This window comes from Neolamprologus multifasciatus, chromosome 23 (assembly GCF_963576455.1).
Source record: "Neolamprologus multifasciatus chromosome 23, fNeoMul1.2, whole genome shotgun sequence".
In the NCBI taxonomy this organism is placed as follows: domain Eukaryota; kingdom Metazoa; phylum Chordata; class Actinopteri; order Cichliformes; family Cichlidae; genus Neolamprologus; species Neolamprologus multifasciatus.
Window position 1 is genome coordinate 20,364,750 of NC_140460.1, and position 121,896 is coordinate 20,486,645.

Genomic DNA, 121,896 nt, shown 5'->3' on the forward strand with positions numbered 1-121,896 from the left:
TCCACAATAGATTTGAATATGATCAAATTGACAAAAACAATCTCAAGGGCCTCCTGAAAACCTCCTTTAATAGTTTTAACTCTGTAAATAACCTTTTAAAAGCTGTGTTTGTGTCACTGCTCTTCAGCTTTATCAGATACATTATCAGTAATATCTCATTATTTTAGTATTGTAACTTTAAACTCGTAATGTTTCTGAGGCAGCATGTTTGGAAATTTTCACCTCCTCTTGCTAGTGTTTGGTTCGGGAGGCAGCAGCCTGCACCCCGGGCCACTGTCCCATGTCAGGGCGACATATCATGTAGCTGCCTGCCTCATCCATCACTGAGCAGGACGGATGTGTGTAGTTTCTCATACGCATCACTCTCATTAAATATTTAGGACGTATTCTGTCAAAACTGGCGCCAAAACAAGTCAAACTGATCCTTTAATTTCACGCTGTCACCTCCTGCAGCAGAAAAATACACTCCCGCTCCTGAACGGCAGCTACAAGCAACTAATAGCGGAGAGGTCAGAGGTTAGGAGATGTAATGAAATATCCCTGTGAGCTTGTGGTGGGCTCATATGATGCACAAATGTGAGGAAAGCGGAGAAGAAGAAGTGGGTGGAGGTGGAGAGGTTTGTTAGAGTAAAAGGGTGATGGATGGGAGGAATTATTCTCACCGTCCTGTTCAGTTTTCATTTTTAATGAGATCAAAATTTGGAGAATTTTAAATATTAATGCTACATATCTATAACAGTTGACCCAGAGAAAAGGAGGAGGAGTTTTCTGCCATTCTATTTATCGTATGGGGATGATTTAGATGAACACAGCTCCACCTTCATCCGTGAGATGCTACTGTGAAGTCAAAGAGCATGACCTTTGTTAAGGGTTATTATTATTACTGTTATTGTTATTTCCCACTTTTAGGTGTTTAGCTTAGTTAGCAATGCATTACAACAGAACTGCGCCATAAAATAAAGTCAATATATTTTATATAAAATACAATGACTTATTCTTATGCATAGGTTCAGTCGGTTGGCATGATTTTGGTTCTCATGATAGCGTCACACAGAGTTGCTGCTGATGTGTCGGTTGTACATCCATGATGTGAATCTCCTGCTCCACCACATCCTGAAGGTGCTCAATTAAATTGAGATGAGGTGACTGTGGAGGCTGTCTTAGCACATTTGAGTTTTGTGACATTGTGTATTATCCTGCTGGAGCCATCACTGCAGTCATAAAGGGATGGACATGGTCAGCAACAATATTCAGGTAGGCTATGGTGTTTAACTGATGCTCAGTTGGTACTAAGCCAGAAGTATACTAAGAAAACATACCATACCAATACACTACCAGCAGCAGCACCTTTGATACAGGGCTGGATAGATCACTACTTCCATGTTGTTTACACCCAAATTCTAACCCTACCATCTCAATGTGGCAGCACAAACTGAGACTCATCAGGCAACGTTCTGTTGTCTAGTTTTGGTGGTCCAGTGCAAATTGTAGCTTCCGTTTGTGCAGTGTACTCTTCTGCTGCTTTATCACTTGTACTTCTAGTTTTGAGTTGTTATCCCATTAAAGCCATTTGTCAATCTCTTCAGAACTCTGACATTGATAATGGATTTTCACCCAGAAAACTGCAGCTCAGTGGATGTTTTCTCTTTTTCAGACCATTTTCTGTAAACTCTAGAGACGGTTGTTAGACAAAATCCCAGGAGAACAGCAGTTTCTGATCTGCCGGGACCAACAACATTGCCAGAGTCAGGCCATGTCTACATGCCTAAATGCACTTGCATGCAATGAGTTGTTACCATGTGATTTGATGATTAGATATTTGCATTAACTAGCAGTTCTATCTAACAAAGTGAATGTAAATATTTAAGTATTTAGATACTGGTCCCGGAAAGACCTCAAAATGTGATTGTAAATCGTGATAATGTCTCTTGCCATGCTGACTTTCGGTCATCCAGCAAATAATACTCTCGAGCAGCATTTTAGGAACTGATGCTAAATATATGACACAATGACAACTTTAAGATGTAAGAAGTTCATAACTCGTGTTAAAATCATCCGATTATCAGATATTATGAGATTTAACTTCAAAGTTCATTAAAAATATTTTTGATGTAGTTGCTGCAGCAGACGTTTGCAACTAATGCTGTTATTTCAGGAGAACTGGTCTTAAATATATGAGTAATTTGCAGCAAAGTCACTAAGGTCAAAGGTCACGGCTCTCTGACAGCTGATAACATACGACCGTTAATCCGTCATGGGAAACAGAGAGAAGTGATGAATGTGGAGCTGATTTCTTTCAGCATAGAGAGAGAGGAGAACATTAATATGGAAATAATTAGGTGTGAACCTCGTGGTCACTGCAAACGTACCCGTCAGGATATCACAACGAATAAAGTTTAGATCAAAAAGGAGCCCACAGATGCTGTTCCTTATCTTTCGAGTGTTTCCAATAAAGGAGCTGAAGCATGTTCTCGTCTCTAAATAAAGACACTTTATGTACACACAGCTCTCAGCCATGTCTCATGTTTTATCCGAGACTCTTGACCCCGCAGCTGGCCCGTTATAGCAGCTCGCCACTCTCCTCGCTCTGGAGGAAGCATGCGATCGACTTCCTGTGCATTCCTCTCCATCTGAAGAATGCTGTCCAATAAAGTGGAGCGCACATGTTTGTGTAAGAGGAGAGGAGCCGGCGTCGCCGTCATCTGTCCACCTGGACGTCTGCAGAAGTTGGCCGCGTGCAGTCTCAGGCGTCTGTTTCGGGCTCCAGATGACTGCGGCCCATAATGCAGCCCAGGCCTCCAGGATCAAGGCGCTTCCTCTTAACCCCCCCTCTGACAGTGATCCCAGCTTTCATTAAACTCCAATGTAGCCAAAAAGGTCGGGTGGCTTGTCTCCACGAAGCATCTGTTGGAATTCCTCGCCATCTGGGATCAAGGATATGAGGCAGTGGGACCCAGAGAAAAGATGCACATTCCTTAGTTAAGAGCAGCCATACTGCATGGCCAGAAGATGATGGAAGATAGTTTAAATGTAGACGGACAAAAAAGTGAAAGATGAGTCACATCTCAGCTTTAATGTGGAGATTTATGTCGCACAGAATCTTTGAAAACTGCCATCTGGAGAAAAGTACAACAGTTTTCCCACATTTATCAGCCTGTTATGTACGATGTCAAATATGTAAAAAAAAAAAAAAAAAAAAGAAAGAAAGAAAGCAATCACTAAAATGGGCTTACAGCGAGCTGAAACCTCTGGGGCTGAAATATAAAGCGCCAAAAACTGCAGTAACTCAAATGTCCACTAGAGGCTGGCTCCAAAAGTGAGTCAATCCCCATAGACTCCCATATTAAAATGCAAACTTTGATCAAATTGTCAGTCAACAGTTGTTGGCCAATGAGCAACAGTTCTTTCTAAAACAGAATAAAGTCAGCAGGAAAGTGTGGAAGCTTGTTTCCAAAAACGCCAGAAGTAAGTCGAAATTTTGACTTATCCAAATTTCACGTTACTTACAAAGTAAGTCAAAATTCTGCAAAGTCATGACTTATGAATTGCATTTTTCCCCAGAGTTTTGACAATGAAATTTTAACTGCTCATCTCAAATTTTTACATCGAGTATCTCCAAATGATTTAAAAATCTAAGTGAGTAAAAATTTTTGAGATACATATCAATATCAAATTTTCAAGCTTTTAGATTGAAATTTCAAGATGCTAACCCAAAATCTTGAGTTACAGGTGGCTTTCTACTTTTTGTTTGTTTTTCCAGTGATGGTAACAGTCTTCCATAGCAAGACAAGAACAGAAGTCTTTCTGCAACTTGGGGGGTTTGCCCCCTGGTGGCTGTTAGAAAGAATGCAAATCCGGAAGCTACGTTCATCTTTTATACAGTCTGAAATGATGCTAACCAGTGCTCCCTCACTGCCAAGCATTTTTTTGTCCACTTTTACAATCAACCCAAAAACACTATGTGGGATCATACATGGGAATAAGATCACCATAGTTAAAAATGCAGCGTGTACAAGAGATTTCCTCTCCGTTAATTAAGGCAGTACTTGTTTCTTGGCGGTTCCTTAAGTCAGTGCTCAATATGCACAAAAGGATTTATCCCTATCATTCAAACATATAGGAAAAAGAAGGTCTTTTAGGAATATCTGGGATTGATTTCTGGAGAAAAACATAAATCTGCTTTTCTTGGCATTAAAAACCAACTTTAGAGCCTCTAGCTGTTTAAAGGAAGTTCACAGACAGCACAGAGACAAGCTTTTGTAAACTGTCTCCTCAGGTCTGTGGTGGAGGCAGACACCTCTCTGCACTGGCCTTCATGTAAAGCTCCATCATTTATGCTGGACGTGCTTTAAAACTATGAGCCACTCAGACCTCTCTGCATTCTTCTTCTTCGCTTGTTTATAAAATGTGCTGTCAATAACGTTTTCCACACACAAATATGTATTTATTTACAGACGCAGCAATCCAGGAAGACGAGGGCGTCACGTCTTATTTGGTAACTTTCTTTTTTTCAAACATTTTAAAGAAAAACAGTCCGGGGTGGGGGAATGTTTTTAAAGATATATTTTTGCCTAAAAGTTATTATTCCTACATAGTACCCAGGACTTCATGCTAAAAAAATTAACAAAATGTGGAAAATGTGATGACAAGGAAACAAGAAACATGAGGAGGAGAGGAAGTATGACAAGAGAGAAGATGAAGACAAGAAGGAGTAAATTAGTAGAAGAAAATGACAAAAGGGGAAAAGAAATATAAGGTATTCAAGAAGAAGAAAATGAACAAGGAAGAAGAGAAAATGGAGGAGTAAAAAGATGAAGGAGTAGGAGTTAAAGAAGAAAATGAAGAAGCAGAAGTAATAGAAGATGAAGAACAAGAAAGAGAAGAAGTATAAGGAGAAGGAGGAAAAAAGATTTAAAAAACGAGCTGAGAGAAGGAGGAAGATGAAGAAGAAGTAAAAAAAAGGCGAAGGCATAAAAGAAGGTAGATGAAGAATGTAGGAAGAGGAGGTGGAGGAGACAGGAAGAGGATGAGATAAATACAGGATAAAAAGGAGCAGAGGCATAGAAGAAGAAGAATGAGAGACAGGGAGAAGAAATGAAGTAGAGTAGGGAGGAGGGGGATTAAGGTAAAGAAACTGTCACCTATGTGGAGGGTGGAGAGGAGAGGGAGGAGCAGGGTCAAAGGTCAGAGACAAGCTACATGTTAGTGAACACCACAAAGAAACTCTCAGTTTGTGTGTGTGTGTGTGTGTGAGAGAGAGAGAGAGTCTCTGTGTGCTGAGTCAAAACACAATATGTCTTTAACCATGTGCCTTTATATGTGTCGATTACATTAATATTTACATGTCTTTAATTTGTACTTTTATTCGTTATTGTTTCTCTTTATTCAGAGGAAGTTCAGGACACGCTCTCGGGGAATAAGACTACAGAAATGCCTTTACATACAACGCAGACTTTATACAGTAAATGGCCTTACAATTGTTTTTGTAAACATAAACACATTAACTGAGGTTTCCAGATATCAACATATAGATATATATGCTGTATGCATGGATTTCATTGAACGAGGAGTTTACATGGATTTTCCAGGACGCACTTGGATTAACCCCCTCAGGTTTACAGTCCTCTCTGTGAAACTGAGCTGAATGAAGTTTCAGGCTATCACAGCTGCTTACTGCCCTCTAGTGGACGCAGAGACCTTACTTTGTCTCTCAGATGTGATCTGTTTTCCTTTAGCTCACAGTGTTTTAATTCAGGTCAGGACATTTGAAACTCCCAATCGACCTGAAGAAGATCACTAAGTTGTGATTTCAATCTGTTGCACTTAAACCCTTTAAAAATAACACAACTCTTCCAGTTGGGGTCAAACTCATAAAGGAAATAAAAATGATTGTATGACCCTAACTATTTGAGGAATGTGACAAGCAAGAATTTTATATATATAGATCACCAATTTGTATCTTTTTGACGCAGAAGTGTGTGTATTTAGATGAGAGGGTAGAGCTAGTAACCTTAAACCTAGTATTTGTTCTTGCATATGGAAATATTTTCAAAATGATATGTTTGGAACCATCAGCCAGTGCCCAGTCATCAACCTATATGGCTAAAAAAGGAGGAAGTGCCAAAGACTGTGTTTCCTTTAGTGACCACTAGAGGCTATCTCCAAAAGTTAGCCAGTCCCATATACTTCCATGTTAAAATGTCCAACTTTACATATGAAATAAACATGTTCACAGCATGTACTGTTTCTAACCATTGCACAAAGGCTGACTTTTTGCTAACTCAGGTCTTTAAATTTGTTAAGCCTTAAAGTTTACATTAATACATGTGTGGCCTCTTTGATTGACAGGTGGATGGAGACACAGGCGGCCAATGGCTGTAGCTTATAGCTGTCTGTTCGGCTTTGCTTCAGCTAATCGGAACCACTGATTTGGAGTGTTTTGTTTTGTATGATTATTGTAATAAAAAGAATCACATCATCAGCATACGGAGACTGTTCTCAGTTTGTCCTTTTTGGAGTATTTTTATGCAATAATCTGACAAATAATGTGGATTATTCCCAGAAGTCTTTACTCCAGTTTAGCTAAAAAGGCTAGCTCCTTGTTAAGTGATAAATTAGTACTCCACCTTCTTGTACAAACACAGTCATTTCTAGCTCTAAAAAACAAAAGAAAACACAGTAGTGGTTATTCAAACTCGGACTGAGGTTTTCAAAATATTACGTGCGCTTTAACTTTGATTAAGAGAAACACTATTTTTCTAGCACTTCATAGACAAAATAAATAAATAAATAAATAGAAAAAGCACCAAGCAATAGCTGTTTCCAGTAAGAAAGCTGTGCAGGACTCTAGAAAATTAACACATTCATGTATCACCATCTTTCTAAAGTTACTATAAGCTACTACTGATGAGCCTTATAACTAATACTGCAGCTCCAGTCTAGATCAAGTCTCATCAGTAAGAAAATAGACCTGTCTCGTGGCAGTGAAATGAGAAAGGGGGGTCTTGCAGATTATGGTTTAGCTGTGTGGGCCCCAACCCTCCTTCTCACAAACCCCCACCACCACGTCACAATGGCTGAGCGGAAGCTGCCCTGCTGCTGTACCAACTGATTCCCAACGCCACAGCACAATAGGCCCAAACCTGCCTCCATCCCTGGGCTCTAATCTCCTCTGCCTCCTCCCTATGCCCCTCATTCAGCCCAACATGCGGTGCGTGGGCACAATGGTGCTAATAATACTGCAGAGTGTCCCCACTTCTCCTGTCAAACAAACGAGGTTTATGTCCCGACAAAATGGCCGCAGACTGAAGGGTTTGAGAGGAACGAGGTGTCTGAGCACAGATCTAATTAAAACACAAAGAAGCAATTACTGCAGTTCTCGGTGTGACACTTGAACAGCATCACGCCCAGCATGGACACATGGAGACAATACATAAATACACACATATGTACTTCTTCAGTTCTCAGTGCACAGATTGACAGAATTCATTCCCTTTCAAGGGAAACTGTGTGTCCAAAGAGCAAAACAGAACATCAAAAAAGTAAATATTAGCACTTATTGCACTGTTAATATGTAAAAATAAGAAGATATGAGCTAACACTGCAAATTTTGTTAAATGTACCCTAAAGGTTCTCTGTTAGATGAGCTCAAAAAGAGACTGTTTCTTTAAAACATGTGACCAAAACACCAAACGGTGTCAAACCTGGTAGCTTTTGACAAAGAATACCCAGGAAATGTATGTATTCTTTAATTTTATAATCATAATGTGTGATTGCTACAATATAGCATAAGCTGAATGTTTTTGTAGAGTAACCTACAACCAATAAGTTAGCCCATGTATCTTGTTAGTCTCCTGCTAGGTTTAATTTATTTTCTTTTTCATAAATGAAAAGGGTATATGAAAGATGGATGTAGCTTCCAGTGGTTTTGGGGACTCATTTTCATCCATTAACAGTATAGTTTAGTCATTGCATCTAACTTAGCAGTTTTGTCAATGAATTGCTAAAGATAGTTAGCAAATGTATTTTTGTCTTTTATCTTTTTATCGAATACCTGTTTCCCACAGAAGACAAGTATTCAGTTTATTTCCATCTACATTGTCTTCTACGCAGGAGGGGGAAATTACTGTTACTGTGTGCTAGAGACTGACTCATCTGACTCATTACTGACTCATCTAAACTGAAATCAGTGATTTTAATGCATTGTTTTGTATATGAAAGGATTAAAAAACTTCCATTTCAGAATCAAAGATTCTGCCCCAAACAGCAGAGGAAGCATATCTGACCAAACCCTATCAGGTACCACTCTCATAAAGGCCTCATTGGCTCCCAAACAGTCCCCTCAGTGTGACAGAGAGCAGGCCGATGGGACCGGTCAGATGTGACGGGACCTCCACGAGGGGATCCCACTCTGCACTTGACATTCATCTCCTCTCAGATCACTTGAGTGTGACTTTCCCTCGCCTTCGCCCAGCGTGGAGCCCGTGAGTCCTTCTCGGCGGCGCTGACATGCATTGTTGACGTGTCACTGGTTTTTGGAGAGGGCCACGTGCGTCCAGTCGCCTGAGACAAGTGCCTCCATACATGATGTGAGGCCTGAGAACGGACGAAGCAAAACGCGCTCCCAGCTGCAGGGATTGACGGTTACAAAGAGACTTATCTGAGAATCAGGGACCGTTAGAGGCTTTGTGAACAGGATGACGTCTTCGTGTTCAGCAGGAATTTACATTTTTACTGTTCTGCGTGGCTTATGCTGTCATACAGAACCGTTTGTGCAGGGTGAGTGCTTGAGGGTCTTGCTCAAGGGCACTTGAGCAAGAAAAATACTCAAGGCATCTGTGGGCTTTTGAATGGAGGATAATCTCTAATCTAAACCAGCAGGCCGTGGAGCCTGTGGATTACGAGGGAAATCAATTAGGAGTAAACACACAAACACTGTTTAGCCGCTTCAGAAAAATCACAGTGCCTCGTTTTGTCCTCTGCTGGTTTATTTTTCTGACAGCCTCAGTTTATCCTGACAGCAGAAACCAGACATTAACCCACCGCCTTCTCACCACCTTAAAACAAATAAACTGTCTGCACTGAAGCTGGAGGAGTAAACAGTAAGTGGGCTGAACAGAGAAGAAAATGAAAAATGGACAAAACATGTTTATCTGAAACAAACCAGGTCAAAATAAAAGTTATGATGACACCACAAAGCTCATAGTCATGCACTCTGTATGCACCACTCATGGCTAAAACAGTACCGTTTGACGTTACAGATCACGTTACCTGGGGTTATCATTTAATGAGTATGGCCACTTGTAGCTTGTACAAACATTTATCTCTTAATTATTCATCCTTATACACACACAAACACACACACACACACACACACACACACACACACACACACACACACACACACACACACACACGCACACAACTGTACTTAGTATTAGTATTTACTATATTGTATTTATTTAGAAATAAATAAATAAATAAGGCCCCAGCCACACAGGCATTGAGACCCATTACTGACCAATCACCAGCTGCTAGGGAAAATGTGTATTGTGCAAGTGTATATGGTGTTGCACTAAAAGCATTCTTGCAGTTGCTTTAGTTGCTAGCAGATATCTACAGTTTCTCATGGAAGACAACTTACCTGCAAGAACCCAAAATGACCCGAGGATATACAAAATCCAACATGCAATAAACCCATTTGGGAACCAACTGGCTACTCTGTTGCTTTAGTACCTGCGCTCTTATTTTATTTTATTTTATTTTTGTATAGCTTCTGGATAGAAGCTATACAATATGTAATTATGTGTGATTGTGAAACAGTTTTAGAAGACGAATAAAATGCTAAACAGACACAGGTTTTGAATTTCTATTACTGTGAATGCAGTCCTTTTCACCAGATGGTTTTCCAGAAACTGCTATAGATAGAAACCAGTTTCCAAAAAACAGAAACAAATAAAAAGCACCCCCAAAACCCACCTAAATCATTCACAGAACCACCATCCATATGGTCTGGGTTTTATTTTAGCCACATGCTAAACAGACATTTTTGACCTCTTGGACCTGGTGTCCACAGATGTGGACGTCACGTTTTGGGTTGTCTAGACCAAAATAGTAAATTTTGCTCTACAAGGATCTGATATCCACTTACGAGGACATTATACTGCCTCTGTTCAATCGAAATTTAAAACAAATATCCTCATATGTGGATCTCATTTTTTCAGAAACAAAAATCAGGTAAAAAAAAAATAAATCTGGTAATTCTTTGTTTTGACATGCATCAGGTCCCAATATGTCCAAATATCAAAGAGAAATTAAAAATGGTTGCCATGGAAGAGTTCGGGTCTTAGGAGGTTAAAGACACTAGAAGTCTGAGTGAAGACGGGTGGTTGGGTTGTCTTGATGCAATCAAGACTACCCAACCACCCGTAAGTATGGGATTTACTTACCTAATCATCCAGGTAAGTAAATCCCATCCAGGTAAGTGGTTGGGTTTTTAGTTACCTGGTGGAAAGGATGAAGTTATGGTTGAGGTTATGGTGGTTAAGATTGAGGAATACAAAGTTTGCATTTACTCTATATGCAGAAAAATCCAAAAACATCCGACCAAGACTGTAAGTGACTTAAACTTAAGTTAGTAACTGCTTAATGTGCCTCCATTGCTCCATATACCACTAACCAAACATTTGAAAGCTTCCTTTCTGGTATCCAGAATGAACTTTAAAGGAAACGCTGCTGCTATCGACAGTTCAGATGGAAGTAAAGTAAATGAGCAGAGAGTGACAAATGGCCTCAGACCTGCTGGGTGTGAATGAATCGGTGTCATCAGTTAGTCAGACAGCGAGACAGGCGAGACGGCAGGGCCGTCTGTATCGACCTTATTGTCCCACCGGACAGAGGCTGATGGGTCTCTGAAAGACTGACAGATTTCACTTGGCCATAAGCCAGCACACACACACATTTACATACGAGCGGCACCCTACACAGCATGGGAACTTTTGGGGCTGCTGGTTTCGATGAATGGATTACGGAGGCGGAGGGCAGATTGTCAAACTATTAGTGTCAAACACGGGATTCAAATTCCCATCTCCCGCCAGTTAATGGAGAAACAAACACTGCGATCATTTATTTTTAATTGAAAACAAGTGAAGTGCTCTCTGCTGAGCTCTCGCTGATGCTTTGAAGTGCTTGTAAATGGAGAATAACGCCCTCTTTACCCTTGCACCATGAAAAATGACACAAAGACAGTGACCAACCAGCACAGGACACAATATGAACACAAATAAATATAACTAATTCCACTTCTAACAGTGACTAATGATGGCTGTGAGAGCTTGTTTTGTCTCGGTTTATGGACCGAGACATAAAAGACAAACAGGGGAGAATGTGAAGGTCAGAGTCAAGCTGCTCCTCACAGAGACCAAAACTAATGGTGTGTTCTGGCGCTCTTTGTCCAGTTCGGTGTGCAGTTTAACGAAGTTTAAACAGTAATGCACTGTTATATCAGCACAGATAAAATGCAAATATGATGAGTTCTGTAGTGTCCAAAAGCTGACTAAGCCGAAGTAGATTATGGGAAGAAATACAGGTAAACACTAGATGGTTGGTACTGGGATTTTTAATAACTGTTTAAAAAAAATCAATTTTCTATATCTATGCAGAGATGCTCCAGGGTTCCCACCTGGTAGGCCATGCTCCAAAGTCTTCAACTGGCTCCTCTCCATGTAGACTCACTCCTTCAAACACCTTACCCTTTCACACCAAACATAAGCTGTGCTTGCATAATGATGCTTGCATAATAATACTTGCATGAACACAGGGTGAAAAAAACTACAAATAATCACCCAACAGCCAATAGGATGAGGAGAATGCAACTGATAGCTAAAATTAAGCTAAAAGTTCACATATTTTCAAGTCCCCTTTTTTCCTGGTTCTAAATACAAGTAACAAATAAGCTGATTGACGATGTGAGAAGAATCCAAAATCTATGGAAGAATCCCAGAAGATGAGGTTTTGTAATGCACCATGAAGCAAAACTGCAAAATTGCAACATACTGCATAAACTTTTCATGCAATTTGGTTGCATGGATACAAATGAAGGAATGATAAAGACAGAATAGTAAAGCATGCTGAGCTCTCTTCACTGTAGATGATAGTAGATAGGCCAGACAGTAGGTAGGACAGGTAGACATCAATCCATCTGTCAGTGAGACCATAAACCCTGAGATACCTAAACTCTACCACATGAGGCAGGACCTCATTCCCATCCTGCCCTTTTAGACCAGGGACAATGCATGGTGTCCATGCAGTGTTGTCATACAGTTGTCTTCAGTCTCAGATCATCTTAGTTCAGAAAAGGGAACTAGTGGCATTTCTAGATGTTATTTCTATTTTTCTTTCTGTGGTAGAGTTTGAACTTGCTTTGTGGATGCAGCAACCCACATAGCAAGCTGCTCTGGCCCGGATCTGGTATCAAGCCAGCACTGCTGGCTGACTTCTGGCATGATAAGACGTATGTCATCCAGATATGGGCCAGACATGGCATAGATGGCACTGTATATGTGATGGCATGCCACATCTGGCTCGATTGTGGTTTGGTTTATGTGGCCCAGTGAAAAATGTTACATAAGAATCAGTCCATTCACTGTCTGAACAGAGTTTCGTCATGTTACTTTTGCACTATTATGCACATGTTGTTATTACATGGCTTAATTAAGGTACACATTAGGCTGACATCTGGGGCCAGAGCTGAAACTGTTCTGGGCCAGAACTGAAACTGTTCTGGTTCAGCACAGGGCCAGCAGTGTGTCTGCAACTGACCTGTGGCTGCACACATTGTGCTTACACATGGCCCGCATACCGCAAGGAATGACGGCCCTTTGGTGGCCCAGTTCAGGTTTGCCAGAGGTAGCCCACACATGGGCCAGCACAGGACCACCGGTGTTTCTGCAACTGGCCTTGTGCTGGCCCATGTGTGGGCCACCTCTGGCAAACCAAATCTGGGTCCCCGAAGGGTCGTCATCCTTTGCGGTATGTGGGCCATGTGTAAGCACATTGTGTGGGCCAGATCTGAGCCATACCAATTTTGCTATGTGGGAATGAGCTGTATTCACTGTTGATGGTTTTCAGAAGTGTTCCTGAGGTAACAAAGTGATTTTCATATAATAAGGTCTGTTTTCTTTCTCCTTTTTTATTCTTGAGGGCCTGAATGCCATCAATATTCAGTATTGTTTGCAACATTGAAAGCAGGACTCTCTTAGAATATCCAGTTATAAGCAAGTCCTTGAGAATGGCTCGTTATATTCCAGCAAGAAGTATTTGAAATTTGAGGCCTAAACTGCAACTTAAAGAAACACTGATGTTCTAAACTCTTAGGTAAAGTTAAAGTATTTGGTTAAGTTTCAGAAAACTATCCAAATGCATTGATTCATGTCAAAAGAAAGCAACAATATTAGATTTTAACTAACAAGACTTATTGTTGTTGTTATCCTCAAACCAAAGTACAGTACTTTAGGTATTCTGGTACAAAGTGGGCCTCAGCTGTAGTTTGTGTTCAGTGCTAATACAAATATGCTGCTATGCTTGCCTGCCAAATAAAAATGCTGTTGGGGTAAACAGTCTCTGCTAACCATCAGGATGTTAAGGGGGTTACTGTGAAGACCTTGTTATCTGACAGAGCGATTTCTCAATCATTCACCCTCTTTCTCACGTGGGCCCTTCCTGTTTTCTTGACACTGATGTCGTCACCCCACCCATGTGAAACAACACTGAAGAAACAGGGCTGAGCTGGGGGCTGCATATTAATCTGCTTGCCCCCGTATTAAGGTCAATGGAGTCGCCTGGTCAGTCATAGCAAACACAGCAGAGACTGGGGTCTAAATCAATTTACTTAGGAAAACCTGAGGTCACCCGGGGTTAAGTATGAGGAGGCAGGTGGGCAGTGGTGCTCCTCCAGTCAACACAACATATCTGATTTAATACGCATCAGAGCAGGCGAGTGCAGGGAGGAGGGGCGAACTAGCAAATAAACTTGGCGGATATTAAAGGTCAAAGGGCTACCTAACATGTGTTTCTCTGGGACAGACTTATTGAAGGCTGAAGCAGATGAGTCTCAGCTAAAATCAGAGAGGTGTACACTGAAAATAAGACCTGACTTCCTTGAACTGTTTAGTCACAAACAGGTATGACAGTGCTTAGATTCGGATGAGATGATGAGTAAATACGTCAAGGTAACTCAAGAGATTTTTACTGTTATAAATACAACCCTGTTTACAAAACTGAGGAGACTTTTTAGTTTGGAAGTCAAATGTTTAACAGTAGGGCTGGGTATCGTCACTGATTTCTAGAATCGATTCAATTCCGATTCACAAGGTCCAGAATCGATTCGATCCACGATTCGATTTAATTCGATTCGATTCACTTCGATTTGAATATGGGAAATTTTGACAGTCAGAAATATTATAATTCAGATTAGTACATTTACATATTTTTGTATCTATAAAAAGGAAGCTGACACACGCAAGACTTTATCAAAGGTGTGAGCATCACAGCAGATGCCTTTGTGTCAAAGTAGCTGAAGATAAAACACAGAAACACATGAAGGTGATTTTTCCTGGCCTGGGATTTTATAAAAATATTCTGCAGTACATCAAAAACGAAAGAAAACCATTAATCAACATATGAACATTACCTCTGAAGTTACAGCGGTTTTATTAGAGACACGGCTAAGCATTTTGCATTTTGCATAATTTTAAAAAGTTTAAATTTGTTCAGCATTGAACGGCAGAAATTAGGTTTTCTTTTCGGAAGTATATAAAACGGAAAGAAAAAAAAAGTCGGCCGATAGCGCTGTAAACAAAGGTAGACTTGTGCGTAACAAGCAAGCGAATAATGCAGAAAACCATACAGAGAGAGAGAGAGAGAGAGAGAGAGAGAGAGAGAGAGAGAGAGAGCTGTGCATCATGGTAGAAGCAAAACAGTAAAAGTAAGAGTGAATACATGAAGATGTTTATGTGAAGCGTAGTTTGGATCTTCTTTTGCTGCTGGTTCGGTCAATATTGTTTGGAGAGACATCAAACTATCAGCTTTACATTTAGCGCATAAAGGGCGTGAACACAAAGCGCGGACCCGCCGACAGATCAGAATCAGCGGGCTGTCGGCTTTCAGCCCCGACTGTGAGAAATTCGACATCTAACTGATTCTGATCCGCGGGCTGCTCTGTGTGTTTAAGTCTTTGTGCAGAATCCGTGTTCCTGCTCTCATTTACTGTTTTAGCTGTTTGGTGGTTGTTGAAATTTTGTGAGATTTCACCTGAGATTCTGGCATTTCGGGCAAAATAAATTTATATTAAAAAATCGATTCAGGATTTTAATGAATCGATTTTACGTAATCCAAGCCAGAATCGATTTTAATCGATAAATCGATTATAAAAACCCACCCCTATTTAACAGTTCAGGACCTTCGTGGTTGCATTTTGATTTGTTTGAGCACAGTCGAAGAAATCCAGATGACAACACAATCCATCAATCCATATTGCTCTTACGCCTGCAAATATCCTTTGGCATCAGTGGGATGCATACAGTGTGCGTGCCTACCACAAGCGAGAAACATTGGCTGTGAACTGTCTTCTATGCCATGAAGACCCATGTGGCCCAGATATGGGATTCTTCATTCGGTGGTAGATGCTGAACTGGGTACCACAAACCACAAGATATCAGAGGAGAATAAGACCTGTGATGCATGGTATGTCAAGCCTATCTGTGATTGGACATGCCCTGATGCCAACAGAAAAAGTCTGCAGCTATGAGTACATAGCTTTATTGCCTTGTAAATGACTTGGAAAAACTAACGGCTATGGGAGAAAACCTAGATGGAAAATCTGCATTGGACAATTGGAAGGACGATCCAGAAAGAAGTCCCAGTCCATTAGAGTAAAGGTTTAGTATTGGTTAACTAGCCTGAAAAAATTTAATAAATAAACAGTTATAGAAACTACAATATGTAATTTGAGACCAGGGTTTAATCCTGGGAAAATCCAATTTAATTATGAAAAACAGGAAACAAATGAACTTGGGTGAAATACATAAAAAAAAAAAAAGAAATTACAAAAAATGAAAAGTGTGACTCTCAGAGTGAGAACGTCAAAATATGTTTCATGGCTGGTTGTGAATGTATCTTATATTCATACTAATGATAGTGACACTGCGTTTGTTAAACTAAGAATATGGCTGAATGTATGCATACTTTTTCTTCGCATGTTGTATTTAGTGCTGATCTAAATGCCTGGGAATCCCAGAAAAAGTGGCTTCAGATGCCTGGATTTAAAATGTCCAGGTTTTGGGAAAAATATTAAACCCTATTTGAGACTTAACTCTATCTACAATCTACTGGGTGGCTTGGTCAGGAATATGACCAGCATGACATCTCCCAGTGAAAGCTCCAGTTCAGTTATCCAGTAGGGAACTCCTCTAAACCCAACTGGTCATAGCAGATGGCTGCCCCTCCCTGAGCCTGGTTCTGCCGGAGGTTTCTTCCTGTTAAAAGGGAGTTTTTCCTTCCCACTGTCGCCAAAGTTCTTGCTCATAGTGGGTCATAAGATTGATGGGTTTTTCTCTGTATGTATTATTGTAGGGTCTACCTTAAATATAAAGTGCATTCAGGCGACTGTTGTTGTGATTTGGTGCTACATGAATAAAACTGAATAAAACTGAATTGAATTAGGCCAGAAAGTAAAGTTAATATCGAGGCTTGAAGGAGACATCAGACTGAACAAGAGAGTAAGGAAAAGCAACAGTAGAACAGAGTGAGTGTCAGTAGGAAGGATATGGAAAACTAAGCACTGACCACACAACACTATCCTCATGAAATAAGGATAACAATGTCAACAGCGTCACTATGATTATGAACAATGAAAAAGCAGGTACAGTGTTACACAGGGAGTTAGCCCTGCTGTGTGCACTAATACTCTTTGTGAGTAAAACGAACAGTAAAGTAGGGGAGACCGGGGATAGTTGTAACATTTTTGACATTTCTGTCTGTAAATTGGAGCTCTTTTAAGGTAGTGGATTCAAAATGTAATGCAAAGTATTTACATGTCTCGGCTATTAAATAGTGCAGCTATTTTCTCTGCAGCACAATTACCCATTGCATGGTATGGTCTCAAACACAAAGAGTGAAATGTTACAATTAACCCCATAGTCTGGGTTAGTTGTAACATATCCTGGGGTGAAATGTAACACAATGAAATAAGGGTACTGACAAAACATTAACATGTAATCTTTGTTTATTCAACACAATCATGCACTTAGAGCCATTTATGTAGCTATGTGTGTGTGTGACAGAATGCAGAAATCTAGCTTTTGAACATATTCCAACCCCCCAAAAAAGACAAATTATGGAATTTTCTGCAACTGAATATTTCATTAATTTTGGTTGGTCTTCCTTGAGTTTGGCCTCATTGGCTCAGTGGGCATTATAACCTACAACTTTTGCACCAATTAACATAACAATGAAGCTGAAAAAATGTAGTTGTTCACCAGCATCGCAATTCCATTACTTTTTATCATGGCTTACCTTGGTGTGGTTTGCAAAGTGCTTCAGAAAGATGAGGAAATCTGTTTCTTGCACCCATCCTGATTTATTTCCACTACCAATACTTCCTACTGGTCCATCTCTGACACAGTGGTCTGCATAATGTATGTGTGGGAACACAAACAGTGGAGGAATTGTGTTGCCAATGGCATTAACCGCATATACAAAAGCGACCAGTGAACCTCTCTCTGCTGATGTCATATCCCCAACTTGTTCAATATAAGTTAAAGTAATAGTGTGGTAAGTTGTAACATCTGCATTATTGTTACAACTAACCCAGACTGTTGCTGTTACAACTGACCCAGACTCCTATAGCCATGAACTAGCTAACATTACAGCCAACGGCTAAAACATTAGCACTAAAGACCTACACAGAATATATCTCCGTAGACATACAAATAACATAATTTAAGTTTGATGAGTTTAACTGCAAAGCAGATAATGCTATTAGAAATTGAAATAAAGTAGAAAAACTTACTTTTTGGTATACAAATTACTTTTTTTCATGTTAAATTGTCTGTGTTTGACCAAATGTGCTGATTTTTCACATGTGATAGCAGAAATGAATTGGGCATGCACATGATGAGTCACATCATTTGAAACTTAGCCCTGATTGGAGATATTGGAAGTGTTACAACTGACCCACGTTACAACTATCCCCGGTCTCCCCTATTTGGCTGAGTTTAAGATAACAGTGTGAAAAGTTATTTAGTGTTTAAGGCGTTGAACATACAGTGAAGCTTTCTAAGTATTTCTGAACATGAGCTGTAACCAACAAATTGTTTCTGGGACACTGAAATCTTCCCAGACTGTACTCTGTACCTGACAGACACCTTGCTACAAATGTAACCGCACATCAGGTCGCTCTTGCCTGCAGTGACTGTGATTGGCCTGTTCCGTTTCCTGACATACATTTCTGTTTTCTTCTATTGCCATTTTTCAAATGACCAGAAGACGTTGAATCAACTTGAACAGAGGAACACCAGCGCCAACTAGTGTCTTGATGGTGAAATGACAAATGTGAGCCACTTGTAAGTTTAAAGAACAGATAAAAATCTCATAATTCTGCAAAGTCTGATGTAGGGCCCTCGGGGCCCCGTGGAAATAAACATGCTGGGTTTATCATGTTTACTTGTTATACGTTTTTACACATTAACACTTTTTAGTCAAAAAGCAATCTTTTTTTGTACCATTTACCCCAAAATGTGTTTAAATCTTACTGTTAAGTCTCTTCAGTTAAGTATGTTTCCAGTGTTTTTGATGTGAATAATTCTTGTACATTTTAACAAAAAGCAGATTAAAAAGAAAATGTGCTCATGATATATTTGGCATTGTTTTGTAAACTGTATTTGATGAAGCAGTTTTAATAACCAACCAAACATTTTGAAAGTTTTTCACCTCATTTTGTTTTTTTAATGTTTCCTATCGCCAAATGTTGTATGTTCATATATCTAAACACTTTGGGAGAGCCCCTTCAGTATAAATGTCCAAACCTGTCTAGACCTGTTTTTACACTTACAGCCAGTAAAGAGCAGAGATGATCGACACATCTCCAGTGAACAGTTACATGTTCAGAGGCTGATGGACTAAAGCTGTGAACTTTGCCTCCTCCATCCACTATGACGCACTTCACTTTAAACCCCGAAAAGTCAGATTTCTTCCTGCTCTGGGGACGAGCACAGGAACGTCTGTGGAAGTCATCAGGATCAGGTGTGGAGATGGGAGACGGATTTCTCACGCTCTACTTTAAACAAGAAAAGATATTCAATATTATTTTTGCTGTGAGGCAGGATTATCTCCATATGGAAGTGATACGAGTGATACATCACCTTTTTTTTAACCGTCACGATAGAACTGAGCTGCTTTATTTTCATTTAATTTGGTCGCACAGATGCAGTCGAGGATCAGACTGAAGATAGTCCAATTTTCTGCCAGGAGGTGACACCACATGTTTAACCCATCATAATTTATTATTTACAGTAATATGTATTATTATTAATATTATTATTATTAAAACTAGCAGTAGTAAATAAGTAACTGGAGAACCGTGTGGTTCTTATGAAACTGAAGTTCTCAACACTCACCAGCAGGTGGAGATAATTTGATGAAATACAAAAACATCTCTGCTTTCTCTGCTTTTTGTCAGGTCCTCACACCTGGCTGCAGAGTAATCTGAGTACAACAGCTGATGGATGTCTCATTTCCCAGGATGCATCTGGAGGACTGCGGAGGCTCATCAGTGGAGCTTTAATCAGTCAAGCTCAGGAGTTTCCTCAGTGGAAGAGTTTTTATCTTCCATATATACACATACAGAAGATATAAACTGCCATAAAAAAAAAAAAATGCATTTAAAAGAAAAAAAACATGAAATTCACCATAAATAATATTTTTAAATGGATGAAATTATAATGTATTATAAATGTATATTTTTATTTGACACAATTGTAATTTCTACTCTTTTTACTTTTGTTCTTGGTAATTTCTCTATTAATGCACTTACTGTTTACCTACTAAAATACGGATTTATCTACACGAAACATAAATAGGTAGACGTAGATAGATTCAGACATTTTAATTTATTATCAATTATAACTGATAAAATTTTCAGTCACTTTTATTTCTTCACTTTTTTCATTCACTAAATAACTGAAATGTATTTAAAATGATTAGAAACATGGCTTTATTTACATTATGTAAAAATATATTTCTGATTTGATCTGATTTCAGGCAGCAGATTTGGATTCATTTTTATTTAACATATTTAGTACTTAGTGTTGTAAGATGTAAAAATATTTATTCTGTTTTTACTTTAGTTCGGTGATAAACTGCAATAACGAGAGCTAAAGAATTGTGATTAGGTCATATCATGTCAATGGCTGAATGACAATAAAGTTGAGTCTAAGTCTGATCAAATGTCTGTGGACAAGAGTCGCCCAAAGTCATGCACAATCACATTTACCACATTTGGTGTACGGAAATACTCGCTTTAGCCTTTTATCATCAATGAACAATAAGCTGAAGGACAGAAACACCATGTATTCGCCTTGTGTTTGTTGTAGTCACACAGTTTGTCCACTGGGGGGCGCTGTCACAACACAAGTGTTGGTCACTGCATTTTGTAAAGATAAAATGAGTGTCCGTGAAGAACAATCATGTTGAAGGACACGTGAGGTTCATACTTGTCTGTTTAAGGTCCGATACCTCAGCGCCTCTGCTTTACTTCCTGTTTGCTGTGTGTCAGTCATTTATAAGATTAATTAATACACTTTAATTTTTGTCTTCTTTTTTTCTTCTCTCTTCTTCTGTCTTTGCAGAAATCTCCATGTAATCCAAACTGTCTGCATTACTCCTAACTTTATATATTTTTTCTATTAAAATGGTGTAAAACATGTAAGAATAATTGAATGTGTACTCTAATAATACTCAATACTATTAAAATCTTAAAAGAAAATACAAATTTGCGTTATGATTGCATTATAAACTAAAATACTATTACTGTTGCTGTTATTCATATACAAAATACAGAATAGCAATAATGTTTAACAAATCAAACTGTGTGATTATAAAACACAGTACATCTTTAAAAGTAGTAATAATTATTATTAAACAAAATAAAAAGTGTACACATAAAACAATTAGAGCCTCTGCTGGATAACAATACTAATACTACTATTAAGAGTAGCAATAAAATTAAATGTATAATAAAATAGTACATAATAATTATAATAGTCATTATCAATAAAGTACTAAATACAAAAATAAAAATATAAATTCAATGTATAATTCCACAATAATAAACCACTGTTGTCATCATTATTAATATATGTACAACATAGATTTGTTGTTACTGTCATGCCTAAGATTAAAGTCAAAGTGATTTAACTTTAACTATATGATAATACAATAGTTTTATTTAATATTTCGGCGTCCTTCAATCAGAAAGTCATTTAAATTGATTAATTAAATAATTAATTAATTATTAATCAATACATTCATAATTATTTAATATCTGTGTGTCTTTGATATGGGAAGGTTATTTTATTTTATCTATGTTTAATTTTTTTTCTACTCCTTTACATTTGGCACGGAGCACATATACATTGACAATAAAGGGCAATTCTATTCTATTCTATTCTTCTATAATTATGTGTCTAACAAAGAGAAAGTCATTTCATTTATTTTGTTTATTTATTCACTACATTTTACTGTCTTCATGTTCGTGCGTCTGTTATGAGCGACACTCGTCGTGCAGTGGCAGGCAGCCACCGCCAGGTGTCAGTATCACTCTGAAATGCACCCGTGCGTGTTCTCCTTTCGCTTACTGCGCCATCAGAGGAAAACTAAGTTTAAGTAAAACTTTCAGTCAGGAGCCTGAGTTCAGCTTTGAGGACAGAACACACACACACACACACACACACACACACACACACACACAGTTAAATTAACGCAGGCAGTTTTTTTAATCCTTCCACGCTGTTTTCACAGAAACACTCGGAGTGTGTTTGAAATATTCACCTTCAAAAACTGAGATCGTGTTCGCAATCCTCATTTTTGCGGAGACGCGTTGTTATGTGGCGCTTTATTTTGCGCCGAGTGCCTTTAAATAGGACACCTGCAAACACACACACACTCACACACAGATTTGCACTAATATTAAACATCAAACTGATGAACTAACGGGGTAAACTGAGCCGGTAATGCCTCTGAGGTAACCTGAATCTCTCTGTTTCAGTCTGAATTATTGGGAAGTTCTGAGGTTGGCTGTGTGCGCGGAGTCAGAGTCACTCCTCTTCTCTGAGGGTGATGAAGAGGAGGTCTGTCGGTCCCATCAGAGAGAGAGAGAGAGAGGAGAGAGAGGGGAGGGCGGTGAAGCCATCCAGAGTGACGCTCCGCAGCATCCCCGGACAGGAAAAAAAGTTCCTCCTCTCTTCCAAACTTTGGCGTGGAGAGCTGATCGGAGTCTTCCTCTGCTGCTCCGAGTCCTACTCAGGGTGTGCGCTCGGACATCTTTCTGCGGATACTTTTCCACCTGAGGCGCGTACTCCTCCGCGTGTCTGCACATGGATTTCAAGCTTTGTGGGTCTTAGATGAGAGGAAAAGTTTGAGTGGAAGGACAGAAGGAGAGAGCAGAAGACTGAGGAGAAAGAGGAGAAGCTCGGGTGAGTCTCCGCTGGTCGGCCATGTGCTTACGGAAACATTAGAAACTCTGAGCAGAGCGCAGTCTGCAACTTTTAAATCAGTTTAAATAATTGAGTTTAAATATCACACTTGCTTCATTTCCTATCAGTTATATTTTTAAAATTAATTTCAGAGTATTTTTACTTCAATTTGCTTTAAAAAAAATCATCTGATTTTAATACTTGATCGTTTTCTGGCACAAGAGGAGGTGAGAAACGGGAGAAGAAGACACTTTGGGAGCTTTTATTCCAGGTGATGTTTGAAGGTTTGCAAGGAAGCAGGAATTCCAGGAATGTGCAACCTGATATTTAAGATGCTCTCGGAGCTTTTCCTTTACATTACCGTACTGTCACTTTTTACAGCCTCAAAATCAGATGAATTTAAAAGATGTTCTGATGGAGGCTTCCTGAAGGCCTCAGACAAACATGAGGCGCGCTGACACCTCCTTTCCTCCCTCAGCTCCAGTCCACAGCAGATTTTTTTTTATTTGAATCCTGAAAGGCCGGTTGCATTAATTTGCATCAGAAAAAAAAGTTTTAGTGCATTTCCATTGTGCAGGATGAAGAGTTCCAGCAGTCAGGCAGGAGGAGGAGGAGGAGGAGGAAGGGGTGCAGAGATGGGAGAAAATAATGGGGGGCCCCCCTTTATTCAGGATGACATGGGCATGGGCGACGGCAGACGGGGACGTCCACTTTCATCCTGACTGAGGCTGGAAGAAGTGAAAGAGAAAACTGGGGGAAAACGAGGGATTCGGGAAGGAGGAGGGGGGGAGAAAAAGATTGAGGCGAGCGAGGGGAGGGGGGGGGGAGAGAAATGCCCCGCTGTGAGGACTCAAAAGTCTCTTATCCCACAAAACAACAAGTCCGCAGCAATTACGCCGTGTGGCCCTGGGGCATCGCTCCTGGTGGGTTTCAGTGGGATGAAAAGCAGAGGAGGGAATTGGAGGGAGAGAAGCAGATTCACCGTTTAGCACAGAAAAAACCACACTGTGGACAACCTGACCTCTGTCCTAGAAAAGAGGGAGCCCTGAGAGCTGAAAAAAACACATTTGAGTGTTTAAAAGTGAAAAATGCCTGAAAAGAGGCTTTTTTTAATTGTCTGAACACCAAACTAAACACACAGATTTACAGCTCCTGCTTGTTTCAGACACAGAAAAAAAAGTTCTTTCTCTTTTGAGAAAGGAAGCAAATCTTCCATCTTTGCATCCTCTATGATTTGGGCTTGAAACTTTTTGTTATTTTGAGCGAATATTTGCACCAGTTAGCAGCCGTCTTCAAAACGCTCCGATTCTCAGCTGCTGCAGATGTTTCGCACCTGAATCAAAGGTCATGCTTTAAAGTGAGAACAACATCCAGATGTGTCGCTAAAGCCGTTCACTGATGAGTCGGGAGTTGTTGTTTTGTTCCAGGATAATATTTGCTGCTTTCCTTCTTCCTAAATGAGAGCAATCTGAGCAGGATTTTTTTAGGAGTGTGTTGGAAAAATAAAATCAGTGTGATGTGAATTAACTGAGATTAAAATGTTGAAAGTGCAGATAAATCAGCGACGCAATGATTGTTTTTTTTTTTGTAGGATTTAACGAGGGGCTGAAGGTGAAGATAAAGCCTGCTTCTCCTCCTGCTTCTCTCTGTCTCCTTTTGGGTTTCAGTCCAATTGAAACACTTCAGGAGTTTAAGGAAAAATAAATAAAGTCGTATAAAACCTAAAAACCGCAGAGGAACTCAAAGATTTTCCCATCTTTATTAATTAAAGCTGACGTGAAGCTCCGTCCGCTTCTTTGGTGCTTTGACTTCATGTTGAAGGACTGAAGCAGTTCGGGCTGAAAAGGAACCACTCTGATTCTCAGCTGTTTTAAACATCTGGATCTGTCGTTGAAGCTGAAATCTGTTTATTAACTGAAAGCGGTCAGCTTCTGTTTCACATATTTTTGCTAAAAGACCTGCTCTGTCATTTCTGCTGCATGAAAGTGGCACATGTTCAGGCTTTTTTGTGTCATTTTCCCCTGAAAACAGAAATCATTAAACAGATTCCAGCAGCTTCACCGACACGTCCCCAACGTTCAGATACAGCATGTTTTTGCGCAGTCGGAGATTTATTCCTCCGTGCTTTAGAGAAAAACAAAAGGACTCCTGAGAGCAGATTTCAAAAGACCGAAAAAGAAACCGAGAGAAGAGAAACGTCACTTCCTTAGAAACTCTAATTAACCTGCACCTTCTTTCTGACCTAATAATCATTTCTACCCCTAATTTATCTGCAAATTTACTTAAAGTATTTGAACAGCCTTTCTTTCCCCCCAAAGTCCCTAAAACCTTCTGAGATTGTACAGATATTTGTATCATTTTCCCCTGAAAATCACTCCCTGACTCATCAATAAACAGCTTTACCTGCTTTTCTTGTCCCTTTAAATTTATGGTGGCCTTTTCCCCATGAATAGGTCCACTTAGTTATCTTGATTCATCAGTCACATTAAACATTTAAAGTCAGAATGATGAAGAATCCGTGGACAGAGCTTCCTTTCAGTTTTTCCTGTCGGACCTGTTTGGTGGTTTTTAGGCTGCAAGGACTTTGGAGGACGCTGATTAAACAGTCTGATGAACAATTCAAACCTTTGGTTTTTCGTTTGTTTTCGTTGCAGAGAAGAACTTGTTTTGGATGTGATCAGCTTCGCTCATGTTTTCAATAACCAGAATCGGACAATGTTTGGGTTTTAGATCGTTGTTCAGAGAAAATAAAACATCTTTTCAGTCTCTGAGAACTTGTCTCAGGCAACAGTTAACCCTCGAAAGGTAAACTGTGCTCAGGTTTTAGTTTATCCTCCTCTGCTCACTCTCTCTGCTGGTTTTAAGTGGCTGTTTGCTTTCCTTGCCGACCCTAGCGGGTCAAACGGGGGTAGGATTATTCAGGCGCTCGTGGGGACAAGCTGCAGGAATAAAGAGTCTCTCAGTCGCTCTCAGATCTACAAACATTGACTCTGAAGCTCGCCCCGCTGCTCCTACACGACACGAGAAAACTTCCTCCAACAGAGGAAACGCAGCCGTCACAGAACGTGTTGACAGCACGCACATGTAGAAAAACACTCGGAGGACCGGCAGAAATCAAAGGTCGCCGTGGTCCGCCGGGGGCCTGTAGTTCCTCCTCTTTGCTTTTCAGGATCAGCTTTGATGCTTCTTTTAATTAACTCCTGCAGGGACGGCGAGCTGATCTGAAGGGCGGATGTGAAGGATGCTCCTCGCTGCGCGGATAGACACCCGCCATGACGCGCTGACACGTTAAGGAAACGCTGCATCCTTCCTCGCCTTAAAACAAGCTCTGAAAAGCTGCCAAACTACATCAGCTGACAGAAAAAAACACTTTCTTTTAAATACTTCTCCAACTTCTTTAACACATGGCGTCCCCGCAGGGCTTCTGGGATTCTTTAGCAATCAGTCACCCCTCAGTAGCGTTTGTACGTGATTGCCGACCCCCCCAGACATGCCCAAAACTCTGAGACAAGAACCTGTGAGGGGTCGGGGATAGACTTCATCTCCCAGGAGGCTGTGCAGGTATCAGCTCTGCTCTGACCAAGCGAACAAAAAACTCCTCTCAGGATGATGCCTGGTCCACATTCACTAAAGGCACATTAGCTCTGAATAGATAAAAACTGATGAACTTTCCTATTTACTAATCATGTCTACTACGCAGCAAAAGCATCAGAAGGAGGTGTCGATTGAAACTCTTTGGGGAGAGCACTAAACATGCAGCACTTTGCACACTTTGCACCGCTACCACATCAAACTCCAAACTGTGCAGTCGACACCATTTTAAAGGTCTTAAAGTTTGCAAATGTTGTCATTCAGCTTGTAGGATGGCAGTGATGTGCACCTTTACCTGGCATATAAACTCAACAGCTCATCCTCGGTCATTGGTTCAGCAGGAGCCAATTAAAAAGGCATTCACCCAACTACTTCTAGTTCTTCTTTAACACCGATACTTTGGATTCAGGTGCTTTTCAGTATATTGAGTAGAAAAGCGCTATGTGAGAACCAGTTCATTTACCATATGATTAAGCTTTAATTCTTGCTGTGGGAAGGACACTTCTTATGTGTGTTATCACATCAGGCTTGACTTAAAGCAGCTTTCCTAACAAATACATAAAATAATAAGAATCTACTGAATCTGAATTTACTGTATTAGGAAACAAAAATTAATGATTCTGGGGACACAGAAGTGACAGAAAGCAAAACATACAAAATATGAGACGCGCTTATGAGGAGCAGAAGATTCATCGGTGTTGTAGCCGTTTACTGTTAGCTTGTCACTTCCACAGCTCAGCTTATTGTCTCCCCAAAAACGGTTGTGTTGTGTTTTGTTAGGTTTGCTGCACTTTTCTGATGGCTGGTGTTTTCTTAAGCTGCAGTGCGTTACTTTCTCCTGTCACTGTGAGGACACCTCCTCACACACAGAGTGCAAAAGTTAGACACTAGAAAAGTCAAATAAGAATAATCAAGTTGTCAAAAACATGTTATGTTACTGTTAGTGAAAGTAAACCTGACCAACAAAAGTTAAACCAAGCGTAAGGAGAGAGAAGCTGACAGGAAAACCATCATCATCATTAGCATCATCGTCTGAGTTTACTTTAAGCCTGCCATGACCACTGCTAACATGTAATATGTGCCTTTTAAAGATGCAGCAAAAGAGAAAATTATGTACATGAATAACCTTTTCCTGCTGTGATCTTTGTGGACATAAATCTGAAAGTTCATGTGGGTCAAAAGTTGCCTTCATAACACTTAAATAATTCAACTGTGAATTCAACTGAATTTATTTAATCTGATTGGATTTACACTTCTACTTTTTTTTTAATTTAATAAAAAACATCTTTATGAAGTGAGAAGCATCCACACACAAAACGTGTTCTTGTCTGAAGTTCACTGGATCCTTTTTAACATCCTGTCCTCCAGCTCTATTGCAGGTTGCTCTGGTCACACAGCAGTTTCCTCGCTATAATGTCACAGTATTGAACAGTTACTACTTCTAACACTAACTCTAAGAATAAAAATGTAAGGATGCAGTTTGAAAGAGTTCAGTAACAACATCTAGAGTCAAAATAAGGGTGCTGTTTCCATCAGTAGTATTTATTTATTTGGTTGGGTTGTCAACCTCAACATGACCGTATATGGACAAATAGTCAGAAAGAGCATTCGAGGATGAGGTGGGGATGGGTGTGGGTTGCAAAGCAGCTTGCAGATGCACAGACACTCGCTCAGCTTATAAGATAAGATAAGTTAAAAAAAAGGTGAATGATGTAAAAACTACTCAAAAAAAAGGAGCTCAGTGAAATAAAACATGAAGTAAAAAATCAAATAAAGGAGCTCAATGAGTAAAAATGTCATTAAAATAAATAACTGCTCTTTCAAAACAGCAAAAACAGACTTATTCAGACTCTAGTCAATAAAGAAATTATGATTCATCATTCAGTCTATGAGGCCGTTAGTTTGATGTAAATCTGTACTGCTGTAATATCCATGATATATCCAACCAAATCTTTGTTTGGTGTAGATAATGTAACTGTTATATTAGTTATTTATTGAGCTGTGCAGCAATTGTGTGTCACTATGGAAAATACTATACCTGTTCCAGAATCACCAAAGTTTAGGATTTACTTTAGATCCACCAAGGCAGCGAGGAGGAAGTCTGCGGTCCAAAGTGAGGCTGTAAAACAGCAAGAGGCCGGGCTGTAGACGGACCATTTGGCTGGGGGTCAGGGATCAAAGCGATCGGTCAGCGTGGACTCGCACGCTCAGGCGGTCCTTCAGAGTGTAACCTAATAAAAAAAGAGGCAGAGAAGAAGGAGAAGGGAGACACTTTAGGTGTTTTACTCATGGTAACGGGATTAAGTGTCAGGAATCAAACCTGAAACACATGCAGGACTCAAGTAAACTGTGACTTGATCCAGTAATTTACCAAAACATTAGGGACACAGCTGTGAATCATGCAAAGCTATTCAGTGGATCTATTCTGCAAATGAGCAGAATAGATCCACTGTAAGGCAGAGCTGATAGATAATCCTTGCTTTGGAGACAGCTGCGTTACAGACACTTGAATTAGAACCAAAACTATCAAACAGGATATTTGAGCATTTGTTTTTCAACTTTGATGTTTAATGTTTTTGGTATTACAATTAAAAATTAAAATTTCAGTTAATGTCAGCTGGAAGTGTCTGACCCTTTAAAATCCAGATTAATCAATTAAACGTAAGCTCTGCTTCTTTATTGAAATGAACCCAAATACATTCAATAACATTAAAACTGAAACTACAAATTTTCACACAGTACAAGCTGAAAGAAATCTCTTCCTGATTAATCATCTAATTGATAAAGTAAATAACACATTAACCCTGTTTACGCGTTTCATTTTCACTTCTGTGTCTGAGATGACTGGGTGAGTTTTGTTATTATTGAATTATTGAGGAGATTTAGAAGACTAAAAATAAATAATAAAGAATTTCAAACAGAACAGGTAAGGAGAATACAAAACACCAGTCAGATATCACAAAGCTCTACTGTCAAAAAACACAGATTAAAAATAATTCATCCATTTTTATTTATTAAAAATATAGTATATTAAAATACAATTTTGAGTAAGATTAAAAAAAGAATTTCAAACTTGTGTTCTATAATATTCTTGTGTTATAAGTAAAACTAAATTATGGTTTAGTTAAGATAAACTGTTAGAATTAGAAAATCTATAAATATTTAAATTTGTATCAAATTGTAATAAAATATTATTATGATGTAAATAATGAAATGGCAGTTTGTATTTATTTATAATAAATAAGCATTTTAATAAAAATGCCACAAAAAAAGAAAAAGGTAACAAAACATGGGGACTTCTTGGTAAATGACTTTAAAAATTCTGGTTAAATGTCTCTAAAGTTTTATTTTGAGATTTTAATTGGTAGCTTTACTTAAAAGCTTTTATTATGTGTTTTTCTGCTTTTTCTTGTTTCGTAACAGAAAATGTCGAATTAAAAAAACATGGAAAAGTTTATACGATCAGGTGATTTTAATGCATGATAAGTTTTAACATCACAACATGAGTACATTTTCTCAGGTACAGGCCCTCGTAGTGATGGGTTCAAATTTGATGCTTTTTAATTTCCAGCATTTTTCAACAGTAGTACAGGAAATGGAAATATTTTAAATTTAATGGTTTAATGGTTGACAAACACATTTAGGCTCTATAAAGAAACTAAAACCAAACCAATTTCACTGCAGTAACGCTGAGCAGAAAGTTAAGAGAGAGTGTTTTTGTCAAACTTTCAGTGCTCATATCACCATGTGGCACAGGCGGCTGGTCCAAACACCTGGTTGTAGTATATGAAACATGTCCTTCTTGGTGTATATGTATGATTTTTTTTCGTACCTATTTAAAACATTTTCTTTCAGGTAAAATGTGGGTTTTATTTCCAGCTTTGAAATAACATGAGTGCTCTGAATTCCTACGAGCCTCACAGAAAGCTCTGAGCCGCCTCAAAAACAACATAAAAGTGAGGTCAGGGCATGGCATGGCACTCAGGTGGGAGGCATCCATTCATCCCGCCGTGCCGCTTTCTCCTCTGAACTCGGCCGCCACATCTGTTTGCTGTTGGCGAGGGCAGGAGGAGATCAGCCACAGGATATTGAACATCCTCCTCTGAGGGGAATCTCACGGAGAAACATCCAGCCTGGCTGATGGTCCGAGTCTGTTTACCATCAGCTGAGGGACAAATGGAGGCCTCGCAGGGGACGTTTCCTCGGTATAAATCCAAATGTCACCGTTAGCCTCTGTTTGTGCTTTCACACAGTAAACAACCACCCCTTCTATTTATTTTATTTTAGACTTGCCACCGATCCCGGCTTCTTTTACGGGATAGCTATTAGTCAAGGGAGAATAGGTGTAGGCCCCAGCCATAAATTCCAGCAAGTGGCCCTTGGAAAAGGGGGTACCGCTCCGAGGAATTGACTGCGTGCTCTGTGATTTTACTCCACTGCGCTGTGACCTTTTGAGTCGAGACAGAGTCATTTGTTTGCCTGACAAGAGCTGCTCTAATAATTCAGGCAGACGCTGGCTGATGAGCCAAACTGTACTCGAGTACACCTAGAAAGGAGAGGCATTTGTTTCCCGGACGCAGGGAATACCCTTCCACCGCAGGCCCTTTGATTTCTAGAAGTCGTGGCCCTCCACAGGAGGAAGATATATCCTGTGTGTCAGTGGCTGTTAGTTAATTTACACAGTGGCAAAGGTGTTTCTCTGAGGTGACTTGCTTTGAAATTTCAGAGCGGAGGCAAGCACAGAAAGAAAAAAAAACAGGTTGTGCAGACTGTGCATGATTGCACAGTTAAAAACTGTACGTTTTCGACCAGCAAAGCCATAAAAATTAAAGTCAGATGTGTTAGTTAAACAAACTGCTGTGTTTGTGATTTAAAGTGAAGGGAAAAGGATGACTTGGCAGGATAAACAGCCGCTGATTTCCTCACAATGACTCTGCAGAAATCGGGGGAGGGACGCTCTGAAGCTGTTGTTCCGTTAAATAACCCCATTGCAAGGCTCTCTTTCTGGGCTTTTCCACTCAAATGAATCATTGTGAGGTTTTTGAAAGGACCAACAGACAACAGTGGGAGGCCACGCTTAATTACCTCACTGACTGAACTGTTGACTTGCTAACGTGGTTGTTAGATACTCCCACGAGTAAATTCACTGATGCTTTTGCTCACTGCCATGCTCGCCATTTAATTTTCACCATAGTTTACTTTGTAGACTTTTTGAGGAATTAAAAAAACATATGTGACCTCCAGCTACACAACAGAAATCGTGCTAGATAACGTTATTAGCTAACTTTACTAGCTATAAGTTATTAGCTAGTAAAGCAAGTCAAGTTAATCGTATGTCTTTAGAGCTACAGAGAAAAATGGTAGGGTGCAAGCTCATCTTTTATCAAGAAAATTAGTGCTTTGGCAGTTCTTCAGCACTTCTTAGCCAATAAATAGCCAGCATCACCTGATGACTCCATCATGTCATCCAAATATGGCCACTTTTGCATTTACTGATACTACTAAGCTAACAAGAGATAGACGTGATATAAAAATTGAATGGAAAAAAAGGATTTTGGTTAAAGTTTAGTGAGTGAAATTTTGGTATTTTATTCATCTGTCATTCAACACCAATTAGCAAACAAAGCTAGCAAGCATTAGCTGATAACGTCCCTTTTTTCCTAATATGGTCACTTTTGCAACTTGTGTCACTATGAAACAAACTAATTGTATCTTTGGAACTGCGCAGTTCACTTAAGGTTTTATTAAGTGAAATTTGAATAAGTTATTAGTCTGATGCTCACAATTAATTACCAGGTATATTTGTTTTACCAATCAAGTTAGGTGGTGTTAGCTGGTGACTGACAGACTAATGCGTTGAATCTATACTGTAGGGACATTGTTAGCCCTCCTAAAACCCTACAGTGTTACATAGATCTAGATTAACCCGAGATGCACGCCCCTGAAAGTGTAACTACACCTCAGGTTGGCGCAGCCTACAACTACCATGCTGTCAGTTCCTCTTATGCATTTCTATTTCCTTTTTTCCTTTCCTTTTTTTGTTAAAAATTCTGAATCATGTTAGAAGTTTACATCATAAAATTAATTAACTATTTTGTATTTGTAAGTTTAGCAATTGGTATTTCTGCCTTTGTGTCTTTACAACAATTTCCCAAATAATTAATCCCCTTTTTAGGCCAAGAACTGTGACTCTTAGAGACTAATGTTTTCTGAGAGGCCTACACAGCTAAATGTGTGAACAGTAAATGTTAAGCTTGACTAATAATGATTTGCGAGGACACATCAGAGGGCTGTAGGCGTGAAAGGCTGCCATTACGTGCCTCATTTATCACCTCAACTAAAAAAGGTTTGTGTGTGGCGAGGAGCTTCCCATGAGGCTCCACTGCTGTCCTCTCACACCTGTTACACTGATTCATCCTGAAGACAGCAGGCACACCTGTCAGTCAGACTCCCTGCTTTTTCACTAGAGGCAGTAAATTGACTTTTGGTCACTGACAAACTCAGTGAACTGAAGGTTTATCAAAGTCTGCAACCTACAGCAGCCAGATTGTTGTTGGAGCCAAAAGGTCAGAGGTCTGTCTTCTGAAACTGCCACTAAATCATTAAAAAGATACAGAAGACATTATACATGGGGCAGGACCAAAGACTCTATTAAGGACCAAATCTGCACATGTCAGTTTAACATGTAAAAACATTAGGGTTTTCAGAAAATGTACTTTAGTGGAAATAATCAGAATCAGAATACTTTATTAATCCCTCAAGAAATTATGTGGGTTACAGTTGCTCCAAAACAGTAACAGAACTGCAATGCAATACTGCAATACTGCAATACTGCAATGTAAAAAGTGTACAAGCAAAAGACTTAAAACAACTTACAGTATATAGATTTAATGATAAAGTTATTCTTATTACCATTTTTATTTATTAGCAGTGCATTTTAGCACTGAAAAAAATCAACAATTTTAAGTTGTCAGAAAAACATTATGAACTTGAATAATTAAGCTGAGAGAATTTTTAATTGGTTTCTTTACACGACTTTCAGTCAATTCTTGATATGTAGACTCTTTTTTCTTAAAAAAAACTGAATTAATCCAAAGATTTGTTGTGGTTTTGATGCAAGCTAGTCCTGAACTAGCATTTCTACTGTGATACGATTTTGCTAATAAAATAAGCAAATATACTAATATTAATAAGCAATATCCTTTAGCCAGCTAACTGTCAGTCAGCCTCACCAGTCTAGCGATGTTTAGTGCATAACATCATCTGATAAAGTAATTTAACTTATATTGCTTATATTGTTTTATATTAAAAGACCAAAAAATGTTATTTTAGAATGATATACCAGTATAGTACTAACTGATTGCCTGTTTTGGCTCTTGTTGAGTAGGTGGCATGTGGCAAACTCTTATCAGGTTTCTAAATTTATAAACAACTTAAATGATCAGATGTTTGTGTAATTAATTTACACTGACCCTCTTTCGTGTCATGTAAATCGCTTGCTATCCGTATTTTCATCTTTAAATGCATGGGATTGTTGCCAGTGGTGCCCATTGTTTGACACCATATTTACCTCTGCTGGTTTTGGATCCAGTCCAATCTGATCTGCCAGAGAAACAGAAGGAGGAAATCAGGTTCCCAGATGTTTAGTTTTTTCCTCCTTAAAGGAAAATCCCAGTCACACTATAGAAGCTGAATTAAGAGTCCTCTTCATCTCCATCTCAACTTTGAAGATAAAGTTGTATTGTTCCAACTTTTTAAACCACGCAGCAGCTCTGAATAGCCGTGGTGGAAAGGTCAGTAGTCAAATAAACTTTGATGACATGCGAGCTAAGACCCCCACCTCCTTATCCTCTGACCCCTTTAACCCACAAACTGACCCCCATGGTGACCCCCGAGTCCCCCCCTCCCTGCGGCAGTGGAGCAGATTGAGTCGTGAATAGCGGGAGTTTGCAAGAAGACAAAAATCTCGTGAAGTGAGCTGCTGCTCATCGTAAAATCCTCTTACATGTTTGCTTGGTGCTCTGTGAGATTATCTCACCCCTTCGTGGGTGACTAACGAATGGTGCTTGGCTTTGAGCCAATCACAGCACCAAGTGGAACCAGCTGATGGTTTATGTTCAGATTTTATAGCAGCACCTTCAGTCACAGATCATTCACAACTTTTTCTTCTTCAAGGAAATATTTGATGATATTTCCCCAAATTCACGAAACTATAGATGATATAGTGAGCTTTGATTTGTGTATTACGATCACTTCTTGCAGTCCAACACAGTTTAATTCCAACTACGGGTTAAGACTAGGGATGGGTATTGATAAGATTTTCACGATTCCGATTCCATTTTCGATTCTGTTTAACGATTCGATTCTTTATCGATTCTCTTATCGATTCTTTTTAAAAAAGGAGAACACTAAGGTCTAATAGCTTAGAACTTTGTTTTATATCTTCTCTTTGAACAAGATAGAAATTTAGGAGTAACATGGCCTTACAAACCCAACAGTGAGATCTTAAGAGATCCACAGCCTACGGCTCTTCAATGTGGTGTCACAGGGTCCCCAGGAAAAAAAAATTGTAAATGTAAAATAATAAAATAAATATTCTTCTGTAGCAATAACAAAGTATAACATCAATTATTCTGTAGCAATTACACAAGAATATCCAGTAATGTCCCTGCCTACAATTAAACACATTTACTTACCGAAAATCATCTGCTGTGGCAAATGGGTGCAAGCCTTTGACCACAAACTTAGTCACTGCTCGGTGACATTCGTCTATCCTGGCCTGAAAGGAGACGCTAACGGTAGACTGCAGTGAGAACTGCCAGCATCTGAGCCAGACTCTGTCTGCCTCTCTCATCATGGTCATCTAAATGCACAGTAATGCCAGGTTTTGTAATAAGGCAGATCGCGCTAATATAATATGCACTGTTAGTTGATTATTTACCTGCCGCATTAACGGGAGAGGACGTGCAAACGTTACTGCTGCTGCTGGGTTGAGATTCACGAGTCCGGAGCGGAATTAAAAACACGACATTCATTTAAGGTCATCGTGTGTTTTGTGAGCAAATGCTTTTGTATATTTGTAGTGTTTCCTCCCTTAAATTAAATATCTACTTTGCAAGTATTGCAAGTTGCCCTGTTGTCATCCATTCTCGTAAAGCAAAACCAAACTTTTGAGCGTTTGAGCCGCTTAGGCGCCGTCTTTCCTGCCAGGTAAATGACACTCCGCAACGTGGTGACGTCATTCGGGGCGACTGGAATCGATAAGGGAATCGTTTGCAAAAGTGGCAAACAATTCCAAGGAATTGAAACACTGGGAACCGGTTCTCAACAAGAACCGGTTTTTGATACCCATCCCTAGTTAAGACAGCGGTCCCCAACCTTTTTTGCGCCACGGACCGGTTTATGCCCGACAATATTTTCATGGACCGGCCTTTAAGGTGTTGCGGATAAATACAGCAAAATAAAACTAGTACTGGTACCGAAAAAAAGAAGACTTATTCATAACACATGTGAAAAGACCCAGGAAAACCGAGTAAATGATAAAAACGATAACAAAATAACGCTGAAAACCGATAAAAACCCTGAAAACCATACATTTCACACCTGAGCCTCAACTCTCGCGGCCCGGTACCAAACGACTCACGGACCGGTACCGGTCTGAGGCCCGGGGGTTGGGGACCGCTGGGTTAAGAGACTCAGTGAAGAGTCAGAAGTCAAAGAACTGTATTGTTTGACTGACGCATTTCGGCATACAGCCCTGTCAGGGTCATCGATCGAGGTCCATAAGTTACAGTGTGTTGGCTGCACAGTGCATTTGTGCACTTGACCCCCTCAGAGTAATTTTTTCCATATAATTATAAATTTACTGTCCAACCAGGATGCTGGCAAAGCTTTAAGGTGCTGAAAAAACATCTTCAGAGATTAAGAGTCCAGATTTTTTTGAATGGGTTATCTTTCAAATAATATCTTATATGTCGATTTATGCTGATTTTAAAGTGAAATTTCTGCTTGGAGGTGGAAACTTCATTAAAAAAAGAGGTTGATATTAACAGAACCATAACAGAACATGGTTATGTTGGTCGATGTAAAGAGGTTAACTTGTTAGACATGTATTAAAACTACTTTAAAAGATTTATTTAATATAGCTGCTGTTCCATTTTGAGGTCTTGGCCTAAAAAGGCTCTCTTTGGGTATTTTTCAGGAACCTCTAAGTACTCTTAAGTGCTTCCAGAGTGTTTGTGGAGTGTCCTCTTCCGGCCCTAAATGAACACTTTCTTTCGAGTGTGCTCAACTTGGTCGGCTCTAACACCTCTTTTTGTCTCCTCTTGCTTTTGCAGCTCTCGACCATGGAGACTTCACCACAGAGAGCCACAGATAAAAAAGACAAAATGGACGGTAGCGGATTCACCGACCTCCCAAAGAAACCCTCACCCTCAGAGACCAGAGGTAAGGCACTTCTTAAAACTTTCTCCTTAAACCAGTGACTGAATTTGAGTTTGGAGCCCGGCATCAGGCCTCGCCACGCTGTGAACCGAGGTCTCCCAAGTGTTCAGCCAGGGGGCAAAGAGGGGAGCAAACCAAGTGATAAAATATACATTTCAAAGACAAGGCGCCAACCAGGGAGCTGATGCTCGTGACTCTCCTTAGATACCAGCAGCAGTCAGAGGTGACTTACAGTAGATGTCTGATAGGAATCCTAAGTAGACAATGCTCAGATGAGCATCATTAATGGGCATGAAGGCCCAGTGTCTACAGTCAAGGAGTGTGGCACCATTTGTAAACGCTGATGAGTGGATAACAAGAGAGGTGGTGGTTGGTGGGGAGGGGGTGCTGGGGCAGGTGAATGTTTGTGTTGTTGAACTAAATGAAGAGTAGCACCGATGCTGTCTCACAAGGGAGGGACAGACAGAAAGAGAGAACCCATGTTTTAAAGATGTCAGCGAACGTGTGATGAAAGCTTGGCATAATGAGGCTCAAAGACCTTGTTCTTACCTCCAGAGTATAAAGGCAAAAAAAAAAAAAGTGGAGCTGACGACACGGAGCTTCAGAGATCGACAAAGATGCAAGCCGATGGGCTGGCTTTGAAATGCAAATTAAACGTGTGATTTGGTGACATTTTTACTCATTCATGAAGGACTTGGTGGCCTGCCATTATAAAGAAACACTCATTAACTGGTAAAGAGGCGACAAAGCTGGAAACGCGGCCAAAAAGTCAGCACCTTGCCAAATCACAAAGGATTTTCTGGTTAGTACAACTTGTATTTTGTCTAGTTTTATTGGATATTATAACTCGGTGTGTTGTTTGAATAGAGACGTAGAGGAAATGGAGTTGGTTTCCTATCATTTTCCAACAGTTAATCTTTAATAATTCAATGAAGAATCCAGCAAGTGTTTAACCTGCCTGTGCCTTACCTTTCACAGTGTTTTTGCAACTGTATGGACTCAGAAAATGGGCTTTATTTGTACTCATGTGATTATCAGGGATAATTTGATTAAATTAATAATAATGATTAGTTAAACCAGTTTAAACCACAAATCAGAGGTCAAACTGAAAGCCTTGGTCACACCAACATTATTGCAGCGAATGCGGGTTAAACTACAAACTAAAACTAAGCACAAAGCCTTTTGTGCAAGTTTTTTCTATCAGGAAACTCAACAGTAAGTTAATTGTTGTGTTTGTATTGTATTACTTATTTCGTACGTCTTATATTTTAACACAACACAACCTAAAACTGGATGGGCTCAAGAGGTAGAGGAGGCTGTCCGGTAATCGTATTTTGAAGGATGGTGGTTCGATCCCCAACTTCTCTGTGCGTGTTAAAGTATCTTTGGGCAAAATACTGAACCTCGAGTTGCTCCTGTCTGAGTGACTATTAGGTCCTGAGTGACATCTGGAAAATATTTACTGAGGTCATAATTAATGTGAGAAGTAGTCTCACGTTCCTATAGACGTCTAATAATGAGACTTGTTTGTAGTCACATCCTGTTGGATGAAAGCAGGATCACTGCACTTCACTTTTGTCATTTAAAATATAATGTGGATCTGCTAATAACTCATAAACCACAGTCTATGCTCAGTCTGTATTAATGTGTACAGGTCTCTGCAGGAGGACTGGATATGAGCAAAGATGAGTGAGTTAGGATGAAGTGATAGCTGGACATTTTTACTAGCCAGATTGTTTTTTGGGTTTTTTTTGTTTGTTTTTTTTTGGGGGGGCGGGGGGTGTTTTCCCATTAATGCATAAAATCAATCAATATTTTCATTTTAATTATATTTATATAAAATTATTCAGCCTTGTTACAGTTCCACTTTGCTAACTTTATTTTTGAGCTTAAAGTAACTGAGATTTGCAGAGACTCAATTATTACCTCAAATCTTGGTTTCACTGGTCATAGAAACATGAGCCATTTTACCCAGACTCTATAAAACAGATTGAATGAGTTAGTATAACTACAGGTTTAGATATGAAATTGTAAATCTTTTGGCTGCTCGAATTGGGGGGTCTCTACTCTCACCTCCACACTCCTGCCTTTCCTTCTCTCTCGCTATCTCCTAACATGCCTCTCCCCTCTCCTCTTCCTCTGTCCTCGACCAACAGTAGTACAGTTTCCAACCTCCAACAGCAGCGGAGGCAGTTGTTAACTGAATCAGCTTATACTGGCGTTCAACTTCATCTTATAAGACAAGCCATTTTATCTCATCTTTAGGGTCCAACTCCCTAAAAACCTGCTTTCTTCTGACTGGCTGACTACAGAAGTAAAAATAACAATGGTTACTTTTAGATACATGTATCTGCTTTTCTGAAGCTTCAGTGATGTTTAATCCAACGTTGTATTAATGACAGAAAATAAGGAAAAGAAGAAGATGAAATTGTGTGAGTACCTTCAGCTGAGCCACATTTAAACTACATGAACCACCTGCTGAGGTATTTTCATGATGAATGTCTCGTGAAGTGACATGAGAGGCAGAAAGAGATGCATGTTTTAAAGATGTCAGTGAACGTGTGATGAAAGCTCTCGATAATGAGGTTAAAAGACCTTGTTCTTACCGCCAGTGTATAAAAGGGATGAAAAAAAAGGCCTGGTGGAGCAGCTCTGACGTGGATGCAGAGTGGGCCGCGTTTGAAATGTAAATACAGCCAGTGATTTGGTGACAATTCTTCTCTTTATTAATGGAGAACTTGGTGGCCTGCCACAATGATGAAGAAATACAGCTTTAATTGTTCATATGAGACTACATGTTGGGTTCAAGTGAATGGCACTCCATTTCTGGATGTGGACTTCTTTAATATTTTAATAAAATCACACGCTTTCTTCTTATGGCCAACACTTGGACACACATTTTTGCACACTGGGTATACCCTTAGCCTATTCTTTCAACATGTAGGGTAGGCATCCGGGCACTTAAGGAAACGTACTCTTGGACTTTCACCCAGGAGACTGGGGATCGTACTGCATGTCAGACCCAGAAACTGAAAGTAAAAACATGAACACAGCCACTGTGACATTACTGCTTTTTTAAAGCATATTTGATGAAAGACTGCAGTTCTCAGCGAGTTCCCAGCTAACAGTACCTAGCTTAGTTGGCAGTTCATTATCCCATAAATAAAACTACAATGATAATCTATAATTCCAATATGTCCAGATTTTAACTGTGGACTGTGAGTATAAAAACAGGACATTTCTGATACATGGCGATTCATCTAAAGTGAAAAAAAACAACAACTAGGAGCTTTTACCAACCACAAAAATCACCACTTGAAGCGGTTGCCATCAACCATCAGTCGTAAGAGGAAAGGTGAATAGTTGCTGCACCAGAAACCTCTTTACAATTGCTAGCGCGGATGCTGTGCCAGCCTGTAGTTTGCAAACATAACAAGTTGAACATTTTGTGTTCCACTTTTCAGTTTCATTACAACTCAGAGACCAGTTGCCAAATGTTTCTAGACAAGTTGACATCTTCTGTGCAAACTATAGCAACCGTAACAATCTACTACCGACAGAAGCAAATAGTGCCGCACCGTATCCCTCTTTGGAATCAATTTCAGCATGTGACTGCTAGCAACCTCTCTCCAACCGATTCAGGAAAAAAAAAACATTTTTCACTCATGACCAGTGGTTGCCAGATAGTTGCGAATTGATCTCTAGGCCTGTGTGACTGAGGTCATTATTATTTTGTTGACATTTACACCAAAAACGACATCACATCTACTGGTGCAAGCTCCAATTTGATTTTAGTCACCTCCAGCATTTTGCTGTTGCCACAAAAGCACCATAAGACTAGAATAGAATAGAATAGAATAGAATAGGATAGAATCGAGTACACTTGCTCATTATTGTCATTGTAAATGTACAACAGAATGGTAACTGCAAGTATAAATGGATGTGGCTGTGTGATGACATCAACACTGGTGCTCAAAGCAATGGGGTCTTAAGAAAGCTGTAAAACTCAAGATAATTCACTGTTAATGAGAAAAGCCAAATTTATGTCCTATTTCTTTGCATTTTTAATTTTTTAGAGCCACCCACTGAGCCAGATTAGACCCTGGGTGTATTTGACATCCCTGCTCTAAAGTCTCTTTTGATTATTATTATTTTTTGTTCAAAGATCTGTCAGATTAAAGTCTTAAATAGAGAAAAGCGATTGACTTTGAGTCTTTGAGAAAGATTACTGGTACAGCTGCAGTTTGCTGCAGAAAAATGAAAGAGAAGCTCCATTTTTCATCCAGAATAAGCCCGCTTTGCATGAACTCCTCTGACCCTCAACACAGCTTCAGCTGAACTTTAATAAGCCTGCACTGTTGTATATTTATATGTAGCCATTTTTAATCTTCTTCCTACCTAAAATAAAACGTCTCTCCATAACTCTTCCTCCCTATCAGCCTCGTGTTTTAATCTTAAATAAACAAGAAGCTTCGATTCTCCAGCCTGCTGCCCGTCTCCACCAATCAGATATCCAGCCTCGGTGCTAAAAACCACAACCGTCTGCCACTGCGTCGGGACAGAGCAATTACTTATCGTGGTAATATGCATTATTATTCCTGTTGCCAGCTCCTGATAAGTCAATATGCAGCATGAGAGGGAGGCAGATGAGCCGAGGTCCTTGAACCTGAGAGTGTATTTCCAAACAAAGCTGGGAAAAGTGGAAGATATACGGCTGCTGTTCGGCGTCTTTTATTGGCAGCATATGCTTTACTGCTGTCTGCAGCATTCCTGTCACCTAAGTCATGCCCACCTCTGAGCCTCGGCTCCATAACAGCCCGCCCTGCTTTATATTCCCGTCCCGCGTTATTTATTTAGAACAATTTCCTCTCTATCAAAGGACATGGCTAATGCCGAGTTTTAATATGTTATTTACACATAAAAACAAGCTATTTACAGCCGCGTACGGGTGCAGAAGGGAGGAAAATGAATGGGCCCCCGCGCTCCCTCTCCGATCTGTTATATCACAGTTTAACAATCTGGATTGCTAATAGAACCATTTATCATGGAGCGGTCATTTATTTTACGTGAGCGGCCCGGGTCCCGTTCCCAGAGGCCTATGGAAATGGGGTGCGCATATAATGAAGCTCAAGTGAGAGTCACTTTGTTTAAAAAGTGGGGACGCCACGCTCCGAGTCAATTAGGATGGACCCAGGTGCTCCAGACGCTCCTATCTGCTCCGTTTGATGATCCGCCCTACCCCCTCGCCTTCCCTTTCAGGAGATTTTTTTTTTAGAGTGAAACATAAAATAAAACTCTGGCATGGCGGCTCCTGGACCAAAGTTTGCTGTCATTTACCAACACTCGGCCCCAGCAGCGGGGTTTTAAATAAATTTTAAAAAATCTGAACTCCCCTCTCCTCGCCTGGCCGAGCCCGAGGCTCTGCTGCCCAGTTAATAGATTCAAATGAGTGCTTGTATTTCCTTTGACAGCACGCATCTGTCTGCTCATACAGGCCGGGCCACGGCACGCAGATTTACGCCAACTCTGGGACCTCTATGATTTCAGGCCCATTCTCATAACTGGAGGTATTTAGAGGGGGAAATATTACTGAGAAATGTGCGAAAATGACAAAGAAGCCACCAAGCTTTTATTGATGTATGTGTCAGTTTGTAGACGCGGGCCTCGGAGGATTAAAGTCGCCCCGGATTAGGAGTAAAATCCCCCCCCGCCTGTTTATATACATATATGTTCAGAGACATTTTATGAAGGCTGAGCTGAAATGTGATTTTGTTAAATTTAGAGTTATTGCCTTTTTTCAGGTAGTCGAGGAAACACATTAAAGGCACACTTGATCCATAAAGGCTCCCATACTACCTGAAAGTCATCCAGTCTGGCCAGTTTGTGAATATAAACTGGAAAACCTCCATTAGGATAAAAGGAGCCAAGCAGTGCCTACCTTGTTAACTACATTAATAACACTCCATTTAAAATTAAAAGGAGTTTTATGCGTAAGACATAATCTTCTGTGCATTTTGTAATTGTTTTAACACCTTTATGTCTTTAGGGTATTCAAAAACTGTTAGCAATACTAGCTAAAAATAACTTAGAATGCAGACTACTAATCACTAACGCCACCAAAAAACTGTCTCCCAGCATGATAAGACTCCACATAAGAGCAAAATACTAATGCTGATGTGGCTCCATAGCAAATTTGGGTAGATTGCAGCAGCTTAGCAAGCTAGCTAGCTGCTGCAATCAGTTCAGATTTTTAGGTAAAATTTCTAGCTAAAATTAGCTCGCTTCCTTAACGGGTCTAAACCAATTTAAATCAAACTTTGCATGAACGTCCTCACATATACAGCGACTGTTATGCAAAGTAAAGTAAAGTAAAATTTTATTTATATAGCACCTTTGAAGACAAAAGATCACAAAGTGCTTCACACAGAAATACAAGGCATAAAACAGAAACAGATATAAAGTTAACCAAATGCAATTCTAAAAAAATGAGTTTTTAGTTGTTTTTTACAAGACACTACTGAGTCCACAGTCTGGGGGCCACGGTGGCAAAAGCTCTGTCTCCCTTAGTTCTCAGCCTGATATGCCGTAGGCCCTGATCACATGACCTCAGGGACCTGCTAGGGACATAGGGCTGTAGAAGTTCAAAAATGTAAGCTGGTGCTTGTCCATGAAGAGCTCTAAAAGGCAGAACCAGAATCTTAAAATGGACTCTGAATTCAATGGGGAGCCAGTGCAGCTGTATTAACAACGGTGTCACATGTCAGTACTTAGATTATTTGGTCAGAAGCCTTTCTGCCTTGCTGATGTTCCCCATTTACATTTCTTTCTTGTGCCACAAAACGCACATGACCGCACGTAACCACACGTAACCACACGTAACCACACGTAACCACACGTCACCACGAAATACGTTATGAAGAATTTAAAAAGTAGGTACACAATGGCTTCCAAGAACATGCCCATAGGACAGGTTTTTCCTTGTAAACAAGAGTGGCCTACAGACCACTCAGTAGGGCTGTGCGATATGACCAAAATCTCATATCCCGATATAAGAATTCTATCGTCCAATAATGATATAAATCACAAAAATGTAAAATTTTCTGTAAATTCTGTGAATCTCGGGCAGCTCGACTTGCGGGAAGTGTTTCCAGCTGCGCCTCGTGTAGCTGGAGTCGAGTGTTTTAACCGATGCATGAAACGATACATTTTTAGACATAAGTTGTAATGGCCGCCGTTTTCTTTGTGAGTATTTTTTACACGGCGTGCTGCGGGGAAAAGCCTGTTCTAACATTTGAGTCTAAGGTTTATTTTTTAGCACCTGACGGCTCTTTTTTACTTCTCATCCGTAAATAATCTGCTCTTTCACGTGATTCAGTTTATTTTGAAAAGTCTCAACAGGATCTTAAGCTTTATTGTGAAAGGTTTATGTGGAACATAAACAAGCGGATGCGCGATGGTGATACCGTCGTTGTTGCTAACGACAACGCATAAAAACAGGCGCTTGTCCGTCCGTAGTGTGGTTATATAAAATATAAGAGAAAGAGAGAACTTTAAGAAATTAATACAGCCACTACAGTGACCATCAAAACGATGAAAAAATATTTCCGTAAACAGTTTATTTTGCGACACCACGAAACAAACGATAGCGTAAAATGATAGACGTTTTTATATCGTCATCCGATATATATCGTTATATATCGAACAGCCCTACAACTCAGTAATCTCTTGCTAGGAAAAAATGTGTATTTCCCAAACAGTTGGCAAAAACCTCCTTGTGTTTGCTTTGGTCGCTAGCATACAGCAGCAGGATGGAAGTAGCGGACAACTGTTGAGGAATGTGAGCCCTCATGTGAAAAACCTCGACATATGAGCTGTCATTATACCGATACAGACAGTATTTATGCTCCTCGCAGTACAGTATTTGTAAATCTGCAGTTCCAGTGGCCGGACGTGCCATTGAGATCAGTTTTTCTCAATGTTATGCTCACCTAATTCAATCTTACCACTAGGTCCTTTTAGTGGTGCTTCTTAGGATTTCAGTGATACCACATTATCCATCACTTCAAGCCACTTTTTCCTGCTTTGATTTCAAAGTTCATTCTTGGGAAATGCAGTTTTTTCTCCTGGTGTATTTAGAGTATTATTCCAGGGCTCTTTCGATCTAACATCAGTCTCCTCTCCTGCTGTTTCCAGGGTCGGGATTGGTCAGTGAACCTGAGCATTTTTAAAGCAAGCGTGGGTATGAAATCCTTTTACATACTCTGAGAAAAATGGAGGCCGCATCCCGGTGGTTGTGTACTTATTTATTAGTTTATTCTTATCTGGCCCCGGAGCTGATCTGAAACCAGAGTTATTACACGTGAAAACCATGTGACCTTTAAATCCTTCACCGGCTGCAGATTTCTCTCTGTTCTCGCAGCGTTCAGCCGGAGCTCGCCGCTTCCTCTCAGTCTGTGTCGCTAAACTAGGCCAGAGGAAGCTACTGGGTGCCGCTAATGATTTGATTAACTGGTTTCGGCGGCTCCTGACATACATCTTACAGAGAGTGAGTTTGTCATTCGGGAGGGAGATTGATGTGCCGCGGTCGGCGCCCACCGCCTCCCACCCCATCCGATCCCTCCCAGGTCTATCTGCTGAGCCCGGCTGGTCCTCCGGGAAGGAGCCTAAGTACTTAGCACCTCCTCGGCTGCCCCGGGGCAGGCTGTGTGTGTGTGTGTGGGGGGGGGGGGGGATGTTGAGGGGGCAGCACACCTAAATATGCTGTAGCATTCCTGAGCACATATATTCTGGAAGCCTGTCAGGAAAAATGATCAGTTAACCAGTTTTTAGCTAGAAATGTATTTAAATTTGCTAAAAATGATAAATGTATCTTTGTTTTACATTGATGCCGGTGGTTATTTCTGGGTTTTTAGCCAAAATAAAGAAATGTTAAGATTTTAAAAATAGCTTTTTTTAAAAAAGAAACAATACTAATGTGGGACTAGTTGCCACTTTTTCTTTGCCCTCACTAAAGTGGTGTGTTTTTTTAGGGATTTAAACTAATCCTCTGATTGGCCGTGACAGCAACCGGCCTCCTTTGAGGTGCTTAACAAATACAAACATCTGCCTCGGGTCTCACAGAGTCAAACTGGAGTTGGGCAGAAACAATGGGATCACGCCGAGCTCCCTCCGTTAGATGAATGGCGACGTGGCTGGGCTGTGTAAATAGTATTTTAAGCGAGCCGGGTTCGTGATAAGGACAGATCTCTTTATCGGGCCGGGTGGACAGTGAGTAATTGATGGTGGCTGGATGCGCGGGGCCCCGCCGCGGGTGAGCGAGCTGCACAGGGAGCGCTCAGGGGGTCAGGCCCGCTGGCAGAGAAAAATGTGACAGGGAAAAAAAAACCTCAGCGTCCACTTCCTACTCCAAAAGGACGGCCACTAATCTTCCTGAGAAGAAGAAGAAGAAGTAGGAGGAGAAGACGGCGAGGAGGAGGCAAAAGAAGAAGAAGAATAGGGGGCAGTTCTTTTCTCCTTCTCTGCCTCTGTCTAAATGAGGCCCATCCCGGGGAGGCCAGAAAAAGAGCCCCCTGACATCAGATCTGGATTCCTGCACAGATGAGCAGAGCTGACACTGAGCGCTCGTGCTAAGCTCATTGTTAGTGTTTCATCATAAAGTGACCCTTAAAATCAAACTTATTTACAAAACGTTTTTTCCTTCAGGTCCTCTGAGTGCTCTTTATCCATCCAGATCAGGGATGCCAAACATCTGGCACAGGGGCTACAACCGGCCTGCTTGAGGGCCCAGTTCAGCCCACTGGATGGATTTACACAGTGTTAAAATTATAATAATAAATAATCTTCTCTGCACTTCTTGGAATCACTGAATGTTTTCATCGAGGTTATTATGCTAAAAGTTAACTCTTTAGCCACTTGAGATCAGTTTAGATAGGAAGTAAAATGAGTTTGAGACCCCTGATCTAGACTTGTGTGTGAGCGATAGGGATGTGTGCCTTTACTTGAATATAATGGAAGTAAATGGTGCTCAAGCTTCTCCAATTAGGAAAAGAATAAATATCTATATTTGATTTTTGAGTGAACTGTACTTTTGAAAGTACACCGCTGGCACGACTGCACTGGCACTATTGTACATGTTGACATCACGATCCACTCTCTGAAGGACCTGTGATCTAGGTTGTAGTGCGGGTCGTCTAATAAGAAGAAGGTGACTTGATCAAATCCCCCAGCTCCTCCTGTCCACATGTTGAAATATTCTTGGACACTATACTGAACCAGGAGTCGCCCCTGATGCATCCATCAGTGTGAATGTTACATTGAAGGTGTTTATGTGAATGAGGCTTGCAATAAAAAAGCAGTTTGAGTACTCAAATAGATAAAAGAAAGAAACACACACACCATATAAGTACAATTTACTTTATCCTGTCACTGTAGGCATCATTGACATTAAATTAATGACCTGACGCAGCAGCGCTGGTTTGTGGCCTTTTAAAAAGGTCAAAAACAGTAAATGTTTTGTACAGATGTGAGCCACATCTGCAGCTTTCTGCTGCCCAGATTTGGCTGCTACACCTAAAGTGTACTTTATACTTCCACATTGAATCTTTATGGAGAATATGATTTGGGATTTCTGTGTGTGCCTGCACTGCTCTGCAGTTACTCCACCTAAACATTTGTTGGTGGCAGAGTTTCTCTCTTCAAGCCGACCTGAAACGTAACAGAAGAACCAATGAAGAAGCTCCTTCTAGCAGGTAGATGGCCTTCTGATGTAACCCAAAGGGCAGTTGTGTCTCTGACTGGAATTGAACCAGCAACCTTGCACTTGCCAAGTAAAAGTAGAAGAACCAGTAGCTGGAAATGCACATAAGGAAGTGTTGGAACCGAACAGACCAATCACAGTCATTGTGGGCAGATTACAGGTGTTTCTGGATCTTTGGGTCACAGCCGCGTCACCACACATCGTTTTCCAGAGCTTTATCTGAACTAATATGTCTATACCACAGCTTTAAAGCAACATGCTGTGACAGGGAATACAGAGAGATAAACATTAGACACATTTTGGACAAATTTCAAGTTAAATTAAGACAAATGGAAGAGACAGTTCAATTAAAACTTGGCGTGTTACTAATAAGAATAAAAGCAACACTAGATCAAAAAGAAAATCCACAAGAAAAGATGAACAAATGACCAACACAACACAAGAATGTGTTTTAAGGAGCCAAGAGCCTCGAATGTACGGTTACCTGCTGGGCTGAGCTCAGATTAAGCCTGAATGTGTCTGCTCTGACACTCAGGAGTGTTTACTTATTGTGTTTACAGGAGTGTTTGCTGATCAACTGTGAAAAACTTCTAGAGTTTTCCCAGATTTGTGTCAAAAGACGTGCTTTTTAAGCCTCAAATCTGGCTCTATGTGTTCCCTGAGCACGGCCCCTCAGTGCAGTACAGTTTCCAGTAATCACAGTGGCTCTCTGCATTTCCACATGTGAACCCGCTGCGTATACAATCATCGAGGCTAATGGGCTTCCTACACACACACACACACACACAGACACACACTTCTGCGGCTCTTTGTAAACATTTAGCTTGATGACTTTCCAAGATGCCCTCGTACCATTTTATCTGAAGTTTCCCTCTGGGGACCAGCTGGTCCGAGGAGCCTCGAGATTAGATGAACTGAAGTAAAAGCAGAATTTTTTTTTTTTCGAATTTCATCTATTTATAGGCGGGTACAGATTGCTGGATAGAAAAAAAGAAATTCTACTTTCAGGCACTTATTTTTCCTTGTTAGTTGTTTTCAGACTTGCGAGCAGTCATTAAGGAAACTTGTAAAAACATGGCCTAGATTCACGGGATGAACGGCACCTCACATCTGCTGGGAATCTGGCAAGTCCACACCAAACTTTGGCACTTTTAATGCCTCATACCTCCTCTTTAGGCCATTTCCTGGCATCTTAAAGATGATCAGACATCTCCTGTCTAATTTCCTTTTAACAGAGAAAACAGTAGATAAAGAGAAACCCAGATTAACACAACCAGAGCTGAGAAAGTGGCGTTTTGGGCTTGAGGATCAAAGTATTTGAGACTCTCTCGGCCCTGAAAAATACAACCACAGGCTTCAGGCGACGTCTGGAGACTCTGAGGTTTTCCTTGCACTGGATCCAAAAACAACAGGCTGCATTCCTGCAGATTTACAACTGTGGGGAGTGAGCGCTTGGGAGCGATGTATGGATGTTTTAGAGGATTAAGCCAAAACTCCCCAACCACCACCACCACCTCCTTCTCCTCTATGGTGTCCCTCCTTTCCCCATCTACTAGACTACAAATGAGCTCTCCGCCCCCTCTTAGAGGTGGCCTTAGAGGTTTGGGGGGCAGGTCCCAGGTTTGTCTGGGCTCAGCACACAGACACTTGCATGGGGACCAGCCGCTTTGTCACCATTCAGCTGAAAGAGCTATGACTAAATGTATGTGTCGCTTTCCGTGGTTGGAGTTTGGGAGGTGCAGAAATGTCAAAATTCTCACAAATAAGCCACCAAAATCAGTTTGGTTTGGACCACTGTTGTCATAAAAGATTTTTATGTATATCTGCAGTCAATATGATGCTGATTATAGCAAGAAACTGCATGGAAAGAGCAGGAATGGTGGAGGAGGGTTGCAAAGTAGTCTGCACGAGCAGCAGTAGCACCTATAGGCTCGCTGACTCATCATTGCCATAACTTTCAACACATGCAAAGTCTGTGCAATCAGGTGAATGCAAACAAATCTGAGTTGATCAAACCTCACAGAAACACATAAGCTGGGATCCTCCTGACATGAACACCAATATGAAACAGAGGAGGAGCTTATTGATGCACATATTGGAGAACAGTGAGATGACTTGATGGTAAATCCTGAAAATACTTGATTACAGCTATCAGCTGGACTCTTGTCATCCTGGTGGCTTCCAGTGTGACTGCATTAATACCCCATGCTAAGTATGAGAGCACCATTATTGTCTTCCTGTGCATTTATAGTCTGACACAAACTGTAAATGCAGACTGCTAATCCAGCTATTAAACACAGCCTACCTCCACCATAGCTGCTCCTGTCATGTCTTTGGTGATTGATCCTGATGCTGAAAGAAATAATAAAACCTTCTTTTGATCAAAGCGGTCCTGACCAAGCTGATGTTGGTGGGTTTTAGACAAATTAGACTTTTTCCAAAAACAGAAACGCTGAGTTTAATGAAAACATAAAGACACAAAACCATATATTTGTTCTCTGGTTCGCTGAATGCTACTTAAAAAAATATATTTAAATCAGCTACAGTATAGATAACCCAGTTTTTTTCCCTGTGTGCCTCTAAGATTTAAGATCTGCATCATCTGAACTCTCCACTGTCTGTTTCTGAAAAAAAAAAAATCAGTTCAAATGCCTCACACTTTAAGCCAGCTTCCCCCTGATTGGTTGCCACTCCTAAACAGAGGAGGATGGGAGGAGCTTCTGTGTCTGAGGTGACCCTATTAGTTATTTCCTCCACTCTGTGGGATCATGCAGAGCCAAGAGTAGAAAAAAATTGTCTGAAACTGAGTGTTTACATCAGTCTCAGGTTTGAGGCTTTGATTCACAGGGATGAACCATTTTTCTACCAGTGGAACAAGTCATCTTCATCAGAACACAAGTGGGAAGAAACTGAGCTTTCCATAAGTAAAACTAGATGCTAATTTAATAAAAACCTTCTCAAAGGCAGCTGAGGAAGCCAGGGCTCCACAGACTCGAGAGCTGTAGCTCAGTCAGAGCTGCTCCGAAGCTCTAAAGTTGACCACAGATCCCCTCTAAACACACTGGTGGTGGTGGTGGTGGTGGAGGGGCCATCTTACTGTGTATAAACAGGCCGTAGCGGTGGACTTGCTGATGAAGACCCGGACTTCTTTTCATTACTGCAGGCACATCTGCACGAGTCAGACAGAAAACATGTGGAAATGCTGCTTGTGTGTGTTAGTTTAACTTGTGACCCCCAGTGCAAACAGAGGGATCAGTGTAAGTGTCACTGTGGAGGCCATATTTGCAAAGCGCTCTTAAACCATGGATATCAGAGCGAGCTGAGTAAACCGCCAAAACAAACAAGTGGAGTAAGACAGCAAGCAGTGATGCTGCAGTTGGGGGAGAGCATACAGCATACAGATATTAACAAATCCTCATTATCCAGCAGACCCCAACCCCGCACTCGTGCACATGCGATTGTTGGCTTTTGAGAAATATGTCCTTGAGTGTTAGCGTTTCAAAAATGATCCAAATGATTTGAATAGTTTCCAGAAAAGCTCTTTCGGTGTTTCTCTGAAACATGAGGCAGGAGGAACATGCTTCTGCAGCTTCATCAGGAGCTGCAAAATCTTTAACAAAGATTTAAATGTTAAATCTTTATGTTTGAAACTGTGATTCTGACATTTTTGAGAGCACGGCAGAAACTTGTCTGTGTCCACTGCAGGAGCCTCCTTTGGGGAACAGGAGCCACTGGCATGTGTTTATATGCCACTGCTGCAGGACTTTAACTGTAGTCTTTCTTTGCTTCATTTTGTGTTTGAGGTCTTTCAGATGGCTGAGGCTGGTGGTTGGAGGTCTCTTTCTTCACTCCTGCTCACAGCGGATCATCTGACTGTCGGAGGGTCTCTCTGTAATACTGAGGACTGTTGCTATTTAAGTTCTTTCAGACAGCTTTGATGTGAACTGGCGTATATATGAATTGGATTTTGAGGCTTTTGATTCTTCTCCCTGCATTTTAACAGGAGGAAGCTGGAGCTGTGGTCAGGTAATCTTATATTCAAGAAAATATTTACGTCCAAAGTGCTAACTTTAACACTTTGTCACAAAAGTATTATGCATACCAATCAAATATTATACCTTGATTGGTATGCATTCAGTTTATACCAACCATATTGTTCATAACGATTAATTATCATAAAAAAATAAACCTTTGATTTTTTTTATATTTTAGTTGCATTTTATTCAGAATTGCTTCATGAGTATAAATCTAAAAATCACTCCTTCCTCCGTACAGAACACTGTGCAGCCTCATTTCTGACATAAGTCTGAACCTACAACGTCCTGAAGGTGAAAGGCATGTGTTCTCACCATGTTGTTCATGCTTTGGTTTATTTTTACCTCCTAAAATCACTTCAGCTGTGACCAAAAAAGCTGTTATACTAGTTACAATTGCTTATATTGTAATACAGTCATTAACTATAGTGGAAGGTTTCACAGCCGGATGTCGCCCCTCGTTTCTGTCGAGGCCTAAGAGGAGACGATGGGGCAACGCTCAGGGTCAGACTACTCATGTGCTGCTGATCTAACCTAGCTTTAAATCAGCCTGCTCCCACAGGTCCAATGAACTCATGTAGCAACTGTTAGCTGCTGCTGGTGCTTTAAATCTTTAGCAGAGAGTCTGATTCTAAACTAAAAACCCATAAAAATTAAATGTGCTTTGGTTAGAGTGGTGTAAAGAACCATGCAAATACCGGGACAGTGACTGTAGGAAAGCAGAGGGGATTGGAGACGTTGCAGATGCAGAAAATTTTCCTCCCCTTCTTCCCCTCCCTGCCAGCTGATGGAAATCCCCGGACCTCTTTCCGTCCAAAACAAACACCAACCGCATAAAGTAAACCTTAAAACACCCTCCACATGTCCTCACATCAGCTCGTCTCAGGTCAGGTCTCATGGAGACAGCAGCGGCCTGAAACCTTTACCTGCCCACAAATGTGGACTGCTACCCTCACTATCTATCAGCAAAAATCAAATTATTCCAAGTTATTCCAGGCTAAAGCTAAGCATGTTTTCCATGTTAGTGAAGGCCTGACACGTCAGGTTGACAGAGTGTAGTGACGGGCCTACAGCCACAACCTCTGTCCTGTGAGGCAGCCGCCGACTGAGCTCCGGCGCTCTTTACACAGTTACTGTGAAATGAGAAGAGGCACGCTAATTGCCTTGTAAGTATTGCAGAAAGCAGCTGGAGATTAGCAATAACAGCTAATTAGCAGGGCTGCACAGAAAATCAAAGCTCGCACATGAGGATAAACACACGGTCTGGTGTTTGCCCGCCGATTATAAATCTTTATGAAGCACAAGCTTGTCACGTTCATGGATTTTTAAAGCTCCGGTCTGAGAGACAGCGAGTCGGCTCGCGTTTCACAAACTTTCCCCTCTTAGCACCAGCGCTCGGCTGCAAAGCCGGCGACCCATGGCGACCATTAAAAAACGCGTCACAGATGACGCGGCTCTCCGCTCAACGCTGAGGAATATTTTCCCTCGTAAACGCGCTGAAGTAAGTGGTTTACACGCTGAAAGCCCATGAAAGTGATTAGAGCCTCATTAAGAGGCCTTTTTGTTGGAGTCAGACATCAGTTCTAACACTCTGAAATGACTCTTTAAAGGATCGTGTTCAAAAAGACGTGGACTGACAGGATGGTCTCAATGAACAGGCACAGGCTGCCAGAACATGAAGTTGTAGAAGTTGTAGGGCCGCAAATGCCCCCGCCAACGGAAATATGCAGAGGACACTGGTGGGGGTTGTAGAGGTAGGATGTAAAAGTCTTCAAGATCTTTTCAAACCAGAGAAACTGAGAGACACATGATTCTCTTACAAGATTTCCAAACCCCCAAAATCACCTAGTTTTACGATCTAAATGCAACTGGGATCATAAAATTCATCACCAAACACTTTTCTGTGGTCATAAATTGAGTGAGAAGTTTGGAAGTTTCCTGATAGACTTCTAGAGGACTCGACCCCATCAAGCTATTAGAATCAAGGTTCAGATACTGATTAAATAAAACACTTACTAGTTTTTTGGATCCATTCTCATCCTGAAGATGCGGTTGGTTCGTCAGCCGTAGCAATATTGGCCACCGAGAGTTTTGGAGACCTAAAGGAGGGGTCACAAATGATGTAATTGGCTTTCTACTCACTGGTTTGGTTTAGCTACTAAATACTGCTTTGTTACATTTAGGAAAACACTGTATTTTGTGGTAAAATGCAACCGTTAGTACTCCAGTAGCCATGTCCTGCTTTGAAGCCTTGACTTTAACCTTGTGGCCGTCAAGATATTGTTCTTAGCCTCTGTTTTTTCTGTAAATTGGATTATTTCTCAGTAATGCCCTTTTCTTTCCTTCTTTTGTGAAGTTTTAACCTACTTACTGAAGTGAAGCAGTGGAGGAGTGAAGGTGAAAGGGTTACTCGTATATGTTAACCACCTGTATTGAAAAAGCATTAACAGGCGGAGAAAATTTACCAAAATCACGCCAGCTAAGACAACCTTTATTAGCTCTGTGAGCCCCTCATCACTCATAGATCGTCCCGATTGATCCTCCTGGCAGAGCAAAGCTCAGGGACTTACAGAGCAATCTGAGAGACGGAGGGGAAGCCCGTGATTAGGAAACGAGAGCTCGCCTGAGGGGATTGGCGAGAGTGGGGAGGCCTCTTTGTGAACGTGGGCAGGAGGCTGCATGCAGTGGTTTCGTGTCAGCCCTCGTGGTCACTTAGGCTCGTGTTTCCTCCCGAGCTGGCGGTGCTTTCAGGAGGAGCCGTGATCCAGTTTCCCCGTCAGTAAGAAACATGCCATTACACCCACCCTGCTGTTTCCCTGCGCTCCAGGAGCCGGAGGTGGGAGCAGATTAACTCCTGAATGACAAACTGTTTAGATTTAACTCCTCTTCTCTCCTGTAGTGATCACACAGAAATTAAATGTTAAAACTCAGCTTCACCGTTCTCCACGTCTACAGGTTCAACGTCTTCACATCCGCCACATGAGATGCTAAATACTAGCACACACTTAATGACGACTAATCAAATGAATGAATTTTTGGTCTAATAATTTACTTATTTCAAAATTTGGTCATTTGGGTTTTTTTAATTTTGTTGTTATTTTAGATGTTTTTGTCTTGCTAGAGATGGACTGATTTATATATATATATATAAAAAACAATATGGGTATTGGTTAAATATTGGCCTAGTTGACTGATATCTGTACACCCACCATCCTCCTCTTTTAGTGAGAAGGTTAAACAATTCAACAGAGTTTTGTTGGGTTCTCTGTTTGTTTGGCAGGATTACTCAAAAAGTGAATCAACTTGATTAAGTGATTAACATCTGGAGGATTTGTTGGAAGGGCACTGTATTAATATCGGATGAATATCGGCCCACTTTACTGATATCTGTCAAATATCAGCAGACATCATGAACGATATTCTAGCAGCTAAACTCTGATCTTTAGCATGAATTTGTTTGTCATCTACAGGCTCAGATGCTGCTCATAAACTATGGTACTCTACCTGTTCACAGGTCTTTTATTTTAGCTCCCTTTTGCTTCCCTAGACTCCCGGAGCTGGAGGTGGGAGCAGATTGACCTGCTTGACTTAACTCCTCTTCTCTCCTGTTGTGATCACACAGAAATTGAATGTTAAAGCTCAACTTCACCACCCTCCACTTTTACAGAAAACTTAAACCTCTTCACACCCACCAAGTGTAATACTAGACCCTAGCTGACACTAATGACAGTGTTTGGAGGTTAATCTCATCAAAATTGATATAAAAGGTGAAGTTTGTATCCCTCTCCTGTATCTGTTTTTTTCTGGCTCTAATATATTCAGGAAGCTTTTTTTTTTTGGACTAATTGTTGTCCTGATGTGCTTTGTCTTCTCACCATTGGTGGTGTTTTCTCAAGCTAATTAGCCACCAAACCAGGCCAAACTGGGCCTGAAATAAGGTCAGGAAATATGCAGATTAGAGCTCTTTCCTAATAAGTCCAAACATGAGTCATTAGTCGGGACTTTTAAGATGAATCACTGCGATGATTTAAAAAATTTTTTTGTCTACATATGCTTTAAAGAGGAGCTATTTTTTTGGTCTGAAATGGTGCACTTGATCCCTCCACTTCCCGTGCTTTTGTCCCGTTACGATTCGCTGAGGCAGGTCGAGATGAGGTGCGAGTCAGCGTTTAATTGTGCTCTCATTGTGTGAGGCGGCCTCTTCTTCTTCTCCTCCTCTAAGCTAGGCACTTTATCTTTACACACTGCACTGCTCGCTGGGCTTTGTGGAGCACGCAGCTTCCATTCAGCAGGCTGAATTGTGCAGGTCAGAGGTCGCCCACGGGGGATGAGACGGAGGGGGAGAGGCCTGATGCAGATCAATACTACACTCTGCTGAGGAGCTCGGTGTATTGTTACTGCAGCTGCTTGAGTGCATCCAGTAGAGTCAGTTATTAAAGAAAACACTTAATGAAAATAGTGTAATTTCCTTAAACACACCAAAGATATACATTAAACATCACCCATGGCATCAATTAATTCAAAATGTGACATTTGAAATGCTTTAATTTGCTTCATGACTAACTTTAAATGACATCCTCCACAGTGGCATTCTGAAGGTGTTAAACAGAAATAAAGTTTAGGAAAATGAAAACTGGGCAATAAAAAAACAACAAATAAAGCAATTAAGTAAATAAAAATAAATGAATTGTGTATTAAAAAATAATAAAGATATGTAACTAAATCTTTCTTACTCTTAAGAAATATTGAATAAATATAAGAATATATACATAAAAACTGAGGTAAAAGGGAAAGTAAATAAAAACAAGAATCATAAAAGCCAACCAAATTAAATAAAAAAATATTGTTCATTTTATTTTAGATTTTGATCTACTGATATAATGGCCAAGTTTCAGTAATGGATAAATATTGGCTTTGTTGACTGATATCTGTGTACCTATCATCGTCCTCTAAAATGAGCAGTGGTTTGGTTTGTTACTCCTGTTGTTTTGCCGGGTTATTCAAAAAGCGAGCCAACTTGGAACTGACCAGTTACTACAGGACTATTTGTTACTGCATCAGTATTGGCCTGGTTTACTTACATCTGTCGGCAAACATGATGAGTTTTACCAGTGATTTTATCTGCTTGTTGCACATCAACTTTAAGAGCTGAACCCTGATCTTTAGCATGAATTTGTTAGGTTTGTGCACCCACCATCCACCCCGACCTCCTCCTGCAGACTCACATAATGCTCATAAATTCATGTAATTTAGCCAGTAGGAAAACTACATTACTGCACCTGCTCAGGGTTTTAGTTGCTAATGACAAGACGATAACTGTGTTGAATAACCAAAAAAATAAAGAGCACAAAGATGAGATTTGGCCGCTTTTGACTATCATGAACTCTGATTTCTGACTCTGAGCTCCGCTAGGTGATGCAGAGTTGCAGGGCAGGTTAGAGGAAAAGCAGTTTGGCCTTTCTCAGCTGGAGATTCGTGACTTTTATTCTTCCTAAAATCTATCCAGAACAAATGTTTAATCAACTTCTCTTCATTCCCCATAAAATCCAACCTTCCCTCTCATCCTTCTGTGATCCAGCAGCTGTCTTTACTCACGGACAAATAGCTTCATGACAGCGGGGATTTGCGCTGGCATGCAACCTAACTGCAGAAACAATAAAGCTGCTTCTGGTAGCTTCTCTTCTTCTTTTTCTACTTCTTCTTCTTCTTCTTCTTCTTCATTGTGTCACGTCTGTAGGTCAAAGCATATCAGATTATCCAATCAGGTCAAAGTTCTGACTGATACACATCAAATTTCTGCAGATTTAAAAAACTGTGACCTTACAGAAGGACCTGGGGCTTCTTCACGCAACGGTTTCTTTGAATTCCCATCGTAAAAGTTAATTTTAGATCCACTATTTAGGTAAAAAGTTCAGAGGGATCCGCTCTGAAGCAGGACTTAAGTAACACTGGGATTAACCCTGAGTTATGAATGAATTTTCAGTTTAGTGGAATCACCTGCTTTGAAATTTCCTGGAAGCCATTCTCCTCAAAAATTTCACCACAGTCTTTGAGCTGGTTTGGGTTATTGGCAGAAATCTTCAAAGCTTTAAAGGCCTGTGGGTTTTTAAGATGTATGAGATGTGGGATATGTTAAATGATGAACATTTTGGGAATGTTTTCAGCTGTAGCAACAGGCAGTTTGATTTGGGGAAGCATGCTTGAGACACTACATGTAGATGGCTGAGCTTTAGCAAGCGATATAACCTGATGAAAAATTACCCAAAATGTTAACATCAGCCCACCTCCCTTTGAGCCATAAATCCAGGCTGATTTGTGCTGTAAAGTCAGAGCGAAGAGAAGGAGACAGTGAATGCAGGCGGGTCCTGCATTCACTGTCTCCTTCTCAGGGTGTAATTTTTCCTCTGTTTGAAGCTTCATGGCAAAGTTTGTGAAACGCTTTGCTTCGTTTTGCTCGATTACAAGCCGAGCAGGCCTTCTAAACTAAACTCGAGTCAGGGAGTGGTTTATCGGGGGGGGGGGGGGGGGGGGGAGATTTTCTAACGTGTCATCGAGCTGTGGACGTCTGGGTCCTGTAATTTTCAGCTCTGCATTGTAATTCCCTCTCTGTGTGTTCAAGACACTGATCAGAGGCGAAGTTGTTGGAGTTTGTATGAATCCAAACTTCCTGACCTGCAGTGTTTGCACTGAGTGTGTGTGGCTCCTGAAGCAGTGGGAAAGTGTTAATCAGGATTAGAAAGTCAGCTCCCTGCAGCTTTGTCTCCTTTTCTTGACTCCTTTCTCCCGCAAGCTTCTGTTTAACACAGAAAGGAAGGACAAAAGGAGAGTTTGAAGTGTCTAAAGAGAGTTTTTGTGAGGAGTGTCAAGAGTAAGAAAACAGAGGTCACACAATGGTGGTGAGTGGAACAATTTGACTGGGTCATTCTTCTTCTGTAGCATCAGTTTATACATAGAAATCTGCTAATTAAGCTAGCTAGCATTAGCTGTTAACTTAGCACTGCACCCACTTGTCCAAATATGGTCACTTCTGGCTGAACTGACCTGATATGGCAAAAATTGTAATATTATGACTCCAAAATGAGTCCAAAAACTGATGTGTGGCATCACAGTTTTTTATATACAGTCTGTGATCGTAGCAGTTGTTGCTTTGCTTCTTGCAGCTGTTTCTAGGCGACCTTCTTGTCCAAACATGGTCATTTCTGGTCCCAACAACCAACATGTTAAAGACCAGAACTCCAGGCTTCAAAATGGATGTCTGCAAACGAATGGGTGATGTCACAGTTACTCCATCCATCTTTCATATACAGACTACGATGGGACCATGAGCCCTGGTGTCTATGCTGAGGCATTTTCTTGTATTAGATCAGACTTCTGATTTCTTCTGATTTCCCGTTGTAGCCAGAAATGTAACCCAAATCTTCTTCTGCCCTGTCTGCGCCTGCTGGAGGGCGTTCATAGAGACAAGCAGCTCCTGGCTCATCTTTATAGGCCTGATGAAGTCAGCCAGGGGCCTGCTCTCCATCACACACAGCAGCACAATGTCAAACAAATAAAGTCGGTTCAGAGAGTGGAGCCGGGGGAGTGGCTGGGGCAAAAAATAGAGACAACACTGCTTCAGCAGATTGTGTCAGACGTGCGGCAGAGCGTTTATCAACACGGGAGGTGGACGGGTGCTGACACCACAGGACAGAGGCTCCATCTATTCTGGTAGATCGAGCCGGAGGTCCGGGGCCTCCTTGGAGAGCGGTGTGAAGACAGAGAAGACGTCTTCTGCTTCCACCTGTGAGACATTCATCATCACAGGCGCATCACTCAAAAGATTCCCCCGTGCTGCCTCCCTCTCATTGTTCACCAACATCTGTACCTGCAGAGGACTCCGCCTCATTAAGACGCCAGCACAACAACCTTACAGAGCTAATGTGCGCTCAGGTGTTATTCTTAGCTCAGGTTTGTTCCCCTCTCACCCTCCACACTCATTTTCGGAGAGGAACTAGGTCTTTGTTTAATTTACAGATGGCCCATTGGAATCATTTCCCTCTCAGCTGCTCCACCAGTCCGGGGTGAGGCATAATCCCAGGCGCCCCCCTAGCGAGGGTGCCGGCGGGGTAATATGGATGTTAGCTGGGGAGCATGGTGACAGCCCCAGAAGCGACAATTTAATTCATTGTATTTTAATTATTGCTCTCATTCAGCAGCTCCGAGGCCTCTCTGTGGCTCCTCTCGACAGCAGGCCTTTATCACCAGCCCGTCGCACCACATAATAAACTTTTGCTTTCAGGTAATTACTTAATCTGGACAAACCTGTGTGTTAAGCAGTGCTATTAAGCGAGGGGGTGATAAATCAGGCGCGCAGTGGAGGTGGCTGATTACTCGACGGTGCAATCAGTCTTTGAACCCTCCCCGTCTTTTAAGTACCTAAATTACACAAACAGCATGCTAACAACGTGCTGCTTGTAGGACGGCCCCGTCAGCCCCCGCCGCCTGCTTCATTTGGTTAATGCCTGCCGCCGCGCCCTCACCTTCAGCCCGTTGATGCATGGAGGTTATTAGCACATGGCCTGAGCCCAGCTGTCCGAGGCTGATAAGTAACTCTGTCCCTCGTGGCCTTAATGCTCCACACAGTCCTGCATGGAGGGACTGGTGGTGGTCTGCCTGAGGTTGAATACACTGATATGCAGCAGGGTGACCACAGGATATGCCAAAAACTTCTTAAAACTCTATTTTTTGAGTTAAATTTAGTTATAAAAGAGAAAAAATAAATAATTTAACAGACAAAAGTATGTGGGCATCAGTGAAAATATGACGAAACCAACCCCAAAGCTATCCTCAATGTCATTATTTTACATTAATTGGCTAATCATGACTGACTTATGGTCAGAAGCAGTGAATGACCTGCGAGACCCCCAGGTTAAGAGTAGGGCTGGGCCATATCATACCGTTCACGGTAATACCGGTATAATTTTGGGCAACGATAGAAAAATGAAATATCGCGATAGAATATGGGTAAAACGCGCATGCGCAGTGCCTTTGTTTTCATACGCACACATCGGAAAAAGCATGGCGGCGAAAGCAAATCGTTGAATGAAACGGATGAACCAGAATTGGTTTGTAAAAATGCTGCAACTTCAGTGGTGTGGAACTGGTTTAGCTTTTGTCCATCAGATACACAACAAAGAACTATTTTTGGTAGAGCATCCTAGCGGGCCATCGTTATTACTGTGTTGTTTGGAAAATACGGCACACTTAAAGTCAATCCTTTAATTTTTGTGAAAATTGACAGTGCCCCTTATAATCCCGTGTGCCTTATGTATGAATTCTGGTTGTGTTTACTGACCTCGAAACGATTTTATGTCGTACACGGCGCTCGAAAATCTGTCAAATGTTTCAGTACGACTTTGCTAAGCTACGAAGCCGCACTGCTTGATGGATTGTCGGAGCATTACGGCTATCGTAGGCAGGAGCCTGGCGGAGTGATACGTACTGTGCTTCAATGTAATATTACCGTATTGCGTGTGTATAACCTCTTTTTAAGTTTTGAGGATATTATACATGGTTATGCTGAGGATATGTCGGACAATTTCCACTGGAAATGCCTTTAGGTTAAACTGTCAGCAAGGAATTTGCATTTGCACTGTAAAATTTTTATATAACTTTAATTCACATAAAACAGCTGCTTGTTTAAGTGAAAATACATTGGTGGGGTTTTTTTTTGCACTAATAAAGTTGTGGAGTTGTAAAGTATTTTGTCTAGTGTCAGTTATATCATCAGTTATATCGTTATCGCAAATTTTCAAATGTATATCGTGATAAATATTTTTGGTCATATCACCCTGCTCTAGTTAAGAGTTATTCAGGACTGCTACAAGAAGATAATCGCTGCAAAAATCAAAACGTTTGTTTTCTGGTCCGGTTCAATCAGAATAGCATTTTGTTTTCTTGGCAGCAGCGAAAAGCTAACTTTGAGGCCAAAACCAACTCATTCTTCTATGTGAAGTCCTTTACTGTTGTTGAAGATCAATGCAGCATCAATTTTTTATTCCAGTTTGAGAAATTTCCCCAATGAAACATAAAGTGAGAGGGCATCAGAGATGGTGTGGAAATACATTGGAAACAGACAGACATGTTTGAAGGCCTGACTCATTCCCTCTGTGGTAAACTTCTTGTACCTTGCAAAAAATACTAATACATTTCTGCTCCTGTAGAGCAGGACTTGCTTATCGTCAAGCTTCTGTAAAGTTATGTGATGTTTACACTGAATGGCATTTTTATGGCTGCAGTTTGGGTTCATTTGTCCAGGTTTTGAGATTTTTGCCTAAGTCTGTCATGTCTGTAGTCATTCCAACACAATGGAGGTGACGGTGATGGAAAGTCCCAAACCACCCCCAACTACCACAACCATCAGCTTTGTTCATGAGGACTATGTGTCTGGTAGACAGTAGCTCCAGTTTCACTATTTCTCTAAACATGTGTTGTTTTCATTGAGCTGGGATGGAGGCAGAAACCTCAGGGTTGGATTTTATTTAGCATTTGAGGTAATTGTAATTTTTGTGGCGTTTCTAGTGATTTTTTTTAATCTCAGTGGAGCTTCAAAAAGTCACTGACTGGATTAACAGGTGTTTTGATTTCCCGTTCCCATAGACTTCCAATATTAAAATGTCCCTTTATGGCAGAAATAAGCATGCTTACAGGCTATTTTATGTCTGTAAACATTACATTAGCATGTCTACATACAACTGTGTAGGGGGTGAACTATTTCTAATCTTCATCTGTTTAATTGTATTCTGACCTAAAGTTTAAAATATTAGGGCCGTGGCTTCTTTGACAGGTGAATGGCGACACAAGCAGGTACCAACTTCAGCTAAGTTAACTCACTAAACTGGATGTCTGGCCTATTTTTAATGGTTTATAGAACTTGGTAACAAATAGAATCACATCATCAACATGTACTGATGGTTTATGCTTAATCCAATCTTTAATCTGGCCCTTTGGATAGACTCATGTATCTAAACTTTATTAAATCTAAATTTATGCATAAGTAAGGACTAAGCTGACTCTCCCTTAGCTAGCTGGAGTTAATGAACTGTTTGAACTGTTGCAAATGGCCTGGTAAAGTTACTGGTCCATGCTGTTGTCCAAATACAGCCACTAAGGGTTCTAAAAAAAGCAAGGTGGTGATGGCCAAAAAGCAAAGTCAAGGATTTACAAAAAGCTATATCCTCCTACATAGCTAAATCCTATTCATCCTACATCTTTATATAAAGCCCATTTAAAGTGGAGACGTGTTATGAAGCAGTATGAATTCAATACAGTTTTGACCAGCCAGAAACTCTTGTGAAGTCAGAATACTTTAGACAGAATGCTCAGTGAATCACTCCTACAACACTGGTGATGGTCGGCAGGGTGAGAGAGAGAGTGTAACTGAGAGGTAGTGAATGGATCGCAAATCGGGGGGTCAGAAAGTTTGGTCTTACTTTAGCCACGGGGGTTCCAGAACTGGGAGGGAAGAGTCCATACTACAGTCCAGGATACTGGAGAGTTTGGTGGAGAATGGGCAGGTGGTTGCAGTTTGGGAGAAGTGTTGTTGAGTTCAGCTGGCAGGCTAGAAAAGATTAAAACTGACCACGGCAAGAAATTACCACTAGTAGGTGAACCTCAATACCACAGAAGAGGTTAAGATAATCTGGCGATGACCTGACACACATGCCACCCTTAAATATTCCACGTCATTACAGACATTACAGCATACCAATGTAAATATTATCTTCCATGAAGAGATGCGGTGCAGGTGTGAGGGAAAGCATCCAACTTCCAGACTCCACCCTGAAGCAGACCCTTCCTCTCCATAGGAAGTGAGGAAAAAAAACAGTTTCCACACAAAACAAAAAGAAACAGAAATACCCTGGCCATGACATATTTGATGACATTTCAGAACAGGCCACATGTTTTAAACTTCTAAGAAATACATGTCCTGACTTTACTGTTGGGTGCAGAAAGAGCATGTTTAAGCCAAAAAAGGATCGGATTCAGAAAATTAAGACAAAAATGGTGTAAATATGAACATCTGCAACTGTACAACTGAGCAAACTCTCCTGCAGAGGCTCTGAAATTGCTGCTCAGAGGACCTTGAAGTAAATTGTGGTGTTAACTGAAACTGGTTATATGCACATATTCTCTCTGCACGGTCATCACCAGCCCTCCTCGCAGTTTTGCGACTAAATTTAGCTCGTGCTTCACTCTAACAGCAGAAAGCCGCGTTTCTGCTGTGTGTGTGCTGAACGGAGGCTGACTATGAAAAACTGTAGCCAGCCCTCTGCGGCGCTTCACCAGCCGCTAAAACAAATGTTACCAAGCAAAGACTAATAGATGGCTAGAGCCCAAGCGGGGGCACGGCAGCGTTGCCTTACGCTGCGTACGCCCAGGGGGGATCGGGGCCCGGTGAATCAGGTAAACGCGCCTCTTGAACTCTCACGAGCACTCGCCTTTTGTTCTTCCTGTGGCGGCAGAACAATGGGGCTGTCTCGGTGATGGAATAAGCCTGCATGGTCAATCCCCGGCCTGGACTCCCAGGCCCAGGCCCGCAGAGGAAACCTCAGTGTGGATGGCTGAAAAGCTGACAGAGCGACCGGCTGAATTACTTCCTCCAAGTCCAATGTTTCCAAGGTGAAAGAGGAGAAATGTATGCTAGAAACAAGTCATTACCTCTTGATTTAAGTTAAGTCAATTTAGCTTTGACTCAGCTTGGAGTGCATAAAACCTTTCAAGCACATTTATTAAATCTCAGCCAGTTTAGTTTTGCATGTCTTCAAACACTTGGCAAAGTTTTACCTGGTTCTAAGTAAAGATTAATTTTCCCTTTTTTGTGCTGCTGTAAACAAAACCTGCTGTTTTCAAAGGATATTTATGAGCGTGATGCTCAGTTTACTCTGTGCAGCCAACTTTCTTACAACCATCTTTTTTCAACTTTGATCATTTTGCGTCTTTATATTTTTCTTATCTCCTGCACTTTCCTTCCCATTCTTCCTACCTTCTTTCATTCTTCCTCTTTTGTTTAATCTCCTCTCTCTCTTTACTTTTTCCAGTCTTAAACTGCATTGGGTCTTTTATTTGTGTTCCACGGTTGCTTACAGTGGTGTAGAATTAAAAAGACCTCGTCCCCTGACCGTGCTGTTTTGGTGACCCAGATTTAGCTGCTCTTTGTCTCACCCCCATCCTCCCCTGTCCTCCTCCTGCCCCCCCTCGCTGACCCCCTCTTACAATTCACCCTCCGACTGTTATGAATGGGGCATTAACTCGAGCTGTTCTTTCAATCAATGGGGCCCTTTAGTGCTCTCTCTCACATGCACACCGAGCTGCTGTACTCGTGCAGTCAGTCAGAGGGTAATTATACCGGAGCGAGCCAAATTACAGCCAGGGATGTCTGGGACAGTCGGAGAGGGCGGTCACAGAAAGCAGGGAGACGAGGAGGGAGAGAAATAGTAAAGAAAAAGTAGAATAAAGATGAGAAAGGCAAAGCAGAAGTCCACAGAAAAATTGGAGGAATTTCTCTCTGAATTGTGACAGAAATACATTTATATAAAGAAATAACAGTACAGATAGAGACGGGAAAGGACAGGTGTCGACACAGAGATGGCTATAGAGGTGTAGGACTTATAGAGAGAGACAGAAATAGAGCAGAGCGGAAGGGAGAGCTATGGAGGCAGATAGGAGAAATACAGAAATAGAGACATAAACAAAAATAAACAAGTTTACAGGTAACATAAAGACAAGAAAATTAAATACAGTAATGACTAAGGTGACAAGAAAAGGCAACAAAGTGACAGACTGACACATGAACAGATAATACAGATTGTAATAGAAAGAATCAATGAAAGAAGGAAAACACAGTGAGAGAAACAAAAATACAATCAAGAAATAGAGACAAATGCAGGGAGAAATGATGGTACCGGAGATAGGAAAAGACAGCATAGCAATGAAAACATTATCTGACGTTACAGCATAAGAGAGGAAAATGCAGGACACACAGAGACAGATAAAGATTAAAATAGGAATAGAAAGAGAAAAAATTATAACAGAGGAAGATATATAAATATCTCAAAATAAATGTTCAGGCAGATGTTAGGATTTATGTGAGGAGCTGACTATAGAAACGTAAGTAAGAGTAAAGTAAGAGTTTAAGGCATTTACAGATAGGAAGGCTGGGATACATAAAGGCACAGCAGGTGGTATTGAGAGCTATGCAGAGCCATCGAGGTAGATAACAAGTGACAGAAAATAAAGACTTAAAAGAGAAATTAGGTCAGGAAATAAAAATGGATTCAAATGTTACAAGTCAGAATAGAGATAAATGGCACTGACAGCAGGATGGATGTAATAGAAATAAACACTAATGTGTATATATATACACACACACATATATATAGGAGAAGATGGTTCCCACAGGAAAGTGTGTGTGTGTGTGTGTGTGTGTGTGTGTGTGTGTGTGTGTGTGTGTGTGTGTGTGTGTAAAAGTCAAAGACACAAAAGATACAGTTATAGGAGTTAATGTGATTAAGTAAAGAGGAAAGACATGACAAAGCAGGACTGATGGGAACATGTAAAACAATAAAGAACAGAGATCATCATGAGAGAGGGAGAAAGCTGTGGAGTTAATAACAGAAGTGGAGATAAAAAGACAAATAAGATAAATTAGTATCAACATCTGTTTATAGCAAAGAGGAGGAAGATATTAAAAGCAATAGAAAAATACATAGAAACAGGGCTGATGGATTAAAAAAATAATAATTACAGATGAAACAGACAAATTTGTCAGAGAGACTGATATCACAGAGGTGGATGGAGTGATTCACGCCTCCATTTTTAGAACTGACTTTTGAAAAGTCAAATCAAATCCTCTGATTAATATACATCTGAGGAATTGGAGAGTTATTTATCTCTTTTTTGTGTGCAATAGAAATAGAAAAGTAGAGATGGGGTTAGGGAGAGGTGGAGACGTAGCTGTGGAGATGCATAACAGGAAGGAGATAAACAAATGAACAGAGACATAACAGAAAACATAGCCAGGAAAATTAAACTTCAGCCGGATGGATAGAAGAAGAAAGAAGAGAGATGAGTTTCACAGAGAGAACAGATTAGAAATAGAGACAGAAAGGGAGCTAAAAGAGATTAGAAGGGACATGAAGAATATAAAATTAATATATCATCAAACTGGCAATATGAACAGAGATAATGGAAGGATAAAATGATGTTAATTGAAGACTAAATAGAGATAAATACAGGAAGAGGGGTGTCCCTAAATAACAACGATCTAATGAGACATCATTAGATAATATAACAGAAATAGGAGAAGATGATTACCACAGGAATGGAAGACTGAGTTATGTTGACAGGAGGTAGACAAATAAAAACAAAGGATCAAAAAATAAACGTTTATAATGTTGTGAACGGAGATAAAAATGACAAGAAAAGAGATAACCTGTGATTGAAAAACTGATACAGAGGAATTCCAGAGATACAAAGACATAAGAGAAGACCAAATGAAAAAGAAGAAAATGAAATAAATAAACATGGAGATATATTTGGATATAGAGATGGCTGGAAATAGCTGTAGAGTCAAGATATAGAGCGAGTTAAACAGTGACATAAATAAAAACAGCAGATGGAAGTAAATTTAGGCAGAAGGATGATTAAAGAAGTTGATTCGGGGCTGTGGTGGCTGCAAATGGTAACAGAAAATAGAAACAGAAATTCAAAACAGACATAAGACTTAAAAACATAAATACAGATAACATTTGTGGAAGGATTTCAGTGTTTTTGAAGAGCTCCAGAGGTCCTTTAAATAGAGATCAGTAGAAATCAATAAAGGTATCGATAAAGCATGAACAAAGACACTGACAGTTTCCTCTCCGCTCCACCACGTGCTGCCAGGGACCGGTCTATTTACTGGTGTAACCTCTCTGCAGCACTTCGCTGCTCGTCCTCTTCACAGCTGCTGCCGTCTGACTTTTGAATGTCACGTTTGGAGCCTTTAATTAATGTGAAGCACTCCAATAAAAACACACGACCGCGGGGCTTTTTCCACGACAAACAGCGAGGAAGAGGAAGGGGCGGCTTCGCCCTTAACACGAGTCAGTCATGACTGGAACTCACAGGAACAGAGACAAGCGTCTTCACTGCTAACCGCAGATCAGTTTCATCCATTTAAAGACTTTTTTTTTGAAATCCAACTTTTAAACCAATCAATAAAAAACTAATAACCATCAGAACTTTTTCAGAAGAGGAGGAAAAGTAGGACTCTCCCACCTGTAGTTCCTCTGCTTCATCTTCATCATCACATGAAATATTAGGTAAACACAGGTGTTACTGATCACATTATCAAACAGCTCTTAAATCCCACAGAAACATCTTTAACACTGTGAGTAAAACCTATTTCGTCTCTTTCATGCCACACTGAAGCAGAACTTTGTTCCTGATGTTTCTTCATCTTCTCTGGTGTATATCATAAAGACCTCGGTCTTGTTTGGTCACACTCTCTCTTTGTTAATAAAAGGTAGGAACAGTCAGTGCCTCGCCATGTTGGAGTTTCACATAATGCTGTTTTATTTCTTTTCACTTCAAAATGCCCATTTAGTGTCTACGCCTCCATGTGCACCACAGATACGGGTCCTAGACCTCCAAAGTCTGTGTTAAGGGATTGGTGGGACAGCAGTGGTATATGATGGATTGTAGCTACTGGTTGGGCTTAGAAACTAAGATGTCTTTATTAAATTTGTGTTCGGAAGAAGTCTTGGTTTGAGTAATTAAGGATGGGAATTCAGAAAATATGGTTCCATTATTGATATCAATTATCGATTTGATTCCTCATTAAGTTGGAAAACATTTTTCCGTCCATTACTGTCTCATACTCAAAAAATATGATACCTTAAGTTTTAAAAATGTTAAAATATTCAGGTTTGCTTGTTCTGTTTATAAGAGCTTATATGACCTTGCCCCGCACATATTGGGTGAGTTCATCACGTTTAAATCCAATATCAGTAGAAGAGTAACCACAGCCTCTAATACACTGTCAATTCTAATAAAAAAACAAAGTAAAGCTTATTTAAGATAACCACGTTAGGACAACTTATTCAATGCAAGCACACAGGACTAAGAATAAGTTGATTTTTCTGAGTGAGCAATACTAATTGTTTACCCACTGACAAACATTTCAATTTCTACTAAATTAAAAAAAGATTTGTGGTAACTTATTATTTTTAATTTTGCTTACATACGAATTGAATGCAACTAAATCACTTTATGTTTTATCATCCTTGAACTTGAGAGATTTCTAATAATAATATAAATTATTATAAACACTATATGTGAGTGCGATTCACAAAGAATAATTAAAAAAAACTCTTCAAATCAGAAAATTGCTGCTTTCGATTCATTTCTCTTCACTGCCATTTGAGTCTCTTTGGTTTTTGGTCTCTTGGTTGAGCAAAGAGGCATCACCTCAGATTTTGGATAGTTGTGGTGGACTTTATTTTGCTGTATTTTGTCATATCAGAGACTAAACCAGCTCTCCACTGAATTTTGAAGCCAGCATTTGATTAAACTCTCTGTGTTTATAATGTCTCAGCTCAGCTGACGGTTTATACTGGTACATGCTGTCATTTTTGTGGCATTTGCATTTATTAATACCAGATGTGTTTGTCAATGTCAGGAAGCAGGGTTTAGTCTTCCGTGATGACTACAACAGAGTTTAAATGAAAGAGAAACACTTTCTTGTTTTTTTCTGCGCTATTTTATTGTAATGAGACACTGCTGAACTAAAAGCTGCTCTTTGAGGACTCGATTAAGGAATAAATAAAAGTTATTTGACAGAAAACCATATTCCAAAGTTTAATGTTGCTCCTCCATGATTCACGTCCAGGAGATGGATTTGAATCAGAGTTTCAGTCGCATGAAGCCATATCACAGTCCACCTCCTTCTCACCATATAACCAGAGTTCACACTCGCCTAAATAAACTGAACTGAGTTTATTTAAACCCAACAAACGGGTCAGTTGCGAAAGCACCAAAAAAAAACATTTAGAGTCTTTCTTAATTCCCCCTCCTGCTCTGATGAGTGACAGCGATGACCCAAGCACTTCATTCAGAGACATTTCCACACTGGAAAAGTGAAAGCGGTCACTCGTTCCAACTGTCGGCGACAGGAAACCGGCTCCCTCCTCAGCAGACCCTCTGAATCGCATCTTCCTCCAAAGCAAACACGGCCCAGACGATGGTGTGACAAGGCTTAGCTGGTCCCCTGAAGGAATCCAGCCCCCGTCCCAGCGGGCCCCCCGTGGCTGGCCCAAAATGAAGTAAAGTGGGCTATTTCTGCAGGCGTTCAGGGACCGGGGCTGTCCGTCACGCTGTCAGGGGCAGAGTGAGAGGAATGGACCTGGAATGCTGACTCACTCAGGTCTGAGGCCCCCAGAGGCCCCAGGAGGCCACGTTATCCCCTCCCGCCGCTCGGTGGAGAGCAGATAATGATCCGTGGCCCTGACCCCGCCGCTCCCAAATCCCAGGTCACCCTGAGAGATTCCCGCAAGAGCGCCCGCGCGTGTGTGTGTGTGTGTCACACAGGAAGAATTTTAATGCAATCCAGAGATCAGCTGGCTCACCTCCTCCTCCTCGCTCTCTGTCTTCTTCATCTCTGATCAGGCAGCCCGGAGTCGAGACACACCAGGATGCAATTAGCAGGACGTGAAAACTGCAGCGAGGACGAGTGAGGAGACGATGAAAGAACCATGTGGAGAGAGAGTCAGGCAATGCCCTCGTGGAGCTTTTCCAGATTAAAAACCTGAGAAAAATGTTAACAAGAAACATAACTCCATAAAGCTGAGCGAGCCACCCCCAAAAGGCTCTGTTTATGTGGTGGTAAAATAAAGACACGACATCTTCTGTGGTTTCGTGTTATCGCAACAGCTAATTAGTTCTGATGTTTTGGGTAAACTTCCCAAATCCGAGAAGAACCCATGAAAGGAAAACAGCGCCTTAATGACAAATAAAAAGGGCCATTAAAAGGATGCTCAGAGCTTGTAAAAACAGACGGCTGGGTAAATGAGAAGCAGGAATGCACCTTTATTAAACACAACCTGGGCTTTGTCTTCATGCTTATCTGACACAAACAGTTTTTATCTAATGTAAGAGGAATCTGAGTTTACAGGAAAAAGTTAGATGCGTTTGGAAATTCTGCTTGTATTAAAACAAAACGACATCTGTTGCTACAGTTATTAGCTTAGCGTTGCATAAAGGCTGGAAATGTGGAACCATTAGCATGGCTCTGCTAAAATGCAACAAAACACCAATCAGCAGCTGGTTTGTAACTTATCTTTTGCGGGCAAAGTCAACATTTTGTGACTTTCTGTGACATCAAAATTAGATTTTCTGTTAGCTAGTCATTGTTTGTAGCTTAGCTACAATTGTGGATAGCTTTAGAGATTTTAGCTAATGCCTTTCTTTGTTCTTTCACAGCCAAAGCTTGCTACAAAATGACTTTGTCAGCTCAGGCTGTCTTGCTTACTAACAGCTTCAAATCTCTCCTGAATCCTTTAGCTTAAAGAAAATACCTCTAACTCACAGCTGTATCTTTCTGTGATAGGTATAGGTTGTTACTTTTAATTGTGCAACACTTTGGTCAACGTCCATTGTACTTAAACGTGATATAAAAACAGACTGACCTGGCTTGTTGTGAGAAAATAATAGCAAAAAACAAAACAAATTATGAATAAAGGTTGTGAAAGAAACCAGAATTATGCTTTTCAAAGTGAACAGCAATTACACAGAGAGCTAAAATAATCCTGACGTAGTGAAATATGTTTTTAGCTCCTCTTTCCTCCGATGACCCCTTCCCTAAGCCTGGATAGAGTAAATATGAGTTCTTCCTCACCACAATCAGCAAATGCTCCTTAGAGGGGATTGTTTGATTGTTCAAGTATTGTAGGGTCTTTATCTTCACTTTAAAAGGCGCATTATAGCAACGATAGCACATGCTTAAAGTGAAGTCACATTAGCTGGCCCAAGTCACACTTTGGTGTTGTTTCGGCATTCACTTCTCAATTTTTTGAACCTCAAGCATGCAGCATGGCCAGGTTGAAGGCACCAGTCTATTGTCATTTTAATGACAAACCAGTGGAATGATACAGAGGTCCTTAGATTATACAAAGGGAGATGTTGCAAGAGCTTGAAAAACAGGTTTTGTCTTAATGGCAACTTCTATCATTCAGGTTGGTTTCTCGCACTGGACCATGAAAGATGATTAGGAAACTGCAGGAGTACAACATTTATTGTATTGCAGTTTGAAGTGAGATGGGTGGGTTGGATTTGTGGCTGAGATGAGGATGTTTCATCACTTTTAGCATGAGCATGCACAATTTAGCATGTTCACTCAGGTGTCTTCCCATATGGACAGCTGAATGTTGTTTCCTTTCCCTGGATGATAGCAGGTATTCATCCATCATGTACTATAGAATCAAGGGCACCAAAGCTTTAATTGCCTTATGGGAAATGTAGGATCCAGCGTTTTTGGAGCTTGGCTCATGCCTTGGATGAAAAAAAGTCCAGATACTCTGGTCTTTGTTGTTTTAAGTTTTTGGAATTACACCTCAGTAATTTATCCCAACACTGAGCTGACAAACACAGATCAGGAACCATGCATCCGGCTCTTCAATCCCAGAAACAGAAAGCACAGTCACCCAATTTCCTCCTCCAGTAATTATGTCCGGAAAAACAACCAATAATCAGTCAGACACATGCGCTTGTGTTTACACCCGACACAGGGGGAGTGTGTGGACTCTGTGTTGAGTCAGTTAAGGGCTTTAGCTGTGTTTTATGAGCCTGTTTGGAGCTCCAGAGGAGACTCAGGCTGTTTGGATGGAAAGAGCGTGAGTAGAAGAAAGCATTTTCCCGGTGCTGTCAGTCCCAGTTTGAGTCGGGGCTGCAGCTTCCCTCCACACAGTCCATCATCCCGTCTAGTTCAAAGACCGTCTAGCTGCAGGTCTTTGTCAAAAGCCCAGTTGGATATCTTTTATGTTCAAGATGTAGGATTTCTTAGGACAACTTTGATTATTTATTTATTCCACTTCTCTTGTGTGATAGTGCCAATATTTTACACGAAAGTGCTCAGCTTGCTCTGAAATTCATGTTGCTTTATTGTAGCCCTTTTGCCTTTGAAATTTCTCTCTTCTTTTTTTGAAGTCTCCTCTCTCCCTCTCTGTCTTCCTCGGCTAACTCTCTTCTTCTTCTTCTTCTTTGCCTCTCTGTTGTTGCAGCCCCCCACCACATCTTCCCAACCTTCCACACGCCGATCCCGATTGACATGCGCCATCACGAGGGGCGATACCACTACGAGCCTCATGCACTCCACGCCATGCACAGGTAAGTGACCGCCTTCTTCTTCTTCTTTTGGGTAATTATCTCCAAAGAGGCTTCTTCACTAAACTGGCTTCAAGTCATCAGATCTTCTTGATGCAAATAGTTATTTCATATTCAGTTACTCCAGAACAGTACAGAGGTTGTTTTTTTCTTCTTTTTTTTAACTCTGGAGGATTTGCTGTGATAGCACGCTAGCTGATGAGAGCTGAACGTTTGCCAAGTTCAATATCAAAAGCAGATGACAACATGCTGACTTCCAAAGTGAATAATCAATGCTAGTTCCTAAATTTCCCCTCTACAGCCCTTGTTTCTGATACAGTTTGATTATGTGGGCAAGCTTTGCTCTTCTGGCTCCAGCCGTCTGGGGATGAAACACTCTGATGCTTGAGAAGTCTGAAGTTCAGCTGCTCGGATCCAAACTGGTAAAAATCTCACTGGGAAGAGAGGAAAATATTCTCCTTTAATAGCTGAGGTGCCACTAAGCAAGGCATTTTACCAGCAGGAGGAAGATTGCCAGCTTTAACTGAGGTTCCCTGTTTTCAGTGGTGTTGAAAGTATTAAAGTTTTACTACACTGGAGGTTTTTGTCCTCAGTTTGGTACAAGATTTACGGACTTCTTATGTAAATGAAAAGCTCTTTAAAGATTGATGTTTTCCTTTTAAGAAATAAGTTATATCAGATCAGGTCTAGCAGTGAAAAATAAGAATAAACATGCCCACAGTGTGGATATACTAGTGGAGTGGATATACTAGTTACATTTATGGCTACTACTAGCTATATTTATTTCCCTTTCTGTTTCTGACTAAGTGAAAAGCTAAATAAAATTTAAGTTGGATGGTATCAATCTGCAGCTCGCTCCATTAGCAGCGATCGGCAGGGCCGGATCCATCACTGATGACATAATACATCCCACCTCCGCCCAGCACCTCTTTATATTCATTAATGGCTTGTTGTGGAGCTAATCTGTGTGGTGCAGGCCGTGTTGCCCCCGAGCTACCACCATAATTAAACTCCTGGAGTATAGAGGTCACAAAACAGGCTTCAGTGCTGGTGGTGAGTCCGACTTCTGGGTTGCAGTGAGGTTCAGTCACAGATGAAATCCCATTTATTTTCTCTAGGGAAATTCACTTTGTTGTGAAAACTCTGTCGGTTTTGTTCTTGCTTTTATTTAAAAGTCAAACCAGAATTTTTCCCCTGAATTCTCCAAAACTTATAACTGTGCAACAGACTAAATGAGACTTTGGTTTCACTTCATTTCACAGTTTGAAAGACTCTGAAAATGTTTCTGGTTTAAAGTTGGTTCTCAAAACAGCGGTTAGGAAAGTCACTCCTTATGTTTTCAACTTTTATGGAGAGCTTTTGATCAAAATACATGAGTTTCATCAGCAGCTGGAGTCATTTGCAAGGTCAGGAATGAACTTCACAACAGCCTTGCAAACTCAATCTGCTGATGAGGTCCATTTAGCACAATTCAAAACTCCAAAAAGACTTCTAAAGAAACTTTACAATAAAGCCATTATCCCACAGGAACTGGAGCCATGAATTTTATCGGAATCTTAAACCTCCCAGCTATTTGGGAAAAGTCATTGAGATGTCAGGTTAACCCCAATGGGGAACAGAACTCTTTCAAGTGGTGAAGTCGACCATCATCCATGTCCAAACAGCCTTTGACTCAACATACTTTATATGTAGATACATACTTCACTGATCTAGGTTTTAGCTTTGTTTCTGTTTCTGATTTTTATTAGATTTTCCTCTAAAAGGATGATGGGTCCACAAGAGGGTTGGACCATGTGGCTAACATGTTCCATTGATTGTCTGTCCATAGATGCCTTGATCTGTTGGGGTGGTTGAGGTCTGTTGAAGTAATATCTGATTAGGATGCTTCTAGGTGAGGGACTTTGGGTATGTCCTCCTGGGCAGACCCAGGACATGCTGGAGAGATTATATCTCTTGCCTGGCTTGGGGATGGGAGAGGGAGGTCTGGGCTTCTCTGCTTATACTGATATCTCTGTATCTTGACCCAGATAAGTGTATTTTTATTTGTTAAAATTAAATTCACTTTTATTTATTTAACATCAAGTCACAACAAGAGTTAATTCCAGGTACTCTAGTATCTAGTATAGTAAGGTAGAGAGAAAACCCCACCGACCATAAGATCATCTGTAAGCAAAACTATGATGATTCACTCTTATTGGTAATTATTTTAATTGCTGGATTTGAAGTTTAACTCGGGACCCACCCACTACCCTTTAGATGAAGTATATGAGTCTGGTGATGGCTACTTCATAACATTAACTATCAAATTCATATGTAAACGGCATTAAGGTTAATTAAGGGTCTGGTGATAGATGGCAATATCTGAGATTAGTGACATTCAGGTGGTTCTGCAGGTTGTTTCCCCATTATTGCATTAAATTTCATAATTATTGGAAGATTTATGTTTGTTTTAATCCATCACTATAATTTTATGTTGGTCTCTTCGAATGAATTTGCATGTAAGGAGCAGCTACATTGGCAATCCCAATTAAAACAAGAGAGAAACCAGGAGGAGGGTATTTGTTTTATTGACTTTAAACTAGAGCAGAGACATTATACACAGTCTATGGGACAATCTTGAAACACTAAAGATGGTTTTCCTACCCCTGCCCCCAAAGAGCTAATAAAAAAGCCAAAATGGGAAACCAATCCTGACACATTAGAGGTTTATACTTGTTTCAGAAGTAGCTGTAATGTGTTTTCTGTTTTATGGGTGTGTGTTTTCTTTATTGTATTTAGTTTTAATTATTGGATTTTGAATCATTTTAAATTTTACTGATCTGCATGAAACATGATAAAGAAACAGAGTTTGATTGATGATTACTTGACTGGTTTGTGCTGCCTCTTGAAGACTGAAGTGGGGTATTCCAGCTGTGTCCCAAATTAGAATAAGGACAAATGTCTTCTCCCAAAAAAATACATCGTTAGCAGGAGTGAAGGCCTGCTAGTGTTAGAAAACTTGTAGTGAAATAATAAAACTTAAAGTATTTTAACAAAAACAACAAACAGAAAGTGCACATCTTAATTGTAAACTTTTAAAAAAGTGAGCTATATAAAATCAGGCAGAGGGCTGCCGCATTCGTGGCACACTTTGAACAACGAGGAGACTTCAGAGTTACTTTATCACCGAAGAAAAACTGGCGGCGGGACAAAAAAAGTCAATAGAATCCTCCAAATAGTACTCTTACATTTAAATTCACAGATTTGATGGTGATGCATACTTCGCGCCTGGCGGAAGCAGGGCTATTCATCACGCCGGCTGGGAGAAGGGAGGGAGGGGGTAGGGAGGGGATGGCTGTCCGCGGACTCGGCCACCTTGATTAATGTGATTTGATCTTGACAGTGGACCCCTAATTCATCAAGACCTTGATCTAGCTGTCGCTCCCCCCTGCCTGTGCCAAATTCACCTAATTACAGGAACATTGCGCAGCAAATTAAGTGCGGTGTCATTTGTCGCCTGCCGCGGCACTTTATTACACACTCGTGGCAGCATGTCAGAGGTCCCTTCCTTGATTGTCTAACATGACATCTCGCCGCCGTCCCCTTTATCATTGTTTGCATATACCGTAATGAGAGGGCTGGTTATTTTGTCAGGCCTGTCATAAAAAGCAGCCGAGGGAAAGCTTCTTCTTTTTTTCCCTCCACTGGATGCACAGGACGCTTTTTCTTCCCGCGCCGTTGCCGGCAGATGACAGTAAGGCAAGAAGGTTGCAGATAAGGAACACTTCCTCCTCCGTGATGGTGTCTCTGCGGACGGAGCGAGTCTGCAAACAGCATCATGTATAAGGCAGGGATCAGATCTACATATTGAAACTTTTGGTGGAACGAAGTAACTTTTCTGAGAAGACATTTTTAGTTATGTAGATTGGGCAATGAAGGACACTTTCCTCCTGCTCTACGGTTTACCTGCTTGTGCGGCACTTTGACACAGTCCACATTACAAAGTGATTCACAGGGGCAAGAAAATAGAAGTTGCTTTTAAGATCAACTTTCCTTTAACTTTAAAGTAAGTTATTTACACTACCAATCTGAGTTCCTGGAGATCGTTCCAGATGTTAGGGTCCTGTTAGTTTTCTGCTGGTTGCTTGACTCAAACTACAAACCTCTCAGAGATGTAGCTAGAAAACAAGCCATTTAATGCCTTAGAAATAATTAACATCTTGCCATTTCCAGACCATCCAGGCTAAAGATGGGAATTTTTTCCAGTTTAAATGAAGAAAATCTCCACTTTATGGACACGCATCAGTATGTATGAGACTGGACAGATGAAAAGCCTTCTTCAGGGGAGCCAAAGTAGAAGAAGGGGAAACTGATCTCAGAATTCTTGTTCCAAGACATTCGTTAATAGATTTTTTCTGCAGTAATGAAGAGTAATGACAGTGTTGTAAAATACTAAACTCAGTTCTTTCTGTCCTGGTTAAAAGCCCAGCATCTCAGTTCTGTTTGATTAGATGGGTTTTTTTTAGATGCCTTTGTATCTGTAAATGCTAAACTCATGATGTGCTGGACAAAACTGAAGTTAATATTGAAGCTGATACCAAGATTTCCACAAGTCATAATTTTATCAGAGAACCATCTAATGACAGAAATTTTCAAGTTAGAACCCAACAAGAAATTTCCCTTCTATACCTTATACACTGGAAACAGATAAGCGAGGAGTTACAACAGCTCATGAGTCATGGACTTTGTGTTAAATTAAGCTAAATGCTTCCTGTTGCTTTTAGTGTCTTCTTGATGAGCTAACAGTTAAAAATTCGACTTAGATTTCCCCTCCTTCATTTATGATCAGTTGTAGTGAGATAAAAGCCTGCTTTTTGTTAAGCTAGTACTACCATTGTTCCAAAAGATACTTGTTGAAAACCTTTCACCATCTGAGATAACAATTTGTAATTAGTAGTTAAACCCAGTATTTTTTTTTAGCAAGTTTCAGCTTGTTTCAGGTGACTTATTTCATTTTGATGATTCAGTCTGTTCATTTGGAAAAAAAATACTGTCCATCCAGCTTAGAACTGAGTTTTGTAAATTTGTCAAATTTGTGATTGACATGACATTGACCAATCAGCTGAAAGGAAGAAAAACTGGGTCAAAATTCGTACTCGTATGTTGAAACTCACACACAGCCAGGGAAGCGCAGAGTAGTTTTTTGCTTTGTGTCTGTAACCAGACCTTAACAAAAAGAATTTGTAACTTTTTGCAAATATTTTTCACAAACAAATCTTTTTTACACGCACACAAATTCTCAGATATTTTGGTTTACAAGGTTACAAAACTCAGTTCACAACTAGGCATTTGATTTACAAGTACAAAATATTTATGACCACAATTTGAGCCAATAGTATATCAATGTGTCTTCAGCAGTAACTCAAATTACTTGAAAGCACAACATATATAAAGAAAATAAATGTGGCCCAGAAACAGACTCCTGTGGCACACCACAACTAACAGATACCTAAGAGACACACACAGTTTCACAGCTATATGACAAAAGTGAATACAATGTTCATGTTAAAACTGTATCTCTGTCCATACAATTTTTCAGCTCAGAAAAAACCTTCTCAAAGTTTTTTTTTTTCAAATTCAATTTAAAGCTAGGCTTACATCTGCTTGTTAATATGGATTTCTATTATTTATTTGTCATTGCCTGACATGTCAAATGGAAAACACAGTTTTATATTACTATTTAATAGAAAGACACCCAGAAAGATGTTATTTAACAATAAACACAACTTCTACACATCAGTGTGTAGACTGAATTTCTAAACTTATCCATACTTCATTAAAATTTGTTTTTTAGAGACGCTCATAAATAAAATAAATCTCCTCAAAGCTTTAAAGAGAAAACAAAGTGAGGATGAAATGATGAATTGACTTCTGAAGCAGGCCATGATTTGCAGCCCCATCTTCTGTTTGTTTGTATCTAGGTCATTTCTTTTACCTCATGAGGCGTTTGGGGGTTTCAGGTTGGCGATGGTGGAGGAGGTGGAGGGGGCATTGTTGCCTGTTAAGTTTGAGAGGTCTGCTTCACGCAGCAGACTCATAAACCTACAGTGGAAGTTTATTCAGTGGCGCGCTGCTGCACGGCATGATTTATCTAAATCAGAGAGCTCGCCGGGCCCGACACCAGAGACGAGAGTCACTGTCACACTGTAATTCATCTCTGGTGTCATCCATGTATATGTGCACGCACACACTCACAAATAAAACAAAAATAAACAGAAGGATGCAGAAGAGTCCATGTAGCTCAGATGCATCTTTTACTGCACAGGAGTTTTTGAGGCCCAAAAGACAAGATATGAAGGTATACTGTTCATGTGGAGGTTTAACTGTGGAAAATTAAGCAGAATTGAGTCATAATAGCATTAGAGATCAACTCAGTGAAACTGCTGTTTCAGAGTCTGTCTGCCAGTCTGTTACCTCCAGTTTAAAAGCTTCGTAAAACACAGGAACAATCACGGCTCAGCTGTTTTTTATTGTCTAACTTCATGATCCATCAGCAGCACTAACAACTTGGGAACCAGACGAATCCAAGAGCTTATGTGCAGAATGCCTCTGGCCCTCCTCTTGTTCAAACCAGGCCAATCACAGCCGTTTATCTAATATAGAGTAGGCCTAAAAAAACAACCTAGATGGCTGCTGCTGATATGGCCTTTTGAATCTGCCGTTGTCCGGTAAAAGAACTGGTTGGTAGATTTCCTCTAAGAGAGCATTTAAATGGACCTGAAGTCTTTGTTGATAAGAAAAACGTGCTGGTTGCACTGTGTCCCACATCCTGCTATACTTCTGTTCTTTAGCTAGGTAGAGATTAATGTGTATAATAATGCATAACAGTGCACTGCAGGCTAAAAACAGAGCAGAAGGGGTGATAATCAGAGAAAAACATTCAGAATTTCAAGTTTAAAGTCATTAATTTGTGCTAAAATTAAAATTAGATTATTTTTTACATAGAAAGCATTAGATTTGCAAAAACAGTCTCAGAAATCATCAGACATAAAAGTCATATTTATGAACTTTGCCAGGTTAAAATGACACTGCAGTGTATTTTGCCTGCAGTTAATGGCCTGATTGCTTCTACTGTAAAACTTAACAAAACTGGGAGTCTGTGAGCACTGACTTACCTTTAAAGACGGTTTCAACTGGCCAGTAGAGGAACTGCACTTCTTTGCGGCGCTGCATTTTTCAGTTGAAGAAGTTGCCGCTTCATTGCATGCAGTGATGTAAAAACTTTTGAAAGTTCAGAAATGTGTGTTGTACATTTAAGTTGCATTAGATCAGATTTGAATTCTTGCAGATAGAAAAGCAGCTGTAAAAGAAGTAACAGTAGATGGAAAAAAGTCTCCCGATGCATAAAACAAATTGCGCTCAGTATAATTTGAAGAACTGAGATGTATACCATAACATTACATTTTTTTCTCAAGAGACAGAAGACAGGGATCCTCTTTGTTACCACCACCTATTTCCGCCTCTCCCGGGCGGCTCCTTCCTGTCTCAGCCTGCTGCATGGGGCCAAACCAAGACACGCTTCGAAGGTCGAGCATTGTGCTCAACCTGCAGCCTGCTGGCACCTTCTGAACATCTGAATATTACATGACTAGCTCTTAGTGTGCTTAAACAAAGCTTTCAGGTTAGATTTAAAGAGAGAAATATTTATATTCTCATCTGATCCAGACTGTGATTGTTGGAGGAGCTTGTTATCACAGTAAACAACCCAACTTAGGCTGGATTCAAAGACAGACAGGCCTCAGGCTGTTACATGACGAGAGTGTTAATATTTCAAACTGACCGAGGGGCTGATTATGTTTTTGGGTGGAAAATCAGATCTTTATTGTGTGCATGGGGAGACAGAAAAACATTGCCTCAGTCGTGATGCAATCCAACGCTCTGGCTGTGAGGCAGTCAAGTCTTTGCTGGATGGACGGACAAGAATGTATTTTTAATGAAGCAGCCAGGTGAGAGATAGAAAAGATTTGGTGAACGTTAAGCAGAGGTCGTTGCACAGATGTGGAGATGACTGACTGAAACATCAGCTGTGGGTTCAGATTCAAACTACTTGAATGAATAATGATAAGAACTTTTTCATTTTGATTAAATGTTCAGTAGTTTTATTGACATTTCTAACTTTGAAATTGGTCAAAACCCCAAAAGGTCTTTCAAGCCTGTGGTTAATAAGAAATAAAAGAATTCTTTTCATCTAGCTGAGAAACTTTCCTCCTTCACGAGAGGTTTTTGCTGACACCGATGATTGACTTTGGCAGCGACTCTTTGAAATTCCGCTGTCGTGGTGAAACATGAGATCAGCACATTTTAGTTCAATTAATACTTGATGATAGATGATGATGATGATTTTCTCTTCCTGCATCATGTTCTCCATTAACCATTGGCTTTCAGGATAAAATTTCTATATTTTTTTAAACACATACTATGGTTTAATCAAAAAGTGCACCTTCAAACTATGAACTCTCTCTTTCTCTTGAATTACTCATTGATTTTTACCACTTTGACAAAGCCCCTCTGGACTTCCAAGCTCTTTGGAAACCTGCTGTATTTTATTTTATAGATATGTTTAATACTATCACTGGGGACATAGCCAAGATAGACCAGGGGCAGCCACACCTAGCAGAGAAAAAAAGCCTGGCAACTCAACACAATGAAGCCCGTTACAGAGCTATACATGTACTGACAGAACTGGAAGTACATCCAGTGAGTACTGTTTTTTGATAGTTCGAGGCAGTTCTGCTTCAACAAATCTGCAGTCAAGTCCTAAACCAAATACAAAGTCAAAAATAAAATTATAAGATAACCAACTCCAAAATGAGTCTAAAACCCAACTCTAAACTGGAGCAAAACCAGGCTAAAAGTATGTGAGGACCAAAGACACGTCAAGAAACTAGTCTAAAACAGCTGAAAATCCAGCTGTTTTAGCCAAACCCAGCAAAAATCTGCAAAGCCAAGTCCCAAATGGCCTAAAATAAAAGTCAGTATGTAATCCAAAACCATGTGCAAAGAGGTTCGAAATGAAGTGCAAAGCCATGTTAGAAATCATATAAAAAGGAAGAATAAAATAAGATAAACAAATTAGTCCAACACCTGATCTAAAGCCAAGTTCAAACCGCAGTGTAAAACAAAGTCCAAATTAGAATGGATCTAGTCAAAAATGTATGAAACTAAGACCAAAGACAAGGCAACAGTAAGAGTGAAAAAACCTCAAATAATGTCAAAAACAGTCTAAACTATGCACAAAGCAGTCCGAAGCCAAGTTAACACCTAAATATGAAATCAAGAATAAAACATGGCATTACAAAGTCTGAAATGTATCTTAAATCAAAGACAAAGTGGAAGCTTGTCTAAAACCAAATGCAAAAGCAGTGTATGGCATGTGTAAAATCAAGTACAGTCATGCAATCCAAAAATCGTGCCCTGATCTGAACCTCATGGTGTCAATCTGAGATGAAGTGACTGTGACAAGCAAATCTGACAGAAGAACTCTGAGAACATCTCCAGTTTTTCAAAGCTTGCTCACTTCACATTTAGTACAAATATACTTTTGTGCATATATTTGTGTGACTCTGAAGTTCACAGATTCAGGACAAAGGTGTCAGCTTTGCATTCTTTTATCAGGCTCATCTTCCCCAAACCGCAGAATCAGCCGTCTTCCAGATAACCTTACACAGGTGAAAGACGCCCACAAAATGCCCCGTGGACACAAGTGTAATCTGTAGAGGCTGTTCTCCTCGCCGTGCAGCACTTCCTCCCCCACTGTCTGCTCGTCCCATGACCCTGATCTCACCCCTTCCTCCTCCTCTCCCAGATCAAAAGCTCGATAGAGGAACCGCGTTAGACGTGATATCACTCTCAACACTCTGTGTACACTGAGGTGGATGCTGGGAGGATTGGGTTCGCAGATGGATTACTCATCGTCACCGCAGGAGTTTGTGGAGTGTGAGGGCGCTTCAGGTGGTCGTGTCAAAGTGTGCTTCATGTTGATGGCACGCAGCTTTTAAAGGGGGGAGATCCTAAATCTGGAAGCTAACAAGTATTATGTTTGTATATCCAATTCCTCTTTGCTCCATTGTTACAAAAGTGTGAACATAACCTCTGGAGCTGGTTGCTGATTGGGTTAAAGAAGTGTAAAGATCAACTGCAGTATGCAGCAGTTTGCATATAATTTGTCTTTTCTGTTCCAGCCCTGCAGGTTTGGCCGGCAGCCCCGTCATCTCCGACATCTCCCTGATTCGCCTCTCGCCAGCTGCAGTGGCCACGGGTGACTCTCCCTTCAGCCCGCCTCACCCCTATGTCAGCCCTCACATGGAGCACTACCTGCGCTCTGTGCACAGCAGCCCCACCCTATCCATGATCTCAGCGGCCCGAGGACTCAGCCCTGCGGACTGTAAGTTCACCCATCTTCTCTTTTTTATCTATGAGACAAAGAAAGACATTTATTTCTCTGTCTGCTTTTACTCTTCCACGTTGTCCAATCAGTTTTCAGGGGACAAATTCAACCTATATTGTTGTAAAATGTAACATTATTTCAATGGATTTTTAAGCTTTATACATCATTTACACATTTTACCATCTTTGGCTTAGTTTGCTGTCAGGACCTTAAAATCCTTATTTACTTTTATATAACTGTTTTTTACTGCCATCTTCCCAAGGTGGCAGACAAAACAAATACGCATTTTCATAATTCATTCACGCTTTGGACAAATCACTTATTGGAGGATCTCTGCAGATTATTAGGTATTGGAGAAGGATATTTGCTTTGTCTCCTTCTAATTATGGATACATGTAACTATTTTAATATGTCTAACTAGTCTTTAAGCTGAAATCAAAAACAAATCCCAGCTAAACTGAAGCTTATCTAATCCAAGTGTGAAACCAACTCCAAAATCCAGTCAAATGCCATTCAAAACCATGGACAAAACCAGTCTGAAAGCCAAATATAAAAACAAATAATACTTTTTTAATTGGTTTCTTTCTAAGAAACCAAACTGCAGGTTCTTAACATTACAATATAAGTGCGTTGAGGTGACTTTTGATGTGAGCTGGAGCTATATGAATAAAAGTATACCTATTGAATGTATCATAACCAAGCCAAAAACTAGTGTATGAGAAATATCTTTTTAAAAATGTAGATATTTTAAATTCTTTTGAATAAATCCAAAGATATGAAGCCATTGTAGAAAATAAATGACCTCCAAGCATGTTAGGCTAGTTATATTTTGTATTTATCATAAAACTTTATGGTTTTATTTCCACTGGTTGAAAACTGCTTTGGAGCATCGTTAAGTAATATTGTGATTTTAGAAGGAACTACTTATGAATCAGTCGGCAGTCTGGGTTTGAAGTGTTTGGTGACATGTTTTGGGGTCTTTCTGCAGGGAAACCTTGACCTCTTCATCCTTCCACATTGAAACTAAGAGGATCCTTTTAGAAACACTAAGTTGAAATTGATAAAACAGTGCTGGCAAACCCTCAACAACCCCCCCACCCCTCCTCAAAATCTACCCGGACGTGATGACAACTCTTTCCTCAGCGCTGAATTACAATAACAGATTGGAGCGCGGTGGTGGGACGGGGTATAAATCTTCTTTTACAGTCTGTCAGTGGTAATGTGGCAAAGCTTTTAAAGTGAAATAAGCAGCCGCGCCTGAGATCAGCCCGTGATAAAGCTGCACCAAAGGAGAAAAGATTGTTGAAAGACAAGGTGTTGAGTTTGGAAATGAAGACTGCTAGCCTTCCAGGTGACCTCTTTATTCACCTCAGCATGGAGATGTGACTTCCTGTTATTTTCACATCGCTGTTAAAGGACACTTTGGCAACAAAAAAAAAATAATATGTGAAAAAAAGTCAACTGGAGCCCGTTTAAATAAGCATCTTTTTGTTTTTCAGAGGTTCTGCAGTTTTTAACCTGCCGGCTCTCTTCCTGCACTGCGTCTCTTTTCCCACAGCTTCATCTGATTAACTAGCTCTCTGGTCATCATTCAGAAGTTTTTAAGGTGGAAATGTGATCCTGTGAGGGCGAATTAAGGGCAGCTACTTCAGCTATGAAGTCAGCACGAGCACGGCGTCTGCTCTTTTTTACGCCCAGAGGCCTGATGTCGTCTGAAAGATCGATTAGGACTTGAGCAGGAGGCAGAGACCCTGAAAAAAGGGAGCAAGACACAATGTGAGGACGTGGAGGAGAAAAAACAGATTCATAATTTAGACTTTCAGGTGCTGACACATTTAAAAGGATCTTACTATGTGCAGATGTTAACACCAATACGATTCACGAGTTTGCATTATAAAGTAGCTGTAGGCTGCCTTAAAAATCTATAAACTAGATTAATTGGCAGATTAATTAAGTGGCTGCAACCACCTTAAAAACTGAAGAAAAAGTAGTGAAATTAGGTAACTAAACTCATGATGTGAAAGTTCCTCCACTGTCCATCAAAATAATCAGTAAATCAGAACTAATATTTACACTCTGGAGTCTTTGACCTTTACATACACCAACAACATAAAGACTTGTTTTCCTTGTGTGACTGAAGAAATGGGGGGTTGGTGGGTGGGAGCACCTACACGGGCTGTTGCACATCAGCGATCCAGCTCCACCCCACTGGCCCCTCTCCCCATTCAGAGATCCCCTCAGTGTGAGGCACCAGGAATTTACCCCTCTCCCCCTTCCCTCCCTCCTCCTGTTTAGCCATTCACTCCATCCCTGCATCCATCTATCCTCCCTGTCCTAATTTCCTGTTCTCATAGCTTTCTTTAACTCTGCTCATTCGCACCCTCTCTGCTTGCTCCTGCAGTGGCCCACGAGCATTTGAAAGATCGTGGGCTGTTTGGACTTCCTCCTCCTCCACCTGGAGCCAGTCCGGCTGAGTATTATCACCTAATGGCGAGCCACCGGAGCCCCTATAGCGAACTGCTCATGCAAGGGGCCGGGGCCACGGCGGGGGCCCACCTGTCTGACTACATCGCTCCCATTGATGGTGAGTACCTCTGAGATTTGACTTGAAAGGTTTCCAGCTGCAGTTTCAAAGAAATATTTCCTAACTTCTCTAAGCCCCTAGTTTTGGTTTTCTGGATTCCTGTGATTTTTAGGTTAAGAAGTTCAGACATAGTACGATGACAGTAAATGAAAAAATGTGTAACTGCAGTTCCTGTCATTACCAGTGGAAGGTGCCTCCAAAACTGAGTCGGTCCCCATAGACTGCCATGTTACAATGTCCAGCTTTACAGCAGTGATGCACCCATACCCATTCTATTTAACTTCGGCCTTTTGCCCCAAACAGGTCACCTGGTTGTAACAAAAAAAAGAAAGGAAAAGGGGCTTTAAAATATCAAGGATATGAGTGACAATGTACGCCACCGTATGCTATACGCAAATGGTGAAAATGTGTGGAAACAGTTTTAAAGTTGAAATAAAACCTACATTTGAACCTCTTTTGGCTTTTCATATTGTTGATTTTGACTTTCCAATCCAATGTATAGAAAAAATAAAGGAAACAAACATTTCAGTTAAGTTTTTATAAGTTTATCTTATTTGTTTTGTCTTTTCTTTGGGAGATGAATCACAAACTACAAGTGTAACTAATCTGGTTATAAGAGTTGTATATACTTCTGATATCAAGCAGTGTATCTGTGTATCTTATGTGTTTTTATAGGTTATTTGGGGTGTTACTGTGTTGTGAGCGTTATTTCAGGTGGCAAATCCTGTATCACGTAAAAAGTCAGTTCATCCAGCTGACTAAAACTGACTGTAGAAAGGTCTCTTTTCCCACCAGCCCACCCGGCTCTACCCAATGAGCTGCTTTGACCCCGATTAGGGAGATGAAATTCGTATCACGTTGGAGATGAAACAGAGATCACAGGAGAGGTGTATAAATAAAAAAGCCCTGTGTACATTTTTCATGTCAAACATCTTCAAACATCTAAAGGGCTTCAGGTATTGGACATGTGCTGAGCAGCTCGCCTCCACACCCGGCCTCCACCAGCACTTTTCCGTAAACATGGAGGACTTATTGTGGTGCTGTGATATTTCCACTGTGGGGCACTTTTGGCTGCAGTAGGTATATTTAATGTAATGGATGCCTGCTTTGATCCGGCGCTTTGCTCTGCACCTTAAAAGGGTACCCGTGTCTGAGAGTGAGACTAATGGTGGAGGGGAAGTCCTGGTGATGAACACCAGAAAACTTCATCTGTCTGAGTCATTGTGATAATACCTGCCAGCTTAACGCCTCTGCACTTGCACAGATGTGACATTTCCTGTTAGTGTTTCTCATACAGTAAATTTCTAACTGGGTTGTAGGATATTTATGGCCATCTTCCTGCTCATCCTTTACTCACCTTTGCTTTTCTAGGTGCTTTACATAACTACTGTGTGCCACAAGACTCATATAAAAACACAGCAGGGAGAGAATTAGGTTCCTCTGGAAAAAAAATCTTTATAAGAGATGACTTTTTCTAGAATTGTGAGGCGAAAGATAGAATTCTGGTTGTTTTCCTCATAAATCTGACTTTTTCTGTCAGAAATCTAAAATTTTCTAGTAGAAATCTGACTTTAATCTCAGAATTCTGAAAAAAAAAAGTTATGGGTACCCATCAATATATATTTTTTATTGGTCATAATCCTGAGCAGGTGTGCTGGAGGTTTTACACTAAAGACAAAACTGGAGTGTGAGAGTATGAGAGCTGTTGATTCTTTTTTAAATATTATTGTTGGCCTGTTTTTGACTCTCGCGTCTGGTGTGGATTCACATATATATTTATTTTTTTGCTCTTTTATTGGGTTTTGTTCTAGGCACATGCTTAATAAGCAAACCTTGAGAAACTAGTTGATGTTACGCTTCAGAAAAGTCTCAAACAGTTATTCCAGTGCTACTCATGGATTCAGATTGATTTATCTGAAGTGCAATTATGGATAACATTTGTAACCTGCCAAGGGACTGCATATATAAATTGTCTTTAAGCTAACTTTGCAGCAATGCATCAAAAGGCAACATTTGTTAATATTGCACATGTTCAATTAAAGTTTAAATAAAAAACAAAACAAAACAAAAGCACTTACTCATCAAAGCAATAAGCTTATGCATTGCTTTTCAGCTGGCAGCTGGTTTCCAGTACTTATTTCAGGCCAGTGGTTGCCTTGGTAACCCGGTCACATGTGCTACTTTTCCATTGGAAGTTGCTTTAATTTATTATTAATTTGTTGCCTCGGTGATGGGACTGATAATTCCAACAGCTATGTGGCGAAGTTGGTGACCTTCATTGACATTGGATAGTCTCTCATTGCTGTATAGCTGTTCATACACTCTTTAGTAATATTCTATACAGCACTACTTACACATTTTAACCATCCACCATGTTTTACTCAAAAGGGTTTTGAAGGACGCATTCTTCAGGACCTCGTGTTTTTCATGACTTACCTGGTTAAGTAAAGGTTATACTTACTCGCTGCAACATCTTGTGCTACTAACTGGTTTTATACAAAAGTAAAGATTGTCACCAGTTTAGCTTCCAATTGATATCTCGTCAACACATAGATGTCTTTCATTAATTTTGGATGATTTGGATTTTAAAGTATTTTGAAACAGTAAACACACTTATGTTAAAAGTCTACCTTTAAGTAACCAGGTCTTGTGTGACTGCTGCATATATTTGCTGTCTGCTTGGAACAATCATTCTCACCTTCTTCTTTACAGTAATATATGTAAATTCCAAAGCAGCTCAGGAAGTCTGAACTCATAGAAGAAAGCACAGTGATGTTTCCTCTATAAATGAACTATAATGAGCTTAAAGGACAGAACAACACATTTGCGTGGGAATTTTAGGTCTTTGCATTTCTAAAGCCCTTACATGTGGTTTCTTGCTGGAGTATCCTGAGGCTGTAAAATGAAAAGGAGAACTCCAGGTTGTAACTTGCAACCAATCTATGAGGTCCACAATGACACTGAAAACAGAGCACATCTGAAGTTAAAATATAAAAATACAATATATAAATGTACAAATAACTGGTGACTTTAGGCCTCACCCCAAGTTTTACAGTGAGTGATATGGTTGCCTGCTGAGCCGCTGAACGAGCCGTCAGCGTGGGTTAAACTCTTCCCCACAGGCTTGTGAATGAGCTCGCTGTGTTATGGTGTCGGAGGCCAAAGTTGTGCTGCTGAGAGCTAAGGCAGGCTGCCAGCAGCGTGAAGCCGGCCAGCCGCGCTCACTAAAGCTGTCATAACTCAGTTTCCAGCCGTCCCGAAACACTGTGCAGGCGCAGGAGCCAAAGCAAACGGAAAGCACGTTTGGCTCCGTCTCGCCAAAATGTCATTGTTAAGATATTCACTGAAACTGTGAGCAGGGAGCAGCAAGATCACTCTACCTGCCAAACGCGGTGAAATATTTCCATTCTTAGAAACGAGGGGAGGAAAGCTGGTGATGTTTGAGAAAAACTACTCAAAAGAAGCAACACATAAGGTATCTGTCTAACAGGAATGCTGTCTAAGATGCTTTCTTCATATTCATCTTCTGTGGTTGCACTCAGTCCTACAAACATTTAGTTTTCTGCAAATCTGTTACCAGGCTTTTGGTATCAGAAGGTTTTGATTGGTTTGTTTTGGGGCTTTGTTAAAGCTGAGTAAAGATTCAAGGTGGAGATATTCAACACATGCAGCAGATCTACTAATTTCTGTTTTAAGATCTTTAAATCAGTTTTGTGTGTGTGGGTGAACAATTCCTCTCGTGTCTCCCTATCTTTGACACCATCTGTGGTAGTTTCATGTTGAATAAGTAACCTCGAAGTTTGTTGTTTTTGAACGTAATCTTTCACACCATCAGATCAGTTTTGTCTTCAGTTTGACTTGTTTATATTATAATGATTTAAAAACTTTCTGTTACAAATAAAACAGTCTCACGCTGCAGGTGAAAGAACAGAAACTTGGCAAAGTCATAACATGAGATTTTATTTTATAGCGATTACATCTTTATTTTCATGAGAAAAGGTCACCTTTTTTTTTAGGCATCGAATTTACTCATCTGTTACACGTTTTTATGGTCGATGGTCTGGTGTCTTTTTATTAGCTCCAGAATGAGAGATGTGCAAAGTGCAATCATGTAAAGTTAACCCAGAGAGCCGACACATCTGGGCCTAATCCGGGCTTCTTTTGGCACTTGGCGCGCTGGCGAGTGTCGTTTCTCCCAAAACAGAACATCCTTGACCTCTGGCTGCATTGTGGCAGCCATGCTAACCCCATGTTTATGCAGTCATTCAAGGCCAAAGAAAACTGCAGATGTGGGCCACATCTGGGCCAAACATTCACTTCTATCTGGGAAGCATCTTTGACTGGTTTTCCTCATATTTATTGCTCACATAAGGAAAATATTTTTGGCTATCATTTAGTCACTTTTGCTTAAATGTCTATTTAAAATTAACAGATGTCATAGTTGATAGACTCCTTGTGAGTTTTTTTAAGTGCTTATGTCAAAGTTTGACCCCAGAATAATCGAAAGTGTAAGCAGCTTATTGATTTTTATCTAAAGTTTATGACTTTCCTTTAATTGAGAGCCCCCGTCTTCCCAAAATGTTTTCAACACACTTCACCCCCCCTCCCCAAAGCAGCTTCTAATATAAATCACAATGGAGAAGTGGGGGAGGCGGCAGTGACAGCGGCGAGCGAGTCGAGCCGGGGCTTTCCATTGGTCCATTTATCAGTGGAAGTGGCACATTAATAAACACATCTCCCCAGAGGTGAGAGGAAGTAACAGAGATGAATATGGCTGCCAGTCCTGAACGGCGTCGTACGAGCCGCTGCCGTCATCACCGATAACAGTAGGAAAAAAAAGAAAACCTCACCCCCACCACCACCATCAGCATCAACCTGGGCTTTATCTGAGCTTCATCTGGTTAAATGTCCAAATTAGCATCCAGCAACACCGGCCGCCCCTCAAACAGTAACAAACCTCCAGAGCTAAGATGTCCCTCGAGAATCGAGGAAATGTTTTTCCTCTTCTGTGGATTTGTTAGATCATCATTCAAATTCCATATGTCCCAGCATAAAGATGCCTCCTCCTCCTCCTCAAGTCTTTAAACAGGTAACATATGCTGCAGGACATACTTGGAAAGACCCTCCGAGTCCCATCGTTAATAAGCACGGCAGTGAAAGCAAACAAAGCAGAATTAATTGCATGCTGAGCTCCTTGCTGTCGCAGGAAAAGCTCAACGTCAGAGCCTCTAGTTTCTGGGCCTTGGTGACAGGAAGTGAACCAGATGTGCTCCAGGAGTCCCTCCAACTGTTTCTTTGTAAGGAACAAGGACAGATTTTAACATTTATCTTAACAGCCCTTTTCCAGGCAGCATTTAGTGTCAGGTGTCCAATACAATGCTTTATTGTGCTTTAATTAGCTCAGTTTTTGAGAACATTAGAGCCACCGTCAGTGGTGGAAAACTCATAGATAAACTCTTTCTTTAAATGAACACTTTTTAAACGTTCCCATCTTTGAGGAAGATACCAGCTTCACTGTTATTATTTGGTAATTTGATGTGCAAAAATAAAGGGCAACTTTTAAGGCTTCCATTTATTTTTGAGTAGCAAACAGATATGGCTGTGTGCACTATGTAGACTAGCCTAAAAACAGCATGTTGCAGATTAAGACCAGATTAACCTGCCACATTGTAGTCATTACCAGGGTTTCAGAAAACGTATTTGAATCTTCCCAGAGGCTTAGCTCTATACATGGTAATACCCACCATGATGTCACCCATGAGCTTGTTAACTCATATTTTGAAGTATTGTCTTCAGCATTGGGCTGTTTTTTGTTTTTGTTTTTTTAAATCCAATTCACAGGGAAACGAGAGGGTAAAGCTCCACAGCTTCAGCTAATAATGCATATCTGAGTTTACCACCATTTCATTGACAGAGCTCAGAGATTCCAAGATTGCAGAGAGGGAGACACTGACACAAGAGTTTTTAGGGAAAAAAAGAATTGAAAAGTTTATGAGTGGTGACAGATGATTCAAAATGATTCAGATCATTCAAATGTGGTCTGACTCAGAAACCCAACATGGAGATTGTTCAGTCTGCTCACTTTAAGGGTTCACCATGCCAGAAATACATGGGTGACATCATAGTGGCTACTGACATCTTTTATATACAGTTTGTGGGGCTTGACTCACTCTGACTTCATAGGAAAAAAATATCTATAGTCTCAGACTGAATCTTTTAAAATCTGTTTATTTACTTATGTCACATTAAACATTATTATTTAACCATAACACCTAAATACAGTCAGTGTGCTTCTCATTGTCTTCTGGACTAGCTGGTTAGGAAAAAAATTACAATTAAGCAGGCAATGAGTTCTGTATGTCCGCCCAGTGTTACAACTTAAAGAAAAAGGAAGTTTGGAGCCTGTTTTAAGTGCTTGAAGAAGAGTTTTGTTGTCTGAATTTACATGTCAGAGCTGAGATCGATCAGATGGTTCTGCATACATTTCCTTGCAGTTGAAATCAATTCTTTGTAAATTGCCCTCATTTAGCATCGTGAAGTCCAACCCGGACTGGGTGATGTTTATCTGGAGTAATTACGAGGAATTATTGCAGGAAGATTGATTGGTCGTGTCTGAATCTTAATGAGGTCGCCACATGTGGGCAGATGTGAACGCTGCATTGGATTTCATGCAGACACATGTTTGGACTAAAGACTAAAGTTGTGAAATGTAATGATCAGACAGCTGCAGAGGAGGCTAATTCCCTGCTTCATTCTAAAGCCTGTGAAATTGAAATGAGGGTTTTTCTCCAAAAGAAAACTTGGGAAAAAACATGTATTTGTCTGTAATTTAAGCCCTTCTCATGTTAATTTTTTAAAACAATAAACAGCCAGTACATGTTGACCTCTGTCAAACTCTCCCAAATCCAACCAAGAAACACATTGATAAAAAAAAAAATTCCCTAATTTTTCTGATTTATGCAGAAGTCAGTTTTATTGATTACTGTTTAAACAGCACCAAATACATGTCAACACTGTGATGCTGGGGATATGTTTCCCTCATTCTTCACCTTTATGTCAGCCCATTAAGGACACATTTCATTGCAGTGCATTTGTATAAAAAAAACCTTACAGATGGTAAAATGACCTGCCTGTGAGTATCAGGGATGTCTCAGTAGGATGAGGCACTTTGGGTACTCAAAGATTACACACATCAGCCGAGCAACAGCATTCACCTTTCAACCACCAAACAAACAGTTTCATATAGATGCATGTAAATTATGGTTTAACTACAGTTCTAAATGTGCCATCAAGGGACCTGTTATTAGAATATTAGCTTCCTTGTAAGAAAAACAAATTATTTACTGATGCTTCTTATCTACATGGACATATTAAATGTGGGGTCCTTTGTCCATTCGCTCAAATTGATTGAGTGCCATTGTGATGACAGCTGTTTTTAGATTAAAGGCATTGACAGGACCTGGAGTGGCTCTTGGTAGATTAGTTTTGCAAACTGATCACCTGATGCAGCCAACAGGTGATTAGTTTAGCACGGTGAAAAACACTTCCTGCTGTTGTACTGACATAATTCTGTTAAACCCAAACAATCATAGAGTAGATCGAAAACAAAATCATAATGGAAATAGCCATTGTGATGCTAGCATTGGCTTCTGAACTGAAGGGTCAGTGTCAGTGTTTTAGTCTCTGTGTTGGCTTTTTCAAGACAGAAATGAACATATCAGAATGACAGGGTAAGTTATCAGCTAACACACACACAGATTCTTAATTAAAAGCCAAATAAAATCAGAATTTCACTAAAACTGGAGGGATGGTCTGTTAGTACAATAACCACACAATAAGCCATATTATCTGTCAGATGATCAAAGTGCACCAGAAGGAACAAACTGATCGCAGCCTGTAACTGTATGCTGATGATCTGATTTTATTTATTACCAAAATTATACAAATCCTTTTAAACTTGGTCTAGAGGTCCATTCAGGAACATAGCAGACAGTTAGCAGCTAAAGCCCCTGTCAGTCAAGGCAGCACGACCTCTAATAATGCCAATGTCATGGTCCTGGGCCATGTATGGGCCAGTATTCTTAGTTTTTGTGTGTTTTGTATTTTGTTCTTTATTTATGCCGTGGTTCCTAGGTTGTTCTGTTAAGATGTTCCTTATTTGATTAGCCCCTGTGTGCCCCTCTGTGTATCTGTGAGCCCTCGTTTCCCCTCCTTGTGTCTTATTCCATGTTTTCCCCAGCCTGTTATGTTCGTGCTCTCCCTGTGCTCTCTCTCTCCTCCTGTCTGAACCTCTGTGTACTTCCTGTTTTACTTTGACAGTCTCTCGTCAGTATCCATCCTGTTGTGTTCACTCCTGCCCTGTCTCATTACGATTATCTGTCAGCTGTGTTCCCCGTGTGCTCCCACTTTCCTCGTTAACCCTCTGTGTATTTATGTCCGCGTCTTCCTCAGTTCAGTGTCGCGTTCTCCCTCATGACTGTGCCCCGCCGTGTGTTTCCTTGTGAGTCAGTTCCTTTATAACTTCACAGTTTAGTTTCATATTATTTTGTATCACCTTAACTTCCGTCAGCAATAAAACTGTGTTTTGAGTTCATTCCTGCCTCCGTGAGCTTGCGTTTGGGTCCTCATCCTGCCTGCACACAGCCTAAACATGACAGCCTTAATGCAATTTAAATAGGTGAATTATAAAAAACAATTATTCCCCTGTATAGTAGTCATGAGGGGAAATTAACTACATAGGCTAAAAATGTTATATGTATTAAGCTGTAAACACATTTATTTCTGCTGGAACTAAAGAAATTAAGTTGGACATTTTAACTTTTGGAGCCCACCTCTAGTGGACATTATCGGACCGGTTTATTTTCACCTTTAAGGTGTTGCGGATAAATACAACAAAATAAAGCCAGTATTGGTACCAATAAAACAGAATATTTATTCATAACACATGGGAAAAGGCCCAGGGAAAACGAGTTAATGATAAAAATGATTAAAAGAAATAACGATAAAAAACGATAAAGCCCCTGAAAACCATACATTTCACACCCGAGCCTCAACTCTCACGGCCCGGTACCAAACGACTCACTGACTGGTACCAGTACCGCTGACTTAGACTGTATAGTAAAGACAGTTTTCATATAATGTTATGCAAATCAGCATCAGGATGCATAACTGTTAAAGCCAGGTGTCATCAGTGTTATACTCTATTCCCTATGTAAAGACAAACTGAAACCCAACCTGCAAGTATTTGAATTCTCCCTCCACTGAAAGTGCTCTTTACTTATTTTAGGAAAGTAGGGAGTTGTAAACCGAAATACCCTGAAACATGGTGATTCTTCTCAGTGTTGTGCAATCAAACAACAACTAACCCCCTCGACCCTTCTCCATTTAAAATTTGTGTCACTGGGACAGATCCAGTCGGATGTAGGTCACTTATTCCAGACGATTGCTTCTACAGTGCAATTCCTGCATCCTTGAGGCTTGAGTTTATTGTCTAATATCTACAGTAATATCTGCCAGGCTCTGTTTGTGTCAGTGAAGAGATAGTTTACTATATTCGCTGTGAGCACTTATTGATAGGGCTGTTGTGAGTCCGCAGGGTTTTGGGTGTCACAGCAATGCTGCAGCAGCATCCATCACAGCAAGCATGCACTTCCACCCTCACCGCTTTAATGCCTCCACCCCAAAATAGCACAAACAGCAGACACAGGCTGATTCTAAGTAGACTGCATTCAGGTGGAGAGTGACTCGTTAGATTTAAGAGTCTTTCCTTTAGACTCCTCTCACTGCTAGCCTACATGTTACCAGTGTGATGGATAATATCACCTGTTCACCCACCTGTGTGTCATCCACAGTGTCGCGGTTCTCAAGCCCCAGACTGACGCCGCGGCTCAGCAGGAAAAGGGCGCTGTCTATCTCGCCGCTGTCCGACGCCAGCATCGACCTCCAGACGATGATCCGCACCTCGCCCAACTCCCTGGTGGCATACATCAACAATTCACGCTCCAGCTCGGCCGCCAGCAGCTCCTACGGACACCTGTCGGTCGGCGGGCTCAGGTATCCGCACCCACACTGATGTCAAATAACGTAACACCTGGATCTGTCACTCAAAGGTTCAGATCCACTGAACTTAAACCTTCTCATGAGACAAGTTTTGATTCTTTATCTCAATTACTGAACAGTGTTTGATCTCCTTCTCAGACTGAACAGGTTTATTCCAGCTCAGGTGTCTGATTTTCTCTCTCTCTCTCTCCTGATTGGTTGATATGTTGCAGAAGGGAAAAGTCACAAAATTTTTTCTTCTTTCTTTCTGATTTTCGTTTTTAATTTTATTTCCTCAAATAATTAAAGAATGGAGGTTAACTGCACAGTAAACCAAAGTTTAATTTATTCATTGTAAATATAAGTATCAGGTTTTATGTTTACCGCTGAGATTCTCTTTTATACAAAAATCCTTTATACAAAAATTTCCTCTTGCAGCCCGTCCTTCCCCTTCCCTCACCCCATCAATCCCATGGCCTACCAGCAGCTCCTCTCCCAGCAGCGAGGCCTCAGCGCCTTCGGCCACACTCCGCCCCTCATCCAGCCGCCGCCCACCTTCGCCACTCGCCAGGGGGCCCTCGGCCTCTCCTCGCTTCCTGCCTCCACCCACAACAGCGACCTGGTATCCAAGGTACAAAATATATAAAGGGGCAACGGTTTGATTCCACTTCGCATCATTTTCTCCATTTCATTGCCCCTCGCCGTCCTGCTTTCCTGTGTGCCCTGTCATGTCCTCTCCAGTACAGGAGAAAAAAACTAATTTACAGAAATTAAAGAGGAGTTTGTGCTAAAGGAAGTTTGCTCTGTACCTTTAAAACCATCAAATATGGTATCACAGGGGATAAATGTAAGGACCAGTGCACTTTATTTTAGAAGTACTGCAAGTGATTTTATTAATTCATTTAGTTTCTACACAAAGTCATATTTGCTGATAATTTTAGGTTCAGGTTAGTATCAGGATGCAGGTTAGAAATGATTTTTGTATTGTGTGGATGTTATTTGATGTCTGCGCTCCACGTGTTCTCGACCTTTTATGGAGTTCTGCTTCACAGATGGCTTGATTGAATTATTGATTGGTTGATTAACTGGTGTGTGACTAAAATTAAACACATCCACATTTCTGAGGAATGCTCAAAGCTGAGAAATTAGTCTAAATTTTTTCCCCATAAATGTGATTCAGTTTTTTTCCCTTTCAATATATTTTCCATAGACACATATAAATATGTGAAGACTATAGAAGATGCTGTCATATTGATTTGGACAAAATTTAGCAGCAGTTTCTGTTAGAAACAAGTTCAAATAATCTTAAAGTGAATGAGAGCTTTTGGTTTTCCACTTCTTTTAAAGACAAAATGCTGTTTAAAGATTTAAAAAAAAATATTTTTTTTGCTAAAAAAAAGCCCTACTTGTTCTTTTTTGTTTAACTTGTCACATAGGACCTGGTTCTGGATTCATTTTTCAGAAGTAATAATCCAATTTCTATTTTTTGTTGATTTTCTTCTAAATATGTAATGCTCAGGGGCTACGCATTAAACTCTTTTTATTTGTTGCTAGTAAGGATTATTATTTTTTCATTTTTGTACTCAGAGTTTCTGGTAGTCGCTGCATTTTCCTTCTATAAAAGTCATTTTTTAAGCACATTTTCACTGGTTCAGTAACATCAGCTCTGTTGACACATTCTTATAAGGCTGTTGTTAATTTTCTATTTTGACTAAGCAGAAGTAAAATGTTTATTCTTACAGTATGACAGCTTTTTAGGTGGAAGTCATATACACACGACATCTGAATACTGACATTACTAGATATTGTAGTTTTCTTATACATTTTTATTTCTTTTGCCGTTTTAAAAAGCAAGACTGTAAACATCTGCCTCGTATATTTGAATCAGTATTTAAAGTTCTTCAAACAAAAGACAGTTTTGTCTGGTTTGATTTTAAATAAACAGAGAAAATAATATAAGTTTAAGACAGCTGTAAGCTGACAGAGTTTTGTGTACTCGAAGCTTTCTGGATGATTGAAGCCTCTGATTTCTGTGCGGTTGCAGGAAATTCCCCCTTTTTGTTCCCCAGGTATTTTTCTCCATGCCAGCTGCTGAAATAACTGTTTAGCCAAACCCTGAATTTTGCAGCTCCGGTTTCCAGCTGTTTGTTCTCACTGTAGATTTTGTTTGTCATCATCCCGCCCTCCGCTCGCTCACCGGGTCACGGTGCTCGCAGTGTTTTGATTTGCGGTGTCAGCCTCCGCACATGCTCGCAGTGTCCCCCTTGGAGGTAAACTCTCGGGGGGAAACCCATCATTTCTCTACTCGAACACTTGGTTTCTCTGTCTAATCTGGTCGTCTAATCTCGGAGTCTGGCTCAGATTACAGATGTTTGTGTGAGAGGTTAGGAAGGGCATCGTGTAGATCCTGCAGAAGGGAACAGGGGCCGGTGATTTGCCTTGTGTTATATTTTGAATTGTATTTGCCTATTTTAGAGACTTTTTCAGCTGAGAATATGAATTACTCTATGATAAATATAGAAATGTTTGCATAGTTTAATTTTTGTTCTAGTGGGGTTTTGTCTTGGTTGCTTGTTGTTGTTGTTGTTGTTGTTGTTGTCACTATTTCATTTAAATAATATTAAATCTACTCCACAGAGTGACACCATATTAATGCAAAAAAATGTTAAATTTCAAGTTAAATGCACTTAAAGTAAGTTAGTGTTATTTATATAACCCAGTATCACATGTAAAGCAGCATAAAACAATAAATAAATACAGTAAGAAAAAGTATTAAGTTAGAAAGTAAGAAAATTACATATTAAAACAAGCAAAAAATAAAGTAAATAACAATAAATATATACACAAACAGAAGGAGAAGAGCAGATAAATCACTCAAAATAGTAATATTGTCCTCCACGGGCATCCGTACATTTTGAACTTTAGGTTACAGTAACCCTCCTGTAAAACTATGATTATGGTGCAGGAGTAACAGGATTTTTACTGGAGATAAACTTTTACTTCAATTCATTTAAGATGTTCTTGCATAACATCTAAAGGTGTCTGATCCTGAATCTTTCCCCTCCTCAGAACCACAGAGGCGACTCGGCCGTCAGCAGCACAGTTGACCCCATGAACACCAAAAGGTCTAAGGTCAAGCCTGAAGCAGAAGGACTCAGGCCATCATCTCCCTGTTCACCGGTACGAAAGAATAAGAGAAAAATGTGTTTTACTGCTTTAAGTTTGCATCAGGGTTATATGGAGTAAAATGACCTTTGAGTTAACCGAGACTTGAACTGTAAATAGATAACAATTTGCTTAACAGCACAAAAATGTGAGAATATTTTGGAAAGTCTGAACGTAGTTTCAGGAGTGAATACTCTTTGGAAAGAGGCATTGTGTGGAAAGACGGGACTTAGTTTTGAAAGAAACTTTGGTGCCATTCATTAAAAATGCTTTTAAAAAAGTCACGACCTTTTTAATGAGCAATCAGATGTTTGTAAAATCAGGACCTTTTTTGGATCATGAGGTGACGTTTTTGGACTGTTTCGAGAAGCGTGGGAGTTTGGACAGGAAAGTGGGAACATTTGTTTGCCTTCACTCTCTGTGTCCTGATCCGTGGCCCCTGATGCGCCTTCTTGTAAATCGCATCTCGGATACAGAAAAACTCCACATGATAAGAGCTTTGCATCCATTCGTTTGGCTCCCCCTCCCTCTCCCTCCACGGCCACTGTAAACTGTGCCAGAGCACTTCATTTTCATGAAATATTGGCCGGGCTTTATTGTCATGTGAGGAGCCTTTTCCTCTTCCTTTTGACAAATTTGCGGCTTCTCTCCGATAGCGAGGCAGGTTTGGGCGTGATGCATGGGGACGGCGGTGCGCGCAGTCGTCTTGGGGCCACCAGAATTGATGAAGATAGCGTGCGTGGGGCAGAGACAAACATGCTGCAGTCAGCACCTTGTGTGTCAGTGTGTGTGTGCGTCTTTGTGTTGGTGGAAGTGTACCGGGAGCCACGTGGGACAAACTACGTGTCAGTTTGTGTCTCAGACATGTGTGAGCGTCCCTGTACATTTGTCTTGGTGAGAACACTGAGCAGGAGAACATTTTAAACAGTGACACTTCCAGGAAGTGGGGACATCTGAGGAAAGTTTAAATTTTTTACAAAGTTGTGAACTGGAAAGTCGGGGAATTTTTTGGAAGGCGAATATATATATATATATATATATATATATATATATATATATATATATATATATATATATATATATATATACCATTTTGGTTGGAATGATTGATCACAACTCTGGGACATTCTTTGATTTTTGTCAAAGTTGTGAAAGGAAAAGTGGGAACAATTTTGGAAATTCTGGAAGTTTTTTAGACAGTTAAAACTGGGGAAAGGGGGGCGATATTTAGAAAACTGGGGAAGCTTTTATCAAACTGAAAGAACTGTCTGAGAAACACAGTTTCTCAACAGGTTTACCAGATTTGCCGCTGTTGAAGACGAGCCCGGACGCCTGATCACACACTCAGAAACACAAAGCTGACAATGTGAGATTTCAGTGTTTGGTTCATTTACGTTCACGCTGCTGAATTACAAGCTAACGTGGAGTTGTAAACAGAAGTCACGCGTGTGTGTTTGTGGTTGGGGTTGTCAAAACAAATCTGATGCCAACCTCTTTAACTTCAGTGAAGCATGGTGGAGCGGTGCGAGCTTTAATCTGTAATTTACCATCTCTGGTGTTCGTGGCAGGTAAAACATATGAACAAACAGCTGAATGTGACTCCTAACAGCTGGGCAGTAAACGCTTCCACATGTGCTTGGTGCAAACAAGCCCTCAGATGAAGGCGAGAAAATGTACTTATTTCAGTTCAACGTAAATAACTCTCGGTGTTTTTCATTTATACTGAGAAAAATAAAGGACAGCTTGACATGTGTTTAACAGTGTTCGGTCTGGATTTTCTACAGAACCATCACAGTGGCTTGTTGGACCTGAAGGATGACGTGGATCGGGACGATTGTAAGCAGGAGCCCGAGGCTGTTTACGAAACCAACTGCCACTGGGAAGGCTGCACCAAAGAGTACGACACGCAGGACCAGCTGGTCCACGTAAGTGTGCGACTGCAAAAAAAAACACCGTCTGCAAACTGATAAATATTCTGACATCTCAACACCTTTGCTAACCTAAAAGAAATGAATCTGACAGAAAGATTTGTCCTGAAACCATAAAAATCAGGCCAATGAAAACCATATCTGCCTGTTGAATAAATACCATATGATCAACCCAGCTTCTGAAAACTCAAATAAAGATATTAAATCTAGACTATTAGAGTTTGGTTTGGCTCAGTTGTGGTTAAAAATCAATCAGTTTGAATTCCAACAATGAGAATGTCAAATCTGAATGTTATTGGTCATTTTTTCTTGCATCATTCACACATCATGCACCAAGCACTCATTTAAAACAAAAGTAAAATATGAAGGTCCCAGAAAGTTGATTCTGTTCATCTGGACATAGCGTTTTCAGTGGGGGAAGATATAAAATATGCAAGCTGTGATAGATAACTGCGACTCAAACTGTATTCTATATGAAACTCTGTTGTTGCTTAACAGGTTAAAATGACTCCTGTTTAGACTGGTGACCTTGGTTGGGTTCCTCTTGTGGCAGCCAAACTACGGTCTCCTTAAACCTGTCCAACCAGCAACTGCAAACAAAAATTAGAACCATAAAAATTATGATTGTCACATATTATATACAAACCTCAGTTTCCCTGTGAACGTCCAACACATTCTTATCCCACAGTATGAACTACTGCCATTCTGGCAGATACTGCTGCTGACAAAGAGAGAAGTACTGCCCATGATTCAATAGCTTGTTGAACCACCTTCAGCAGCAATAACTTGAGGTAATGGTTTGCTGTATGACTTTATCGGTCTTTCACATCATCGTGGAGTCAATCTTCTTTGCAACATTACTTCAGTACATTGACTTTTGCCACTGAAACACCTTTATCATTGTCTTTTTCAGTCATTCTGTTGTATAATTGTTGCTGTTCTTGGGATCATTGTATGCTTTACCCATCAAACAAAAGGCTCACATTTGACTCTAGAATACTTTGGTATACAGAAGACTTCATAGTTGACTTGATGACTGCAGACTGCTGTGTTTAGTTTTGTGCATTACGACCAAACGTCTCCATTATGGTCTGACCTATCCAAAGGACATTGTTGCTGAACTCTTTTGTTTTGTTCAATGCAACATTATAAACCAAAGCTGTGCTACCACAAAGAAGCATGAGCAGCACCAACCCTTCCAAACAAGCCACACTTGTTCAGTCTTTTTCTAAGTGTGCTGTCATGAGCTTTAACATTCAACATGCTAACTGAGGCCTGTAGAGTCTGAGATGTACCTCTTCGGTTTCTCTGAGTATTGCACGTCTGATCTTGCTGGGATTCCCACTCCTGGATAGATTGTAGTATTGTGTTAATACACACCTGAATGCTGCACATCCGAAAACTGACAAAACCTCTGCTTTTGTAGAGGTGCTCTAGCTTGATGATGATCAGTTAATCGAGCTAATTTACTTTCTCACTTAATTTCAGTGGAAGCAGTGAGCTTGTTCTTAGTTTTTCACAGGACAGCAGAGAGTCTCCAGTTTTGCAGATGATAAATCATTTGAAATTTGGCCTGCTAAGTTACCAGATGGTTTGGATGGCTAGCTGACCTTTTCCACTTAAGAGATGGAATACTAGTGTTAGCTTTATGGCTGTAAAAAACAATCTGCATTAGCTGTGTTCTCCTACCTAGAGAAATAAGTTGACTAAATATAACAGCAACATTACTTCTATGCAAATAAGAGATGAACGTAGGTGCTGTAACGTCTCCTATTTGGTCTTGACATTATGAAGCTTCAAGTTTAATACCGACCTTGCTGGAAAACAACTCAGGATCAAATTTGATACTGAAAATGAGAAAATCTGCCCTGAAACAAGGGAAATAAAATCTTTTAATTCATAAAAATGTTGACTAAATGTTGACTTTCTCTTCCAAAGGTCAGGAATGAGCTCTTCGATCATCTACGTGAACATCTACCTGGACACTGAAAACAACCTCTGTGTTCATTCAGTTCTTGTACATGCTTGTTTTGAGTTTTTCCTCTGGCTGACGAGCTGACCTCCAAACCATCATCGCTTTCATTTTTTCCCATCGCAGCACGCAGAGTCTTGGCTGAAAGGGTCTTAGGCATTCCTCAGTTGCAGTGAAGCAGAGAGAGAAAAGAGGCAGCAGAGTGAGGAGGATTAGTGAGGGTCCTGCAGGGCTGGGAGGCTGCTGTCCATCATTCATTAAACCCCGATTCTTCTGTCCATTTGAGGAAAGTCTCACATAAACCAGCTCTGTGACTGTTTACAGACTTTTAAAGCTGCTATGTGTGGCATTTTCAAACACCGGAGTTTCGGATTCAATATGATTCTGATGCTTTGATCGCAGCGCTGTAAACAAATGAGTCCGTGGTCGGGGTAATTGTCAGCTGTGCCCTTGTTTTTTACAAATCGAGACCACATTTCCTGTAAACTTCATTAGATCCTATCCTCTCCCTGGCAGAGCTCCACTCATTTGTTTTCTTTAGATTCAAGGGTAAACATGTGAGGAATCATTTTTCCATTGATCAGTAACATGATCAAAACCTGTGCTCACTGGCTGTATCTGCATACAAAGACACAGCACGGAGGTGGAAAGTGGATGGATACACTATTCTTTACCGCGAGATATCAGCAGGTGACTCATCCTAACACTAATATCAATCCTGTGGCTTCTCCTGTGGAAGTTTTTTGGGGGACTTGTCTGAAATAAATCATGTAAGCATATTTCCCATCATTGCTGGCAGCTTATTTAAAGGAAGAATTCATCCCAAAATCCATTTTACATATTTTTCTTCTGATCTGTAGTGATGCTCGTCCATCTCAGACCAGTAAACACAGTGATATTCTTTTTTAAAAAAAATACAAGTTAAAGTGGTTAAAAAAAACTAAATTTGGACTTATTCATTTCCATCAAAGTGAGCAGTTGGAGGCAGCCAGAACAGTCACAGGTTCACGACCTCTACTTTATGCTCTCTGTTATTAAAAATCCACAACTGTGTAGGGGCTACAGTATGTGGGAACTATTTACTTTCACTGTCTACATCCACTACACATAGGAAGATTGTGGATCACCTAAAGGTGAACATGACATCCTTACACAAATATATGCACTATTCCTTCTGCACAGTGACACATATAGCAAATGTTATTCGGTAGAAAAAAATAGTTGATGACTGTCGTGATTTCTGAAAAGAGACAGTCATCGGGTCTTCAAGTGCATTTTACTTTAACTATACTGGTGAAAAGGCAGAATTTCTGACAGCTGATAGCTTTAAAACGGATACCAAATCAAACTAGAGCACGAGGAAAGAATAGATCATTTATTTTGGGGTTGAACGGTCCTTAAAAGAGGAAGTCAAGCAGTTGTAATCATGAAAATAAGTGTGTGTGTTTGTGCAAATATTACAACAAACTGTCTTCCGCTTGGGTTAGATAATCAGGTAAGTCAATAACCTTCCACGGGAGGCTCTTTTTTTTTTTTTTGAGGGCATTTTTTTCTCTCAAAAATCTGTTAAAGCAGGAATAAATTTGAGGTTTCAAAGACACATAAGAGAGAAAAAGGTGAATTTTGAAAACACTCACAATAAAAGGATGAAGCTTGTTGAAAATGCTAAGAAAAAATATGATTTATTTTAAGAAGAAATGGTTTTTAGTGAGCTGTCTGATTTCGCTCTTTAACCCATGTTCATTTCCACTGTCGCAGACAGTCTACGTATTCCCAATTAGACTTTCCTCTGCTGCAGCCTTCCTTTGAGATTTCCGCTGATAAGACGGATTTCCACAGAAACATTAAACCGGGAACAACGTGAGAGCCTCTTAGTGGACAGCTCTCCCCAGAAAACCCTCTCATTTCTGTGTGTGTGTGTGTCCCACAGCACATCAATAACGACCACATCCACGGAGAGAAGAAGGAGTTCGTGTGCCGCTGGGAGGACTGTTCGCGGGAGCAGAAGCCCTTCAAAGCTCAGTACATGCTGGTGGTTCACATGCGCCGACACACGGGGGAGAAACCACACAAGTGCACGGTGGGTAACGGATGGCCTCTGCGCCCTCTTCAGGCTCCCACAGGGCCCCTCATGCTCTCTAAACACCAGCAACTGCACATATGCACACATCTGGAAAACACAGATTTCTTTTCCTCTTACTGAAGCATTCATCATTTTACTGTCAGATTAAAAGAATTTATACCCCACACAACATCTGTAAACCCCTGGTTTTGACCCAAACCCCAGTTGATGGATTTATAAGCTGTAACAGTATATTTAAGTTTTGTTCCAAAGAAAATCACTAAACTGCTGCTTTGCAACCAACTGGTCTCCACTGGTTTTTCTGCCTGTGTGGCTGAAGGTTTAATCATAATTATGATGAAAGTCTCACGATATGATTTAAAGTCTTTACTAGTATAAATAGAAGTAAATATCTACTTTTAAAGTGCCACACAAATATTAGGATGTCCACTATGAAGGCCTTGTGTTACCCTGTTGGTTATTTAACTGTTTATCCAGACAGTTATCTGTGTTTTGTCTTTATTTTTTGCTGCCATTTGTTTGTTAGAGTCACTTAATTATTTCCTGTCTTCCTGTGCAGTTTGAGGGATGCTCTAAGGCCTACTCCCGCCTGGAGAATCTAAAAACCCACCTGCGCTCGCACACCGGCGAGAAGCCATACGTCTGCGAGCACGAAGGATGCAACAAAGCCTTTTCAAACGCCTCGGACCGGGCAAAGCACCAGAACCGGACGCACTCGAACGAGGTACAAAAGACTTCTCCGCTCACTGAAACTTCACACAGACTCTCTGATGGAGCTGCATAACAAATTCTCTCAGAGCGCTACGATTGAAGTGGTGGAGATGTGAGGCTGCAGGTAGTGACAGCAGTTCACCTCCACCTCAGGTGAGCTGAAGGCTTCATGTTGGGCAGCAGGTTTGTTCCTTTGTGTCTGTACGAAGTGGTGCCGGCACCCTTTGTGTCCCCCTGTGCAAGTCTTGCAGACATTTGTGAGTAAATAATGAGGTAGAGGCATAATGAGCTCCACGGCCCACTATGCATTAGGGCGAATCATGCTTGCCGCCCCTGCAGGAGCCAGACCACCTGCAGGAGCAGAAAATGAATCCTGGCAGTGTTTCAGAGCGCTCCGTGGGACTGCAGAGTGGGAATTCAGCATCGCTGCAACAGCCCACGGTCACACGATACAACTCAATAAAAACAGGTCCGCAGCATTAGAGAGGGAGTTAAAACCTGCAGGTTGCCTCTGACTGCTGTTGACAGCAAATCCGCACAGCCTGCTGGAGTCGCAGTTCACTATGTACCCTCACAGTGAATATGCAGGCTCTAATGACTGTATATACAAAGATGGATGTGGCCACCATAACATTTGGGAACTGCAGTTTTCGGTAGTTTTCAGTCTTTTTTTTCGGCGTTGAATAATTTTTTCTCTGCACCTACAGAAACCTTACGTATGTAAGATCCCCGGGTGCACCAAGCGCTACACCGATCCCAGCTCTCTCAGGAAGCACGTGAAGACAGTGCACGGCCCTGAGGCCCACGTCACCAAGAAGCAGCGCAGCGACCTGCCACCCAGGCCACCGCCACCCCGGGAGAACAGCGAGAATGAGACGGGTCCAAGAGAGCGAACCCACAGGGAAGATAAAATATTGGATAACAGCTCCCCCAGAGGTGTGGAGGACTACCTGCAGGTCAAATCCATCAAGACAGAAAACTCTATGGTAAGACCGCTCAAATCTCCACACACACACAGGGGCACAAAGTTAGACGAGTTATGTACTGTATGCTGACTTTACTACACAGCTTTTGATTCTAACAACTCTAGTATAAACCTCTTTTGTTTAATGAAGTATTTCTCTTATTTCTCTTCTTTTAGTCCAGCATGCCTTTTTGCTCTAACCTTTCTTCAGCTTCCTGCCTCATTGTTTTCATTTCTCTCTCCTTTCTGACTTTCCTTATGGACAGACCTTACTGAGGTGAGCTCATCTGTGGCTTATAACTATTGTACATTATTTAAAGTCCTTTTTATTTACCATCTTTCAACTTCCTTCCTTTCCATTACACTGATTCACTTCCAAAATTACATTATGACCAAAGAACAGCAGCTTCAAAGTCCCAAACACCTCCAGGTTTATTCTCCCCACTCTTGTTGTAAAGCCATCTTGAGTTATGCCTCATTACCCTCTCCCATTCCTTTCCTCATTTTCATTCCAAGGTGCCAGATTTTCTTGTAATGTTTTAAAGTGGCCGTGAGCAATATTTGTTCAGGCTCTTTGAAGGTCTTTCAATTTTTTTTTAAACACTGGCTACTTTTTCATTAATTAATTCATTTCATTCCATTCCTTGTACCTGTCCATTTCCAGAGGATTGTTAACTCTCAACAGAAGAAACAGTGTTGTGTCTACACCAGGGTTGTCCTTGATCCAACACAGCTGATTTAAATGGCTAAATGAGGTCAACATGTCTTGAAGTTCTCCAGAGGGCTGGTAATGAACGAATCATTTGATTCAGGTGTGCTGACACCCTGTGTCAACACACATGAATCAAACAAGTTAGCAAAGAACATATTTTGAATTGCATCTTTGGCCACTTTATTACGAGCTGCCTGTCACATAAACATATAATTTATGTGCCAAAGACAGACCAAAAAAAAAATAGCTATTAGCTGGAAACTTGTCATAACTCATCATGGTGTGCAGTGTGTCCTTGAAAATATTAAGATGTATCTGGCCCTTCACTGAAGCCTCATCAGAAATGGTCTCAGTGGAAGTTTGGCTGATAAGAAGCCATTTTTAATGAAGGGAACCAAGAAGAAAAGACTGAGGCTGGATTATACAAGATCTGGACTGAAAATCAGCAGCAGCTCTGATAGAGTGATGAATCCAAATAAAAAAATCTGTGGTGAAAATCATTATCAGTATGTACAGCTGTGGTCAGGAGAGAAGTACAACAGTGAGTGTCTACAGACATCTGTAAAACACGGTGGAGGCTCTGTCATGGTTTTGGGCTGCATATAACTCAGTGGTGTTGGAGATCTTGTCAAAATTGATGAGATATGAACAGAGAAAAGTACCATCAAACTGTGATCCACCATGCAATATTTTTTGAAAAGCATCTGATTGATATAAGCACCTTTTTCAGCATGATAATGATCCCAAACACACTACCAGTGCAGTAAAAGAAACCCACGGTGCAGCACTATCAGTCATTAATGAAATGACAAGAAACCTGCCTTCCTTTCCAGCTCATTTGAATTGCCGTATGCTTTATTTCCATTTACGAGTCCAGTTGTTCCCTTTTTCCTAGCTAAGTCTAAAGAAATGATGTGAGGCTCAAGACTGTTGATTTATGCAAGTGTGTAATACACTTGTGTGTAATCACGTTGAGTCAGGTTCAGAAGTTTTGTTTTTAGCAACTGCAGTATAATCTAAACAACTTGAAATACTGCTAGGAATACTTTAAGTCTCATGCTTTTATCTTTAATGCTGGTATTCCAGCAAGACAGAGCATTTTATTGATAAAACTGCAGGGTTTTTTTTCACTGTAATTTGCTTGATGATTCTTTGTAACTTGCCATATATTTGCCACCATTGCCATAGGCTTTAAATACAAAATGGATGAAGCCACTACCCAAAAAAAATAAACTCATCAAAACAGCCAAATATGTCAGATAATTGCATCTAAAACATGCCAAAAGGCACACAAAACACAAACATGGTGAAAAGGTCAATTTCATTGACTCCAAAGCACTGGGCTTAACCTCTGGCATGGGGGTTGCTCCTTGATTAACGTCTGAGAAGCCCTGCCCTATTTCAGTAACAGCTGTTTAAAGTACCAAAAGTCAAGAAGGACTTTAATCCTTTTCAGGGTAGAATATTAAAAACAACTCTACATTGCCTAATCTCTTATTGAAGTAGCTTTTCTTGGTTTTTTTGTTTTGTTTTTTTAATGGGGTTTGTTTAATTTGTGTAATTAAATTGGAATTAATTGCATCCAGTTAGTTTCTGAGATTTTAGTCATCTGAAACAAGCAGGGAGTTATTTATGCATGACGTTGTTATCTCGTAATGGTACTACGGTGTACATTTTTCCATTACACAGGATTACATTCACAGCAGAGACCTATCAAACACCCATCACAGACCATGATAAAAGTCACTCCTGGATGAATATTCAAACACTGGGAATTGGTTGTGCAAACTGAGCCAACCAGCAAGCTGTGATCAGGACAGCTTTTTTAGCAGCGAATATATTAGAGACTGCAAGGAAACAGGCCAGGCAGTGGATATACACCGTCTAATCATTGCTGTCCTTAGTTCGACTGGAGAGGTTTGTCATCATGTTAAACCCTCTGTTAACTCGAATTTGACGTAAACAAAACTAACATTGAAAGATATAGTTGTGAAGGTAAGAGAACAACAAGCTTCACCTAAATGCTTGAGCAGCCTCCACCCTGACAGTTGATTTTTTGGAGAGGGAAATGTGATCACATGTTGTGATGATTGGCCCGGCGCTCTGGCTCAGGCTCAAGCAGCCTTTCATCCTGCCCATTTCTAATTCACAGACAGACTAAGACAGTCTGTAATCTGTGGTGCGCCCCCACCTCTTCACCCCCATCCCCAAAAAACACACTCATTATTTACAATTAAGCTGGGGGAGGATAAAAGACTCACTGATTCACTGTTTTTCATGCCATGTTAACCACTGTCCCACTTTTGTTCTACTACAGAAAAGCTGTTTTTAGGACAAACTATTGTCTTTCTGCTTTCCTCATGTTCTTTTTTTAAAATCTCATTTTCTGCATTCCTTCTCTTTCTCTTCTTTCTTCACAGATGTATCAGTCCAGCCCTGGCGGTCAGTCATCATGTAGCAGCGAACCATCACCACTTGGCAGTGCCACCAACAATGACAGTGGAGTAGAGATGGCGGCGCACAGCGGGGGGAGCCTAGGGGACCTCAGCACCCTGGATGACCTGCCGTTTGTGGAGTCCTTGGGCTTTGAAGATTCCACCAGTGGGGTCGCAGCGGTGGGTCTTCGTTTTAGAAAGCAATTCAGCACCAGCCAGCGCCTGGAGCATCTCAAGAAGGAGAAACTGAAGACAGTGAGGGACTCCTGCCAGTGGACCAACAACCCAACACCACCTGTGGTCCTCGGGACGAAGCTCCCACCCATACTGGCAGGCGGTGAGTTGATAGAAAGTCTAGATTAAAGCTGCTTTGACAGTTATTCACTTCACTTCAACCTTTCACTAAAAATATAGAAACTTTTCCATAGTTAACACTTTTCTTAGGTGATTTGTTTCCAATCCAAGAACTAATTAGTAAGCAGGTGGACACTTTACTTCAATGTTTCCCACACATGAATAGACTTGGACAGGACTTTACTTGGACAATCCTCCTATAACTGTGCAGAAGAACTTAGTGTGAAGGTTGAAACTGTCAGTTTACTAGATTCATCTTTGTTCCATCCTCATCCATGGCCATAAGCTGTAGGTAGAAACAATAGGATCATGGATACGTGCTGGGCTTCCTTAGCACTTTGTCTGAGACCAGCTTTGGAGGTGATGAGCTCAGTCATTTAGGAGAAGATTAATAAAATGAACATGATTACATGGAGTCCTTCCCTGGTACCCAAAGTATCTGACTGGACACCTGAGAGAGATGTTTCAAGTATGTCCAACCAAGGCAGACCCAGGGATCCTTCACATTATTCAGGTGCTTTTCCAGTTCTGAGTGGTAGTCCTTCTACTCTGGAGGATGGAGGTTTATGCTGCTGTGCTGAACTCACTGAAGCTGCAGAGCACAACAAAGGACTTTCATCAAGACCATGGACTAGAATGAGAAACTGCCCAGTGAGCTATCTGAATATTGATCTGTTTTTATTGCGGAAAAAGTATATGTGGTATTACTTGTGGCATTAATTGACGTAGAAAGAGCAGGTGCACCTTCTTTCATATGAACACATACACCCACTGCCCCCTCAGATAGAATCTAATTCAATGAAACGCACTACATTTGGTCCACTAGCAAGTTCCTAGTATTTTATGTTTGTTCGATTGAGTTTAAAAATACTCGAAAAAAAGCTCCACAAGCTTGACAAAGTAGCTCTAGATCTAGAGTTTCTCATTCTCATCTGTTTGTTCACAGGTTCCCTCCTGGAGAGCCAAAATATGGGTGGGGGTCCGGCGTCCTTCCCTGGTTCTAGCTTTGGTGAACTGAGCTCTAGTAAGATGACTGTGCTAGAAAACCTTTCCGAGAGACGTGACAGCACTTCCAGCAGCTTGAGCTCAGTCTACACCCTCAGTCGCCGCTCCTCAGGCATCTCCCCTTGTTTCTCCAGTCGCCGCTCCAGCCAGGCCTCACAATTTGGTGCCAACCGCCCCAGCAACATCAGCTCTGCGGACTCCTACGACCCCATCTCTGCCGACATCTCACGGCGCTCAAGTCAGGCCAGTCAGTGTGGTGGGAGTGGCGGAGGAGCAGGAGTGTTTGGAGCAGTGGGTCTTCCCAGCCCTCTGAGCCTGACCCCAGCCCAGCACTACCGTCTCAAGGCAAAATATGCAGCTGCCACTGGGGGCGTACCACCTACACCTCTTCCATATATGGACCAAATGTGTCTGAAATCCCATGCAGCCCTGTATGAGGACTCCCAGAAACCCTCCACCAACAAAGGCCTACCTTTCAGACAGTACAGCAGCTATGCCACAAGAAGTGTGATGCCCCACGAAGTCCCATCTAACATCCCCCGTCGAGCCAGTGACCCTGTGAGACAGGTTGCCCCAGAAACTTTAAACCAGTTGCAGTTGCACCGCTACAACAGCATGGGCGCGCTGAGTGGAAGGGTGACAATCCAGCCTTGTCCACCTCCTGCAGCAGATCACCGACGTTTATCTCAGCAAGACTGTCATCGATCAGATGGAGGTCTTCACTGTTACCCTTATAGTCTGCGACCACCAAGCATTTCAGAGAATGCTACCATGGAGACAACAACAAGTCACATCCCTGATAATGGAGACAAGACAAATGAAGATTACCAAGGAGCCTCGACTATCCAGCAGCAGCACTTCAGTCAGAGAAGGATGGCTATTGTGAATCTACTCTCACAGATTTTACCCACTTCGAGGAATAGTCCAGGTCAACAGGAACAGATGTGTCCACCTTCACCATCCAATGTTCCAGCAAGTTTAGGACTCATGGATGCCTCCCAGGAGTACTCCAGACTACAGGTCCGAGGGAACCTGGCTGTGCTCCAGCAAAACCACAATTTAGGATCTCTTAGCAACCATTTCAGCTCCAACCAGCAGTTGAATCAGAACCTCACAATGCAGCAGAGGTACATTCAGCTGAACTCCGAGCCAGGAGAAAACTGCCTCCAGCAACAAGGATTCCAGCAGCCATCGAATCTCAATGAAGCCCTGTTAAATGAAGGCATCCAGCCCTATGACAGGAATGGTAACACCACATATAAGCCTTGCATTAACACCATTAGTGGGAGCAACTGCAAACAGGAGTCATGTGACATGGAGACCTTTGACTTGCACTTTGCTGATGCTGGATTTCAGCCTGTGCAGATAAAAATTGAACACACTGACACATCAATATGTAACATGAACTCCCCAAATCCCTCACAAGTTGGAAATCAGAACACTTTTCAGCCAAGGCCACCAACCGAACCGAGATCTCTGAACAAGAACCCTTCAGTTCCAAAAGTTACGCAGCAAATGATGCAAGCTGCTAATGCTAACTCCGAATTATCCACTGCTGGAGTTTTAGGACTTCACCGCAGCAATAATGCTAATGACAATGCCTTGTACTACACAGGGCAGATTCAAGTATATGAGCCTAATGGTAATGTAAACTGTAACAAGGTGGTGCCTCCCACTTCAAGCGCCAATCAGACAGCAAGAACCAGTGACTGTACCACAGCACTGGAGCAGGCACAAATAGACTTTGATAGCATGCTGGATGATGGGGATCACTCCAGCCTCATGTCGGGAACGCTAAGTCCAGGTCTGCTCCAGAGTTTGTCCCAGAGCTCCTCTCGCCTCACGACGCCCAGGAACTCGGTCACGTTGCCTTCGGTGCCTGCGGTGCCTGCGGGGACAGGGAACATGGCCATCGGGGACATGAGCTCACTGCTGACTGCTCTAGCAGAGGAGAGCAAGTTCCTCAACTTGATGTCTTAGCCTCAAACTGTGTGCAGACATTTTGAACCCCTGATGCAGAATAACCCTTCAATCCCACAGTTGGAATTGATGTGATTGTGAGCTCAAAGCTTCTGCAGCCTGCCTGTTGTTTCCTTGTACAGTCTTGTTTATGAATTATTTAAAATGGCAGTTTTTTTAGTCTTTTCAAAAAGCCATATCGTTCTTTGTTTTTTTTGCCTTAGGTAGCAAAAATGATGAACAAGGGAGTTTATTCAGTTGTTGTACAGGTCTGCAGTAAGATCACTTTACTAAGTGCCTGCCTCAGATACAACAAACACATGTTGTGCGTATAGTTATATTCAAAAAACGTGCAAATTCAACCAGGTAATTATCTGTGTACTCAATTAAAACCTTTCATACTGTAAATTACTTGAGTTCAACTTTAATATTTGTCAAGGAGAAAACAGTTCACTATTCTTTTTTTTCCATCTATCATCAAGTTTACAGCCACTTCCCTCGGTGAGCTGTGATTTGATTACTGGATTGCTGCTGAGATTAACTGTGGCGTCTCAGATTTGGGCATCAGAGACTTGATTTGTGACTGGAATTATTGATAACTTGGCCGTGCTCTCACAGAGCGAAGAGGAGAAGACTTCAGAGCAGAGACTCAAGCTTTCTTCTTTTTTACACTGTTGAAAACAGTTTGTTGTGCTCGTTATATGTAAATATCCTTTGTATATTTCTAAGAAATACAGTATTGACTTTGATTTTTTTAAATGCATGTGTTTTGTGTTGTCCTTCCAGCCCAGATTATCCACAGCAGAATCAGAAATACCTTTTTTTTCAGTATATAAAAAAAACTATTTGGCTGTAGCTTAGGAAACACCATGGAATGCCATGCAAAGAGCAATATTAATGTTTAAAATGCACCTACTTAGCCAATTTCAAGCTTTTTTTTTTCCTGGGCCCAACAGAAGGCTTTGAAAGCAGGCCGATTGAGCTTGTATGTCTATAATTGCCTGGGTTACTGACATCCACTCTCTCTAACATCATAAAGATCTAAGAGTAGAAAAATAATGTATGAAACTCAGCGTTTGGAGCAATCTGAAGCCTCAGCCTTTGGCTGGCTGGGATTACTTTAGCCATGATTAACTTAAGCATCCAATATTCCAACAAAATATAAATGACAGGCCTAAAAATGTAGTTTTAATGTGTATTGTAGGGCTTAAGGACCATTTTTGTAACAATTAAAGAAACCAACTGAGCCCAACCAGCTCTTTATGATGTTTGCAGAGCTATACAATGTCAAACTTTTATTCTCATAAATGTGATTGTCACAAGCCATTCCAACAAGATATTTATTTTATAAATAAATATATAGATATATAGATATAAATCCAAGATATCTCTAGAAAATACCAAAGGTTTGTATCCAGCTCAGTTTGTATTTAGCTCAAAGTGTGCCTGATTTAAGCTGTTTTCACACATGATGGTGTGGGGAGAAGTTACATGTAGCGCAAAATAATCACCTTCAGACCTATTCTCACTGCTGAAAGAACTCTGGTTTGGTCAAGGTAGCTATCATGACAGCATGCACGGTGCAGCACACATTATCAGTACCACTGAGCGAACTGGTCTCTTACCTGCGCATTGATCACATTCTCAAACAAGACTGGCTAATGTAAACTGTGACTCCTTTTGGACATTTGCATTTTCATCTCTAATCTCTAGAGATGTTCAGGGCTGGAGTGTTTAAGATGTTTTAAAATGGTTCCACTTTAATGTAAGCGTTTGTTTTTGTTTTTTGCAGGATGGTCTCTAAAGTTGGTTTGTACCACAGTCCTGAACTTTGCAAGGCATTACAATTATTTGGCAGGGGTGGGCAACTCATTTCTTCAAGGGGTCACATGAGAAACTGGGACTGTTGTGAAGGGGCTCTTCTGGTGGACCTATTAGTTCTCCTAAACAGTCCCAGTTTTTCATGGGAAAATAAATTGCCCACCCCTGAAGTCCAACACAATAGGACTAGACAGTCTTTAACCTTTTCACTTTCACATAATTAAGACCATATAATGTCCCACACGCCCACGTGAGATAAAGCAAGAGCATTAGTGCAAGTGGCCATCATAAGTTATTTTTTACAACTCACTTGTTTAAATGTTATTAAGGCTTAAAATTATTATTTACTCACAAATGGTTGGTGACAAAGGTGGCCAGGCTTCACCTTAACTAATTGGAGTCCCTGAACTGGACTTCTGGACCTTGTTTGTGCTGTTGGAACATTTCACTATAATTATCTGACCAATGATATACCTCCTGTGCAGTTAACTGTACTTACAGACCATCTAAGAAGTCTGTGCTCTACTTTTTGTAAATAAATTTCTAGGATTTTATTTGAATATTACTTAATTACCAGTATCTGTGTCTATGTGATGCATATATACAGTTTGTCAGTACATCCTGCTAACCAAGCCAGCTGATAACTTAACAGCCACTCATCCATATACAGTCACTTCTAGGACCCTCAAACCAACATGACTCTAGCCTAAAACCAACATAGTGATATCCACAGTGACTTTTATGCACAGATTATGATCTGGACCTGATTCTCTCAAAATCTTATGTAGTTTGTAATTTATGAACATGGTTAAAACATGTTATGAAGATTCTTTTTAGTCAGGTGTTTTGGTATTCCTTCGCACTAAATCTCAAGTGTTGAGATCTACTAGAAGGATGATCCCTGTTCCTCCAACACTTATACTATACCCTCCTTTAGTGCTTTAACAATAATGCTGGAAGGTCCAGCATCTACCATGTGGGGTGGGGCTCAGGAGGTAGAGCAGGTCATCTACTAATCAGAAGATTGGTAGTTGTTCTTTGGGTGCTCCAGTCTCCAGTTTTAGGGCAACATACTGAATCCAAAATTGCTTTTCAATGAGTCCATTGGAGTGTAAATGTTAGATAGAAAACACTTAGGAGGAGAAAAAAGTGTTTGTACGATAAAGTGTGAATGGGTGAATAAGGCATGTTGTATGAACAAGTGCGTGCTCAAGTAGAGTTGAAAAGTGCTATAAAAGAAACAGTCCATTTACTTTTCACCATAGCTGTTCAGTCAAGTTGAGATCTGGTAAGCATGAAGGCCACAGTTCTGTAGTCTCATAGATGGATGGTACTGTCATTCCAAATCCCAAAATATGGCAGACAAATGCAGGGTCAAAGGTTCAGGTTCAGGGTTTTCCTTGAATCAATCACCTGTCAAACTCTGAAGCAGCAAGAGGACGGCTATCAATTTCATTCCACCTTTTTGCTAACAACTGCTCTGGTAATGAGCTCAGTCCAAAAACATAAAGCCTACTCTCATGTAAATCAAATAAAGCGTCAACTCAGTCTGTTTTCCAGCAGGTTCTGTCATCTCCTGGTTCTCGCTGTGGCTGAGTAAATATTATTATTCATCAGTCCGCCCCTTGATCATTTCCTGCAGGAGGAGGAGGAGGAGTGTTGATCGCTTCAATAATTCAACAACAAAACTTTCGTCTTTGAAGCCATGTTCCCACACCCCGTGCCGACAACGCACTTTCTTCACTCCTTCCTTGTTGAATGTCAGGCTGAGGCGCCAACACATTCTTAAGACGACCTCTTTCAGGGCGGCTTTGAAATAACTTCCCCTGACCTCATCTTGCCTTGCCGGGGAGAACAGGCTTGACATAATGTAAATCCTCACTGGTAAGCTGATGAAAAAGGACGCTAACGGGAGGCGAAAGGGCTCGATGAGTGCAGAGCGGCGGCTGCTGCTGCAGTTAGCCTGTGTGTATTCCAATATTGGCTCTGACAGAGCGGCCCAGAGGACTCGGCTGCTGAAACCACATAAAACAAACCAGCTGAGAGGAGCGAGCGATGCCGGGGACGCAGCGCTGAGGGTTAGTGAGAGGAACAAATGATTTTAGTCTGTCAAGGAATTCAGCCGAGGATACGTTTGATCTGGAGCTTGTGATTGCTTCTGCCACTGGAATTCCTTCTCCTCTCAGAGATGTGAAGTGAGAAAGAAAATAGCCCCGGGCTGTGAAATACAACCAGGGCCCGAACAAGAGGTGGAGATAAGACTCGCAAAGATGGTGCATTAACAGCACCTTCATTTATTGATGGCGATAACTGAGTGAGGAAAATGAAAGACGGGTTTCAGCACTCATGAAGTATGACTGTACTGTAACTTTGTTAGTGAAAAAACAATGACTGGGGATGTTTTACAGCAGAGAACCTGCCCTAACCTGGCTTTAAATTCTTATTTGGTTTTTAATTTAAGCCTTAATGAGTTATTTAAGATTTGCATACAACTCATTCTAATTAATCTAATGTTTCCAAGTTCTTTGTTTTCTAAGCTGCAAAATCTGATCACTTTTGCAAGGCCCAATTTTAACTTTGTTAAAGTCGTTGTCTTTGCAATCTAATACATATAGCTGTGGTCAGAGGTTTACATCCATTTATGGGCATAAGGGTCACGGCAATTTTTGGCTTTTAATGCTTTTTTTGAATTCTTTTACAGGAGTGTAATGATCATACAGCAAACATCTTTAATGTCTTTAATAAACAATATCTGGGTTCGAATTTATTTTGAATTTTCTCTGATCTTTTTGGGTCAAAAGGCTCTACAATATATTTTAACCTGACAATGCTAAAGCCTATTAACTTCTCATTAGTCATCATGATTGACCACACTTGCTAGTTTCTCTTGCAGCATAAGAAGGATTTGTTTGACGGCACTCACTGGACTGATCAATACTTAGAACAATGAGAGAGTCCAAGAAAGTCAATGAAGATCTAATGTAGATCCAGTGTAGATTTACACAAGCTGGGAAGGTTGGGAAGCCATTTCTAAACAACTGCAGATTCCAAGATCATGAGTTCAAAACAACTGTACTTAAATACAAGTTATTGTGATGCGTCATCTCTTTGCAAACTCTGCAAGAAGACCCAAACAGACACCCTGAGATGAGAGGAAATTGGTTAATATGTTCAGGAACAAACCAGGAAACACCAAGACTCAAGGCTGCCATTAACTGGAAAGTGCTGGAACACCAGCATCCCTGGGCTATACAATCATCCCAGTCTGGAAAAAGAACAGTTTGAAGAAATCATTAAAAGCCCCAAATTACCATGACAATCGTATATCTAAACTTCTGTTCACAACCGTTGGTGTCTTGGACATAAAGTTATGATTTCATTGTCTTGTCACATTCTGTTGGTAAAGTTTAGTCAGCTGTTGGAAGGTTTTAAGCTCTTTCTGAATAAAAGGAGAAAAGTACATCAAAAGCTTAAAATTAAAGACAATTTAACTAACTGAAAGCCACATTATTTATGAAATAATTGTATTAGAAATGTTCCATAAGGCTCCATCAGCACAAACACATTCCAGAGGCCCAGTTCAGGGACTCCAATTAGCTGCTACCTGTCAGTGAGAGAGGCCACATCCCCAATGTGCCTTGCAAAATCCAAATGGGTTAGTTTGTTTCCTTTTACAGTTGTTATGAAGGGTACTATCTATAGAGGCTAAAACTGTTTTTATATCAGGCTATAAATATGTTTATTTCTGTAAAGTTGGACATTTTAATATGGAAGTCAATAGGGACTGACTCACTTTTGGAGCCACCACTGCATCTCTAACAAAGTCATGCAACAACAGAAGTCTATAATTGGTGAATCTGACACACACTAGATATCCTAGATACAGTTACTACAAAATTGTTAAAGATCAGAGAAATTCTAGATAATTCTCCACAAATTCCTCCAGTATTTCGCTGCTTTGCTACATTCATTACAGTCTTTGAGTCTTCATTTTAAAGACTTGGTCAGGTGTATCTGCAGTTTTCCCAGGATGAGGTCAATCACAGACATTTCCCTTCATGTGTCTGTTTTTTTAATCCATCTATCTAAAATATTATGCTGCAGAAACACAAAGCTCGGAAAAACACAGTTTGAGATTGGACAGAATGAAGATGATTACATGAGTCTGGCAGCTTCACTTAAATCTGCCATTCAGAAGTTCAGCTTAACTGTTGGAAATTCTTGAAGTGACATCTGCTCCTCCTCCCTCATAAAGAAACCCATAATCTATATATATAGGAGCATTTTTCATTTTTAAACTTTAGCTGCTGCATACCAGATGTCTCCTACATCACTGGACGTCCAGGCTCATGTTTCCACTTCATTTCACTTTACTGTGTGTGTTTGTGTTGGCTGCTGGAGCAGGATGGACTTCAAACTACAGCTGTGAGGTCACACATTCTGCTTCAGGTTCGTGCCTCAAACTCATATTTTAGGTGTTAGCAGAAACATGAACTTGCATCATTCTCCAGAGTGGCATTAACACTTCCATCTAGTAACAACCAAAGTACATTGTTGTGCTTGAAGGTGGGTTAAAAAAAAGCCAGAATAACTTCAAATGTATCTTTCAGAGATTGTACGTAGAGCAAAAGCTGGAAAGAGATTTTGTCCAAACTACAGCAAGCCCCAAAAGTGCCCAAGTGTCACCTCCAATCAGCACCATCAGCGGGTGGACATTTTACAGCCTGAGCTCATGGCGGGGTGACAAACAGGCCTGTCTGCAGAGAGTTTAAAGACCTTTGGAGGAATGTTTTTTACAGTGAATACTACATTCTCAGGCGTCTCTCAGGGCTCCAAGTTTGACAGGCTCTTTATGACCGACAAGCTTTTGCAAACACTCAAACCTTAGCAAAGCTGCCTGCAGCTGAAGACGGAGATGGCATCAGTAATTCCCAACTAGGGGTACAAAACCCCCACGTGGTACTAACCAGTTGATAATACGGAGAGAGTATGTCAAGTAACCTGAAAAAAACTTTAATTTAAGAAATGAGAAGACCTGAAAACTTGAGCAACGGGTTAGCAGCTAACTAAAAGTAATGGAAGTGGAAACAGCTAAAAATCAATGCTGTACAGTGCATTTCACAGCAGAGTACAGCTCATTTTGAAATCTTACACAGGGTCTCAATTCATGCACTGACTGAAAAAAGTCATTTTTAAATTGGTCGAGGTCCATTTACAGTTTAATGGCCAATACAAGCAGAGACATCCAAACAGCTTCTCGCCAGGCAAATCTTCAGCAAATCACTTCAGGTTTTAAATCGAGGGGTTCCCATGATGCTAGCTGAAGAATAGAATCTCTCCTGTCATGACCAAAGCACCTTACCTAACAGGCAATCAGTAGGAGAAATCACCCCAGTACCATTCAGACCATATATTTTAAATTAATATTTAGATATGGTATAGTTTGAGTATTTTATTAAAAATTGCAGGTTATTCTAAGGTTTGGAAACTGAGTTTTATTTTATTTATTTATTTTTTTAAAAAACCCTATATGCTGTATGTCATTGGTCTGTTGGTTAGTTAAATTCCTGATTTCTAGTTATTAATTTACGTTTGCTTCACTGTTGATTAGTTTGTTAGTTTGTTTTCAGTCTATTTGTTAATTTGTTGGCTTTTTATTGGTTGTTTTTTTTCTGTAGGTTTTCTGGTTGGTTATTTTTTAATTTAATTTGTTGCTTTATGGGATTTTTGGTAAGTTTGCTTGTTGTTTTGATGGTTGGTTTTGTTAGTTTGTTTTTTGGCCTTTTTGTTTTTACTTGTTTTATTATTGCTGCTTGTGTTGCTCTGTCATATGAGTTAATGTTAAATTTATTCATTTAGTAAAGTTGTTTTATAGTTTGTAGGTTGTTTTGTATGTCGGTTAGTTTATTTGTTGGTTCTGGTTGTTTTGTTTGTAGATTCAATAGTAGGTTTATTTGTTATTTTGTTGGTCGGATGGTGGGTTGGTAATGTTGGGTAATTCGGTTGGTTTGCTGGCTCTTTTATTATTATTTTTGGCAAGTTTGTTTGTTTTATGTGATAGCTAGTTTACTGGTTTGTTGGTTGATTAACAGTTTAGTTTGTAGGTTAGTTTGTTGGTTGATTTGTTGGCGATTCTGTTGTTGTGTAGGTTGGCTTGTCTGTAAATTGGTTATGTTTTGGTTTATAGATAGTTTTTTGGGTAGTCCTTGGTTAGTTTGGTTGTTGGCTCATTGATTTGTTGTTTAGTTGGTTGCTGGGTTTGTCGGTATGATTTGTTGATGGTTTATTGGTTTGTAGGTTGGTTTATCTGTAAGTTGATCAGTTTACGTGTCTATTACAATAGTTGGGCAGTTTGTTTGGTTTATTTTTGGTTTTCAGGTTAATTTGTTGTTTGGTTGGTGGGTTTGTTAGCTTACTGATTGGTTGTTTTCTTAGTTGATTAAATTGATTCCATGGTTTGTTTATTGTTTGTTGATTTTTTTATTGTTTTGTCTTTGGTATGTCAGTTGGTTTTTCTAGGTTTATTTTTCATTGGCTTGTTGGCCGATTCATTCATTTAAACTAACTTTTCTTAGTTTCCTCAAATCCTGAAAATCCTGCACAGGAAATTCTTTTAGCATGCACCACCAGTGACACCACCCACCATCATAAGAATGTGAGAGTCCCCGCATTCTGTGCGGTCAGACACTGAGTCAAAGTGATGATATTGTAAATGACTACCAGCTCCATCACAGTGGTGACACTCATTCCAGCAGACTCACTCTGATG

General features: G+C 40.6%; 1 protein-coding gene across 1 annotated transcript; it reads left to right on the forward strand.

Annotated features, from left to right (window-relative positions):
- The first annotated feature begins 21,829 nt into the window (after positions 1–21,829).
- LOC146491460 (zinc finger protein GLI2-like) lies at positions 21,830–120,551 on the forward strand. Its single transcript, XM_085152747.1, has 14 exons — positions 21,830–22,748; positions 36,677–36,785; positions 72,869–72,974; positions 83,192–83,394; positions 85,799–85,981; positions 95,833–96,034; positions 96,458–96,650; positions 99,089–99,199; positions 100,969–101,109; positions 105,015–105,164; positions 105,727–105,891; positions 106,586–106,864; positions 109,975–110,326; positions 111,290–120,551. The coding sequence occupies exons 2-14, from the start codon at positions 36,686–36,688 to the stop codon at positions 113,326–113,328; spliced, it is 4,224 nt and encodes a 1,407-aa protein (XP_085008873.1). The 5' UTR covers positions 21,830–22,748; positions 36,677–36,685; the 3' UTR covers positions 113,329–120,551.
- Positions 120,552–121,896: the final 1,345 nt, after the last annotated feature.

What these genes read in the sequence shown, in the direction of transcription:
- LOC146491460 (XM_085152747.1), top strand. Translation starts at nt 36,686, where the DNA reads ATGGAGACTTCACCACAGAGAGCCACAGATAAAAAAGACAAAATGGAC. An exon ending in AGGACTCAGCCCTGCGGACT is followed by an intron (nt 83,395 to 85,798) that starts GTAAGTTCACCC and finishes TTGCTCCTGCAG; the next exon opens with TGGCCCACGAGCATTTGAAA. An exon ending in CCCACCCATACTGGCAGGCG is followed by an intron (nt 110,327 to 111,289) that starts GTGAGTTGATAG and finishes GTTTGTTCACAG; the next exon opens with GTTCCCTCCTGGAGAGCCAA.